At 44.8% G+C, this 143,251-nt stretch overlaps 2 protein-coding genes across 4 annotated transcripts; one reads left to right on the forward strand and one right to left on the reverse strand.

Annotated features, from left to right (window-relative positions):
- The first annotated feature begins 17,058 nt into the window (after positions 1 to 17,058).
- On the forward strand, positions 17,059 to 117,733 carry TNRC6C (trinucleotide repeat containing adaptor 6C). Of its 3 annotated transcripts, XM_084298565.1 has the most exons (23): positions 17,059 to 18,540; positions 36,027 to 36,126; positions 37,036 to 37,057; positions 62,483 to 62,809; positions 79,323 to 81,914; positions 90,017 to 90,226; positions 91,114 to 91,280; positions 92,255 to 92,335; positions 92,975 to 93,032; positions 93,245 to 93,390; positions 100,158 to 100,307; positions 101,601 to 101,747; positions 102,230 to 102,349; positions 103,639 to 103,722; positions 104,048 to 104,279; positions 105,989 to 106,156; positions 107,231 to 107,422; positions 107,574 to 107,717; positions 110,653 to 110,769; positions 113,277 to 113,471; positions 114,818 to 114,888; positions 115,589 to 115,728; positions 116,916 to 117,733. In XM_084298565.1, exons 2-23 carry the CDS (start codon positions 36,064 to 36,066, stop codon positions 117,274 to 117,276), a joined length of 5,787 nt encoding a protein of 1,928 aa, XP_084154691.1. In that variant the 5' UTR covers positions 17,059 to 18,540; positions 36,027 to 36,063; the 3' UTR covers positions 117,277 to 117,733. The 3 variants fall into 3 exon arrangements, with proteins under 3 accessions (XP_084154691.1, XP_084154692.1, XP_084154693.1); XM_084298566.1 differs by lacking the exon at positions 110,653 to 110,769; XM_084298567.1 differs by lacking the exon at positions 100,158 to 100,307.
- Positions 117,734 to 131,005: 13,272 nt separating this feature from the next.
- LOC311216860 (GTP-binding protein Rhes-like) lies at positions 131,006 to 131,632 on the reverse strand (the record flags this gene model as incomplete). Its single annotated transcript, XM_084298422.1, has 1 exon — positions 131,006 to 131,632. The coding sequence occupies one exon, from the start codon at positions 131,630 to 131,632 to the stop codon at positions 131,006 to 131,008; it is 627 nt and encodes a 208-aa protein (XP_084154548.1).
- Between the last annotated feature and the right edge of the window lie 11,619 nt (positions 131,633 to 143,251).

The following is a 143,251-nucleotide window of genomic DNA, read 5'->3' on the forward strand; positions in this document are numbered from 1 at the left end:
CTAATGGGAAAGGAGTAATGAGTGCAATCATCGCTGCAGCCTGCCCTCTCCATCAGGAGTATCTATTGCGTGGACTTTATTACGCTGCCCCACAGAAACGAGGTTAGGGAGAGTGGTCAAGAGGTGATGCGATCCTTTGTTTCTAAATGCCCGTAGAAGTGTGTCCTGGGAAGTGGGGATCTGATTTGCAATTGCTCAAAGGACGCAGGAGAGAGAGAAATGAACAAATCAGCTATGGAAATTATACCCTTGCCTTCCCACTTAGGAAAACATTATCTGTTCACCCTGGTAGAGGTCTGGATAATGATAAATGGGTACTAATGGAAAAGAGTAAGTAGACCTGCCAGTCATCGTTACGTACTTCCCATTCCTTAACCCAGCCCATGTCAGGAGCATTGGGCTGGGGGCTGAACCTTTGTGCTCTTGCTCACTTGTGGAAAGAATTAGAGGGGCTGCTTAGAGTTGCCTTCGTTTTGCAGCAGCCCCTTGTTTTGAGTTTTGCTCCCCTTCCTTAGCATGGCTACAGCGATTAGATTTGCCCCAGTGTGACAATGAGAAGGCCTTTTTTTTTTTTTTTTTAATCCTTTTTGCAAATGATTCTACTTTAATACTTTATATACTTCACTGAAGAGTGAATTCTCTCAGTGCTGATCGTCACCGCAAGCAGAAGTAGGGCTGGGGCTGAGAGTTTCTGAATTTGGGTATGTTTGAACCAAACCCGAGCCTCACGATGGATGGGATCAGCCGAACCCATCCCTCAAACCTTCAGGGCAGGTTGTAACTCATTGAAAATCCAGAGCAGTTTCCTTTCTCCTTGCTCCTTTCTCCTTCACTAAACATGCAAACCCCATTCTTTTGACAATTAGTCTCAAACATGTTCGCGCTCTTCCTATCTATTATTGCTTACCTTAGTAATCTCCTTCCATTGTATGGCACTTCTTCTATCAGGCATTAATATATTTCTCTAAGGTAATCTTTAAATATCCAGGCTGGTTTTGGAAAGGGGAAGATATTGTAGGTCTTTTCTAATTCATTTGTTTTAAGGGAGTCTTAGAGAAAGGGTTACATGTATTTATTATGAAAACGCAGCAGCATTTTAATAAGAAAATGCTGCGTTAAATATATATCTCGTGTATTTATTTCTGTGAAAATTCATATTGTTCAATCTTTGGGTGAAAGCCAAGCACTTGTAATAGTTACCTGACATGATGTGGCCCTGTGACAGAAAGTCTAATGAAGACTTTCTTGATAGGAATGTAATTGTAAAGAAAAAAAATGATTAAAAAATTGGTTCCAGTGCTCTGCGATCCAAGAGTTCATTTGTTTCCTCATTCATGCACTAAACAAGTCCCTAATTAATCTTGAACCTTGGAGAAAGGAGACTAGATTGGCATCTTCTGAATATGAACGCACTTCTCATTTTGGAAAGTTTGAAGAGGCTCTTAAGCATTCTCTTTTAATGGTATTTTTGCAAGGGTTTAAAGTGGCTTCATTAGCCTGCCAAAGCCACTAATTGCATTACCATATTTTTAAACTTCGGAGGTTCGTTTTTTTCCAAAAAGAAAAAAAAAAAAAAAAGGAAAGAAAGAAAGAAAAAAAAAAAAGATTAATCTGCTGGCTTCAAAGACCCGAAGTGCTCGGTGAATTCCGCAGTCCCCAGGCGGTGGCGGTGCCTGGTCCGTGCACCCAGGGCACGGCCATGGTGACCTGAGGGTGCCTGGAGCTCACCCCCGAAGGCCTCAGCTTGAGACCACGCTGCTTTGGCTTTACGTTAGGCACCGAGGCACTGATCGTGTGTCATTGATGCCTTTCTGCATCCAGGGGAGCTTGCATGGGGCCAGAGCCCGCAGGAGCATGCCATGAGGGTCTGCGGGCAGCAGCCCTCTGAAGGGTCGGGCTGTAAGGAGGACAAGTGGCGGTGCTGTTGACTCGGGTCCCTCTGTGCTTTGAGGTGGGAAGGATCAGGTAAAAGCCTCAGCTGGAAAGTGGCGGCCAAGTTCAGAGCACGGTGGCGTTGGCCCAGCTGCTCTCGCTGCAGCAAATTGCCATCTGAACTCCAACGGGGTCACTTCCCCCAGCCGTGCTTGTGTGCGGCCCCGGGGCGGCTTATCTAAGGTAATATGAAGAATACGAACAAGATAAGATAAGGTTGTTAGCCCCAAACAATGCTATCAGCCTGTGATTTTAGCTGCCAACCCACTCCATACTGACAGTGAGGGATAAAAGAAAAACTAAAACTCCAGCCTTGGAGACTTCTAACAGCCGTGCTAAAACCCGCACGAGAGCTGCGAGAAGAAATATTATCCTGGCGGGGGGAAGGGGGTGGAGGAGAACCAAGGGCACCAAGAAGAAAATACAGCTCACGGTTGAGGGAGTCTTTTTTTTTTTTTTTTTTTTTTTTCCTTTGCAAATGTGTTCTTGCTCATTTCATTGTGAGCACCGCGATATATTATCAGCTCTCACGGAAGGGAAGAGTCGTTGGGGTTTCATTAGTTATGTTTATGCCAATAGAAATAAATCTTGGCCGTCATCGGAACAGGTTTGTTCGCACTCCCAGCCCCGTCTGGGGAATTTGCCTGGCCACGTCCCTGTTGTGCTGGTGGAGCAGATACAGTTTGAGATATACTTTGGCCTTATTGATTTGAAGGCTTCTTCATTACTTCTACAGCGCTGCAGATCAATAGCTGAGCCTAGAGCAGCATAATAGATTTTTTTAGAAAATCAATTAAACAGAATATTTTTAACAGAGCCGAGTGCGGAATGGTGTTGCATTTTGATATGTGTGCCTTCAGCTCTGCTGCAGTCACCTGCCAGCCCCAACGCCACGCTAAGGGACGGCAGCCTTTGTTCGGCGTCCGTGTGCTGTGGTATTCGTGCCTAACCTCCACAGGAGGAGGAAAGATTGGAGATTAGAAACGAGAACCACCCAGCTTTTCTCCTGCAAAACCCATATTCATCACCGCAGCCTTGCTGGAAAGTGAAATAATGTTTGTGGTCTTAGCTCAGTCCCCGGTGGACAATAACTCTGTAAAAATATACCCAAATCTGTCATGCTTTTTCCTTGCTCCGTGTCTCTGAACACAAGAGACACGAGCTCCTTTTAAATTAGCTTTCATGCTTGAAGGGTTTCCTGGGGCGTGCAGAGCCCCATCGTGCCCCCCTGGGGACGAGGACAGATTCCCCACTGATTTTGCTGGGGACTGGGGGCAGGCAGCAACGTGGTCGGACAAAAAGCCACCCGGGAGGTGCTGGCCTGCAGGGTGAGGAGGTGCTTGCCCAGCTGCTGGCTGCCCTTAGCTTTTGTGAGAAAATGAGCAGTGTTTGAAGGAAATGAGGTCCTTGGCCCAGAGGACGGGTCCTGAGCACTGTGTCAGTGGTGGCCCTGGCCCCGGGGAGGTGCCTCTGGTGGCTGCGAGGCTCCCATATCCCTGCCACAAGGCACGTGGTGACAGCCCTGGGGACTTCCACAGCAGCACGAGGGGTTAACGTGCTGTAGCAGAGGAAGGTAAATCCTCAAGGCAAGGAAAGCACCTGTTTTCCAAAAGCTTTTCCCCAGTGAAAGGACAGACTGAAGGATCCTCGTGACCTTCTGAATGGTGACGGTGAGACCTTTCTTCAGTCACCAGGGCCCCCAGATGGGGCCGCTCCGGATCATCTTACAGGAAGCTGAACCCAACCTTTCCCTCCCTTATTCTTCTTTCTCCCTCCTTCCAACCTTCTCCGGCTTGACGCCAGCTGCTCTGGGCTGCCTCCCAGCCACTCTCCCACCATTTCGTCACGAGAGAGAGGTTGATTTATTTCTCTGACATATTTGCATGCCAAATGGCACAGGTGGGTATTTCCAGCACCTGCACCTTGAGGTCCCAGCACAGCAGCTGTAGCCGCATCGGGTTTGTTTGGTCGGGGCTTTTTTTTGCTTTGCAAAGCGCAAATATTTGTAGACGCAATTACAAACATACTTAGACCTGCTGCTGGAGGCTGCGGGGCTGCGAGGATTCCTCATCCATCTGAGCCAGCATCGATCCGCACGCTGGGTAGGTGCTGAGGGGCTCCGGCTGCGGCGCTGCTCCTGCTGTCCCACAGGCAGCAGCAGGAGAGCCCAGCCGTGGCCTTCATGAGCTGCAGGGAGGGAAGGAAACAGCCCAGGGACCGGGGATGAGGCCTACAGATCGGTGTGGTGGCCCCACTGAAGCTGCGGGTCACACCGGGTCACAGTGGAATCCCACAGGGTCACAATGGGTTGGCCCCCCGGTAGTCAGCCCCATGGCCTTTGTGCCATTTGTTTGCGATGGCTCAAGGCTTGGTGGGTTCAGCCTTTTTGTGGTGTAGGGCTGAGGTGAGTCTCTGGCCTTTCCAAGGGCCATCACACACCATGATCCCACAGCAACCTTCCCCGCTGTGTACCCCAAAGGTGCAAACGCTCATTGCCAGAAGGTCCCATCCAGAGCACCCCAAATCACCAAGGAGCCAAGGGGTTGTATCCTGTCCAAGCCCCCATCTAGCCCAGTGAAGGGTGATGAGAAGTGGCCGATCCCATTCCCAGGAATGGCTTTGCCTCCAGCACAGGTCCTGGTGCTGGTCCTACCCCACACATCTTCACCCAGGCAGCGCCGAGCTCCCAAGGGTGCCAGCACCATGGGTGATCCACCAGGCCGCTGAGAAGAAGCTTCATTATTAGGAAGCCTTTTTTTTTTATTTTATTCCCAGTTATTTTTCAGCTCTTTATTTTCTTCCTGTTCTTAATTTGAGCTGTGTTCCTCAGAGCAGCTTCAGATCTGTCAGCCGCGCTGGAGGAACGCTTGTTTGTGTTTGAGTAACACGTGCTGGGGGAGGCGGCCGCGCCGTGCCTTGGAAGAGCGGGTCTGTTTGCTTTGGTGATAGCAGTGATATTTGGGAGAGACAGATGGAAGGCACTTTTTATTTTCTGCAGACACTTCATGATCCAAGCTGCTCATATTGTATAAGAGAGGCCAGATGCCTTGTTAATTCATAGACATGTTTACAGCATGGAGCTTCTAATAGGTGAATATGAATACTAAATAGTGATTAGTGCTTGTCTGACAGACGTCTCCCTCCTGACTGAAAATGGATCTAAGTTTGACCTTTGGTGAGGGAGGAAGGTATTCCGGTATATAACAAGCTTTTTATTTATTTATTTATTATCTTCTCTGCATGTAGAAAGCCAAATCCTTCTCCCTTCAGCTGAAGGATAGATCTGCCCTTCAGACGTGTGTTCCTGTCCCTGTGCCACCGCGGCTGCCTTGGGGTCCTGAAACCAAACCAGGATTAAAGGATTAGGGATGGGAGAGGCCACAGGCAGGGAAAAAAAACTTAGCAGAAAGACTTAATTTAAGTGTAATCTGCAGCGCTGCTGGTGGAAGGGGCAGCATCCCTAAGGGTGTGGGCCACAGAGCAGCACGGAGATGCTGGGAGCTGTTTGTCCCATCCATGAGGCTCTGCATCTCCTCCCTGCAGGACCCCAGCCATCTTTGCAGGAAAAAGTCATCGAGGAGAAGCATCCAGGGGATCATTAGCTGTCCTCGATGTGATATAGGCCCTGAAAACAAGAAGTGACCCAGGACCCCAGTGGAAAGCTCATCACGGAACTTTCCCCACGGCGGCAGGCACCCAGGACCCAGCAGCTGCATGTGAAGTGGCCGGATCCTGCCTCCTCCATGCTGGCTTTGAGCCTGCAAACCAGCACTGCCGGCTCCTCAGGAGACACAGACACAGCCCCTGCTCATGATCACAGCAGGGTACAGTGCTTGGCTTGACTTGCTTTTATCCTTTCCTTTGCACTTTGTCCTGAAAGTAAGTTAAGCTTATTCCCCAATTAAGCCAGGACAGGATAAAATGTTTGCTCGGGGGAGGACTCTGTTTTGTTTTGTTTTTAAAAGGCTTGCTCTTGCTGTGAATGTGTTGGGTACAGCTGTCTGCAGAGGAAATCGTGTGGTTTTCTTCCCCTGCTTGTTGTTCAGATGTGAAGGTGCCGGGGATGTCTGCGCCCGGGGCGAGCCTGGCTCGGCTGTGAGGCAGCCACGGCCCCTGGCCTGCTCCCAGCCTTCCCCCACAGGGACACAGCTTTGGCAAACACACTCAAGGAGTAAACCTCTTGCTCCACGGACCAAAAGCCACATTTGCCCTCACACTGTGGCCTCTCGGCATGGAAAAAGGCCGATGAGTGAACAAGAAGGGAGGCCTGGGCTAGGCCGCAGCGGGGCGGCTCGCGGGGCCACGCTCCCTCAGGTGGGAGCTGGCGGGGCAGGGACCCGGCCTTGGCCCTGGGGAGGAGGAGGAAGGGGAATTGCTGCATGAAGCACCATAAAGCCTTGCTGGGAGCAGTGCTTTGGCAGCCAGAATCAGAACATGAGCACCTATTGTCTACGTGTATAAATGACAGGAGCCTGTTGCAGGTTCTTCAGAGGTGCCAAAATGGCTCCTTGGTTCTGCGTCCCTAATGTTTGCACAGAGGCCCCGGCTCGGCTCCGGCTCTGAAGTCTGCCAAAGAAAATGACGGTGTTTGGAGCTTGGACGTTGGCTCAGACCCATCCTGAGTAATATTGTTTCTCTTGCTGCTGAAACCATCCTGTGGTGCACTTGGTGGTGATGTCAGGTACTTGGGGACTGTAATTACTGTGTAACCCAGCAGCCTGCAGAGAGATGTCTCAGGAGGGGCAGCCGTAGGGGAAAGAAAGAAAGAAAGAAAGTTCTTTATGAAATGCAGATGTTTTTAAATAGCTGTAATTAACTGAAAGGGATGCAGAGCGTTGCAGATATAAAAGCTAAATAGGCTTTTGTTTTTAGCCTTTTGCTGTGTGCTTTGAGGGGTCACTCAGTTGTGGTGCACAATTCCAGTCCTGTTTCGTTGCCCCCTGCATTACCCTCGTGGTTTGGGTTCGGATTTTGTCAGGTTGCTTTTCCTTCCCCATCCAAAAGCTGAAAACCACCCAAATGTTGTGTGCAGGGCTCCATCCCCCCGCAGCGCTGCCTGGACAGTGGGTTCAGGGGAAGTGGGGAACGAGGCGGGACGGAGACCGTGGAAAAGAAAAACAAAACCCCCAGCGCCCATAGCTGAATAGGAGCGGGCTCTCCAACCCCGAGTTATGAATTTTGTCAATGAAATTAGCCAACAGTGTTTGGGAAAGAATAAAAATAAAGCAGCATGGGCTCAAAGGAAAGCCAGCAGAGCCGGGCAGTGAATGGGGGCTTTGTTCGGCCCCGACCCCTTCAATAGGCAGCCGGGAGCCCTGTGAGTCACTGCGAGGCGCTGGGGCTCTGCTAATGGGCCAGCGGAAAAATCCGCCTTGCTCTCGTTTGTCAGGCTGGCCAGCAAAAGGATAAAGTTAATTTACTGGTAAAGTCAATTTGTTGGGTACGAAGAGGAAACCAGAGGCATGCTACTATAAATGTGTGGGCAGGAGGGGCTGTGCAAGGCAGGGGCTGTTCCTCTCCCCTCTTGGAGCTCGGTGTCCCCACTACCACCCGCAGCAGTGGATGCGGGCGTGGGGATGTGCGGCACCCCAGGCACCGCCTGTGTGTTGGGGTGCCACCAGCGTGAGGGGCTACAGCTTTGTGCAAAACCACCTTTGTGTGTAACGTGGGTTTTTGCACAAGCAAACAGCACCAGCATGTTTTTGTGGGAGTATCTGCTGTTCCCAAACAAAGGACTCCTTTCTCCCAAGCAAGCAGGGGTAGCTGGTGTGTGCTGAATGCAACCTTCAGCCTTTGTTCTGCAGTACCTCAAGTGCCCCGGCTCCTTGGTGCTGGCATCCTGCAGATATAGGATGGAAGGAGACGGTGCATCCCCAGGGGCTTGGCTTGCTCTTGTCAGCATCCACCCACCATGCGTGAACCTGCGCTAGGTCCGGCTTTGCTGCTGCCCAGCAGACGTTTGGTCCCATCACCATCACGAGCCTTGTCCCATAACCTGGTCTCAAATAAATCAGAGAGGCTTCAGAACAGTTTGGGGATCACAAGTCATTCAGGAGGAAATTTGAATACTTTGTTGCAGTGGTTTAAAATCTGGGTTAAGCCCAGAAACAACAGCACGGAGGAAGCCACGGAGGGTATGGAACAAAACTGTGACATCTCCCCTCTCTCACGTTGAGAGGCCATGTTGTGACCGAAGTAATCCTCCTTTCTGCTCACATCACCTTTCTGGATTTATCATTTTAATGTTCTCTGGGCCACCAAGCCCCACAGCTGTAAATTAATTTTTAAAGTAATACAGGTTTTAAAACTTCCATCTGCTTTAATGAGCTTGGGGGAATCCTGTTGTATTAAAAAACATGCATGCAATTATTTTTCCATCTTGGGCTTCGCCAGTTCCCAGTACCACTCTGCAATGACATCTTCTTCCCCTCTCCAAAGTGTTTTCTTGTGATAATGTGGCATTGTATCCTGATGGTGTGTGTTTTGCCGCACATGGGCAAGGCTAGAGAGGACTCCTCTAAGGACGAGGCAGGATCATTAGCAGGTACCTCGGTGGCTTCCCCGTCACCTTTCCATTAATCCAGTTCTGCATCACAGAATTACGAAGCGGCTAATGAACAGCTCCAGCGCCAGGAGCCTGGAGGTACCGTATTAACCGGACGTCTCTTTGAACTGCCTGATTTCTGGTGGGAAAACCTCATGGAAAAACGAGGCGGTGTTTGTTTTCACAGCCTTCTGTGTCTGTTTTTAAATATTTTCTCACAGTAGTTCTGTTTCCTTTTTTTTTTTTTTTTATTAGCAATTAGCCTAATAAGCCACCTTTTCATTGCTCCGCATGTAGATTAACCACTTCAGAGAGTACAAAATAAACATTTTGCAATGCATGTATGTATCTTCTGGAAAAGATGAGTAACCTGCTTCCACAGAGACTACGTCCTCCTAGCATCAGGGTTTTGCTCTAATCATTAGTGCCCGGGTTGATTTTTTTTTTCTTTCATTTCCCCTAAGACGGCTTCTTACAGCATTCGTTAACCCGAATTTTGAAAACAATTAGTTCTTATTTAGCCAGTGCATTCAAATTGACTTTCTTCATAAGTAACAAATAAATAGCCTGGGAATGTGCAACCGCCTCGCGGTACATCAACATTTAGAAGATTCGTCTCTGCTGAGATCAGCCAGCGTTGAGCAACCCGAGCAGATTCCAGCAGCTGCATTAAAGGTGAGCCCACAGCAGGCAGCGCTTCCATTGGACCTGGATGGGCATTTGGGAGGAGGGGGAGATCCCAAAAGAGCACATGTGCGAGGAATCAGTATGCTGATGGAAATCAAGCCCCGTTTAACAGCTCAGTGACAGTGGCTGAAACACGGAAGGGCATCCCGATGGGTGACAATGGCTTGTTAACAGAACAATGTGGCTTGTTTTTTTGAACTTGCAGACAGTTTCAGAGTAAATTGTTCCGTAACCAGTAGGGTAAATTAAGTCTTTTCTCCAAATCTGAGATAAGCCCCTATCTCTTTCCTACTGCAGCACCCACAGCTCCTCTGCCATCCCCTGGGGAAATACCAGTGGTGACAAGGACAGGGCCAGCATGATGCAGAGCAGCCTGGTGCTGCCTGTCAGTCAAACAAGAAGTGGGGACATTCATCTGGGCTTTTTTCATCCTACATGCAACGTCTGTAGGAACTTTGCATTTTCTGGACTTCTCTGTCAAGTGTTGTACATGCAGTTTTCCAAAACGAGTGGAGATCAGCAGGAAGAACCGGGCAGTATGACCGCATGAGCCTGACTTCTTTGGCACATCAGGTTCAAACCAAGCAGGTTGTTTTTGCTGCTTCCGTGCCACCACAGCACTGCCACTCCTGCAGTAAAGCTGAGGTCCTGGCTGCAGCAGTCCAGATTTTCAGGTCGATTTTTGCTGAGCAGCCTGAGCCACCTGGCAGTCACTCGAGATGTCCCAAGCACCAGCGATGCGCTGAGGCTGCAGGGGAGCTGTGCTTCTGAAAAGCAGACCCTGGGCAGCTGATGGTGAGCATCCCAAATGCCTGGAGCGGTGAGAAGTGCCCTGCACCGAGCCCCTGGGGATGCACACAGCAGCCCCCCCGCTGCCCGGGCATGGCCTGAGCTCTAATAAGATCAGTCCTGCAGTGTTGTTTCCTGAGCAGCCCGAACAATGGACCTCTGTCCCATGGCTGCCACAGGGAGAACAAGGACCAGACTGAAAGAAAAAGGGAAAAAAAAAAAAAAAGGAATAAAAGGGAAAGGAGAACGAACTTCATCTTGCAGCAGTGCTGCGCTCACCTTCACCTCTTGCAACGCTCGGTGCAGATGGGCAGCGAGTTATCGGTGCTGCTGAGGGACGAGGGTTTTCTCCAGCACCAGCCCCGACAGCCCTCGGGAGCCATGGCTCTGGTGCCCACGCAGCCATTCCCCGAGCTGGTGACAAAACCACGTCACCACGGAGGAATTTCCTCCGTGCGGGGTGGCACAAAGCCCCGCTGCCACCGCGGTCATCCCGTGTCCACCACCCAGCACTGCCTCCCCTGCTCAGCAAGGGGGGCCCAGCAGGCCAAATTTGGCAGATAACAGATCAGAGAGACAGAGATCAGGACTTGGCTGGACACCAGACCACCTCAAACCCCCGATCCACTGCCGTGTAAGCCCCTGAATGCCAGCTGCAGATTCCTGGCGAATTTGAGCTCCATTTTCTTTGGAGAGGTTTTCAGGAGAGAAGCGCTCGGAGGAAAGTCCTCAAAGCGTGGCACAAGTCCTGCCTTCCTCTGCGGCTTTTTTTTTGCCCAAAGCTTCCCTGTGGGCCACGTTACCGGGCGGTGTGGCTCAGGAGCTTTGGTGGAACAGCGCGGATTTACACCCGGCGATGAGCCGCTCTGATTTCCTCACAGAAAATCACCGCCAGGCTGTTACACTTAACCTGCACTAAACTGCGCATGAATGATTTATTGTGTACTTCTCATGCAAATGACATTAATAGACTGTCATACATAGGAAAAGATGCTAGAAGATTACTAAAAGCTGCTGCACTTAGGCTGTTTCAGAAGAAAATAGCGTCTTATCTGGTATTATCTGAGGACTGTGTCTGCCTCTCTCCTTGAAGGCAGGTACATGAAAGAACAGTGTGAAGGTTGCGTTGCGTCGCATTGTGCGCGGAGCTCCTCGAGGCTCTAACAGAAAGCTACAAGAAATGTTTAAAAGGAATACGTGTGGATAACCAGGGCTGCATTACAGGGAGGGAGAGAGCCGTACCCTCGCCGCTCTCCGTCAGCGCACACCGCCACCCGGCAGCGCTCCATGTCGGGATCAGGCTGCAGAGAAGAATCAGACCCAAACTCTCCCCGTCTAATTACCCGAACGTATTTACATGTGTAAAACTCTCCTGTAGCCCTCGTAATGACAAATGCATAATTATGCGCAGACAAATCCCCACAGTAAACACAAATATTTTGGTTGGTGATTGTTTATCTGGGGAGAGCTCAGCAATTTGTCAGGGCTGCGCCGAGCGAGGTGGCCGCGGCCGCCACCGCTTCCAGCCTCGTGGTGCCAGAGGAGGGCAGCCCCCAGGGTTTTGCACTGAGAAATGTGCATTTGGGTCAAAACAAAGGATTTTGGAAGTTGATTCCGATTTCACAGAAATATTGTGGCTTCCCTCAAGTTTGAAAAACATTCCCAACCTTGGGAGTATTACTGCCCTCTTTTGTATGCGCTGCCTCCCGCGAGCTGCTAGGATGGGGCCAGGCTCCCATCGGGTCTGGGTGCCCTGAACTACCAGGGGACCTTTCTCCACCAAGAAAAGCCATTTTCCAGGGGCTCCTTCCTCCTGCCTGCCCTCGCTTTGTTTCTGTGGGGCCAGGAGCCTTCCCAAACCCACCGGGAGCCACCCGGCGCCTGGGCTGCTCTCCAAGCCCTCCCTGTCATCTTAGTCCGTGGAGCCACGCCACCCCGGTGATAAATTCATGGCTTAGTCGATGGCTTTCCTCCTAAAATCCTCTTCAGGGAACAATTCTCCGATGTCGGATGCAGTGACTAATTGATAACTTTCTTTAAGGGGACTGCACGATAACTTTCCTTAAAGCAGTATATTATCATCAGTGGGTTTTCAAAGGAGCGTGCTGCTCTCTTAATTCTCACCTTCATTATTTTAATACCTCTGTAAAATGGATTTCTAATGGATCTATATTGCCATAAAACTTTAGGGATGGCGGGTGGGTGTCAATAAATTCTTTGCGATCCGAATGACTCGGGTAAGGAGCGGTGACAGGCTCCGAGGAGGAGCCAGGGGCTGACTTGGGGCTGCCCCTTCCAGCACCGCGACCTTCCCAGGTTTGACCCCATCCCGCTGCCTACGAACACCCTGCAGACCTTCACTGAGCCTTCATCGACTCGTGTCTGTCCCAAGCAATTCTTCCTCTCCCAGGTTCTCACCTCAGGGATAAATCATATCAGCTCTGCCAGGAAGGCAGGAGCTGCCTCAGGTACGGTCCTACCCAAAACCCTGGTGTCTGTGCAGTGCAGTCACCAAAATAGAGCATTTTCACCCAAAGATCCCCAGGTGTGCAGTAAATGACTATTGCGTTGCTATCACTGCCTTCAGAAGATCTCTGCCACCAGCAGGACGGAGCACAGCAAATGCTGTCCCCGGATAAATGAAAGAAAGGCAGAAGTGGGTGTTAAGGTCTGCTGAAAACGCTGGGGGGATTTTGGAGAAGTCGGATTAGGACGATGAGCCAGAACACGGGGACAAACACTTACCATCAGATCCGTCACCTGGACTCAAAAACCACTCAGGGGTCTTGGTTTGGTTCAGCCGGGTTCTCAGGCTACAACAACTCGGTTTTGCTCTGGACATTGATGGGGGGGGGGGGCAGCAATTGCTGAGAAATGAGCTAGAGGAGGAAGCGTTTGCCATTTTGCAATGCGTTGAGAGCTGCCGGGGCGCTGGGAGATATTCCCTTCCCCACCGCTCGTTTCAGGAGTATTTTTGTCCTTCGGGTTCTTTGTGCCGGTGCAGCTGTTGGAGCTATCCGTGGCAGAAAAGGTCAGGCTGCTCTGTGCAGCGAGTTAACCTCGTCGTGGGCTGCCTCCAGCCCCGCTCCGCTTCGCTCAGGCTGAGACTCGCAGCGCCGAAGCCAGCTGGGTACCGAGCACATCGTGAAAATAGCTCCAGTGCTTCCCGTGCCTGCTTGGGGCTCCCTGTGGGGTGAAGACAAAACCTGGCAGCCTTCAGGAGGCTCTGGGAAACCTTCTGGGCTTCTAGGAAAAAGTACCGCATTCCTCTGGCTTATTTTTTTCATCCCTTTGCCTACAAGTGATGGCCACGAATGCAGAAACCAGAGCGAGAGAAACGCATTCTTGGAAACACTCCTACCATCGGGAGCACGATGGGAAACACACATCCCTGCACGGTTTTCAAGCCTACAGACCCGACACAGGGAGCTGTGTTCACGTGCTACAACCACTAAAATGTTGTTTCCTCTCCTCCGGAGCGAGCTATAGGGTCAAGTCCTGGGCTCTGCCTCCTCTGGTCGGGGCACATTATGTATTTAATGTTAAACAGCTATTGATAATAAGCAGAACGTGTTATCACAGCTGCTGTGTGCCGTGGCAAGAAGGGTAGAGAGTCATGCGCTTCTTGTTTGCTTTTTGGCCTCGGGACATTCGTGTTCTTGTTTATACAATAGCTCTGCTTGGAAAGCAAGAATAAAAAATACCTTGTTTTTCCCCCTTACCAGACTGCTGTTTAGCATCGTGCTACATCTCTCCCACGGGAAATACAGGTTGGAGCCTCGCAGGTTGGGGAGGGAATTGAATCCAGATGTTGCATTTGCCGGTTGTTGTGCGGAAAGGGGGAAGCAGCGCGGCCGACCCCAGGACGAGAGGTGGGCTTCCAGCTCCTGCCCCGCTGCTCGCTGTGCTCGGGCTGAGTGCCTGGGCCAGACGTGGGGCACGGGGCTTTTTTTTTGTGGGGTGCAGAGCTTTTTGTGGGGTGCAGAGCTTTCCAAGCCCCCTTGGCAGAGCCCCACGGGCACCGTGCCACGGAGAGGACCCTTCCAGCTGGGCCCAGCTGCCCCGGGGCTGGTTGTCTGACACCAGGGCATGGTCCCACCATGGTCCCGCTATTCCTCCTGGGTAAAAATGAGAGGAGAGAAGTCTAAGTTATTACAATCAGTGTTTCCGTAAGCAGAAGGATCTATAAGCTCATTTAATCGCTCACCCTCACGATGCAGTGTGCTAGGAGGGCGGCCAGGAAGGATGTGCTGCATCCTTCGGGGGGAAATGGACTCACCGTGTCTTGCACATCCAAAACTCCCTTGGAAACCCGTGAAAAACCCGCTTAGTTCCTCACCCTCACATCCATCGGCTCAACGTGCCCAGCGCCCTACGAGCATTTTAATCCCAGCCCTTTCCCCAAGACCCGAGGAGATCGGAGGTCTGCAAGCGGCAGGAATTCCTCCTCCCCTGCTAGCAGCGAGCCACGTGCATCACACGTCGCCTTGCTTCCCTTCACACCACACCACATCTGTTCCTACTCAGGCGTGCCAGCAGAAGGTTACCTGCGGGGCGGGGGAAGGCGGCAGCGGGCGCCCGGAGCGCTGGGTCTGCAACGGGCACCACAGCCCCGGGGCTGCAAGCACGCCTGGAGGGCAAAAACTGGGGCAAAACGCTGCAGGGAGAGCAAAGCAGGAAAGGAATTGAGGGTTTATAGCACGGAGTCCTGTATTTAGGGGTAAAGAGCTCAGGTAGAAAGAAATGGTTGCTTTCCTAGAGGGAATTTTTACCCGTTGCAGATAGCGGTGTAGAACCCAGTGTATCAGGAACAATGGGCGCTCTGTGTCTGCGGCTCAGGTTACGTCATGCTCTTATGGTAATTTTGCCAGAGCCAAGAACACATATTAGTACACAAATCACTTTCAGGTTTATTCTGTTTTGACATTTCAGGGTCTCCAGCAACTTGGCATCACCCCGCGGAGCTGGCCATTCTTGGAAATCACTGCGCGTTGGAAGGGTGTTTCGAATTAGAAATATTTTCACGTTCACAATTTTGGGCCAAATTTGACCAGGAACGTTCCCTTGGGCAATAACCATCGGGGTTTTGGGGCCGGGGCAGCCTCCTTGGGGCACGCTGTGACCGTGGCCAGGCGCTTCCACCGCGCTTGGCGTGCACACAGGAGGGAGGGCGCGGGGCTTGGCCGCGCCGTGTGCTCGGGGCCTCTGCCTCTCGGCGAGCAGCAGCGCTGTCGAAAGCAGCAGTGTGGCAACCTCCGTGCTGCCCGGGGTGGCCGCTGCGGGATGGAGCCCGCGGGTGCCGAGCTGCATTGCACAACGCCCGGGAGCTGCACCGAGCCAAGGGGCACGAGGGCGCCCGTGCTTCACTGCGGGCTGCCACCAGCACTCCTGTGAATGGTGCCGGATTCAAAACAGGGAAAAAAATCTTAGTTCTTCCTTGTTTTTCCCCTTCCTTTGCCTTGATGAAGCAGAATGGGGTTTTAGGTCTGATTCCTACAACGCCGTGCGTGGCAGCAGGTCGCGGCGCGGCCTCCCCAAGACATTTTGTTCCGATGCCAAGGCAGCATCACGGGCTGTGGGTTTTGTGCTCCAGGTTGCGTTCGGGTGGCGCTGGCACAAGATGGGCTCCCTCCAGTGGTCAAGGGACAGCTGCGAGGGGGCTGCGGTGCCCGGCATGGGCATGAGCCGAGATGCCCCGGGCTGCACTGCTCCCTTTGGCCCCATCCCGCTGCAGCGAGCGCCCTGCCCTCACCCCCAGCCTGCTCACAGCGCCATGAATGGGCTGCACAAATTAAGGGTCAGGCTCTAGATTGCCTTGCGCTTCCCAAAATCATGCCCTGCAGAACGGGGAAAAGGAAGCAGCAGAGGAGAGGGAACCAGGGAGGACCTGGTGCCGGACCCAGACACAACAACTCGCAGCGAAAATGACTCATTTTCGCATTCCTTTCCTCCCCGCGGCACTTTGGCAAGAGACCCTGACTCTCTCCTCGATCCCGTGGGGAAAAACAATCCCTGGGAAAGGCCCTGCGCCCTTCCCCGGGCACAAAGCACGGGACGGGGCCGTGGGGCCGGGCTGACCGGGGCAGCCCTGTGCACCCGGGGAGCGCTGTAGGGTGGCCGGGCCCTATAGACCCGTGCGTAGGGGCTGAGCCAGCGCTGCACACGCGTCGGGGCACACATGGCACGGATGCATGGGTGCATTTGGCTGCTGCACGCCTGCACCCATCTGCACAGGTGCAGCTGCTCAGAGCCTGCCATAGGGGGGTGCACGCATCGGGGCTGCCCCTGCTGGCACAGCGGGGGCACCCACAGCACCCCGGGGTGCAGCAGGGCCGTGCTTCGCCCCCTCCGTTGGCCTTCCCTGGCTGCTCTGTGTCCACCCCCCCCAGCAAGGAACTGTTCCAACTGATGCTTTTTTGCAGCATTAGCTTGCAAGGGGGGGTGTGGGGAAATGCATCGGTGCCTGCTTGCACGGCGGGTGTGTGTGCGAGTGCACCAACGCCTGTTTGCACGGGGGGGGGGGGGTGTTTAGGAATGCATCGATGCCGTTTGCACGGCGGGGGGGGGTGGTGTGCATGCACGGATGCCAGTTTGCACGGGGGGGGAGGGGGGTGCATAAACAAACGCGCTTTTGCACGGGGAGGGGGTGCATGCACGGACACCGCTTTGCACGGGGGGGGGGAGGTGCATGGTGCATGCACAGAGTGCTATTTGCACGGGGGGGGGGGGGGGCAGGGATTACGAATGCACGGCCACCCTTTGCACGGGGGGGGGGGGGTGCGTGCACAGACCCCTTTGCACGGGGGTGCCCGTGCACAGCCCCCCCCCCCATCCCCCCCCCCCCAGCAGTTCCCGCCCCGCCGCCCTTTTCCCGCGGGGGGGGGGGTTGGCGCGCGCCCCATTGTGGGCGTGGCCAGGCGCGCGCCCTGCGCTCCGTTTGGCTGCGGCCGCCGCGCTCATTTGCATGTGGCGGGGGCTCCCCGGTCACGTGGGCGTTGGGAGGGGGCAGCAGGAGGAGGAGGGGGAGGAGGAGGGGGAAGGGGGCGTGGCCTCGGGGCGGGGCGGCGCGCGCCGGAGCCTCCCCTCGGTGTGGCGCTGCCTGGCGGGGCTCGGGGCAGTGCGCGACAAAATGGCCGCGGCGGCAGCACCGGCGGCTGCGCTGCGCCCGGGGGCGGTGGTGGCGGCGGTGCCCGCGGTGTCCGTGTCGCTCGTGTCGCTGTCGCTGGCCCTGGCCCTGTCCCTGCCCGTGGTGTCCCTGGAGGCGGCTGCGGAGGCATCAGCGCGGAGGAGCGGGGCAGCGGCGGCCCGGAGGCGCTGAGCCCGGCCCCCTCCTGCCTGCGAAGAGAGCGAGAGAGAGAGGGGAAGGACGGACCGACGGACACAGCCGGACACAGCCGGACACACAGACCCCCCGCTGCCGCCCCGGCCTCCCCCTGCAGCCGAGGCTCTGCTGGAGGAGGCAGCGTCGAGGCTTCGCCCCGCGGCCCCCCCCCCCCCTCCTCCTCCTCCTCCCTTCGTTGCTCCCCCTGCCGGGCCCTTCCTCCTCCTCCTCCTCCTCCTCCTCCTCCTCCGCCTCCTGCTGCTGCTGCCGGGGCTCCTCTGGATCCTCCTCCCCCGGAGCCCCCTCCCCGCGCCCGCTGCTTCCTGCGGGATCGGCTGCGGGATCCTCCCTCCTCCTGCCAGACGGACAGACGGACACACAGGCGGCCGGACAGACGGACAGAGCGCTGCCGCCGGGCTCGGTGGGACCCCGCAGCCCCATGTGAGGCTCCCGGCCTCCCTCTGCCTCTTTTCTTTTATTTTTTTTTTAATTTTTTAATTTTTATTTTTTCCGGAGCGGGGATCCATATTTTTTTTATTATTTTTTTCCTCTCTTCCCCCAAAACACGACGAAACTGTTTCCCCGAATTCTCCTCATTTATTTTTTTTTTAATTTTCTCATTATTTTTTTTTTAATTTGCACTTTCTGCCCGTGCCCCCCCCATGCGGACTGAGCCCCCCCCTCGGCTGCCGCCCCGCTCCGCAGCCCGGAGCCCCGGGGCCGAGCCGGGCGCGACCCCGAGGCGCGCTCCCGCGGCCGCTTAGCCGGGGGCTCCGGGTCTCGGTTTCTCCGTCTCGAGGTTTATTTTTTTTTTTATTTTTTGGGCTCCACTGGAAATCAAAAGCTCCTTCTGGGATTGGACCTGCCTTGGCTGCGCTCCTCCGGGCTGGATACCACCGAGGCTCCTGGCGACTCCGCGTGGACAGCGTGTTCCTGTTGAGCTCTTGGGTTTTCTTCTGTGTGGCAGACTTCTGGCTTTTATTTTTATTTTTAATTATTTTTTTTTTTGGAAGGGGGGGGGTGTATAAACGAACGAACGACAACAACAACAAAAAAACTTAATTTTTTGGCCGTGTGAGATTTTTTTCGTATTCAGATTCGTGAAATTACGGGTACACTTACGAAAACAAAAATAAGAGAAAGCATTAAAATAAGAGAGGAACACGTCAGAAAGACCCCTACACGGTAGACAAAATACTCACTCGTTTCCTTACAGCAAGACTGAACCGAAAGCTGCCAAAGAGCCCCATAAAGAAAAGACTAAAAGGTAAGCAGGGGTAGCAGGAGCAGCCTGCTAAGTTGGAGGTGGAAGGGGGCTGCCTCCCTTTCACCCCCCCCAAGTCAGCGAAGCAGCCACACCACAAAACGTTTCACCCCCTCCTTTATCTCACCCACTTTTCTTTTCTTTTTTTTTTTTTTCCTCGAAACTTCTGAAAATACTTCCAGGCGTGCCAGAATGCATTCACTGTTTTTCCATCTGCCATTTTTCCGTGCACAAAACCGCCCCCCGGGGGCACGCCGCGTCCCTCCGAGGCGAGCCCCAAAACTCCTGGGGCTGTGCTCCACAGCTTTGTCCCCGGTGGTGGCTCAACCTTGCGAGTCCCCAGCTCCAGATCCGCTTCTTTTTATTTTTTCCCTCCTTTCCCCCCGCCTCCTGGCACGGTGGGAGCTGCTGTCATTTCTCCTCCAGGCGTGCTGGCGTGTGCCACCCTGAGCCAAGGGGCTGGAGGGGAGGAAGAGGAGGGAGGGGAGGAAAGGGGGGGGGAGATGGTGTTTGGTGTTTGGTTTCCTGGGGTCCCCTTTGTGCAGAGGTGGCGGTCCTGCTGGGGGTTACTGGGCTGTACTGGATGTGCACATTTTGTGTTTTTTTTCACCCGCTTTCCATCAGCCGTAGGCGCCGCGGTCAGCTCCTGTGCTGCTAACACCGGAGCGAGGAGGTCGCCCCTGTTCACAGCGGAGCCACCTGGAAGCGAGAAATAACCGTTATTACGTCAGCCCGCTTCTGGGGCACTTTCCCCCATTTTGGGGCCAGGGCTTGGTGTTTCCCCAGAGGCTCCTTGGGGCTCCCCAGAGCCCCTCCACTTCCCCAGGTGCACCCCGAGGATGCAGCGGGCGCAGCCCCAAACAGCTGCAGGTCCCTGGGCTCAGGGGGTGCTGGTGGTGCACCCCTACCTAGGGCACCATTTCTGCCCTTGTTTTGGCCAGAATTACTCACGAAATGGTAAAATGGGCATGCCAGGCTTGCACCCACCAGCTGGCAGAGCTGCTGTAGACTCTTGGGGTCTCTGCTGATGGACCACTGGTGTTTTGGGGGATGAGCCCTGCGTTGGTCTGGGCTAACCTGGCTTCTTCTGCCCCTCACCCCGAGCCCACAAAGGCAGCTGCAGTGAATGAGGTCGATGGGAGCTTGCCCAGCGGAGCTGAACCATGCAGGGACCAGCGGGGACCCCGCAGCACTGCGGCACGTCCCCAGTCCCCTTGTCCCCAAGCTGTCCCCATGGCGGTGCCCAGCTGCACGGTGCTGGGGGTCACGGGGGCGAGGGGGTCCCTGGAGCCAGCCCCTCTTCTGACCCCACATTTTGTTCCTAGCAATGAGGACGCGGGCAGGCCGGCTTCGTAGAGCCCTCCCAGATGGCAGGACCAAATAATGAGGCTTTATTAATGTTTCTGTCCTCTGTACACGCGGATTCATGCATTGACAGCCATGAGGGTGCATCTGGGACTAGAAGCTGGTCTAAGCAGGCAGTGTGCTGTCCTACAGGGCTGGTTTGTCCTACAGGGCTGGTTTGTGGGTGCTGGTAGGGCTGTTGCAGCCCGGGGGTGGTTTGGAGGCTGCTCGGTGTGATGCTGAGCGTTGGTTCCCCAGCCCTATGGGGGAAGCTCTGGTCTGTGCCACTTCTGTGCTGGCACAGGGCTGTGGGATTTTCTTTGGGATGCTGCCCTCGAGCCTTGTTGCAGTGGTCAGAAGCATTGGGTGACTTTGGGGTTTGCCCTCACGGCTGAGCCGGGCTGGCTTTGCAGAGATGGATGTCTTTGGGTCTTTCACAACCTGCCTCTGATCCCCTGTGAGTGGGATGAGGTTTTTACCCTGTCTGCTGCTCCAGAGCCTGCTGGAGCTTGCTGGGATGAATGCAAAATCCACCTGTATTTTTTTTTTTCCCCAATAGTTTTTCCTGTTTAAGTAACAAGTTATGCATTTGATGATTTTCATGATCTTTTGCTTATGTCTAAAGGAAGAAAGGTAATTCCATCCTTTTTTTTACTTGAAGGTGCATTTTAAGACGTTGAAAAACAATAGGGTGTAATTTCCTTAAGATGAGGAATAGAATAACTGGGCATGAGAGTACTTTCAGCCTGAAACTCCTTTGTTGAAGTTCTCAAAGCTTTCAAGTTCAGTACCTTAGCAAACTGGAGTAGCAATGGCACAGGGTAAGGCTAAAGGTTTTGTTAAGCAGAAGCTGTCATCTTTTTGTATCGTAAAAAACTGTTGCTGAACGTTAACCGTATGGAAAGTACGCCTGTGACTTAGCCTGGAAGTAAAACCTCCTATTGCTGTTTTTTACTCGCTTCATTCAGAAAGGCCGGGAAATTATATTCATCATGGCAGCGATTTACTGCCTGCTGTTAACTCAGAATGACCTCAATTCTGCAATCAATTCAGATGCAACGCAGAGACCTTTTTTCGTTAGTGGCAAGCTCGTTATTAAAAGCCCAACAGAGGAGTTTACTTTCAGTTTTAGCTGCTACGACTTAACCAAGAGCGGTGTATGTGGGACCGGATAATATGTTAACTTACATTTATTTCCTCTCAGCAGCTGGCCTTGCCGAGATAAACATGCGCTTTTCCAAATGCTGTCATCTGGCCCCTTTCCAAAACAAGCCGAAGGAGGAGGTCAGGGGTGGAGCCATCCTTTGCTTTAGTAAAAAGAGGCTTTCATTTGGAAAGAATTGCTAGATAGTGCTGGCTACGAGAGCTGCGGGTTTAAAAATAAAATGGCCAATCCTTCCCGAAGTAAACAAAATGCGCCGTGCCTATTGCTCGGGTCTTTGCTGCTTCTGAAGGTGTAGCAACCGAAATGCAGGACGCACATTGCTTATGTAAAAAAAAAAATTTAAAAAAATCAGTGCTTTATGTAAGACTTCGAACACGAGAAGCGATTAAAAATTTATCATCTTTGGTTACAGAAGAGATGTGCAGCACAAAAGTGCTATTGTTTTAATTGTTTAAAATTCAGATGACAAGATAACGGTAATGCCATTAGAAGGGTTCCCTTTGGCCTAGAAGCTGCAGGTAGGAGCCTGTCGATCCCTTACTATTAAAGATGAATGATAAGGAAACCTCTTAAATGCCTGTGACGCTGCAGTCTAGCCAATTTAGGATCAGCTGATGCCTTCTAGTGATAATGGCTTGAGGTTTTCAGCTGTATTATGAAGATATCAGCTAGGGCAAATAGTATTTAGAGGAGAAGTATACTTTATTGAATGGGGAGATGATCCAGAAGTGACAGTAAATTGCATTACTTAATGATCTATGTGCTTTGCACAGTCTCTTCGCTGGTAAATGCTGGTGGTGGAATGAAAGATGGTTCTTCTGAACGTGTGAAAGCAGGGGAATCAAAGTACTATTTGATCTTGCCTTAGGAGTCTGAGCTGTTTATGAAAATTGCCTACCGAAGGCATAGCTTAGTTTTACATCTTAATTACCGGATGCAGATCTGCTCATTTTATCGCTGCTTAATGACGGCCAGCTTACTTGGATCCCAGCACCCAGTGCTAACTGCATCTTCTGAAACTTCCCTCGTGCAGTTTCCTGCTCTGGCACTAACGTATTTTAAAATCTGCACAAGGTAAAAGCGTCTAAATTTGATCATAATAACAAACTGCCAGCTCTCGCCCAGAACGGTGGCAGAGCTTTTTAAGATGATACCAAAGAACACACCGTTTGTGGAAAATGCAGCAGCAGCGCTTTAAAGTGCGCTGCTGATTCTTTTGTCTTTTTCTGCAGCGTGACATCCCTCCACCCAAATCCCAGCCGCCTCACAGAGGGGCGCTGGGTCTCCCTGAAGCTCTGCAATAACTCGCAGCTCTCAGCGCACCGAGCATCACCATCGGAGTCGGTGCTGGATATGAGTCCGCGCTGTAATTTTTCAGCCGAGCCCTGACTGGAGCTGCAGTTGGAGCTCATAAAACACGAGAAGCCTTGGCGGCGGTGAGGTCTGCGCTCTGGAGCTCTTCCCTGTGGGTTTGCAGCCAAGGATGGCTCGAGAGCGAGAGCAGTTATCTGTGCTGCGGCAGGGATGTTTTATGGCTGGCTGCCCAGATTGCCGAGCTCTGCGCACAGCTTTATAGTTTGCCTTTGAGGGCTATGGAGGTGGAAGTCATTTGTAATAAACAGCGATCTGCAGCTTGCTTTCCTGTGCTCTGAAATATACATCCACTTGAAAAACCGAAAATTAGATTCGCATTTACTTAGATTTCAATCAGGAAATCTTACGTTTCGGAAGCTAGAGTATGAGAAATGTTAACAATTGCTTATTGCTTTGTCTTCAAAATAGCTGATATTTATCCCGTGGCTGTTTGTGCGTGTGATTCTGTTTCCCATTTAGCAATAAGCACTGAATTGCTAGAGAACATCTTTTTTTTTTTTTTTTTTTTTTTTTTTTTTCATTTGGGAGAAAAATTGACTTGTCAAGTCGATTGGCATCCCTTTGTGGTAATTAAGCCCCAGAGAAAAATATGTTTATAGATCTCAAAGTAGTTATCGTGCAGCTACCAGCCATAGGCTCATTTAAGGAAGCAGAGCCCCCACCCCCAGGAAAAAACCACCCTGGGCTGTGAAGTGCTCAGTGCCTGCCGTGGGCATCTTCCTGCTGGGCAGGCCCATACTTCTTCCCTAGCTTCTTGTTAGTGGGGTCTGTGTGTGCCTTCCCAGAACGGCTTTCTGGGGGCATGGCAGCAGTGCCTTTTGTTGTGCTCTTGGTCCAGAAAACTCCCCTGGCATGGCACGTCTGCTCCCAGCCACTGCTCTCCCTGCGATGCCTTCCCCTCCTGCGTGGTGCTGCTGGACCTCACTTGCTGCTTGCTGTTTGTGCAAGAGGGAAGGCGAAGCAGGAGAGCTTTTTGTTTTGTCTGGGGGCTATATATAGTGCTTGCAGTGGCCTGGATGCCGTTCTGGGTGGTCAGCGTGTGCGCCCATCAGTAATGAGTCGAGACTGGCTGCTGCCTGCTCTATTTCAGGCTCAGCCTGGCAGCACCGTGCCCGGCCGTGCCCCATCCCAAGCCTCTTCCTTCTTCGGCGTTCCCAAACGTTCCCGTTGGTGGCTGGTGCTAATTCCAGGGCCGCTGACAGCAGGGATGTTTTTAAACAGGAGCTGGCTATTGGGAAACAAAGGAGTAGGGTGGTGGGGTGCAGTGCCAGCCACAGGAAGCACTTCAACGTTCAAGAAAGCCAGCCATGGGGTGCAGGAGGTGCTGTGCTGCCTGCCATTTTGCTGCCATTCCTTCCCTGCTGTTAGCAGAAAACCCGAGGAGGTCTCGGGCATTGCTTGCAGTGGTTTTGGTTGAGCTCAGTGCGCTAAGGGTAGCCCTGTAGGTTGTGCTTGTGTGAAAGGTGAAGTTGGTTTCCTAACGCTGCAAGCGTAGCCTGCAGGAGTGCATGTAAGTTAGGGAGGACTCTTCAGGTAGCTTGCTACCAAAACCAGTCTCTGCTTGCAGGTCTCAATTTCCCTCTTAATATTTTGCTCAGTTGCACAAGCATACTTAATCTAGGAGAATTGCTTCCAACACCTGTAGTCTGAATTTTGCCCCATGTTCAGCTTTGAGATGGATGGGTCACTTGACAGCTGCTCTGGCTGCAAATGAAAGCCCTTACCCCGCTGCAAAAAGGCATTGCCCTGCTGCAAAAAAAAGCCCTTACCTCACTGCAAAAAAGCCCTTACCTTGCTGCAAAAAGCCACTACCTCGCTGCAGGTCTGCTTCTGCCTCGTCTCTGATGTCGTGCAGACGGTGTTGTACCTCCTCCTGGTTTTGTGACGCTGCAAAAACTCGCTGGCAGCTGAAAATAACCTGTTGGCATCAGAGTGCTGATCACATCTCTTTTTAATGTCCCTCTGCGTTTTCCTGCGTGTGGAAGTGTTTGGTTTCTCTTTGTCATATTAGCTGATAATGCACTATAAAGAGGTTTATCTTTTAAAGTCGTTTAAAAATGAATGAATGTGGAAAATAACACGTTCTTCTGGTACAATAGCCTAGTAGTGGCAACCTAAATGGTATTTGAGATTTTCTAATATCATCCTAAAATGTGGGTGTCTGGTGCAGGTGTGGAACTAAATTTGGGCTGTCACAGTAGCAGGATTGCTGCACTCGAGGAGACTGCATAAATAGCACTGTTGTGAAAGATGTTCTGCAGGGCTCACTAGAGCTTTATGAACGTGTGATATTTGTTACTTCTGTGATAGTTCTGCTGCTAATCAAGGTTTTTGAAACTGTCACTTTTAGAACAATCCAATTAAGTCTCATTGGGTACCAAGAACTCATTAGTCTTGATGCTGTGCTACTACACTTAAGCATAATAACTGAATAGAGCTGTGGCTGTATTACTGAGTGGATGCTTACGTAACTATTTGCTTAAAAAGAAGGACCCTCGGTTGTTTTTATTGCATTGGTGAAGATGAAATGTTCTTCCCAAACTTGTAGATGAATTAGAGTAGCAGAAAACCCTGTCCTTTTGCAGAAAATAGAAGAGATGGTGTCTGCCAGCCCGGGCTGGCTGGGCGGTGCTGCGATGCTCTGAGAGTCCAACGGCATCGCAGCTGTGATGCCCCGGCCCCTCTGTCAGCATCCAGGCAAGCAAGAACTGATTTTTCTGGAATTCTGTCAGCTTCTGCTGATCAGATAACACGCGTAGAGACATTTTGACTATCTTTCTGAGGATATTTGCTCCCCTGGGCATTTCGGGGACTAACTGAAGACATGAAATAGTCATTACTGGGATTGTGATTCACTCTAAATTGATTTCCAAAGTGGTGTTTACTGCAGCTGGTTTTCTTGTCCTGGAAGATCGTTTATGGCTGTTTCCATTCCCCAACTCTCTCTTCACCCCCTTTCGTCTTCCCTCATGGGGAGAGGCAGTTCGCTTGCTAAGCTGAGACATGGGATCCCACAGGCTGTTCTGATCATGGGTCTGACAGTTAAATATAAAATGAAAATGCTCTGTTTGGCTGTCACTTGCTAGATTTATTATCAGCAGGAATTGGTGCCCAGACACTTTAATATCGGAAAGCGAGGTGGAGAAACAGAACTTTCAAACTCTATGAATGTAATGGAAATAAGGATTACCTTTTCAGCAACACAGAATTAATCTTTTAAATTCTTTGGTAGAGCTGTGGAGGAGGTGCTAGCCTAGACCTTTCTGCCTCCTCAATATTTGGCCAATAGAGCAAGCCTTGTTCTGAAATCTGTGGGTTCATTTCCAGCCTAAGGCTAGCTAGACAGTAATGCAACATGTTTTTTTTTTGTCTAACTTGTGTTGTATTGCTGTAGTAGCTTTGAAAACAGCATTGCAGCTGAAGATGCACTGGAACAAAAGCTAAACTGATGCAAAACGTATTATCCTTAAGTTGAAAGAAATGTTCATGGAGGGCAATGTTTTGATTTTTGCAGTTAAACAGGAGGGATGTATTAAAAAGAGCATAAACCCAGTATTTTCTTCATTTGTTTAAACTTCCGTATATTTGCAGTGCACAATTTTTGAGTACAGTTTATTAGTCTGTAGTATGTTTTGTCTTCCTTTACTCACATCCCATTTGGTGTTAACCTCCTGTGGAGAATTCCAGGACCCCTGACATTTTATTGTGACTCTTGATTAGCTCACCAGGGTTCCTGCTAAGAATTCTTCTTTCATTCATTTGATAAATTGAATTCCCTATTCACAGTGCCTTTAAATAGAATGGTATTTGGAAAACTCGAAGACAACAACTTGAATGTTCAATGAGCTCACCCAACATATTTAAAAATGCAGAAGGAGGATGTTGAGGGTTTGTGTATTCTGAAATCTTTTAAAGGAATAAACTTTAACAACAGCTTGCAGCTCTGTCTCCGCGTTCCCATTAAACTTACTGTCCTCCTGGCTCCGGCAAGGAATCTGCTTTCCCTTTTCCATCCTACCTCCTGCTGGTGATGCTTGTACCGTGGAGGACCATTCGGAGCTCTTACATGGTGAGGGATAGCGTTGTTTTTTATTTTTTCCCAATTCTAGACCTGGAGGCACATCCTGCCTCGTGGGCCGTGGCCGTGCCCATGGTCTCCCTGGTGCTTTTGTGCTCAGAGGTGCTCAGGGGTGGTGGAGCAGGATGCCACCTGCCTACAGACCCTTCCACGGGCTCCCACCGCTTGGCTCTGGACCAGTTTTGGCACCATAGGACAATGTGGACTGGAGGAGGCCTGCGGAGGTCGCAGATAGGTCTGTGCTGAAGTCGGGCACGTGCACAGCTGGTAAATAGCTGCGTGCTGGCACACGACTGATGCAAAGGGGGAAATACGGACTGGGGCACTGGAAGCACTACAGGCAAAACTGTACATCATTCTAGCAATGTAAACGTGCCTTTCCTGTCTGTTAAGAGAGAAACACAAGCATTCAGCTGTGTTGCTTGAAGGAATCCTCCACAGAAGCTGTTCTGTGCCTGGCCGTGTCCCTCCGACCCCGTCTCTGGGAGCAGTCAGCTTGTGCAGAGAGCCCGGGGGCAAAACATCCTGCGGAGCTGCTGCTCCTGTTCCTATTTCCTGGCCTCCTCCTCTGCAGCCTCCCCGCAGGAAGCAGCGCTGCCCTGCGTGTTCTGCAGGTCCAGGCAAAGAGCTCGAGCCCGGAGCCTTGTCCACAGGCTGTGTCTGCGCCTGGGTCAGTCGATGGGTGGTAGTTAGCCCAGCACTTGGCTGGCGTGGGGGCTTTGCCTCGCTTGGCACAGAGCTCTCATCTCCTCGTGTAGTCGTAGAAGCCAAAATAGCAAACATAGTGTTTGGGAAAGACGAAAAGGCTGCGCTCTTGCTGAGCTGCTGGATTGCAAAGCTGCTTCCCTTTGTGTATTATGTCCCAGGAAGACTGGGGAAGAGCTCCGCACCACATGCTCCATCAGCTGCTGGTAAATATCGGCCGGCCTGGGAGGGAGGCAGCACTGAAGCTGAGTCTCGTTGTGCTCACTGTTCGTAGTCTGGAGCTTAATTTTCCAAGAGAGGAGTCGGTTCTGTTTGCTGGGGGAGGGGAATGTTGCTCATAGCATGTTTCTAGCTGTTCACAGCCTGTGTTAGGTGGTGAATGTAATGGAAACCCTTCTGGTTTTTGGTTGGTTGGGTGTTTTTTTCTTTTTTTCTTATTTCTTTGCTCGATCCTTGCATAGGCTGAGCAGTGCACAGGGTGGGGTGCTTGAGGTCTGGTCTGCTGGGGTGTTCTCAGCAGGCTGGAGGGGTGAGTTCTGGTATGGCTCGTGCCTGAACGGTGCGTAAGGAAGAGGCTCGGTGTGCCGTGCTCCAGCCTGCGCCTGCGTTTCCCTACCAGGGACTTGGCTGCCCCGGAGCAGAGCTTGTAGGTGCATCAGTGGGATGCCCTGTGGAGAGCAGCGCCTCCGCAGAAGGGGCAGCGTGCCTGTGTGACAGCAGCGTTGGGCCCTATAGGATCATCTGTGCTGGAGTGTTAATTTGGATCAGTGTCGTGTTTAAGCAAACTTTGTGATTACCCTCAGTTATACTGTGCTTCAGTTCACATTACAGGGCATTTCTGAGCATGACAATTGCTCTTAAATAAAAGCAGATTCCTTTAAATGGAACTGAGCTGGATGACGAGCTCCAAGCGTGCATTTAGTGCTTTCCTGCCACAAGTGAGCTTTTGGTACCTGGGGGCAGACTGGATGTAGTTTCAAGTGATAAACTCACTGGGAATGGGGCACAGTGGCTGTCAAGGCCTCTGCACCCAGTTTTGGTGTACAAATCCACTTGGTCTGCACTCACTACTTCATAATGAAGGCGTAGCACAGCTATTGAAGCATTCTCATTAGTACTCTCATTAGTACTCTATCTGGTAACAATCCAGGAGAGCGAACAAAAGGAAGTCTGTAGCTGAAAAACAGAACCCCCAAACCCCACAGACATACACTGGGACTGGGGCAGTGCTCGAACAGGGAGCCTCGGACATCTGACCTACCCGTTACAGTTACCCTGCGTTCCCTGTTTGTAAAGGGTTTTTCTTTGAGATTTTCCTCTCTGCTTCTGGTGACTGGTAGGCAGCTAGCAGAGGCTAGAACAAGGCCAGGCAGCTGTGTGGGTTTCTTTGGTTGTTTTGTTTTTAATCTCCAATTGAATGATAGTTGCTATTGAGCCTGCTTTATTTTTATTCTAATCTAATTTGCTTCAGTGGTTGCTTATCTTATGTGTGTATGGAGGAGGGTCACACGGTAACGCTGGGTGAACTGGAAGCCTCCAGCGAGAGCCTTGGTCCTGCAGGGAGCAGCAGTCGGTGCTCTCCTTGCCGTGCTGTCAGGCTGTAATTGCTCTTCAACCAGGAGTCCAAAATGGCCCAGTTTAGGACACTGCTGCCGCTGGAGATGCAGCCTTTGGCCGAGGCGTGTAAGGCAAGCGCTCTTTTTCTCTCCCGGTCGTGGAATTTCTATTTTACAGGTTGTAAGAGCAAGATTATTAACTCGGTCTCTTGGGCAACCTTATAATCTCCCCATAGTTTCAGTATGATATTTTAATTGAATATGGCGCTTTTCACATCCTGTTCTCAGCTAAAGCTGTAGTGTTTCTGGTGTGTCTCTAAATGACAGCTTCGTTATGCTCCTGTACAGGTTTCAGCAATGAGTTAAGTTGTCTGTGCATGTCTTGCACCTTAGGAAAAGGGGCTGAGATTTCAAAAGAGCCTGGAAGGGGGTTTGTGGGGATCATGTCTGAGCCCTCGCAGTTACAGGTGGCTGCGGACAAGGGTCTAGAGAGTGTCATAGGCCTGAAGGTACCTACAGTAATTTGTAAACAAATCAAATGAAAACAAATAAAAATGCACACAAAGAAGACCTGGAGCCAAAACAGCATTGTAGAGTAAAAGGAAAGATCGAGGATAGTCTTATGGAGGTCGGCTTCTGTGCAGGAATTTTGGTGGAATTTCTGGGTGGCCTCAGAAGTCAGACAATCGATCGCTCTTGCTAGGCGAGCAGCTTTGCCTTCCACGTTTCGAGAGAGGTTGACCAGATACTGGAAAAATAAGGTACCAGACCCACAGTTAGCCGTGGATGATAATTTGATGTTTCAGATGAAGGGAGAAATCCCATCAAGTCAAATTATGTATTAAGGAGTGACAAGTGCAGGACAGGAATGTAATTTGGCAGCTGGAAACCCCAGAGCCTGGGATTAATAAGTCATAAATTGAGGTCAAACAGAAATGCTCCTCAAGCTTCACTTATGACTCTTCACAGGCACAAGTTTTTTCCACCCAGACTTTCAAGTTACAGGGTTTAGTTTCAAGCTGCATGATCCCACCTACACATGTAACACATAGTGCTGTAGCTGAGGGCTTTTCCCCTATTAATTTCTGTGAAAGGATATTGTAGGATTTTACTTCACAAATGGGTAGTGGCCTCTTATTTCCAGACTAGTTGTCTTTGTGTCACTTTGGCCTTGTATTGGTGTTATTTTTTTTAAATAAAAATGTATTCCTTTATTCAGATACTCTCTTTACTCTCCACAAATGTGTTTAGAAAGATTTCGTATGTCTCCTAATGTTTGTTTGTTTGTTTTTATAATGCTACAGTGTGGAAAGTTCCATGCAGTTTAAATTGTTGAAGCACATTGTTCAAAACTGGACTTCTTACACCAGCAATGGCTTCCTGACTGCTTGTGTCATTGTTGCCTTGCCTTTGGTTTAAGATCTGGTGTAAAAACTTTTTTTTTTCTCTCCCCAAAGCTGGTGTTCAGGCAGTTGTTCCCCCTGCTGTACTGAGGCACATGATTATCCCTACTGAACCTGGTGCCCTGCATCTCCTACTGCATTACACTTCGCTTTGTTTCACACTACACCTCAAGTTTATCCAGTTCTGGATTCTGCCCTTAAATGTTTTGCAGCCCCATGCCTTAACATCTTCTGGAAATTTAACACACACGTTATTCCAGCAGCAAAGTGATTAATAAACTACTGAAAGCTGCTGGACACGTGTGTACTGCAACAAAACCCAGTGGTGCTCTGCCTTGTTGGAGGGGGAAGTGCTGAGTCCGCTTGCTTTGCAGGCATCTTACTGTATTTTCTTTTAGCTTACGGTCCCTACCTTGTTCTTTGAAAATGAATAAAGCATCTGTGTTTTTATTAACAAAGCTTTACATTTTGCTTGAACAGTCAATAAATTACCTGTATTGCATCCCCTTTCTTCCTTGTTAAAAATGCCTGTAGCTATGCCATAGGGGGGAAAGAAATCAGGCTGATTTGATGTAGCTTTTCTTCACAAATCCTTGTTAGCTGGTACTGATGTTTTTACGCCTTCCCTTTTTACGTTATAGGCACAATCTTTGCCATTTGTTAGTCTTGTAGGGTGCCATCCATCTTCTGCAGATTCTTTAAGGTAATTGGTGAGGACTTAGACACAGTTGTTCTTACAGTAAATTGCATCAGGCCCAGCCAGTGGAAAAACATACAATTTCTCTGAGGACTTTTTAAGCTGTTCTTATATTGCTGGCCCAATCTCCTATTTGGAGTGGTAGTAAAGTGTTTAGTTCCATTTTCTGTTTTGTTTGTTCTTCTTCTGCCAGTCCCCACGTGGAGCTGTCGCCCCTTGCACGCACAGCACCACTTCGGGTGGGTGGCAGCCTTCAGTGGAGACTGAGGCAGGAAGAGCAAGGCCATCACTGCGGCCTTCAATTATCATCTGTCACTAGAGGCCCCTTTTTCCACAAAGTATCACAAATTATTGCCCTGCTTATTCCAGAAGCACTTAGAGATTGCTTTACTATTACTTTTTACATGCGCAGCACCAGCTGATTGTTGACCTTCCTCATTTTTGTACCCATGTTTGTACAAATTTTTTTATATTCATTCTTATTTATTTGACCTAGTTTTGTGTGTCGCTTTCTGGTTTTGAGGTGATTGGAGAGCTCGTAATTAGGGACTGGTTTGACTCTTCTTGATTAACAAAAGCCCAGACTCCAAGGGGGAAAGCCTGGCACTTTCTGAAGCCTTGCCAGCAATTTGCCTTGCCCCGGCGTGTCCTCTAGCAGGGTCATGGAGGGCTGGGTGGAATTAGGACACCAGAGGAAACCCAAGGAGCAGCAGGTGGACATGGAGCCTTGCTTTAGCCCCTGTGGTAGCCCTGGTGGTGTGGTGATCCCCTGCTCCTCCTTCAGGTTAGGGTGTCCATGTTCACCTTTGGATTCGTGTGATTTCCAAGACTTATCACCTCTTTTCCTGTGTGACAGTGCTCTTCAGTTGTCCTGAAGCAATCAAAACCTGCCTTTCCAGTGTTCACTGCCCTTTATTTTGTGTGTTTTTTCCCTTTTCCGTTTCTACTCTTTAAGCCGTGTTCTGCCTTCACGATCTCAGCCACTTCTTTCTGACCTTTTGGAGTCAGATCTTAAAGAACCTTTTGAACAGTAATTTTCTTTGTTTTTAATTGAAACCGTACCATGCTAGGTGGCTGTTTTGTGTTTCATGCCTGTGCTGTCCAGACCCCCCTGTTACCAGCACGTGCTCCTGTAGAGGCCTCCAGAAGGCCTTTGGGCCACGATTGCCTCACGCATCCATGCAAGTTTAGCTTAAAGACCCCCCCCCAATCGCTTTGAGAACAAATGCTCATGTTCAGAAGCACCTGGTGCCCTGTTGTGAGGTGGGGGAAGTCAAAACCACAGTAATACTTAAGGAAGTGTAGGTAATGTGTAGGATTTCTGTCAGTAACAGCAACTTTTGTTGCTGACGCAGGAAGCAGAAGAGCTGTGCTGGAATTTCAGGTACTAGAGCTATTCCCTCATTGGGCTGAACCAGGCAAAGGCACCATGATCACAGATGCTGTGCTAGAGCAGCATTCCAGACCGTTTTTGTGTATAGAGAAACCCTCAGCAGCTTAAATACATGCAAAAGAAATCCCTCAGGCCGCTGGGTTTGGAGCTGTGGGGCGCGGAGGGGCAGGCGAGGGCCTTGCCTCTGCCTGGTCCTTGGCTGTTGCCAAATGTCTGAAGTAAGGCACTGGATGGGCAATAACCCTGCCTCTAACAACGTGGATAGGCTCTGCTTTAAGTTTGTGAAAGAATATGATATCCCCAAAAGGCTTGTTGCAGAATCCTGTTAGAGTGTCACTGCGGTGCTGGCACAAAATGCCAGCTGCACTTGCAGATGTGAAAGTGATCCCATGCCTGATGCAAGTAGAAAACTCGAGTTTTCATTTAGCTTAAAAAATAAAATCCACCTAGATTTGTTGCTTATTTTAGTGGAAAAAATAAGCCCTTGTATAATAGACACTGACTCAAAGTAACCGTAGTTCTCTCGCGTTGTACTGTGACCTCTCATCTTGCTTTACTGTTCTGAGCAAGCTTCCTAAGCTTGAGTACTTTAAAGATAGCCTTGGGTTTAGGTTCAGATTTAATAAGCTAATTTCAATTTTTAAACCAACACTTGATGTTAAAGTAAAGCTGATTTGTGCTTATAAAAATCCCCCATGATTTTGATACTTCAGATCTATATATATATGAAAAAGGCAAACTCATACAAATATATGACACTTCTAGTTTAAATCACGAGCTTTGTATTCATTTTTTTAGCATGTTTCCTGTAATAAAGATTAAATTGTCACTCAGGAAGTAAAACTACAACACATGGCTTTGACAATGTAATCAAACTTTATATAGCAATGTTTTTATTGTTTTCCTTTTGTTTTGCTCTTAGATGACTAATTTCTGCCTAGAAGTGACAGCAAGAGTTGCCATCTGAGAGGCCACTTGGAGCTTTATTTCTATTTTAAGCATATTTAAAGCATATGTATTCAGAAGTGTCATTATGTAAATCAGTTTTGAAAATTGAACTCCATTAAAAATTATAGTATCATTTTCTGAGTTAATTTGAGGCTATTTTAAACTCAGAAATGAAATAAAAAACAGGTTTCCACTAGGAGTGGCACTTCTACCTCTTATGTTGTAATTGATATGATAATATGGTAATAAAATACATTGTATTTTTAATGGAGCAAAATGTTTGCTGTTCTTTCATTTAGAAAATGCTCTGATACAGTGTATTACCTGCAGAAGGGAGGGAATGACACCTAGCAGTGCTTGGGAAATGTCAAAACAGAACCAGCTTTAGAGGACAGAAAGGCAGATTTTGACAGACAGGACAAATAGAGATGTGTGCGCTGGAGTCCGACTTAAGCAACGAGACTTTGGCAGTGATTAAAGGAAGTTGGTATTAAAAAAAAAAAAAAGCCTAACAAGAAAGTTGGGAAGTACATACTTTCATAGTTTAAAAAAAACTGCAAATTAAGCAGTTGTGGTTTCTAGGTATTTGGTTTCTATGTTTTTTAGTTTTTTATTTTGTTTTGTTTTTAATACCCCACTGATTATTAAAAGGGATCTGAATATAATTGTGGTGTTCTGGAATTGCTATAAGATCATCGGTTTACTTAAGTCATAGCAAGAGGAAACCAAAAAGTTTCCTACTTTGCGCTGACTTGCTTCAGTCACCTGCTGTTTTAATAAAACAAAAAAAGGCTAGAACTTGCCTTGGTAGTAGTCTGGCAGCTTGGGACAGATCGCTTGAAGACACGGGCTTTGTAGAGTCTGGTAGGACTTAGGCAGGGGGCACTGAAAACGTAGGGAGTGGATGTTGTTCTTTGTAGTTACTGAAATCCAGGGGACTTCTGTTCTACTGAGCTAACGGGAAAAAAGTCAAATTATTACGGTTTCAACTAGGCTCCTTTTGGCAGTGTAAGTCATTGCTTTCTGCAAAGCCCTAGAACAATCCATTTAAATCTGCAGTTTTAAACCCATCCCAAATTCAGTGTTTGTGTGATCTGGATACCTATCTGCAGCTCTACAAAGCAAGTGCTCCTCAAGCACAGATTTACAGCGCTGTGTCTGCGACGTGGCCCTTGGAAACTGGTGTGTGTTTGGGCAGTCATGCGGGTGATGAATTTTGGGTTGTGACGGGAAGGGATTGAGGTATTCAAACTACAGCTGCCTGATGCCACCTCAGGTGTCCTGAGCTGCAGTGGTGCAGCAGGCACCCCAGCTGTGCCTGGCCTCCAGCTGCTCTGCCAGACTGGGTCTCCTGCAGAACTCACCATACCTGTCATTTCTGTAAATACTTTGGATACCCTAATGTGTCTGAAAAGGGCACCAACACCTGTCTTTAGACCTCTGAATTGCTTACTGTAATGTTTACTGTTGGGAAACACAGGGAAAGGGAAGCTGCTTTTGGTTTAGTCTGGAGCCCTGTGCAGGATCTCTGTAAGCATTAAAGTGTCTACAGTGGCCAAAATCCCTATTTGCAGGCAACTGAAAAAGCCAAAAACCGGATCACCCCTCAGCAGCTGCAGCCCTAAACCACACAATATTCCGTGTTTAAAAAGCTGTGTAAGAATGCGCAAACTCAAAATGAGCAAAAGGAAAATAAAAGAAACAGCTAAAAGGTAAAATAGGCACTGCTTGAAAACACCTCATGCAGAATCTGTAGAGTATCTGTTTCTGTACCTAAAGTGCTCGCCTTCCAAATAGATCTTTTGTGGTAAAAGCAAGCAAGCAAAAGGTATGATAAGTAAAGAAAAAAAGAAAGAAAAAAAAGCCAATCTAAACAATAATGAAGGATGTAAGCTTTGGCAAGTTCAATGCAAAGCAATAATAAGTTAGGCTAAGAGTAATCTTGATGAATAATTTGAAGGCATCTAATCCAATAATAATAGTAATGGTTTCAGCCCCTCAGAAACAGAGTATTCTCAGAAGATCTGTAAGGCTGATAAATGATCGGGCCCTAAAGAGCTGTCAAAGAAGATAAAATAGTTATTGAAAAGTAAATGAATTATTTGCATTGGTATTTGCTTGGAAGGATGCTGGGGGAGGTTTGGTGTTACAACCGCTTACTACAGTGAGGGACAACAAAGCACAAGTGGGGAGGTTTCAAATACAGTTTTGTCTTGATCTGGGACAACTTCCTAGTTCTAAGTTTTAACCATGATGACACTGGAACAGTCTTTTTATAGTCATGCAAATTCTTCAGCTAGAGTTTATAACAGAAAATAAACAAAATACGGTAATTTGAATTCATCTGGGCCTTGTTTTACAGTTGTTTTTTCCCTTGAGAGCAAAATTGATGTGTATGAGAAATTAAGTATTTAATGAAAAAAGAAAAATAATTCAAAAATAATGTACTCGTGCATAATCTTTAAGGTACGTTGTGAATCATAGCTAAAGAAAGCCAACATTAGCTATTTTTGTTCCTTTTTTTCAAGTTTTCAAGTTTTCTTTCCATAGAACGTACTAATATTAAGTAGTACTTTGGAGTGTTTGAGGAAAGGAGTTTCAAATAAGACCTATTATTTTTGAATTTGCATTCCCTACTGTTTTGTTCATTACACGTTTCAGTTTCGGAACAGCTTTTTCATGATGGTTTTATTACAGCATTAAAAGCAGCCCATTGCAGACATGAGAGTTCGGAAACTAGCAACATTAGTATGGTTAGTAGGTTGTTTAGCTTCCTAGATAAACTTGGTCTTACTGACAAGCTCTTCCCAACCTTTATTCCATCAGGGAGAAAGAACAAGAAACACAAGAAGAGGAACATTTGATGGAAGAAAAGAAAAAGAAAAAGCAGGAAGAAAAGAAAAAGAAGGAAGGTGCTCAGAAAAAGGTTTGTTTATATTACTGCTTTTAATTATATATACACACTTCTTGTAACTTACATATACTGACTTTGCAACCTTTCTGTGAATAATTCTGACACAATTCAGCAGTCCCGTGGAGTTTGAGTGAGGTTGTGGTCAAAAGATCTCAGCAGAAGTAGTTGTGACGGTTCATTAGCAAGCCCCAAGCTGCTTACCATCCACTGATGGTAGATTACTGCTTCCACAGCTGTATCATGTGAGTGCTCCCTGGCAACCTCAATGCAAAGTTAACTGGATTAGGCTAAACTGATACTGAAGTGGCTGGGGATTCCAAGGCCATTGCACATTTTCGGTGGTTTGCGTTCTCTTGCCTTTTTTTTCAAGTATATGGAGTTAGTTTTCATCCTATGTGGCCTTTGGGATGTGGATGGAAATTGCTCTCTTTTTCAGTATAAAAATTCCACATCGAGTAAAAAGAAAAGCAGGTAGATTTAAAAAGATGGGTTGTCACAAAATGTGTAGTTATTCTTTGTAAGCTAGTAATATATATGGATTCAAAGGGATATTGGACAAATTCATTGAACTGAATTCTCTTGAGTTCTAAAAGGGTCACAGACATCCCGTTTACTTCAGGACAACTCAGAATCTCTAGTGAGGGAAGGCTGGGTGGGTATGTGGGGGTCCCGTCATACTGCTTGCCATGTTTTTTACTGTCTTGTAGGCATGTGCTTTTGGCTCTTGTCAGACAGTGATAGCCATTCTGACCTTCCTGGTTTACAGAGTTAAATTAACGTTCTCTGATCATTAATTAGAACTAATGCCTGATTTATATAAGCATCTTCTGCAAAAAAGTCAGGAGTACAGCCATACAATTACTAGGTATCCCTTTGAATATTGACAAGCAGTTGATTTTTTTTTTTCTTTTCTTCTTTCAGGCTGCTGAACAAAAAACCAAAGGTAAATTCATTTTTGTTCTTTTGTGAACCATCTGATATTGTTAAGGCATGCTTAAAAATGTGCTTGTACTTTTAATTACGTTCTCTTTTAAAAAGGAGAGAATATCTTGTTAGGATAGTTCTGTTCCTAAAGCTTGGTTGGAGGAACTGACTTTTCACGTTGGGATTCTCAGTGTAAGCTTTTACTTTGCTGATCTTGCTGGATAACATACTTTTTGACAGGAATATATGGATTAAATATCTCTGCAACTTAGCACAATGTATATTACACTTCTCCTCTAATGTTCAGGACAGATGTAGTTTTTCATTTAGATATTTCAAAGACAGCTAATTGCCACCAAGGGTAAACCTCTCCCCCTCTATGCACGATTCAACTCAATTCAGTGAGTAAATTCAATACACTGAACTCATGAGAAAGCTATTACCCCATAGCCACCACCACCACCTTCTTTTTTTTTTTTCTTCGTGTTTTTTTTTTTCTTTTTCGTTCTGGATAAGTGAATTGAATTGGTTTGCAGAATGGTCCAGGAAGCAGCAGAAATAAGCAAAACACTCTCCTCTTTGGGGCAGTGAGCTATTAGAGCTGTGCCCTAGGAGAAAGGTTGGTGAAGCTACAGCCTTAAAAAAAAGGTGAGGAAGAGAGCCGAGGTAATGCCTCTCTTCTGCAGGTGTTGGCTTCTTTTTTTTTTTTTTTTTTTCCTCCTAGCCTGTCCTTTGCCACCCCACAGAACTCAGGGTTGTAGAACAGTTCTGGACTCGTTAATATCCACTCCTATTTATTGCTACATAATTAGGTGACAGACAGGGAAGTACAGCTTCCCAGATTCCCGAGACTGGGAATTAGAGAAGAGCCAAGCCTAACATATGGGATTGGCAAAACAACTTATGTTTCAAAAGCTTTTTATGTATTTATATAGCAGAAATTAATTTTCACTCCAGTGATATTGAATTCAGAAAAATAGTCTTTGAATTACCCGATGAAGAAACTGACAAGCAATTTATTGAAACTCCATCTTTCTCTTTTCAAACTTTTTGACATGAAGAAAGAGTGTGAAATCAGAAAATTTGAATCTGAATTCTGTAGCATCTGCCTTGTAAGATGTTTTGTAGTTTGTAACAGTAGATTTTGCTTTCAGTAGAGAAGATGGCAGAAGTAGTTAAGCCTCTTGAAATCTTAAGCACGTGAAAAATTTGAAATTCAGATATATGACGGGTTTCTATCTAAATGGAGTATTTCTGTTTCCAAGTAATACATATTTTGTTCTATGAATCAACTCATTTCTGTGCAAAGATGTTTCAGTTTTATAATGTATTGTAATGACTTTTGATATCATAATTCTATGGCAGATGTTTTTGTTGTCAAAGTAACTAATTAAGCTCATTTTCACATGATAATACAATGGGTCTTGATTTCTGTTATATTGAAACACAGTGCCATCTCCTTTCCTGGGTGAGATACTATTTCTGTCTTTGTTGTGATAGCTTTGCTTTTAATTGTTTGAAAATATAAAGTTTAATGTAAGTTTTTAAAAATAGCATGATAGGAATTCAGTTTTTTTTCAGGTACAGCTGTGAGTTCATTTGTTTTAAATTGAGGGACTGCATTTCTCCGTGAGACTTTAGTCTGTTATCTTTAGGTGTCCTATGCTACTGCCATAAATGCAGTACTGCACTGGGTATTTTGTTTTGTATTCATGGCTGAATGACAAATGCTGCTAGAACTAAAGGCAACACAGGGATTATCACTGAATTTAGTTAATTTATTATATGAGGGACAAAGCAATTAAATGCATTGTAAAGATGAGATGACACTGGAAAACTGGGTGAAGTGACTGCAGCAGCTACTGCATATACATGGTGTTTGAAACAAGGATTAAAACCAAGCTGGGACTGAGCATTTTGCAAAACATCACCATATTCAGAGTTTGGTAGGTAAGAGGTAACTTCATACAGTTGCTTACAGTATGGATGTGACTTTTTTACTCTGACCTTTCCAATAACTGAGACCAGCCTGGATGTGCAGGGGAAGCTGTATCCTGCCTCAAAATGTGGTAACTTAGGGTTAAAAAAAAAAAAAAAAAAAAAAAAAAGTTTAATTTTATCATTCAGTTATGCAGCTGGGTAGTTGTGACAATGAGAGGCACTCACACCCTTTGGGTCTGTTGGAGAAGAATTAAGAAAATTGTACAACCAGAGGTGAGATGGGGAACAATTTTTCAGTTCCTGTTTTTTCAACTGATTAGGACAACATGCTTATCCTGTTTCTTACTTGCTCTCAGCTGCATTTTTGAAGAAGGCACTTTTTTTGAGGTAACTAGAATGAGGGAAGCTGCAGGACTTGCCAAGAAGGAGAAAAGGTTGTTAGCCTTTTTGGTTGGCTTACGGTGTGCTAGAAAGCTATGGTGTGATCGAGGTGCTTTTAAAATCTTGTATTACATTTTCTTTTTTTTTTTTTTTTCCTTGTACAACAGAAAATATAAAGTTATTGCCCCATCTTGTGTGCTTCGTGTGTGTAGCTACGTTTTGTTGTAAACCGATGCTAGCTGTTGCATGTTCAGTCTCTGGGGAGGCCTCAGGAAAGAGAAACTGGTGAGGAGGAAGGAGGTTTCCTGTGGGTGTGTGTACGTGGTGTGTTGTCAGTTAACTATTGCTCTGAGGCCTCAAACCCAGCCGAATGTTTTCATTTGTGATGCAGAGCACAAAACCCTTCCAAAATAAACACGGGTTTCCACCAACAGAGGGAAGGTATGTGGCTGCTTCTGAAGGTGCAGGGATAGGAAGCGCTCCCTTACATTGCTCTCGTGTCTATTTAAACAACTTAAATTATTTTTTCTGGTTAAACAAAGAACCATCTCTTTAAGTCTTCTCCACATAACAGCTTAAGTTTCCTTTTTTTTTTTTTTCCTGCAGCTTTGTTTGCTGGAGTATTTTATTTTTTTTTTAGTCTGAATCTTTTATGGATATACTGTTGGCAACAATTGTAGGCAATGTGTGAAAGGAAAAAAGATTAGAAGAACTGATAAGGAGCTGAGATGTTTCTCAATTACTTGAAAACAAATTAAAGTCGTCTTCCTGTTCAGCTGGAGAGCGGTGCTGCCGAATTAGATGAGGTGGGAAATGAGCATGTTTGTATTGCACGCTGTGCACTGTACTTCCACGTTACTGTTCTTTTATGGTGATTTTTTTTATTTTTTTTTTTGAGAACGGGACCATTGAACAAAGCCTATTAGTGTTTATTTTGAATGCGTAAACTCTTAGCATTTTATATGCACTTGATGAAGAAACTTTGTACATACAGGCTTTTGTAATGGAAACATTCAGCTCTAACTACCAGTAAGAGTTCTGCACAGTGCACTGAGTGCACTAAGCAATCCCTGGTATGGTAAATGGCTGTTACTTAATAACTACAGGAGACTTTTTATAGAGAGCTATTGTGATAAATACTGTGAGGTCAAGGCATTCTGCTGCCTGCTTTTCTTCCAGCCAGCTGCTGCAGATTTAGCCAGCACACAGGTGACCATGTCCCTGACTGCTTTGCCCCATCCCAGCTGAATTCTATGCTCTTAATCTAAATTGAAGCTGAAGTGCTGGTATAGAATAGCTTAAGTGGCAATAAAACTGTTACCCAAACATCTACCGTGGTTAGTGACAGGCAAAGTGTCTACCCAATTCTCTAGCGTTACCTACATTGAAGGTATGTGCAAAATCTACACATGTAGAAGGAAAAAGAGTCAACTATTTACCATTTTCAGTTGAATCTAGAAAATATTTTTGTAAATCTTTGGTTAGGAATGAATGTTAGTCTGGAAAATATTTTTCCTTCAGTCTAAAGGATCTTTATGATGGCTGTAGGTCTGTCTTTAGTGCGTTCATGGCATCTGACCAGGGAGAAGGGTGTGGGCTTTCCAAGCAGAAAATGGGAAAGCAGGGAAGACTTAAAAGAAGAGAAAGCATTTAACAGTATGTGTTTGCTTGATTAAAAAAAGACTTCTGGTGCTGCAAATATTGACATAACTTCTTCAGATACTTCTTAAAATTTGCATAACATTTTCTATACTACAAGCAGTACAGTGTATTTTAACTGGAGGGACATGATCTGCTGTATTATAAATGGAAGTTAAAAGGGAAAAAGAGTAGGTGGAAAGATACGAGAATCTGTCCCCTGCTCTGGCATTTCTATTTTGATGGCAGAAGTAGTGGCATACTTTTTTTCAAAGCCTCGTATTTTCATTTGAAAATCAGACGTGTAGATTGTTGCATTGTTTAGAATTGATTCTTCACTTACCCTGCCCAAAGGTGCGGTTTTAATGTTCTCTGCTCACATTGATTTGGATGTGAATTACTTTCCTTCAACCTACACTCAGACCTGTTTCTGCAGAAATGCAGTTTTATGTATGTTACCAGCCACTTTCTGGCTGTTATCCACATTTAAGGGTAGTTCCATAGGAAATAAGAAAGTGTAGGCTTCTTGGAGAACCTCACCAGTACTTTTAAGTAGAATGATGACTATGTAACACAATTAGTCTTTTGTTTTGTTTTTAAGGTTTGAACTTTTCTAGTTTCTGCCCTATTATTATAGGGGCCAACAGAGGTTTTTAGACAAGATTAGGAAATGTGTTTCAACCTACAAATCAGGTAGGATTTACAACAGACTAAAAACCTCTGATTCATTTGAGTATTTATAGCTTATACTTGAATATCTGCCTCTGCCATCTTGTTAGTTAAGTGCTGTGTTTGTACTGAACGCTTTAACATTGTAGTGACAAAACGTGCAATAAATCATCATTGCAGAAGGAAGGGGGGCACTGTAATAAGTTCTTCAATTAGATCGTAATACGCAGTCATTTGATAACCTAATGATAACCCGGTGCCGCACGCTAAGGCTTTATAACATAAATATGTTTTCTTTTTGATAAATGTTATCATTGTGTTGTTTTGCTATTATAAGAATCTTTAAACAAACATGAATTTGTTCTCACAGCTGACTGAGATAGCAGTTCTCTGATAGAGAAGTAATTACAATTTTACAATCTACAAAGAACAGAATGTGAAGATAATTTGTAGAGTCCCTGCCGTAACACTGGTTCAGAAGAGTAGAAAATGCTATAAAGGTGGGAGTGCATTAGGAGGAGAAATTTGCATACAGAAGAAGACAAAGCATGCAGAATGACTGTGGAGGCTCGAAGTTAACTCGTAGAGAAAAAAAAACAACACTTGGTTTCTTGTTTTTTCTTTCACGTGGGATTGCTGTAATGAGCCATCTTGAGTTTCTGGAGATGATAGTTCAGTGAGGCAATGTCACAAGTATCTCAGTTCAACCCTGCCATTATGAAGTGAAGGAGAAAGATTTAGGGTAGCAAGTAAGTGTATGGATAATCCTTATTACAAGCTCTGTTTTGCTTTGTGAGCATTATTTGTATTGGTCTGTGTTGATTTTGTAGTCTAGAGCCTAATTGTGGCATGAGCATTGGTGTCTTTTTGCAGGAGAGTATGTCAAGGCTTGATACCCTGAGCCATGCAGTCAAGGACAGTTGTGAAGCTTTAGGTCTTCTGTAGCTCTTGTGAAGTTACAGACTCTTCGGCATTTAAATAAACACCATTTGCAGACAACGAGGCACCGAAACTAGCGGTACTGGGTTTTGGCAAAAAGTAATTATCTTTTTAAAGAAAACAAATGCAAAATTTCAGGGTTATTTGAAAATAAAGCGGAAACGATACTCCTCCTGATGTGCTCCTGTCCTGAGCAGGATTTACAGGACAGCTGACCTCCGAAAAAGTGAAGTGCTTCAGCTTCTTTGCAGAGTTGCTTCTTTTCCTTATAGCTCAAGTAAGCACCTCCAGTCTCATTCGATGGTTGCCTTGGAAGGCTTCTCAGGTTCCTCAGCTGGGCATAGGAAAGTGGGTAAGAGCTCAAATCAGAGGTCCCTGATAGTGTTGGTACTTCTCAGAGACAGTGCTTATACCTCCTGCTTTATACAGTCTGTTGTAGTTTCCTATCATGAAAATTTAGGCATGTGCTTGTTTTATAAATACAGGCAGAGTATTTATCTCTACTTTTCTATGTGGTTTCCCTTTTCTCAGTTTCCTCAATTAGAAAATGACGTGGGCTTATCAGATTTGAGATGGTAACAGCCCTACCTGTGCATATTTATTTTTAAAACAGGGTGAAAATGGGAGCTTTCAGACCCTAGGCACAAATGAAAGTATTTTTCAAATGTTGTAACCATTGTACTGTTTGAAGGCAGTAGGACTACATGCTTTCTTCAGATTTCTCTTTACGATGTCCATTGCCTGATAAATTTCAAGTCTGGACATTATAAGAGTACCCTGTGAAGAGACTAAGAACAAATGAGGTAACGCCAGTTTGGCTTTTCTCATCTGGAGCTAATTCTCTTGGTGCCCCTTGGTGCTAATGCCTCTCAGATAAATCCCTGACTTGCTTTCTGAAAGGCACAACTGCCAATACAGTTGTTGATAACTGTACATTCTAGAATATCAATTTTAGCACAGCTACACAATGATAATAGTGGCTGTTATGATCAAACTGCATGCTGTTTTATGATTATTTATCTGCCCACGGTGTGTACTTCCATACTCAGCAATAGACCTCTCTTTCTGTAATGGGCATTGCCTAATGTAGTGTATTTAAACACGCAGACTATGAGACAGTCAAACTGTTGCACTTTCTGGCGTCACGACAATTGAGACAATAGCATGCATTCTGTTCTTTATCAGCCTGCTTATTTAAAATTGGTAAATACGTATTCGATAGGCAGTTGTCTGAGATTTCTTGTCCACCAGAGCATATATGCCCTAGTACTAGAGAGCAGATGCATTTTTCATTTTTGACATGCCATCACTCTGTTCTGTGTTTGCTGAGAAGCATGGACCAGGAGCATCTCTTAGTTTTCTTACCCACCCAGCAGTCCAAGATGGGTTTTCTTCCAAGTGACATTATAGCTCTGCTTACTTATTGGTTCGGTTCTTTTACCTTCTGAACTAAAGTCTGTCATTAGCTTTTAGCCTTATTTAAAGATGCGTGTATAGAAAGGCAGTTTCTTGTCTGCCTCGAGGACTGTCTCATTTAGGTCACTCTTTCATGGGAAACACTCAGCTGCTGTGATGTTTTCTCCATGAAAACCTATCAGCTTTCCTTCAGCTGCAATGTGATGGCTACTTTCTATTGATAGATTATCATACCACTGCCTGGAGGAGGCTTGTATCCCATATAATATCTGTGGGATCTGCAAGTTACAAGCTTGAAGAGAGGCTCATCAGGCGAGAGCAAATGTCTTGGCTCAGTTTGGTACACGGGATGCCAGACTGTTCTGAGGCATATGCCAGCTTTCTAAGGTTTTCTTGGTCCATTCCTTGGGAAGGATGAAACCAGCTTTATGCTGTGACACCGGTGCACATTCTCATGGTAGTTACTGTGCAGATGCTGGAGAGGGTTATTTTGGGAAAATGAAGGAAATGAAGAAGTGTTTTGATTCTTTTGCAAAGTGTGGAGCCTCTGGCTGGAGGGACCTTGTGTTCTCCTGCTGGCTATCTGGTGTTGACATTCCTCTGCTCTGAGAATCCGGTCTGCCTCCTGACTTCCTTGTGTTTTGCTAGATTATTTTAATGCTTTTCCTGAGTTGTTAGAGATGGTAGCCCATACTTTACGAATTCTGCACGACTACTTAAAGTGTCTGTTTAACCAGCTCACGCTTCGGTAAGTGCTCTGAAGCATTCTGGCCGTGTTTGCACCATGCATCCGATCATTCCGGTTCTTCTTGAACAGGTTTAGGCAGCGCAGTGCGCATTACCTTCCTGAAGGTGCTTACTCACACAGCTGATTGCAGGTCCGAGATCACCAGGAGAGGAGGTAATGTCCTTGCTAAGCATCCTGCCCTTGCTTTTGAAGCACGGCAGCAGGGGCTGACACTCAGCACTTGTGGGACCTGTGTTTAACAGCAACACCAAATGCTTTTGGCACTCCTCAGCTGCCCTGAGCATGTCGGCAACTATTGCTGCTTGCCCAAGGGGCCCAGCTGAAGCTGAGGAATGGTTCCAGCTCTTGATGGCCTCTTCCTTGTTGGCAGTAGTAATTCTCCTGTCACATCACAGAGCTTCCTGAAGATCCATCCTCCCATTTTCAGGATGCCCTTAACACTTCTGACATAGCAAAAGCAGCCAAATCCAAAGTGTCATTTTTTTTTCTTTCCAGTAGTTTTTACAGAGCCAGACCTTTGTCCTCTCCAAGGCTGTGCAGGCTCTCCCAGGACAGTTTTGAAGCATACAGGTTACAAAGCTCCAGAATCGACAGGCCCTCAACTCCGTTAAAAACTCCAAATTTCACACTGAAGCATTAGGCTCACAGGACTGGCTACAGCCCTTCAGACAAACAAGAAGGGATTGTCTTACCCATGTCCGCGCTGTCAGACAGGCCTGACAGATGTTCTTGAAAGACATTTTGTTTATTGTTGGAAAGTAGTCTTGGGCTCAGCCTGAACAGTCTTTCCTGTAATTTAAGCCCATTCTTGTCTGATTTGCCGGTAAGTGCAGAGCAGGCCTTCCCGTCCCCGCAGCGGCCTTTTGTGTGTCCTCTTTTTGACTCAAGCCTTCGTGCAGCCTTTCTTCGTGCTGGTGTTTTCAAGCCATTTTTCAAACCATAGTCATTTATGTTTCTCTCCTCTAGAAATCCTTCCACTTAGTCTAGAATTATTTTTAAATGCAGTATCTGTAATTGGAGGATTATTAAATAACGTCTGAGTTAAGCTATGTAACAGTAATTTTACTACTGCTGTTTACAAGGAAAATCTGAGTCTTTTTTATGCCTTTCAAGCTGAGTCCGGCGTTCAGCTCTGTAATCTGAACTGCCTCATAGCAGTGCTGCTGCTGGTTCTTGTAGCTCAGTTATTTCTCTCTGAACTCAGCTTGCATTAAGGAGCTCCTAAATTTCAGGTGGCCTCTTCTCTAATTCCGTAAGCATCTTGAACTGATAACGCGGAGTTTCTTCTTCCAACTCTCCTTTCCCCCCTCTTTCCTCTTTGTTCTCTAACCGTTTGCTCTCTGCAGGTAGACCTCTGAAGTAGACATTCAAATATATCACTTGCTGTAATTCCCAGCAGCTCGCACTGCAGTTGTTTAGGCCCGATTGGCAGAAGATGAGAAGGCTTCCTGAGGGTGCTGCAGGTGGTGGGCCCACCCAGCCCTCGTTCAGTTCTCCTCAAGCACGTTTGAGGGAGGCTGTTCTCTTCCCCTCTGTCTGGCATCTCTCCTCAACAAGAGAAAGTCTTCTGAACGAAACAGAAAGAAAATAATATATCCAATGCTATGTTTCTGACATGGGCTCCATCTTAATTCATACTTTAATATCTGCCATCTTCCAAGAGTCATGATTTTTTTTGTTTGTTTGTTCTATAGTTATTTCTAATTTGTGCAATAGTCACTGTGGGAAATCAAATCTTGGAGATCATCTTCAGTTACCTCAGTTGTTTAGTTCTGATGTACTTTTTTCCTTCCCAGAGAAGGTGAACCAGACCAGGGTGCCCATTCTTCACCTTTTTTCTCCTTTGCCAAACAGCAAGCCCCATGTCTCTGTCTCACCTTTCTTTCAGTATATATTTCAGAAATGTGTTGCCTTGGCAGTAACATTTTTGTTCAGAGAAGGTCCTTAGTTATTTTCTTAGACGTAAGATAAAGCATTTTATTTCCCTCCAGAGGGTACTAATGAAAAGCCATTTACATCAGGAAAAATGCTTAAACACTTGATCCGTAGTGTTCTGTCCATTCACATTATTTTATGAAGGGTTAGGATAACTGAGTTGATGCCACGAGTGTGTATAGTATTTCTCGAGTTTGGACCTTGAATGGTAAAATATATTTTGAGTGTGAAGACCTTGTGATGTGGTGCCTTATTATGGCTACAAAGACTTTAAAAAGTCTAATTCTAACTTGAAGTTTCTGGACAATAAATCAGACACATAATAACAGTGGAAACTTAAATCCATAATCTCATTTTACTGATACTTGGGATCTAGGCAGTATTTTATTCCAGGTTACAACTTTCCAATCCATTAAATGGTCACTGCATTACCGCACCCGTGCTTTGCACATTTGTTTTTATGGCTGTTTTTTAATTGCAATCCAGAACATGCTTTAAAACACTTGCCATATTTTACACAGTGTTCTTTTTATGGCAGCGGTGACTTCCCTCGGGGTGCTGAGCAGAACCTGAACCGAGCCTGCTCTGGGGGCCACGTCATTGTCCCCCGTCATTGTCCCCCGGGGGTGGCATATCTGGAGCCGTGTGCTCCCCCTGCTGTCGCAGCTGCCTGCTCACGCAGAGGAGGAGGAATGCTTAAATGGCGCTGGGTAATTCTGACCTGGGGTGTTTTGGTGAGTCTTTAATACGAGCCGAGGGTAACGTCAGGGTCAGGCAGCATGAACACCATCAGCTGGCGCTTACAGCCTGCCCTTACCGACACGGGGCGATGGAGGCATCGTGGATTTGTCTCCCTGCTGACTGCCCTACTCTAACGTGCAGGAAGCAGCGTATTAAAAAACAAAGTTAATACAATAATAGGTAGCTCTGTAAAGCCATTAAAGACATGTTGTTTCTGTGGCCTGCCTAGACAGCTTTGGTATTTTCCTCTTTTTCTGCACTTGGACTTGTTGCAAAATGTTTTCAGCAGGAATAAAACTTTATAGAAGCTGGACACAATCCTTGAAGGCTTGGAAAATTTATCAGCAGTTATCAACAGTGATCAAGATGCGTGTGTGGGGAAAGAAAAGCTTAGGATTTCACATGTTAAACCAAGCAGTATTTCGCAGGTGAACAGTCCTTACAATGCTGGTCTGATTTCTTTTGGATAAGTCTAAGTACGTGTATACAAAATAAATATGTGCATATAATATAAATTAAATCTGTGCATATATGCATATGAATGCATGTGCTATAATTAGGTATTCCTTCCTAGTAAGGGGAAGACATGTGTCTAAAATAAACTCAGCAGAATTTTTGAATTAAAATGAAGTAATAATATTAAGTTATTATTAGTAATCTTTATTAAAACATCTTTAATTTCTTTTAACATTCATGTAATAGAATCTGATTTACTGGGAGTGGCATTTAATTAATTTAATTCAATTTAGAGAGTTAACTCCATTACATATTAGTACAGAAAATTACCTCTGAACAGTCATTTCTCACTGGTGACATGCAATAAGTTAATTTAGCTCGGAGTTCGTTTGGGTGCATTGTGAGTTCTTACCGAAAGTTGCTATGGTGACAGGCTGCTGCAGCAGGAGCTGTCATCCCAAACAACAAACACAGCAGCCCTGCTTTGCAGAGCGGCACCGCTGCTGCTGCCCTACGAGCGCTGGCAGATGGATCAGATGGATCGGCGCCACTCGGCGCCTTTTTTTCCCCCTTCGCCGTCTTTTTAGTGAACTTGGTTGCTTCGATCTTTTAGAGATGCCAAAGTCGCATCTCAAGGAGCAGGGAAAAGCTTCCCCCGGAATGCCCGGCCGTTAATGGACCTGCTGGGGCTGCAGCCCCCTCACAAAAGAGGTTTTCTGCCAGGCTGTGTTCAACAAATTGAGCTGAGCTTTTTTTTTTTTTTTTTTTTTGGCTTCATCTTAGCTGCTGCAAAGTGATTGCAGAAATGCACTCAGAATTTAGTTTGCTTTTATTTAAGGCATTTTCTTGAAGATTTGAGAAGAAGGCAGCCTGAAAACTGCTGGAACTACTTTCTTTGTGTTTCTGAATAATTTAAATCTTTTTTTTTTTTCATATATGGCATTAATGCACGATGGCCGTGGAGACATAAAAAATCTGTTCAGTTTAAGCTGCGTTAATGAAGAGTTTGCTTCAGATTCTGTGTCAGCCTGGGCTTCGCTATCAGGTAGACGAACTCTTTGTTCTAAACAAAAAACTTCCAGTCTTTGGGAAACTCACTCGGAAAAACCTGGCTGCATATTCGAAATCTTATTTAGATTTAAAAGGAAGGTATCAAAAGAACTGAAATACACGTTTTATGTTTGGTGTATTTTTTCGTCTAGGTCAGTATGCTGCAAGTTAGACTTATTATTATTTTTTTTTCCTCTTTAGAGCATGACTTTAATTGGGTTTATTTGAGCAATAAAGCATTTTGGGGGTCCAGATTTTATTCATCTGATCATTTTAAAGCCACAGGAATGACACACACACAGCTTGTGTTTCCAGTATTAGGAACTGCATCCAGAACAAGATGTGGAACTTCAAACATTTTTCTAGGAACAAAAATCTGTGAAATTTTGTGAAGCACAGTTTTCTAAAGTGGTGTCGATATTCCCATCTTTGTTTTTAAGAACTTGGTTGCTCAAAGCACTCATTCCTGAAATAATTGTGCAAATGACAAGCGAACACTTTTTCATCTCACCCTTGCAGTTAGCCCCATGAGGATTCATTCAGACCGGGAAATCTAAGGCCAAAATACTTCAGTTTGAGCTTTCCTTAAGTTGCAATGCCCAGTTCCCCTGCGTCGAGGTACCTGAGGCTCGCAGCAGAGCCTCCTGCTGAGGAGGGGAGGCTGGTCCCTGCAAAGCCGTGTGCTGACTGATGCAGGCGATAGCTCAGCCATCCCTCTGCTATCTGCAGGGCTGCACTATAAACATCCTCTTAAGCCTTGTCTTGCAGTAGAATGTGAACTTAAAGGCTTGTGCCAAACTTGCAGGGTCTTTTTACTGGTTTATTTAAAACATTGCTCTTGCCCGCAAAATTGTTACTATTTTAGTATTGCACTTAAAATATTTATTTGGTACCATAAATGTACATGACAGTGGAGCCAAGGCTTTGTGTTTATACAGGGCTCTAGTTGATTTGACATGTATGCGTAGTGCCGTGATTTCAGCAACACAGCCAATGTCAATAAAAATTAAACTTCATCTCATGATCATGTGGAGCACGTTACCTTCACCAGCAGGCCTGCAATCAGCAAGCAGTCGATCTCCGTGCTTACACAGGAACGTCTGAAGGGAGCTAAATGCCAATGCAATTGTTCCTCCTGCCTCCACCCCCTGAAACATGAAGTCATTTGAGTAGCTATATTTATATTTTCCAGAACAAAAATGTGTGCATGTGTAGTGAATCTGACGAGTCTAGGTTATGTTAGACCCAGAATGGATTTGCTACAAATTTTTGCGTGTGCATGCATTATAGGCCTAGGGCCTCTCTTGTGTATTGATCTGCAGCTTGCGTGCACACTCTCTTTGTAGCCAGTAGGTCTGATGTGTCCTAGTGCACGAGTTAAGGAATTGATCCATAAAAACATGCCGGCAATTTCCAGACACTCAGTCCTTACCTGCTTTCCAGCTCAGATTTCAAATTGGAAAAGCAGGTCGACATAGCATGAATATTTAGTGTTTCCAGTTCTCCTGCAGCCTGGCTGGGATACTAGCACTGACTGTGCCCTGGGACACCCTAAAATTTGTACACCAGGTACATGCCTTGCATGCACAAACGTTGGTGCAGCATGTTGTAGGTGTGATGTGATCTCTGGACATCCCTACAGCATTTATGCCAGATACTGACACTGAATGTGTTTCTGTAGAGGCAATCCAAGATGGAAATGGTGGGTATGTGAGGTATCTCTTTGCAGTATACAACCACTTATTGGTTTGGAACTGGCAGAATTTGTGCTCTGATTCACTGCCTTCCCTTTAACCCCAACGTGAAGAGCTGCCTCCAGCATCTCTGCAGAACACAGCAGGCATTCAGGGTGAGCTCTGACCTCCAGACCTTGAATGTATTCTGCTACAAAAGGGCTGGTGCTAACAGTCTTTTTAATATAATACAAGCATTAACCACATCCAAAGACATGGATCTGTTTATAAGATTTTTGCTTCTGTTATAAAAACTCCATGTTAATGTGTAATCTGGTGATCCACCAGCTCGCCCAGCTTACTGTGTGGTTTTAAACAAGTCTCGAGACTTGTTTGTGTGAGCTGTAACCTGGAGATGTGTCACTGTTCAAGGTGCAAATGAAAGGGTAGGCTTTTGCTGTATACGGTAAACTGGTCAATACTGTGATAATTCTAGTTGTTAATTATGTATGAAGTGAGTTACTGTGGGTGTTCATATTCATCTGCTCGTACAAGTGATTTAACAATGAGCAGATCTCTGCTGTAAAGAATACTTGCTATTCAGTCTGGAGATGGCTTTTATTGAATGAAGGAAAAATACTGTTGCCAGTTTGCCTTAGCACCACTTGTAAATTTGCTTTTAAAAAATCCTTTAAATATGAAAACTGTGTGTAAAATGTTGTCTAATAAGATTAAATGCACACAGTCAGCTTAAATTAAAGGATTCAGTTGCTGGTTCTGCCCAGAATTCTTATGTGGCTCTGTATGAAGTTATTTAATCTGTTATTATTGTGCCTGGATTTTCCCACCAGCACTTGCAGTGATGATAGTGTTAGCATTGTATAATTTAGCTGTAAGCTGTTTCCTGTCTCTGACTCTCATTGTGCGGTTACTGACGGGTTGCATTGCCTGGAGCAACGCTTGGGAAGGGTTTGGAGGGCAAGAGCAGAGGAGAGAGGGGCCCTGTAACAAGTTGTCCTGTTGGTGAACTACAACTTCACATGTGTGTCCCTGGTGGGTCTTTGTGAAATCAGCGGATGGGATTTAGATGTTTTAAAATAATTTGAGGAAGTATCCAAGACGTGACTTCTCTAGCTATTAGGGGCTGAACTTGTTTTATATGAAAACCTCCTTCAGAAACCTGAGAAAACTCTGCAAATGCTGCTGAGCTCTAGCAGAGCAATCCTCCTCACTGAGAGCTGCCCTCTCACTTGTTGTTGAGTAATAGTACCTTGCACAAGCTAATTCATCTCAGCAATCTCTTATCTCTTCTCCATCCTTTTCAGACAATTCTTAATGCTAATGTTTCTTAATGTTATTAACACGAGTGATTAAAAACTTCCAATAGCTTTATTATTTTCCTTTTTTTAATAGGTAAGTTGGCTTTCTAATGTCAGTGTATTGTTTAAAGAGACAAGTCTGCCTGATAGTGTCCTGCTTTTGAGGTGGGAGTTGAGTTCAGACAAGAGTCTGAATTCAAAGTTAATGTACAATGACATGTTGGACGAAATATGTCTGTGCTGAAACGTCTGAGGCTTACTCTTAAGGACAAATGGTAGCCTGGGGACCAGCTTCTAGCAAGATGTATTTATTTATTTATTTGTCTTTTGCTTTACAGTGGGTGCATATTTGAACAAATCTGCAAGTAGAGAGATGTATATGATTAACACTGGAATTTGAGTTACATGAATTCATAAATACTGCTTAACATCATCTGTAAATTGAAGAGCTATCGCTTGAAAGAAACCAGACGAATTGTTAAGCCTTGAAAGTTACCATCTGTTATCAGTTCACATCCTGAAGGAACGTAGCTGTGATAATTTAACTGTTCCATTACCCAGAATTTTGATTCATGACCTGGACTTCTAAATTCGAGGTCTGATGTATGCAATCCAATTTCCATTCATCAACCAGGCCATGGTAAACCATGTGTGTGCACTCACAACCTACAATAAACATTACAGGGTGAAAGAATACAATGCTAAACAACATGGTATTTGCTTTGAATTATCAATCTATTGTTGATGACAACCTATCAACCTAATTAGCTGTACCATTTTTAATGGCACAGCTAATTAATTGTGAATTTAAAATTAAAATTATAATCAGTGCTAACATGGAAGAAAGCAGCGAGGAAATTGTTGGAAGCTGTTTAAAGTATAAGTATTCTTCAGGAGCCTGCTGCGTGTGAAACCAAACCAGAATAACAGCACGGGGTTGAAGAAAACTTTTAAAAATGCAGATTGCATCACAAAGTAAACAGGTTTTGTATCTTTCTGTCAAGAGAAGTATTTGGCACTTTCTCTGCTGAGTGATAAGACAGAAAAATGTGTAGAAGTTGTTTAAGGAAGTGAAACAGAATCTAGTATCTGAGCACAGAAGTATGCAAGGATGTATGGTTTTTATTAGGAGCTTCTCCAGCTCATAAGAGAAGTTAAATCTGTGAATATAGGGTCATATATGGCAGGGTTAGGACTCGATGTTGCTGGGTGGTTCTGTGGCTGGGTGGGCTGCGAAGGGCTTACAAAGAGAAGCCAAATTGCATTGGAGTGGAGGGATAAAAGGTAGTTTGGGAACAAGACAGTTTGAAGTTAATCAAGAGCAAAGCGGGTTGGGTTTGGACGAGTGGTGCTGAAGAATAAGGAACACATCTTCAACTGAAAAACCAGCAGGTGAGGACAGTACTGTGATTACCAACCTGAGAGAAAATGATTTCTTTGTCATGACTGAGGAAAGTGGAAAGTGGGAGGACTGGATTTGGAGCTCCGTGTTGTGGTGGGATTGTAGGAGATATGGCTAGGGGGGTTCTGGAGAGGTCGCCTGTTCCAGCCTCTTGCCCTGAGGTAGTATCACCGGACCTGTAGCGTGTCTTCAGATACACCTTCATCATCGTTACTGTTAGAAACGTAAATCTTAATATTTGCAGCTGCTATTTAAACCCAGCATGTCTTATCCTATTCACCCTGGGATGGAACAATTATTTCTTCCTCTTTCTTTGTATTTTATTCTCTGCTGTGTGTACCCAGGGTCTTCTAGACTGAGCTCCCACCTTGCCTTCTGCGTGCTGCGGTCATTCATGGTTCCACATCCCTCTTTGCTTTGTATTCCTTCCAGGTGGTCAGGCTCTTTCTCGAAGAGAGATGTCCAACCATGGGTACTGGCAGTGCTTTAGTGAAGGTTTTAAGGTGCCATATGGATGTAGAAGGGTTACTTTAAGCCTCATAGCTAGATGTTCTATCACAATGCTTGTTTCCTTACAAGCCTGACCTTTTCACGCTGGTTTGGTTTGCGATGTGCTAAAACATGGCACCTTTTTCTGCAAAACTGCTGTGGGATCAGGTGTTGGATGTTCTGCGTTTAATTCTTCCTGCCTAATAAGGTGGCTTTCCTTACTGAATTGCAGCCAACTTTCTTTCACAGCACTTCATTGTTAGTTTCCCATCGCTTTATCAGAATTTGGATCCTGTGCTGCGGCAGTCTCATCACCCCGATATTGTTTCTTCCTAGCCTGGGGGTAGTTGGGGGATTTAATAAGGATATTATCTAGTCCATCGTGCAGTTGTTAATGAAAGTATTGAACAGCATAGGTGTAGATCAAGTCCCTGTGGAATATATTCTGAAATACGCTTTTGTTATGACAACAAACCATTGATTCTCCCAGAGAATATTTCAACCAATTTTACATTTAGCTCGCATTCCCCAGTTTGGTTATGACAATGTCATGTAAAAATTCCATGTCAGAAACCGTCATTGGTACAAAATTAGCAGTATTAACTTCTACAAGAACAGTGCAGACTCATAGTTTCAGAGGCATTTTATGTATGACTCTGGGAAAATGCCCTAATAAACCGATTGCTATGGATATATTTTTGGTTTCCTCTGGAAGTGAGGCTTATGAGATTGGGTTGTGAGAGAGATTCCTGTCTGTCTCCCCCCTTAGCTTTAGACATTTCTGGTGAATTCTGACCAAATGTTGTAGGATGTCCACAGAGGCCCCTAGGTACAAAGTCACTGAGATGTGCAGCTGGGTGCAGGGCAGAGGCTTAATAAGTGCTGTTATTTCCCTTTCCTACCTATCTGCTGAGGTCTGGAGGAATGTCCTTAATCTGAATATACTGGCTGTGTCTGCTGGTGAGTCTGCCAGCTGGCCAGCCAGCCAGCAGGGAGCTTTTGAACAAGCCACAGTGCTGTTAATACCAATGTATGTTTAAGAAAAGAATGTTTAGTTCTTCAAAAATTGTGAAATACAACCAAACGGAATACGCTTTCCAGCTTTCTTTAATATTTATATGGCTCTAGCAGATCCAGCTATGAAGATTAAAATAAAACCTTTAATTTATAAGAAGTAATGTGGAAGTCTTACTCCTGGGAAGATGATTTGCGACTGACTTGTCACTGTGGGCCCTATAAGTTATTATGATTTCCTCATAAAATATTGATTTCCCACAGATGGTTGTAAAATCTTTCTGGATGACATATTTTCAAAGGAGGTTTTCCAGCATCAAAATTAGGAATTAATTTTTGACTGAATTGAAACCCACTGAATAGATAACAAATACATTTCAACATTTAATATATATCAATTTATGGGGGGTAGTTATCTGCTAACTTCACGCAACGATCATATGTCTGAATATAGCTTTAGAATAAATTATGCCCATATCTTGATGAAGCCTGTGAAATGTCTTCAGATGAATGGATCAGACTGCAAAAAATAGGAGCTGCAGAGTGGCTTTTGGATTGATCCTAGCATAGATCCTTCTCACGGAAAACCCAGGAGCATTTATTTAAGGTTGGAGAGCTCCATCAGCCAACAAACATAACGGTTGGTAAGCATGATGTAAAAACTGCTCCAGAACAAGCAAGAAAGCACTCACCTGTAGCTGCTCCCTGCATAAAATGTCGGTCTTTTGTAGAATCAATTAACAAAACTGTCATTTCTCCTGTTATTGCAAAAATACTTATCCAAAGTGATTTGGGGGTGGATGGATGGATGTGTATTCAGAGACTGATTTCTTTCTCTATTGCAGAATTCTAAACTCTGGCTGTTCAAATAAAGTGTGTAGTGTGTAACAATCAGTAACTTCACAGTATTTTTATTCAGCTGCATTTAGCTAATATACGAATCCTTGCAGACATCACCGAACTAAAGCTGCTTTCTAAAGGCGCAAGGCTAAGATGGGCTGAATGATCACATCGTACACATCCCTCTTCCTAAAGCAGGAAGATGATCCGGGATGAGGGATTAGATGGTACTTCTCTCCATGGAGCCTCCTTGGCTTTAGCCCACCGCTAAATTACAAATGTTAGTGGGACGGCAGAGAAATCCTAACAGTTAATGCAGAGGTTTTCTATGAATGCTGCAACTTCCTGTTCAATCCCATTCTAACTCCAAATTTCCTGGCAAAAAAAAAGTGGAATTCTGTAGAGTAGGTCTGCCCAAGAAGTTGGTAGACATGAGAAAAGTCTGTAGAGCTTTTTAGGAAAAATAGGTTGTGGTGAGAGGCAGTGGGATATTGAAAGGGTAAGGAAGGAGGCAGGAATCATTGCAAAACTCAAGAGAAGGAAGGGGAGAGGAAAGCAAAAGGGGGGGGGGGGATAAAAATTAAATGAGGAAAAGACTTTATTTGTTCTTGCTGCTTCTTAAATGATATGTGCAGGAATTAATACAAAATTGAAGTGTTTCTTTAAATAATGGTAAAGTTGTAAGGCTTTATTTGTAATAAGGCACTTATTCTTACTTTTACCCTGGTTGTAGGCTTTGTTGTCAAATAGCAGCTGCTGGTTACAGTTTTAAAGCTGTTTTTGTGAATTTTGCAATTTCTGTTCACATTAGACTGTAACTTTTCTGCGTTTTTTTTTCCCAATAAATTTATTTGCTGGGAAAAGAGCAAGACAAAACTGCCCGCTTTTGTATAGAAACATTGAGAAGTATTAGGTTTTTACGCAATAGTTTTCTGAAATACCTTTGCTTTTGCCAGTAGATGTCACTGTGGATAAAAAATACCAGTGCTTAGTAGACAAAGGAGGTAATTTGCTAAATGAAAATTCATCCTTTGAAAGTAGATTGGGGGGCAACATTTTTTTCTTTAAAAAAATAATACATTTTTCAGCATACAAAAAGGGATTTCTCAGCAACCAGGCATCAGCTTTTTGCCCTCCACAACCCTGCATTTTCTCTTTGCCTTCACCCGAGTTGGGTAAGTTCGTGCCTTTCTGTCTGACTTGGGGGGGTGCCGGTGGTCACCTTTATGTCACAGCAGCTCTGGGTCCGAGGTTGCCTCGCTAAGCACCGGCTCTCGGTGCGGTGTACGTGTGCGGGGAATCGGACATGGAGGAAGTGGCTTCATTAAGGTTGATTTGGAGGGGGGAGCGAGATGAGGAAAAAAAAAAAATTGCCCATATGATTGGCTGGGAGAATAGCTCTGAATTATGGGATCCATCTGTTTCCTGTAATGAATTCATAAACGCATCAAACAATGACCTGAACGAATTGCTGAAGGAAAAAAATAATACACTGGCATGATATGTTTAACGCAGTGAGGCATTGGCATTGTATAATCAAAAATTCTTCTCACATACAGCACTTTGTAATGGAGCTGCTGTGTTTAATAGAAGCTGTAAATAAATCCTGTCACAGTAGCAGCCAAGAATGCGTTTCTGGCTTTAACTGTTTCTCTTCTGGAATGTCTGCTCCTTCAAGGCTTTAGAAATGCAAGTTTTACAGAGCCAGAGTGTGGGATTCTGAAATACAGAGAAATGTTAATGAGGTGAATGAAAGGAAAAAGCTGCCATAAATCAGTATTATGTGGCTTAACCAGTTTCTTTCATTTATGCATGTTCTTCCCTTATGTCATAGAAATGTACTTAAAAGCTATTGTTGTAATTGAAATCTGTTAGACTGATCCTATTCATTATATTAATAAAATCCACCTACAATTGCACATAACACTTTTTTATGCAGTTGGGATTCCCGAGATTGTAATCATCAAAAAGCATATGGAGTAATTATTGGATTTGTTTGGGTGAAATTGGATTACGAAGTTTAGATACCATTAAGTACTGATAATTATTACAAGCAAGCTCATTGTTTCGCATGTGCACAGCTCTCAGAACGCAGAAGCAGCAGATACCCATCACAAACATCGTAAGAGCAAGCAATAGCAAGGCTCTTATTTGATGCCTTTAATTGTATTTTTGCAAGATTCTCTCCACTTAAATGTCTTTGCTTTAGCTCTTTAATCATGTGTTTCTAATGGCGATGAAAACCACTTTGTATTAAATTATCTTCCCCATATATTTTAAACCATATTTTTAGCCTTCAAACAAATTTAGCCGTAAAGGCAGCCTTTTAATCCCCGGGTTTCCAGCAGCTGCCCACATAACATTAGCCGTGACAGCGTATTACTTTCAGGTGAAAGGGTAGACAGGCTGCTCCTTCGGGGACCGGCGAGGTCTCTCCCTAGATTGGCAGCCCGGCCCCTGGGGCTGATTATAGACGTACAACGCACAGAGCATCGCACACAGCATCGCTGTTCTCGGCAGCCCCTCCTGACCACCGGCGCTGCCGTGTGCAGGAGGTGGTGTCTGCGCTGCTCCGAGCCTGCAGCGTGCTCCGTGTTACGGCTCCAAACCTCCTGTGCTCTGCAAAGGGGAGCCGTCAGCTCAAAACACACCCGGTGGAGGAGGGAGGGTGTCTGGCTGGCATAGAAGGGAGCCCTTCGAGCGAGCGCCATGTGACAATTAATAATTAGTGAATCCGATGGAGACGCTTTGAACAGGAGGTGCTTCTCGGTGCACATCAAACGAAAATTGCTGCTTAAACGTTGCTGAGGATGGCCTTAATAAATTGTTGTTTTTTCAGAACACAACCATATTGTATTGTCTTTGTACCATATATTCTCCAAACATTATTGCTGTATTAGAAGGCTGAATTCCAGCCTGATATGAAGCCAGGTTTTAGGAACCAAGCCTGTCCTAGGTTGTTGACACTTTCTGCTTTATTTCCTGCCAATGGTGCAATTAAATGGTTATTTTCCAGCTACCGTGCCTGTATACACGGTGCTCTCCCAAGAGCTTCCTATTCTTTGCTAGTCTTGAAGAGCTTTTGGTGTGCAAAATAAAAAACACTTCGGCATGCTGATTAGAGAAAAATCAGTATTATTAATATGCAGGAATATTTTTTAAATTACAGTGTGTTTGATATTTTGATTTTCTTTGTTCTTTTCTCTCATCTATGATTCAGATATTTAGAGGGAAATGTTCCTGATGCTGAAACAGGCTCTCTGGCCACACCTCCATGATGAAACTGCTTTGTTAATTGGCATTAAAGCAAAATCTTGCATCCGCTCTGACTGAGATGAGCAGTGTATTTCATCTGCATGCCTACCTGGAGGTATCTGATGTGATTTCTATGCACCGCAGAGAGAAAGTGATGCTTGATAAAAAGCAGCCTGCCTTGCTCTTTCAAATACGTTTCCAATTAATTAATATTCCTTAAGAAAATCTTAGGGCCAGACAAATACTGCCTCTGTTGACATTGTGCCGGTTAATGGTTTTTAATTCTCTTGCAATTTTTCTTTTATTCCATCGAAGAAATGTTGTTAAATTCCATTGAAGAGTTGTCATAGCTTCTTTTTTGTCCTTGAAAGGGCAAATCAGGGCAGGCACCAGGGCATGGGTCTCTCACCCGCCTTGCCATGGGGTTGTCCCTTCCAGCCTTGTCTCCAGACGATCCGGACCTGCAGCATCCCCAGCCCTGCAGCACGATGAGGGGCCGGGTGCGAGGCGCGGTGGCGCTGGATGGGGCCATGGCTCCTGTCCCTCCCGTTCCCGCTGGGCCCTCGGTGGTGCTGGCACAGGTGCTGGTCCGTCATCCGAGTTGGAGAAATTTCCTGGCTGAAGCAGTTTGTTATTTTTGGTAGATCAGCCTGTGTCCTGAGTGCTCGTTTTGGCCATGGGCAAATCACGTACAGCTTCGTGTTTTCCAGAAGTACTGAGCGCTTGTCAGTAAATGCTTACATGATGCATGCTTACATCTCTGCCTTTAAATAAATAAATAAGCCCAGCTCTCTAATTTTTTCTCTTTCCGCTCTCCATCTCCCAAATGAAATGGGAATATTTACTGTGTTCAAACACACAAAAAGTTGCCTCTATTTTATTTATCCCTTTGATTTGTCAAAGCAAGCAGAACAAGGCAGGAGTTGGCTTTTGATGCAGTTTGGTTTGGAAACCAGGCATTTAGGTCCAAGTACAGACGTGTGCCAAGGGTGATGCAGCCCTCTTGAAACAGAGCACGGGGGGTGGCAGGAGCCCGAGCCTGGACAGACTGCACAGGGTGCATGGACACGGGGCATTTCCCAGTCCAGGCTGCCCACTAACCCCAGAGATTCCTTGCATGAAGATTGCTGTCCAGCAACAGGATAGGTTTGATCCATAGCACACTACAATTCTTGAAGGCCAGGAGGAATGGTAAAGTCAGCAGTGCTTACTAAAAAATAAGAACCATTAAAACCAAGCAATACTACCCCACATGGGTGACAGATTTAGGTATATCATGAAAACAATAGTTTTCACGTACATGTTGAAGATGCAGACTTTGTATTTCAAATGAATAATTCTGCATTTTGTGATGGCTTTCATCCACATTTTCAATCCTCATTGTGTGGACAAGCTGTTTGTTTCCAAAGCTGCTGGTATATTTTGAAAAGGCAAAGCAGGTTTTATTCTCTGCTCTTGAGATATTACAGGCATTTTTGGTATTTTTTTAGATAAAGTTCCTGTTTTGTTACAGAATGATGGGATTTGATATTAATATTAGCAACCTCACAGCCCAAAATGAAAAATTGCTGAGCACAAAAGGCAGTGGATGCTGTAGACACACGTGTACAGCAGCTTACCTTTCAGTTTAAATGCCTCGTCTGTTCCGTAATAACTTGTTGCTTCTCCTCTCCTCCTCCTGGTTTAAACCACACAGATCTGTTACAAGAAGGAATAAAAAGTTCAGGTACTCTAACAGGCAGTGTGTTTTGTGGAGAATAACCAGAATTTAGCCTTATTTTTCAATAAGGCTGCTCAGTCTGTTTTAATTGCAGTGGTTTTTATAGGACATTTTGTGCTGCTCATAAAGAAGAGGCTAAAGCTATGGAAAAGGAACAGTTAAGACAGTATGTAATGTGTTTAAAGGTTTAAGGCTTAAAAGATTCAAGAAAAGCTGTGTTAATCTTGTGCTGAAATACTGACCTACAAATAACTGTATGAATTTATTTCTCTGCAATGTAAACTCCAGCCACAGATTGCTCTGGGCAGCCTGTCCTGGTGCAGGTCCTGAACCAGAACGGTGCTGCTCGGGCACCTGCAAGTGCTTGCCCTGCACACCATGAGGGATTAGTGCCCCTCATTGATGATAAAAGAAGATTTTGTCTTTCAAAAGTAGTGCTGACTGATCATAGTAATGTTCACGGTTTACACATTTGAATCCATTTTGCAGCTTCAGTTGAGTGATGCTTACAACAGCCAAGGCAATTTTCCTTTGGTCCCTGTGATACGGGGAGGACCAGTGCTGTCAGCTTGATCTTCCTCGTGCCCATTCACCTGTGTGCCGGCAAAGGTGTAGCTTGCATAAAGCACTGAAATGCTGTTGGCTTTTTTCAGTTACTGCATTTCAGTGTCAGTTTAGAAACGAGCAATGCTTTACAGAGAAGCAGCTGTTAATCAAGGTTGTGAAGCGAGGGGATGATGCTCGTGCTCTTTAGTGGTGTATGAAAACCTGACTCATTTCTTAGGCACCAGATTAAAACAGTGTCCCCGAAATAGCCTTGTTATAGCACAAGAGTTGTGCAAGTCAGTCATTCTTTCCAATTAAAGGTGGTAATTGTGATCAGGATTTTAATTGTAACTTTTAAAAACATAAGCTTCATGTTTTTAAAGTGTTTAAATATTATGTACTGGATAAATTGCCTTCAATTATAATTATTTTTTTAATCCCAATACATAGAATGTATTTGTGCATCAGTATAGGTACAAAGTATTTGCACATGTGTCTAAATCTACAGATTGAGTAAAGCAGGAGTAAAGAAAATTAATCTTGACTTGAAAGCTTTTCATTATCTGGAATTCCCCCCACCTCACCCCGGTATCCGCTCCTTTTAAATTTTGATTCATTTTCTAAAATTCAAATTTCACAGCATGCTACTTCCTCAGTGTCATAAGTCCTACCGTTAAAAAAACAAACTCTGTGAAACTATTTCTTGTTTAATAATTAATTTTCCTGTATATTATGTGAGAATAACAACAGTCATTTCTAGCCATCAACTTGTTGGGCTTTTATTTTACTTACCGTTTGAAGGTAAGTATTGGACATCTTGTTTCTACAATAATCCAAGAAGCCTTAGAAATGCTTAGAAAACCTGCAAGAAGTTTTTTTTTTTTTTTACCTCTTCAGTTGCTGGGTTCTTGGAAGTCAGTGTTTTTTCTTAGTGTTGTACTTTCCTGGGTCATATTTAGTATCAGCACCCAGGCCTGTATGTAGCCATGTGTTTGTACGCATCGGAGCTGAGTGGGGATAGATGCGAGTGTGGTGTGTGCTGCCTGCAGCCAGCAGCTCTCCCTGCCTGTGCCGGGCTGTTGCTGCACTGCTGACTTCCAAAAAGTGCACGAGATGAGACTAAGCAAAGAAAACTTTGCTCCTTTGAGTATGCTGTACGTAATTTACGTTCTCTGTTTGCTTAGGAGAGTAAAAAGCATCATCCCTTTGCTCAGTTACACAAAATTTTTCCTCTTGATATTAAAACAATTTTTATTTTTCTTTTTAATGCAGTGCCAGAACCTATTAAGACCAGTTTAAGCCAGCCCCAACCTGCCGGTACCGGTACCAGTACTTCCACCAGCACTATTACCAACAGCAGCAATGGCAAGCGTGCATCTGCTAATGGGCAGCAGCCAGCTGCGTCCCGTTACCTGCCTCGCGAGGTGCCTCCACGCTTCCGCCAGCAAGAACAGAAGCAGCTCCTAAAGAGAGGGCAGCCACTGCCTCCTGGCACTCTGACTGGCACCAGCCCAGCGCAAGGTACCGGACAAGCAGGGGCGAGTCCTCCTCCGCAGCAAGGAGCAGGAGGACAGCATCATCCCAGTAAGACCCAAGCAGGTAAGAGCTGAAAGCCAGCGGGATGCTGGTGCGCTCTGGTTGTAATTCTAGCCCTCGCTGCCAGCGCAGGTGTTGCAGAAACGTCAGGAATGTTAAGAATTGTCTTAAAATGACAGGTTTTAAAGTGAAGTGTGTGCTGTTGCTTTTTTGTCTTTCGTGGTTAAAAAATCAATGTGTTGTGTGATTTCCAGGCTCCAGTTCTCAACGTTTTCTTTTACATGCTCAGACCTGTTGTTTTTTCCCCATCTTTTCTCCTTTTTGTTTGTTTTTATTTGGGGGTAGTTGTAATGGATATGATCGTCAGGAAATTTAAGTATTTCTTTAGTGATCATTCTTCCCAAAGCAATGTTAATTTGTGTTTTTCCAAGATTTTAAGTATCGCTTTGGCAATTTTAACTTTCTTTAAAGAGTTTTGCATATACTTATGTAAATTAAAATTGGGAACTGTGCTTTTGTTGTTCTCTGACACTTCAATGCTTTTACTTGCTTGTGTTCCCAGTTGTTACTCTTGCACTAGAACAACAGTATTTTGGGAAAAGCAGTTGAGTATCTTAGGCCTTTCTACCACTTCGTTCTGTCCTCTGCAGCCAGGTGCACCGACCTTTGAAAGCAGCGTACTGAGGAGTAAGTCTCTTAGCTGCCTGTCTTTCTCTGAAGCTGCTAATGAGAATGTAAGAATCACAGAAGCATTCAGGTTGGAAAAGACCTCTAGGCAGCTTGTGTCTCATTTGCCCTTCTGTGCCAGAGAGCAGGTAACTCCAGAGTGGAGATGAGCTCGGTCAGGAGGTGCAGCAGATCCCCATGGTCACCACACTGCTGTGTACATGTGTATCATGCCTTAGCAATCTAAGGCACAATTTTCTGTGGCTCAGAAAAAATTATCTGAACAAAGTCAAAAGGGTGTTGTTTATATTGTTTATAATTTGAATGTTAGTAATTCATGATCTCAAGAGTTGCTCATTGTCACTCATTAATGGTGTCAGACATCACAAAGTTGTGATCTGAACTGTCTGCAGTTTTTCCCTCTGGACACTAGTAAATCTTTCACAATTTTTATTGTACTTGCTGCCTGTGATGCAGAACTCCAGCAGGCAAAATTACTCAGCATTGTCCTTAGAAGTTCTGGTTAGATCAGAAAACAATCTCTTTCAAAAACTGTAGATTTTATGGTTATCTAAATCCATTTGAAAATATTATTCAACTACTCCCCAAAGCCACAGACCAAAATAAAACAATTTTATATTTACATAAAGTGTTAAGATGTTTTTCTAGGGAGAGGAAGAGGTTCTTCTATATGCCGGAGTATTTGGCCTTAGTGACATGAGAAGTAATCCACCATTTGGAGCTCTATTCTCATCCTCTTTGCAAATCACAGTTCATTGGGGAAGGTGGTTGGTGTCTGTGGCTTCTTTTTGGTATGGAGATGTTTCTTAACTGTCACGCTAATCTTTGTTAGGTACTGATATTTAGTTGTTCATTACCAGATTTCTGAAAACACAGTGATTATTTATGTGGTAGGGACGGGATGACCGACTCAAGTGGCTGAGGCTGGCTGAGGGTCAGTGTTATTGTTCCAAGCATCAGTATAGATGTATCCTGAGTATCTTTCTTTGATCTTGAAGAAACATACTGTAAATCATAGAACAAAGTCCACTGTAAATTATAGCATAACATAACATAATCCATAAAAGAACTTGGCTTGTAAGAGCACAGTACTAGCTGTCTGACTTTGGTCTTGCCAGCTGCATTTGTACCTTGAGGTTTTAGACCTCTTTACCTAACTCCTATTTGAACTTGCTGTATAAAGTAAGCACTTATTTCTGGAGTTCCTCAGCCTAGCAACTATCAGCCAGTGTTTTACACTGTTGAATTGGTTTGCTTTCTTGTTCTTTTGCTACTTCTATGTCACCTTTGGAAAAATTCAGAACAATAAAATTTGAAATTCCCTAACAAGTAGAAGTACAAACTGGAGGAAGGCTGCAGTGGCTTTTCTGCTTGTAATTATACTCCATATTGCACAAAACAGGTTAATGGACATCAAAATCTTTGTAAAAGTATTACTGTAAAACAGCAGTTTATTTTTAACAGCTCACAATTAGTGCTCAGGAACAAAGGTTGTTTATTATATAAAGTCAAAGCAACAGCTTTAAAGGGCACCTGAAAATGTGTGCAACGGTTCTTGGAGCAGGGAAGACATTCTCAAACAAGCTAAATGCTTGACTCCTTTTTCTGTGTCTGTTGCCAGGAAGAGATTGTGTTTTGAGACTTAAATGGTTGCATCTTCCTCATCGAAAGCACTTACTGAATACAGACCTCGCTTATTTCTCTTACCAGCAGGTGGAGCATCAGTTCATTTACTAGGAACAGTTACAGGAGAAAAAAATCTAGCTCAGATTATAACGTCAACAACTGCACCTGTGTGCTTAGTGAGGCTGGGAGAGGAGAACAGCACATGTCACTCCTCAGGGACCCTTGTAGCCATGAAATACACATGCTGACAGTCTTTCTCTTCAAAACTGGTCTTTCATACTGGCTTTGTCTTCATCTTGACAAGCACAAAGACGAAAGAAGTGAGGAGTAGTCAGGGAAGGTCAAAGCCTTTTCATCTCAGCTATCAGGATTTAAGTAACTGAAAACATTTTAGGATTTGATATCCTGAAAAACTCTTACAGTTAACTGTGAATTTTCCATGAAATTTAATCCAGGCTGTGGTTCATAGTTTTGTGAATATGAAAATAAAGATTTCTTAAAATGAGCATTCTGAACGAGCAGTGCTCTATCAGAAGGAGACTGCTTTGCTTTATTTTATCCTCAGGAAGGACCATGTTCTAGCACTGGCTCCCAGGGTATTTCATTTACTCAAGTCTTTGGGAGTAAAAGTTCTCTGGGGAAGTGAAGAGAAGGAGCAACCTAACCAAAGTTGTCCAGACAAATGAGCGTAGGTGCCTGATCCACTAGAAATGGGAATTTTGTCTGTCAGACAGCACCTGCATTGCAGCAGAGCAGTCGCTTTGTGAACATTACGAGACCTTTTCAAAGCTTGGAGGCTGTCAATAGAACATCAGTCGCTTCGGGCTTTCTCCCTCTGGTCGCCTGATTGCCTGAGCAGAGCTTGTTAGACACACACTGGATTCTGTCCAAGCAAGGCTCTGTGTGTGGCTCCTTTATACTTGGGCTGAGCAAGAGTAGCCGTCTTCTGATGGATGGCCTGGTATTAATCAAAGAGCCAGGATCGTTGTCAGCTAGCATCCTGTATCCTGAAGATGCTTAATGTAAATTCATGTCTGTAGCTTTTCTTTTTATAGGGTCATATTCCTTCAGAGTTAACTTGAAATTATGCAACCACGTTCTTTCCAGGACCTATTTATAGCTATCTGGATACAGGGAAAGCTGTTAGAGAGGCACTGCCAGGCTCTTCACTGTGAAAATTGCCCTATTTTATCTCTTTATTCTCTTATCATCAGTCTCCGTTATCTACTGCCTTGGCCTATCCAAAACACTTATCAGAACTCTTAACTGCAACGTTGTGAATTAAAAAGGATGTTCTGCCAATGTAAGGGAAGTGGGAATTAATGACCACTAATATATTCTTTGTCGGGTTTATCATTTAGAAATATCAGTGAAGTGGATGAGAGTAGTGATTTTTTTGTTTCCCTTTTAAGGTAATCTGTAAAATATTAACTGAGCAAACTGTTAAGAGAAGATATTGAAATATTTCAAATCGCACAAAGTATTTTAGATATCTTACCCTTGGAAACACTCCTTTATTCATTGTTAACTACTCTGAAACTATATTCTGTAGGAGCATTTTCTGTAGATTAGTAATTGTCCAGAACCTTATCTTGAGCAACAAAGCTGGCTCTTCACATGCCACTTCTGTAATCCTTTTCCAGATTTCAGAGAAGTTAAACTATTTCTGTAGTTTAAGGGCAGTACTCTGATACCTAGTCTAGTTTGCTCTTTTTACTTAAAGGTGGTGCTCTTTATCTCTTCCCTCCCCACTTGGTCAGCTAACTCCAACATATGTGGTGAACAGTTAACTTCCTTCATCGAGGTGTAGGGCATTACTGGAATGGCCCTTTTGCCATGTTATCTACAAGAATTGAGGCAACTGCTGGAAACTACCACGGATGAGTAAAAACATCGAGTAATGCATCCTCCTTTGTTTCTGTACAAATTGCGAAGTTTGTAGAGGAGTCTCCAGGCAACCACTGTGTTTGATGATTGTAAGAACAAAGATCAAAAGAAGTAATCAGGTTTTCTTGAAGATACCTTTCACTTTTCTGCAATTCAGCAATGTAAAACCAATATCCCTCAACTCAAAAGAAATGTAGCATGTCCTGCAGGAGTTAGGAGTTACGATGAAACTTCTGCACTTCTTTTGCATTGGCAAGGAGAGTATTTTGTGGAACTGATCTGTAACACGTTTCCAGATTCTAAAAAGAAATGAAAGCAAGTAATTCGTGCAGTAGACAAAATGATACTCACCACATCAGCATTGTGGAAGCGGAAGAGTTACACTTTTAATTTGTTGTATCTGTTGTTCTGGAGGAAACGAGAATTTGACAGCAGTTACAGATTTATTTTCCTATTGTGGGCTGGTGCCGAATTCTGTGCTGATTTTTTTTTTTTTCCTTCTGAAACTGGAAGTTTTATTTCATATTTAAAATATATTTTTAGTTGCAGTTCTCATATTGACGCCTCTGGCATGGTGTGTACATGCTGAAATAAGTGTTCTGGGCAGTTGGAAGCTGCTGGATGCCATCGTGTGGCAGGTTAAATCTTCTTATAAATGTGCATGTATTCACGTTATTACAGATAAATTTTGAGGAAGCAGGATAAAAGAACCCTTACTGTTAAAATGATGTCTGACAATCCTTGTTTCCATCCTGCCCTGCTGTAACATCCTATCCTCTAGCTGTGGGTTACTTTAGAGCTCCTTCTAATAGAGTGGTCTTGTAAGGTGGTGAAGTCAAATCTGGGAAAACATTTTAGGGAGAGGCAATATCTCTTCGAAAAGCAGTCAATATAGCTGGACAACACAGATAAGCTTTGACATGCAGTTCTTTCATCAGATCTAGCAAAGCAATACTGACCTTCAAACTAAACAGTTAAACATGCTTAAACAGTTGCTCAGTTTAGCTTAAAGAACTTTTCTGATCACTGCAGGTGAGGCATGTTATATGCATAATTATTTCTGAAGCATATAAATAAAGTCTCATTTCAAGAGTCTGAAATAAGATTTAGCTTGATTTCCTGGAGGCATGGCAAACAGGTTGATTTTTTTTTTTTTTTAATGGACAAAGCACATGTGAAAACTGCCTCGATGGAAATGATGAGCTGAACATTATCTCTATGGGGCAATATTGTGTAATTTTGTTAGCAGAATGTCTCTGTTGGCAAAACATTACTGTGACTTTGCTTTTACTTGGCAAGTTATGGAATTAAAAACAGAAACTTTCAAAATTGATTATTTTTTTCTGGATCCTTTGTAAAGGATATATATAAAGGGACTACAGGAAAGCTGGGGAGGGACACTTTGCCAGGGGGTGTAGTGATAGGACAAGGAGTAATGGCTTTAAATTAAAAGAGGGTAGATTTAGATTAGATATAAGGAAGAAATTCTTTACTTAGAGAGTGGTGAGGCACTGGTCCAGGCTGCCCAGAGGAGCTGTGGCTGCCCCATCCCTGGCCCAAGGCCAGGCTGGATGGGGCTGGGGGCAGCCTGGGCTGTGGGAGGGGGCCCTGCCCATGGCAGGGGGTTAGAACAAGGTGGTCTTGAAGGTCCCTTCCAAACCAAACCACTTTCTATAGCAAATAACAGTTGTAGAATGAATATGTTAATATAGCAGTCATCCTTTCCTCCATTTTTATTTTAATAATACCCTGAAGATGTTCCTTTTTGTATATTGGCTGTTGATCTTAAATGAAAAAATGGTGGTGTTTCTTTGTAAACACAAGGATTGGCTATTTCTTCTTCACTTCTGCAAAAGGTAACTGTATAGCAAATACATGGTGCATATCTACAATAAAACTGAAAGCTTTCAATGTTTACATCACTTGACAGGGTGTTGGCAGTAACTTGCAGAGCAGTTCCCCGTGCAACTCATCATTATTCACAAGTTTTCTGCAGCGTGGTTATGTAAAAGTTTTCCTATTAGGGGGATCCAATTTGATGTTATGCATCACAAAATGCAGAATTCACAAGTATTTATTTTTTTTATTCAACTTCTTGCTAATAGTCTCATCAAATTAGCATTCTAAAAGGGTGTCCTGATACCACAGGAGGTTGCACGAGTGGTGACCACCTTTGTTAATTTTGCTTTTTTTCCTCAGGGCTTGGTTTAGCATTCAGTAGTGCCTACAGTCTGGTGCGTATCCCTGGAAATCACACAATGTTGCCAAAGGTCACTCGTGTCAGGTATATGTTTAGACAAAAGGAAGCTTAAAAACATCATGCAAGGAAGAAAATACACAGTTAACATGGAAATGGGATCCAGCCAGTAGGTACTGTCTGGAATTTGCTCCCGAATGATTAATATTTTCTGAAATACAGTAATGGGAAAGTCTGTGGAAAGTGAGTCACAGCTAGTAAGGGTTTTTGTCTCACATATAAACTTTCAAAAAAACCCATATAATGCTTTGAATGTAGATAGAGAAGTAGAAACCTCAGTGTAGCATAAATATGGGCATTATGAATGAAAAATGATGGTAAAAACTCATCAGCAAACTAATCTTTGGAATGAATTTTTCTGTATTGTGTATGTTATCTGACATCAGGCAGCAGAGCATGAAAAATAAATCTGCTGCTTCAAATCTATTTGACAGTGATTAGAATTTTTCACTGGGAGAAGGAAAAATAGAAATCTGTAAAAGGATAAATAACTGAGGTGCCTTTATATTTTGCTGCCCTCATTTTCAAAGAGTATGGCTGTACAAAAACATCATGAATCAAAGGCCACTGCATTTGCTTTGGAATCAGTAGATCTGTATCCTATCTCTAGTTTTCCTGTAGAAGGCTGTGATTTAGTGGTAGGCAGATAAATAAACTGCCCAGGTGTCTGTTGGGAAAAAAAAGAAAAAAAAAAAAGATCAGGAAACAAAGAGTCTGGCAAGTTTCTAGAATGTGCAGATGGCAGTTTTCTGACAAAGCTTGTGCAGATACCCAGTAGCAGGAGAAATAAAAGGTAGAAGGCAACTAACTAAGGTCAAAATGAGAAGGAAATAGGAGTCTGGTCCTTGTGGGAAGAGCAGAAAGAGAGTAACGCAACATGAAAAGTGATGGAAAGGTGAATTCATACAGCTTACGAAACAGATATGATACTACAAGCAGCTATAAAGGAAGTTTGTAGGTACTAGAGAGGGAAAAAAAAACAAAACAAAACAAAACACAACAAAACATTTTCTTAAGTCCATTAGTAATAAAAGGCAGGCCAAGGGAGCTGGTGTGATGTTCAACAGGGAGAACCATTGATGGATAGTCTCAAGAATACTTTAAGTGCCTTCTCCCTCATCTGTAAAGTGATGACTGACTTAAAACTTAAGGCTACAGTAAGTTAGAGTACTTAAGGAAATGGTTCAAATTGTCTGGAACCGATGAAATTCATAGTGGAATACACTGAGGATGGTTGGAGCAATTGGCCCCATGGCACTCTTTAAGCGTTCGAAGGCTACAAAACAGAAAATAAAACAACTGATTTTAAAAAGCAGGAAAGGAGAAACTGGGGAATTATAGATCCATCAGTGTAACCCTCTAGAACAATACTAGGAAAAAATAATCAAAACAGCTATTTGTATGTATTTAGAATTTAGTAAAGAATTTAGTAAAGAGCAGAGCCAACATGGATTTACTGAGAGCAGATTGTGTCAAAGGAGAGCAGTTCCTGTCCGAGCAGTGTGACAGGCATTGCGAAATGGGGGGGGAATATGTCATAGAAGTCAACTGTGCAAATTTCTATTCTTCAGTATTTGCATCAGTCATTTGGCTATAAACAACAGCCCTCGTTAAGTTGTTGAATGATGCCAAACTAGAGAAGACTGCAAGGCAACTGGAAGAGATTTACCATATGGAATAGTGGTGACAAAATCGTGCAATTGCTTGAATAAGAAACAAAGAAGACGGAAAGGTTCTTTATTTTGACCAGAACAAGTAGGTACAGAAATAGAATTACGTGAGGAATATGCTGCAGAAGTAGATCTGGAGGTGGTGACACGGTCATGCTGTTGGAAGGAAGATGGACACGCTGAGGCATGCAGACGGTGCTGCTTTCCGCAAGGCACAGGTGCTGCTTATCTCTGATGAGTGCAGGTTGGGGTGCTGTGCTGTGCTGTCAAAAGGAGGTGAACAATCTGGAGAGAGACCAAAGGAACACAGCAGGAACGAGGAGAGGTCTTGAGAACAAGATCTGCAAAGAGTTGAGAGAACTGGAGCTGCTAAGTCTAGAGAAAACTATAGAGTTACACACACAGCAATGCCTAAATGCTGCAACGAAGAAAATGACGTGCTGTATGCCTATGATGGATCAGATGAGAAATATTATTTCTTAATTTTCAGCAAGGAAGATGAAGGGTAGATATTAGGAAAAGCTTAAGAGTACAAAAACTATAGAACACTTTGGGAATCTGCAGTCTGTTGTTACAGGGCATCATTGCTAGGTTGGGGAAATATCACCTGGTGCGTATCAGGTCAGGGGAGAGGTCATAACCTCTCAAATCCCCTTTTTTAGTCTTCAGGAATCTATAGGGATTTCAGGTTTATCGGACACGTGCCCTGCAGAGGTGGTTGGAGATGGGGCGGGCAGGGAAGGGCAGCTGCAATGCTTTGCCCCCAGACTTGGCTGTGGGCTCTGGAGTCCTGCCTGGGGTCCTGTGTTGCCTCCCTGGGTGTCCCAGCCTGGCAAACACGGCCAACATTTATTAGATGTTGTCTATAAGCACCTCCTCCATAAGTTGAAGGAGATTTCAGAAAATTTTTACTGTATTTTTAAGAAAATTACAAGGGCCGTGGGAACGTGCTTTCTCTTCCACTTTTGTCATATTTTAACTAATGAAAATTCCATCGTTTATAGTTGGTATAAAAGGAATATAACGATCCACAACAATGTGTTGGCCTTTGAAGTTATTGACTCTCGAGCTTAGTTCCCAATTACATGTGGAAGAGTTCTCTGAATGGAAGCAAAAACAAGCAGAAGATTTCATTTTTGTGCGCCTCTAGTTTTTAAAAAGAGATTTGAACCCATCCAGCATTCAGACACTATTGCAAAGAAGCGGGGAGCAAATGTCTTCAGAGGGAAGCCAACTATTTTCAGGAGTACTTCAGTGGAACAGTTCTGGAGCCAAGAATAGCAGCAGTGATTGTGCCGTGGTGGTGAAGTGGCAGCGATTTGGAGAGCGCAGCCAAACCTTTAAAGAGACATCGGCTGCGTACGGTCCCGCGTGAAGGGAGAAAGCTGCCGGGATGAACACCTGACAAGAATTGAGACAGCACATTTAAAACGTGCTGCGTTTGCTGTGTGATTAGTATGTATTTGGGACAGACCGGAGGAAGAGAAGGGAAATGAGGAGGGGAAGTAGTTGAGAAGAGCGTACTAGACGTACTGGAAGGTTGTGTATAAATTGTCCTTGGAGATTTTTGTGTGCACCCTGATAAAAGTTCCCCGCGTGTGCTCATGCATAATTTGTGGTGCTGTGTGGGGCCCGGCAGTGCGAGGCTGTTCCCCCTTGTGCTCAGGGTGTGTTGGAGGGGTGAAGGTCTCTGGGTGGCTTTGGAGATCTCCCCCTTGCGCAGGAGGCAGAGCGAGGTGTTGTCTGGGGCAGTTGCTGCCTACGTTTATAAACAGCCAGGGCCCTGATTAATATGCTCTCCTGTTGGCTGCCTAGATCTCTTGGAGATAGAGGCAGGGAAGTAATTAAGCGTCTGGCAGCGGGCCAATACACATATGGGACTTGTTCTGAGCGCTGCGGCTCTGCCCGCTCCCCACCGCCTGAGAGGAGGAGGAGGAGGAAGATGGCGAGGAGGAGGAGGAGGGTGGTGAGGAGGAGGAGGATGGCGAGGAGGAGGATGGCGGCGGGAGGCAGCGGCGCAGCGCCTCAGCACCACGCGCCCGTGCTTTTGGCTGACTTTCAAAACCTGAAGAAAAGCGGCCGGGGCGCTAATTGTAGCTGGGTCCCGAAGTGAAAATGTTTTGTGACAGTTGCGAGAATTTAAAGAGGAAGGAAGATCGGTTTAGTGTCAGCTGCAATTAGATAATCAAAGCTTAGAACTGCGGCTCGGCTGGTAGCTGGCCCCGCAGCCGAGCGAGGGGCCGGGAGGCTGAGCCTGCCGAGGGCACGGCCCGAGCCAGCGGCGCTGAGGCCCGGCCCGGCGCGCAGGTTGTCTGGGCGCTCGCTGCATGGAGAGATTTTCTTGGCAGCTCTACAGGATGAGGCTCACACTGTGCACAGCCGACATATTGAAGCACAGAGCCCCGGAGAACGTAGATGCAGGAGCGGGAACAGCTCTGCACACAATGTAGCGTCTCCTAGGATGGTTGGGCGGCTCCTTTCTTCAGGTATTTTATTACCCATCAGCCCTTTTTAGAGCCAAAGGGGGAGGAAAAAAAAAAAAAAGTAACCCTAACCCTGAGAAAATAGCATCTGCTTCTGTTAAATCAATTTATTACATAACATTTCAGAGAGAGAGCAGCAGCGCGGCGTCCTAAGCTTTTGGCTGCATTTCAGGTTTGATAAAATGGCGTCTTCACAGCGAGCTGCTTGCTAAAGATCCATTGCAGCGAGCAGAAAAATGAAACGACTCGGTGTTTGCTGCTGCTGCTTTGTCTCGAAGAGCTAGCGTTTAGTGCAGTCTCTGCTAATAATGTGAATGTTGTTTATTTTGTGCTTGTTTTCTTAATGCATTTAAAAGGTTTCAGCATCAGAGGAAATGAGCTGCATTTTGATGTCGTAGTGCAGAAAATTAAAACAGGCTAACAGGCTTTCCCACTCGTGTACTTAACCGTGGCTTCGTTTTAAAATAAAGCTGTTTTATTCTATGCTTCCATCTTTTGTCTGTTTTTCCAGATTATGTATGCTTTTCAGGATTTCAGCTTCATAACACATAGGAGACTTGTAAGTTAGCTTTGTAAGTTACTTCAAATAGATGACAGTTCCTAGATTTGTCCTCAGTCTCAGACAGTGAATGCATAGAGCTGAATGTGGCAGGTAACCTTAAATGTTAGCACCACAATTGACAGATTTTCTACTTCATTATATTTCATTCTTCAGAATAGATGCCTGTGTCATTTTTTTCTTTCTTTTATAAATTTAGCCTACATTTGATCTAATGCTTCAATATTTCTGGCAATTCCTATTAAACTGAGAATTACAAAAATTCATTTATAGTCTGTTTTAAAGATCATCTCCCGTTAACTTGAATTGAAAATTAAACTATTTATTTCAGATGAAGAAAGCAATGTGTCCTTTATTCTTGACTTCCTGCTCAGAATCACTAAACTTTGTGTGATGATTACAATCCCCAGTCGGACTGTCACAAGCCTCGGGGATTTTTTTTTCTCTCTCGCATGTCAAAGCAAAGAACAACACCGTCTGTAAGCTGTCATTTGTGCAGAGCAGAACGAGCCAATGAATCTGGTGGTTGTTATGCTGACTAAAATGAATAGAAAAATAAAACTAGTAATAGGAAGGGGGTAGTCTGTTTTGTTCATCTGATTTTAAATCAAATCTAATACATATCATATGGCTGTCATTAAAAATTTATCCCAGGCTTTGCCATTTCGCACCATCTCTATACTTTGGCTTGTAAATCAGCTGAATGTTATATCATAGCTGAGGATGCATAATTTTACTGCATACTGTTCAAACTAATTACAGTAATGGAAGTTATGAAGGTAGAGTTACTTTTAACTTAGCTGAAAAAAATGAAAAGGAATATTATAATAAACAACGTTTTTAGAGAAGGATCAAAGTGTTTGCCTTTGTGCAGGCCAAGTGTTTTGCTTTTCAAAGAAATGCATGCATGCAACAGTTCCTCACATTTCAGTCTACTCATACTTTACATTTGTAATCTGTGTAAACATTAACCTGATTTTGCAACTAATTATTTCTATTATCAAACACGGCTAAAAACGTTTTCTATTTTTAAGAACAGCTGAATTGAAATTTGTAAAGCATGCTGGCTGCAGTGCCTACCACCAGCAATCTCCCCCCATCTTGTTATATTATTTAGAGGAAAAAAAAAAAAAAAAAAAGAAAGTCATACTTATTGGTAACACTGATCTACCTGAAAAAGCTTTGCATTTCTCAGGTAGTCTGTATTCTTGCAATTTGACAGAAGTTGTGTGTTTAAAACAAATTTGAGTTGTTAATCTCAGTATAAGATTAATTTTTCATTCCTGATTGCTGGAGATTTTTTTTTTAATCAAGGGAACTCTATTTTGTAAAAGATGCATTATTAAGATTTTTCAAACAGAAAGTACTAATTTAAAAATCAATTTGACTTTGTGGTGTACCAGAACTACAATTTGCTGACATAAAATACCTGTGGTTCCTGTTCGTAATGCTTTGTTTAAAATCTTTCATAAGAAGGATAGAAATGCTTCTGGTAGACTGCAGTGCTTTGTTTCAGATCTTTGCATGAATAAAGAGGAACTGATTCTTAAGAACCAACACTTTAATGGTTTTCCCGTTTCAGTCTTAACAGCTTATAAAATAAAATATTGGCAATTTGTATGAAGACTCGGTTTCCTAGAGAGTTGGAAGGAATTTGTGTTCAAAAGAAACCCCAAACAAACAAAAAAAAAATCCCCTAGATTTAATCATATAAAAATATTTTCCTTTCATCATTTTTTCTATTTGTGTAAAATCCTTATGGATTAAGTAGGACCTTGCTACTCTATGCTTATTTATTTTATAGAAATGAACTACTTTTAGTCTGGAGAAAATGGAAAAATATCTTTTGGGTATTTGTTTCTAGAGACAAAAGTATAAAAAAAAATTACTTTCTTCAGGACCAGTCTGTGGTTGAAGTCTGTTATCTGCCTAGCAGTAGAGTCACAGTCTTGCAGCTGCATGTTTGTTCCGTGATTTTTATTTTTAATCTGCCCTGTTTCTTACTAGTATTATAGCAGCAGCCTTTTGGTGTTAGAAGCAATTGTTCCAGTACCTATTCAGAGACTGTGAAGCAATTGTTTCTGAAAAGCTCTTACTCTCTGAGGCTTGAAGTTATTTCCAAGGAGCTCTTGCAGGTCATTTGTGTAGACGGGTTGTTAGCTATGTGGTAGCCACTGTCATGTTTTAACACACAAGAAAATCAAGGTGGAGTTTCAGACCCCAGGAGCTAAAGTGAAATACCTAATGCTGGTTACTGAAGGAGCTTTTGGGGGCAACTTCTATCCTGGATCTGCAAGAAACTACCTTTGAGTACGTTTTTCAGTTTTGTTGTTGTTGTTTTTAACTTGATAGTCCTATTGCTGTAGAGGTTATACTGGAAGGGGTTGGATTTAGGTTTTGCTTGGCTTTTGAGCACATTACTTGTGAAAGCTGCCAGCACAATACTGCTGACTCCAGATCAGGGACCGAGGAACACAGGTACACTGCTGTTAACGGGAGTACTTATTTTATGTCATCTAACAGAATTATTTTAATCCTTATCAGAGTAACCACTTTCAGATTAGTCAGTTGTTATTGTTGGGGCATAATCTGAACCTCAGTAAAAGGAACAATGCTGTTAGAAGGAAGCAATTATTGCAAACCCTTGAAAAGTGAAGGGCGTTTGATCTGCGTGGATGCTGCTTCCTGAGCCAAACTTGGTGTTTGTGTGATGCTGTCTGGAGTGATGGGCTTAGCCAAGCTCAGGTACCTGGCCATTTGCTATATTTTAATAGGGCCATCTGTTGGTCTGTGTAGTTCTTTCACATCATAATTTTGTTTGTTTGTTTGTTCGCTGGCAGCTCTTCAAAATCCCACTATCTCATATAATGAATGGTTTTGCTCCTTTGAATCTTTCACAGCTTTGTCATCTTCCTCTTCTGTTCCCACCCCTTCCCTTTACATTCTATCACTTCAATGCTTTCATACTTGTGCATTGCTTTAACTACCATCTTTGTTTAAAAAAGAAAAGAAAAGGTTAATCAAGCAGCTGCCTTTGATTTCATCTTGTTGGTCTTTGTGTCACCTCAGTGAGTATCGAGCCATCCTGCACTGTGCTGTTGACCTTTCTCCATAAACCTGCCCTGCACACAGACTCTCGCTTGCCTTGGGCAGCACCGCTGTTCTCCCAGGCACTCACACGTGTACCTGAGGTTTCAGCTTTGACAAGACCCTTTTATTGAAAGTATGTATTTCAAGGCACTTTTAAATCTTTTTTGACATGTCTGAAACATACTGCTGAATCTCACCACCCACTGTGTTGAAAAAATCTCACATAACTCCTCTTATCTGATTCCTTGGTTACCTGAACTTCTTATCTTCTGGCCTTGGCTGCTGCAGCTTTTTTCCTTTGTTCATTTGTGCTCTGCTAAGAATGCTGCTTGGCTCATATTTCTGACCCTGTTGACCCATTTTAAGTCATTTCACAGGCTTCCTTTCACCTTCCATGTCTTATCTGGGATTCTGGTCTCTATTTAACACCTGTATAGCAAACCTAGATTATCAGGTAAATTTTCAACCTTCTTCCTCAGCTCTGTAACCAGTCAGTTTTGTCCAGGAGCAATGTGATGCTTTCTTCCTTTCTAGCCATTGCATGTAGGGGCAGGAATCCAGGTCAGTCCAAGTGGCTGGTTCATATTCTCTGTAGGATTTGTCGTACAAATGCCAATTATTTAGCTCTTTCTGTGAAACACTAGGCGTTTCCTGGCATCGTAAGAAGACAGGTGATGAGCTAAGACTGTTTTCCCTTCCTTTCTTTATCACGCATACTTTTGTTACAATTGATTTAAAAAAAAAAAGATGCAATCTGTCCTGGTTTAGTGTGTTCTTTCTTCATCTTGATAATCTGCATGAGGCAACTGAGTAATCACTGCTCTTGCTTGCACAGCCACAGGTGAAACGTGTGAATAATGAGACTTTGTCAAAGAGAGAGCGCTTTTTCTATTCTTGGAACCATTTTTTCACAGTGTTGGAATACCTTTAATTGGAAGCAGTTAGAGGAGCTAATCACACCAAAATATTTGTGATTCAAATCAATGTATATTAGTCATCCACTGTTAGCAGCTTATTTGGGAGGTTTGTTATATACATCTTACTCTCAAAACAGTCATGCACTTCTTATTCAAATCTAATCTAGACTAATTGATCATAAAAATAAGTCATGTTTCTGCAGATTTACAGCAAGTAAAAATAATTGACATCTGAAATTTGTAACGTGTATGTGTATGCAGTTTTCTCCCTTCTTTAGATAGCCAGTTAGGAGAACTGTTCTGCAGATGGCCTCCAGTATGTATGCCTAGGATCAGACTGAATCCCTTGCAATAAAATTCCCATCAAAAGAAACTAAAAGGAGTAATCTGTACTAAAAATCCTTTGTAGAGAGCAACTGGGATAGAAACTAAAAGCAAAAACTTGACTAAGCTTGAGTTCTTACCATGAGAATGGTTGTGTCTTTCTGTTTAACTTTGCGCCCTGGCAAGCAATTAGAGGTTTGAGAGTTTTTAAAAATTGTTTGGATTAGCACCTACATTTGATGATGTGGGAGGTGCTCTGAATAGACTGTCTTCTGAAGATGTGTAATATAATGTTAGTTTTCACTGGTTTGGGGGTTGGAATTAGGGCTGTATGTGCAAGTTAAAAAGCATGTTTAAACCCCTTGTAAATCCTTTAAGAGCGAAGTTTCTTAACAAAGCTGTTATTAAGAAATGCCTATGTTCTCTGCTAAAATGTAAGTTGTAGTAATGGTGTTTAAATTTATAATTGATGCTGTATAGTGAAGATGGCTGTCAGTTTTTGTTCCTTTATTTACAGGAAGGGTTGAAAACCTAAATTAATTGTGTTGGGGGGGGGGGAGGACGGGTGTGTGCATATAATGTCTAATGGTAGACAGACATTTATTTTTATTGGATGTTCTTTGTTTCTCTGAAGAATGAAAACAGTAAAATAATGAGTCTTACAGATCTTCTATGTTTTCTCCAAATTCACTTTTTAGATTTTTCGTGTAGGCTTAGTGTATTTGCTATCTGTATTTATTGTCTATTATTTTAACTAGTATACCAAGAAGTTAAAAATATTTTTACTGCTCTGTTCTAAAATGGAATTAGCCCATTATTTTAATTGAGAATTTTGTCAGATTAAAACAAAACAAAACAAAAACAAACAAACAAACAAAAAACTAAATATGAGCATGGTAGTTTGTAGTGGAAAAAGTTACTGTATTATATTAGAAACTGCGCTCCAAATTTTAGCATGATTTAGACTTCAGTGCAGAGCTCATCATTACTGCTAGTGATGTAAAACAGTATTTAAGAGCGTGTTTTTGTAGTACTTGAACAGTGGACTCATTTTCAACCTTATCGGATCCTTTCAGATCTCAGTCACAGTGGATTGGGAGACCATTATGAAAATTCCCACTGGGGACAGCAGCCCACTTTCAGGAGTGAAGGCAACTGCAGCTGGGATAAAGTGATAATAGACAGGACTGACAAGGAAGCGTGGCCTTCCATCACAGGAGCTGAGACTGAATCTGCCTCAGAATGTACTACAGACACTGACTCTGCCTCCAACTGTGGCTCAGAGAACAGTAGCATGGCTACAGGGAGTGCCCAAGGCAACTTCACTGGACATACAAAGAAAACTAATGGCAATAATGGCGCCAACGGAGCACTCGTCCAAAGCACTTCTAACCAGAGTGCCCTTGGAGCTGGTGGAGCAAACGGTAACGGAAACTCGGCCAGGGTGTGGGGGGTGGCTGCAGGCTCCGGCTCTGGCCTAGCTCACTGCTCTGCCAGCGGTGGGGATGGAAAGATGGACAACATGATTGGAGACGGTAGAAGTCAAAACTGCTGGGGTGCTTCCAACTCAAATGCTGGCATTAATCTTAACCTTAACCCTAATGCCAATCCAGCTGCCTGGCCTGTACTCGGACATGAAGGAACTGTGGGAGCAGGCAACCCTTCCAGTATTTGCAGTCCAGTCAGTGCCATAGGTCAGAACATGGGCAACCAGAATGGGAACCCAACAGGCACCTTAGGTGCTTGGGGAAACTTGCTGCCGCAAGAGAGCACAGAACCACAAACGTCCACTTCTCAGAATGTGTCTTTCAGCGTACAACCTCAGAACCTTAACACTGATGGACCAAATAACACTAACCCCATGAACTCTTCACCAAACCCTATCAATGCAATGCAGACAAATGGACTGCCGAACTGGGGGATGGCTGTTGGTATGGGGGCCATCATCCCGCCCCACCTGCAAGGCCTTCCTGGTGCTAATGGAACATCAGTTTCTCAAGTCAGTGGGGGCAGTGGTGAAGGAATGGGCAGTTCAGTATGGGGGATGTCCCCCAGTAATCCTGCCACAGGAAACAGCAATTCTGGGTTCAGTCAGGGGAATGGAGACACTGTGAACTCAGCATTAAGTGCTAAACAAAATGGATCCAGCAGTGCTGTGCAAAAGGAAGGAAACGGAGCGAGTGCGTGGGATTCGGGGCCTCCTTCTGGCCCTGGGGTACTAGCGTGGGGCAGGGGCGGTGGCAACAGCGGTGTTGGTAGCATGCATTCTGGAGCTTGGGGCCACCCCAACCGTAACGCCAGTAACGGTGTAAACGGTGAGTGGGGCAAGCCCCCAAACCAGCATTCCAATAGTGACATCAACGGGAAAGGATCAACGGGGTGGGATGGCTCAAGTGTTACCAGTCCGAATCCTGCCATGCAGCAGGGCAATGAACAAATGAACTCTTGGGCCAAAGCTGCAGCATCTGGCACCACAGCTAGCGAAGGAAGTAACGATAGCGGTGGAAGTCAAAATGAAGGCAGTACTGGGAGGGAGGGGGCTGGAGAAGGCAGGAGGAGAGATAAAGGGATGATAGACCAAGGGCAAGTTCAGTTGCCAAGAAATGACCTTGACCCCAGGGTCCTGTCCAATACAGGGTGGGGACAGACCCCTGTAAAGCAAAACACTGCCTGGGAATTTGAAGAGTCCCCAAGGTCTGAACGAAAGAATGACAATGGAACGGAGGCCTGGGGTTGTGCAGCTACTCAATCTTCAAACTCAGGGGGGAAGAACGATGGGTCCATCATGAACAGTACAAATACCTCTTCAGTATCTGGGTGGGTCAACTCTCCACCTGCAGCTGTTCCAACAAATACAGGTTGGGGAGACAATAACAACAAAGCACCAAATGGCCCAGGGGGATGGGGAGAGTCAGCAAGCTCTACTACTGTTAATAATGCTGCTGCTGCCAAAAGCGGCCACGCTTGGAGTGGGACCGCAAATCAGGAGGACAAATCACCTACCTGGGGTGAACCTCAGAAACCCAAAACTCAAAACTGGGGAGATGGACAGAAATCAAATCCAAGCTGGACTTCAGGAGGTGGAGATTGGACAGATTCGTCATCTGTTCCTGGACACTTGGGTGATGGGAAGAAGAATGGATCTGGATGGGACTCTGACAATAGGTCAGGGTCTGGTTGGAATGATTCCACAAGGTCTGGGACCAGTGGGTGGGGAAATGGCACAAACAGCAAGGCAAATACAGGTACAAGTTGGGGGGAATCGTTAAAGCCAGGCCCCCAACAAAATTGGGCTAACAAACCCCAGGACAACAATGTGAGTAACTGGGGAGGAGCTGCTTCTGTAAAACAGACGGGGTCGGGGTGGGTTGGTGGGCCGGTGCCAGCCAAACAAAAAGAGAACTGTGAGGCAACTGGCTGGGAAGAGCCATCTCCACCGTCCATTCGCCGCAAGATGGAAATCGATGATGGTACCTCAGCTTGGGGCGACCCAAATTACAACAACAACAAGACTGTAAACATGTGGGATAGAAATAATCCTATAATTCAGAGCAGTACCACAACCAATACCACCACCACTAGCACCATTATCAACACAAACATGGTTGAACCTCAGCCATCGCACCAGTCAAGTGCCCAGCCGAACCGGTCCCCGCTGCTTGGTCCAGGTATGAAAATAGTTTTATAAGCTACGTTATACCAGTTCCATTATTGCTGAATGCTGTCTAGCCTGATCACTGTGTAATTGTGCATTAGAGAGAGAAACCCTGTATTTGTGTCATAGCATAAATGCATTCATTTACTCTGAGGCAGTGTTAACAGTTAACAATGCTGTTACCTTAAGTTCAAATACCTTATTTTTAATTCTTTATATAGACATGATACAGGCAAGGGATTTTCTGTTTCTCTAAATTTCTGTTGCTTTTAATGATCTTTTTGCCAGTGCTGCACTGGTGTATGTGAGAATAACTGAAATGTGCTTACAGCAGGTCCCAATGAGCAAATCTGGAAAACTGCGTATCTAAGTGAAACCAGTTGACTGTACCTTTTTGCAATAGAAAATGTTTTAAAAGTAGGACCAGAAAGGAATTTGGCTGGCTGCACAATGCGTGTAAGAAAAGCTTTAAACAATATCTGGTCAATAAAGCTCTGCAACCTGAGCTTGTTGATCCATATTTATTTTGTCAGGTGTTCCATGGTTAGTTAGCACCTTCTTTTAATTCAGCCATTTGAGAGCTCCATGTCTTTTTGCTAACCTCTCTTCTCTTGTCTTCTGTTACTATTAGTCAGTCTTTGTTCTTGTTTAGACACTAAGCATCTGTTTCTTTTCTACCAACCATATCTCTTGGCAGCAGATGTTTTTTAACAGTTGTATGAATCCAGGCTGATGCTGTTTCTCTGTCTTCTGTTTGTTGTCTTTTATGAAGAAACAGTTCTCTTCCGTACTTCAGGTCTCAAGCACGGAGAGTATCCTGGATTTTTATGATGTTCTCATAAAGCTGGATTGGTTAAAGATGTTAACATTCAGGGTGGCTGGGAAGAATTAGTCTACCTTTAGCTCTGTTCCAAAGACAAGGTTTTTGAGCATCCGAAGAGTATAAGAATTTTTCTAATCAAAACCAAGGTACTTGTAGACAAGCAGCAAGGAATGAAAATTGGGGGGGGAAGAGAAAAAAAGTGTTTAGGAGGGAGGTATTTAAATAAATGTCACTAGAAGCCCTGCTCTATGTCACGACCACAGACTTCTCAAAAGAAACCTAATCTTGCAGTGCTCTTAAAAATTCTTCATCTGATTTTGTGTCCAAGTTTTTGTTTCGTCTTGGTCGTGGCTAAATATTGACTTTTTAACTGTGCTTTTCTCCAAGTGGGATTTGTTCCACTTCTCTTATTTCCATCGTTTTTCTTTGATGTTTTGAAATAATTCAAACTTACTGTAATGTCTGTATAAAAATAGTCTTGCGTTCCTTTCTCTGGTCAAATATTTTAATAGTTGAGGGTATCTATTTTTATAAAATAAAGTGTGCTCCAGATAGAGAAATCTTTAAAGAGATTTGTACACAGCCAGTCTAACGTAGTTATTTTATAATTTGCTTGTTTTCAGTTTACATCATCCGTATTTAAACCTTCACCCATGAAACCGACAACACAAATTTCTGAATTTTAGTAGAGGCGTCTTTTTTTTAGTGTTTTTGTTTGTTTTCTTTTTTCCCCCCAGTAAGCTGACTTTTGGATAATTACATATGTTTTTAAAACTGTTCGTGTACAGTGATGTGTCATTAATGCTATTCAAATAATTAACACCTTGCAGAGGAAAATTCTCTGTTCTGAGTCCTTCAGATTGTGAAAATGGAATTTCAAAACTGGTGTTAATCTTCAGGGGTTACCTCTGGAGACTAGATGGTAGCAAAGGAAGGGTTTCTTTGAAGTAATATGTTTATGCAGTCAGAGAACAGCTTATTTATTTGAAGTGATCCACTCGAGATAGCACACGGCTAGGTTAAAATGACATTATTGTGCATCTTGCAAACATTTCCATTACAAATATCCTAAGGTATTAAACCAAAACAACTCGCAGAATGTACTGAAGATTGTATGCAAGAAAGAGGATAAATTTAAGTGAGGACAATTCAAAATACAGTTCAGATATTCTTAAAAGTTATCAAAGGCATAAGTTGTCCGTTGCATATTTTTGCCTACATACGGTGGTGTGTGTGTGCATGGATATAAGAGCCCCACGTGGAAATGTTTTGAAGGTCTATCACCGAATCTGCAAATGAGCAGAAGCTAGGTACTGCCCTCTGTGCCTTTGTGTGCTATGACCAGCTTTACTTCTGGCTGTGCCTGAGAGGAGCTACTCTTCCCACACAGAAAGCAAAAAAGAGTGCAATTTAAAATGACCCTATTTACTTCCCAGAGTGAGAAGACCTATTTTTAACACTGCATATAGCACGTAGCAGCTTTTGAGCACTATACTATAGATGTGTGTTGAAATTACACAGACCTACAACACCTGCAAATTATAGAATTATCTATGACATTAAAAAAAAACAACAACAAACCACCACACACACACAAAAGCAAGTAATGAATGGCTTTCCTACATCATGAGCAGACATGGTCTTACAGTCTGTTGTCGCACCATTTAACCTAATTTTTTCATACCTCAATTTCCTGTCCCATGGGACAGGGAATATGCATTTCCAGCCTCTGCCGTAGGGGAAACTAGAGTCTTGAAGCCAGGAGACTTCTGTAAAACAAAGCCAAATTTTATCCAATAGCAATTCTTTTCCGTGCACAGTATTTCTGTGTAAAACCTGACTGTATAATTAAAGGCCATGCCATAGGGCACAGATAAGTGCTCATATAAAATCTTCCAGCACTTGAACTTAGCAGTTAACATTGGCATTTCATCATCTACGAGGCTCCTGACATGCTTTGCCAATCATTTTTATCATTTACTGTTATTCAGGGAATTAGGGATGCTGAATTCTGTTCCTGTATTGCTGCAGAAGCCTGTTGGATAGCTGTAAGATGGCACAGTCACACATACCGCAAGCAAAGTGGATTTTAATTTCACTGCGCAGCTCTAGTGAATGGTTCTCCAAGCAGCAGCAGTGCCTTTAGAATTGTGCATTTATACTATGTTAGTTTAGAAATGGGGGCCAAGTCACAGTCTTGTTATTCACATTGTCGCCCATCCTCAGAAGTTCTCAGAATTCTTTGAGTGCAGAACTTAAAAGCTATTGATGGGAAGCAGATGTTGGTACACACTTGATGAAATGCGTAATGCTCTGAGGAGTTTCTATTGTAAATAAAAACACACAAAAAAGGGGTGGATAATGTAATGAATATACTCCTTTCTGGTTTGGGGAGCTTCCTCCCAAGCCACTGATGAGTTATTTAGAAAGACGAGCAGAAGTGACAAAAAGTTCTGCAAATGGGGATGAGTGAACAAAGGGAGATTTTTGGATCCCAAACACCAACAGCTCTTTCCTCCAAATGCTAAGAAGTGGGCTTGATGCATTCCTGTTAGATAGAGGAGAGGTACCAGATAGGTGGAGACTGGCAGGGTTCCAACAGATGGTCTTCCATCCGTGAAACAAAGCCAGCAGAAGGAAATATGGTCTTCCTTGTGGAGATTGTATGTCAAAAATTAAGGTCTTTGTGGTTCCTAGAGAGCGAGCAGCTCCACCTTTAAAATCCGAACAAAGTATAAATTATTTTCTCCGTTTCTTTTATAATTTTGTGCCATTGTGTCAGTAGCAACTTCAGTGCCACTCTTAACGTGTGATTTACACAAAACAGAAAATAGAAAGAATGCATTTTTTTTTACTTTGCACTTTCATCACAGTGGACATGAAACCAGATCAGCTTTGAGCTCCTTTAGGCTGCTCATGTGAAAACCTAAAATCCTGTGGTGTGCACTCAGCCTTCCAACAATTAAGTACTGGGGGACAGCTAGGTGATCCTGAGAAACCTGTCCTCTGCTCTCACGCAGGGATGATCTCGTTGCTGACAGCCAAATAAGAGCTTCCCTAATGCTGAGTAATGCAAGAAAGCATTGAGCTCCACTGCCTGAACTGGAATACCTGTTAGGAAAGTAGGACGTGAAAGGTTGAGGGTTACAGGTGACTATTAAAAACATCTGTAACCTTTCCTTACACACGTACATGTATGAATGAATACACTGCTAGAGCTAATTTATTTTCTTTTATAAGCAGACTAATGAGTGACTATTTAGTAAACAGTTTCATTTTTCTGTCTGTTATCTTCCTTTTTCATCTGCATAAGGTTCTGATATTTTGGTTTGCCTTTATTGTAGTCGTACACTGGTATTTATCACGGACCAAACAACCTCAAGAAAAACAAATTCTGTCATCCAAATGGCTATAGGGTTATTTTGAGGGAAAACAACTGCATCCTGCCATAACTTAGTTAACATTTCACTTTCCCTTGAGGATTTCCTGTTGGCAGAGGCCCAATGTTAATTATGTTTTTATTTCTATAAAACAAAACTCTGCCAATGTGGCCATATTTATTACTCACTGCGATCTCTTTGTTTCTTGCAGTTCTAACAGTTTTAAAAGTTCCGTATTAAAGCCTCACTTTCTTGCCAAGGTAGCTGTTAGCAGAGCTTATCCTGCTGCAAAACAACATTCATGCGGATCTGTTTGTTGCTTTTTTTCTTGTGTTTTTTGTTGGTGGTGGATTTTTGTTTTTTTAAAGCATGAGGCTTTTTCTTAAGAAAGCCTTACATGCATCTTATTTTCATAAAGAAAATTGTGAGAATTTTTGAAAATTTGAAGACTGGCTCAGATTTGAGACCATCACGAAGGTGTCTTCCTTCCAAACAGCTGTGTAAAGGAGCTTGAAAGTAGCTTTCTGTGTTCGTTCAGCCCACTACGATGCCATTTGCAATCTGCTCGTGTTGGGTAATGTGGAGCGTTGGAAAGCTTCGTGCTCCTGGAGGCAAGCTGCTTGGACTGCAGATTCTTTGAACTAATATTCCACCCATGTCTGTTTCGAATATGAGGCACACTAGGTTGTTGTAAAAATCAAGGAAAAACCTCATTTAAAAGAAGGTAGGCTTCTGGACAATAATAAATATGAATTATTATATTACATAAATATATTATTTTCTCTTACCTGTAGAATTTTGCATCATCCATTTCAAAACATATCAACCTTTTAAAGCTTTTAAAATAAAGCCACGTAGAGACATAAAAAGGTAGCATAAAGATAATAACAAAGTGAGTACCTACCTTGGAGGGAAAAACAGCTCCATAAATGGTAGCTACTCGGGCATTTATGTAGAGGCTAATTTTTGTTGTGCACAACCTAGCTCTCTAGCACCATTCAGGTTTTATTTACTGATTTCCTTCGCTTAATACGATGTATTAAGACAAATCTGAAAACTTTTGTTTAATACATTTAGCTTGTTTATGTGTACCTGCAAGCGTTATCTTTTAGTAAAGGCTAGTTCCCTCATTATTTGTAATCCCATCTTATTTACTGCTCAGCGCACTTAAAGCACTTAACTCAAAATAACTTGGACGTTGCACGTCTGTGATCTCTTTAATCAATGTTGTTGGATTTCTAGTAAAGAGCATCAGAAGGACCGGTTCTTTTGAATTTTTTAGTTTAAAACCTAGTACGCTTTGCCTTTTCCATTTATGAATTTTGTTTTAAGGTTGACTTCTTGAATTGAATTGCTTAAAGTATTACCAGTATGTTTTGCAGGGACTCAGGGGAATATTAGTGTTCTGCAGCCTCTGCATGTTGTACTCCAGTTGGTGCTCCAGAAATGTTTTGGGTTTTGGTTCATGTGCCTGCGGTTACTTGTTTTCAGATGTCAACATGATTGAATCCATGCAGTTACAAGGTTGGCTCCTGAGTACTAAGGCAAAAAATCAGATAAAAAAATCCTTAAATTAATTTGACATAAAGATGCAAGCAGTAAGCTTGAACAAGTGTGTTAGGTGAAACACCAAGGGAAGTATTCAGGTTAAGTAGTGGTTCACCTACATGCACACACGTTTGGGTGCTTATCTTTTGTACACATTTTTAAAATGAACCAGAAGTTTCAGCAGGGCTAATACAGCTTAGAGCAGAACACAGCATTTCTGCTTTAAATGAAAACCTGCTTAATAAAACAGTGAAATTGGGGTTTGGTCAGGAATATGTTTTAAAACACGATGAATCTCGCTGGTAGCAAAGGAGCTTTATTAAGCTACGTGTTCCTGAGCATGTAGGCTTTGTTTGGGTATGGTTTATGTCATGTACACTTTTATCATTAGATGAGAGAACTTTAGTTGCTTTAAGAAGTGGAGCCTAAAATAAATAATGCAATACAGTAACGCTGCAGTGGTGAACAAGTATGAGTCCACAATTTGAAAGGATTTTTTTTTCCACTGCTAGTCACTATTCAAATTGTTTTTGGAGGTATATTTTGCTTGCAGTTTCTAGTAACAAAATTTCTGTTGAAATTGGTAAATTGTGCAAAGACTTGTAGCAAGCCTGCTCAATCTGTTGCTTAATGAAACGTTATTGCTTAGACAGTTTAATCTATTTCAGGATACTCTTAAGCTCTTCTGTGGTGACTTCCTTGCATTGTATACCTTCTTTAGTTATTAGCTGGTATAGAAAATCTTAAGTTTCTTCTCTTTGAAGCTTTCTGGAGTATTTTTACAGATAGCACTGGGGAGCAAAAAAAAAGAATAATGCTGCAGCAAAGTAGGCATCTAGCCCTTAAGTTATGAAATCTGTTTAAAAAAAAAAAAAAAAGTAATGATACTCTTTTTTTGAGTAGCAGTAAAACCAGTTTTCCTTCTTAAGCAGATCTGTTTCCATTTTGTGAGCCAGAAGTTACAGATCTGGCAGGGCCATCGTTTAATGGAATAAAATACTTAATAATACTTAATAATACTCATCTCCAATGAAGAGAAGGCAGCTTTCTTGAATTGGCAGCCTAGTGATAGTGGACATTTTAAGCAGACAGCATAATACTGAACTCTGCAATACTTTGAGATCTGTGTTGTCATGTAATATGATGTGTTTTTTGTAGTAATTGTAGAAAAATAGGTTTATATTGGATAGATGTAAAAGCTTTGTTTTCTTGCCTGCTATGTATCTGGCACTCTCGCATGTTTTCAAAAAGTACCTTGAAATCCATCTGTGATCCAAATCTGACCTTCTGGAAAATTCGATGAAGCAAATAGTCCTCTGTGAGAGTCAGAAGCTGCTCTTCTGTACGTTAGATATTGTTTTGGGGAGAAAGAACTGAAAACGCTTTTCTCAAGTGCTGATATTCAACAAAACTTCTGAATTCTTATGTACAACAGGAAAAAAGAAAAAGAAAAAAACTTCAGGAAAAAAAAGACTTTTTGTAAGAGGTAATGGGCATTTAAAATTCAAGTTACGCTTTTGTTGTGTTGGTCTGTGTTGCTCTTTGGGACTCTGAAGCTATGTGGCAGCTCCTGGCACATTTAACTGTAGTGCTAAAATGGGTGTGATGCGGATTTAAGTGCATTACGTTCAAGCCAGACTAAGGCTGTTCCTGTAGAGTAGCTTACATCTTTCGATGAGCTGAAGTAATACTCTGCAGGAAAACAGTGACTTCTACGTGCCATTCCTCATGATTTGACTGTGGGTTCTAATTGCATTTTTGCTAGTTCTCCCATTAAAACCGTATTGGTTATAACCTAAAGCTTCAGTGACAAAGGGGCAGGGAGTGAACACAATCAAACACAAGCTGTAATAAAAGCTTTAAGGAATGTTAACACACGTAATCTGCACTGAAAGTGGTGTATCATCTTGTGCACAGGGCATGAGAAAAGAGATTCGATAATTTGACAGTAGTTAAAACAACTTAAAATGCTACATTGACAAAGGCCCAACTCAAATCTGGGTCTTGGTCTTGTGAGTGCTTCCACTGCTGTGTTCCCCGAGCCCTGCTTGGTCTGCTCCGAGAAGAGCCGTGGGAAGCAGCTGCTTGGTGTGGGCTGCATCTGGGCCTCACCTGGCTGCCCCGGCTGTGCTCAGAAATATTCTTTCCATCTTGACAACTTGACATTACTATTAAATTAAGAAAAAGACTTTTGAGTCTAAATCAAAGGCTTTTTTAAATATGCTTAATTAGAGTCACTGTGCCTGCTTACTGGTTCATGCTCTTTCCAGATAAAGACTTTTAATAAAATGTCTGTCTTTGAAATTATTGACGAAAGAAGCCTTTCCTCTCATCGCTCTTCTTCCCTCCTTCCCCTCGCTTCAGCAGGCTGGGGAGAAATGCCTAACGTCCACACAAAGACCGAAGCTTCTTGGGGAGAGCCGTCATCCCCTTCTGCTGCAGTTGATAATGGCACTTCAGCGTGGGGGAAGCCCCCCAGCAGTGGTACAGGGTGGGGAGATAATCCTGCCGAGTCGGCAGGGACATACGGAAGAACAAATGCTCCAGCTGCTGCCCCAGCACTGTGCAAACCAGGTACGTGCACAGACATCACTGTCTGAAGGAGCTGGGGAAAAAGGGCAAAAAGCGTGTTTGCTTCTGCCGGTGTCTTTAAACAGGACTGCTTCTGATTTTTCTGTGCAGCTAAATCAGGGACTTCCTAAATTTTCAAAACTCCAATTAGCTCTCAAAATTTCTGACATTCCAAATTCATTTAAAATAATGAATTTGATGCATTGGTCCCGTAAATATAAAGGTGTTATGAAAGCCAAAACTTCTGCTTTGGCTGTGATAATCTTTTAATTTTATTCCTACTAAATAGCAGATACAGTCAGAGGTCCCAGAAAACTTAAAAAGAGGACTGATAGGTCTCAGAATGAATAATCTTTGCTTTAAACAGAGTAAACAGAAAAAAAACCAGATTGAGCTGACGCAACTTCATCATTTAATGTAAAGTGTTCCTTGCAGCCTGCTTGCTCCTTTCAGATCCCATTCTTCTGAGATGTGAATGAATTTCTGACCGTTAGTAACCTTGTAATTTGGTTTTGTTCACTGGAAGAATGTGGTAGCCAAAATGGTGAGATTCATTGAAAGCAAAATTGCACATTACAAGTGTGTGGTCATACTTTTGGTTCCCCGTTCCTAGGAGACTGGAATGATCACAGCTCTTACTTGTTCAGGAAAAAGTAAGACTTGCCATTGCTAGACTTTTTCTATTATAGCAGTATTTAGAGCACTTTTCTTTTTTTTGCTAGCTTCAAAGGAAGAGTTCTTATCATTTAATGCCAATTAAGCTATTTGATGAACCTCTATATATCTCTTGAAAATACTTAAATGCTGGCATACAGGATATGGTATAAAAGGATATTTCTGTAAGATTTGCATAAAATTAAATCTGATTTTCTTCTCCCTTTTCCCTCCAGCTTCAAAATCTATGCAAGAAGGCTGGGGCAGTGGTGGGGATGAAGTGAATCTCAGTACTAGTCAGTGGGAAGATGAAGAAGGAGATATGTGGAATAATACTGCTTCACAAGAGAGCAGCTCCTCCTGTAACTCCTGGGGGAATGCCCCAAAGAAAGGACTTCAAAAGGTAAGACAAAAATAAAAATAATCTCTAGGAACGAGTGGAATTACAGTGCAACATTTCTAGAATCAGTTTTCACACATTTTCTCATGCGTTACACCTGGCATTAGACACCAGAACACAAAAAGAGCTTGGTACTTCAGTGGTTTGAGTATAGCTTACCTTGTCTACAGGAGCAAGGGAAAGATACTTGACTTCCAGTGTGTCTGATGCTTCAGGAGTTCTTGTCCTTGTTGTCTTTGTTTTTTTGTAAGTTTTATAAGCATTCATGGATTCTGAAGAAGTGATAGCACATTAACAGAAAGAAGTGTTGAGTGGGTCTTCAGACACTTTCTGTGGTGGTAGAAAAGCAAATGGTAGTTTGTGATGAAGTGATCCAGCAAAGATACCTATTTCCTATTTGGAGAAACAAACAGATAATTTTTAAGGTATGTACTGGTGTGAGAAAGAAGCAATTTTGTAGTGACTTCATGCTTAACCAAGAACATACACAATTATGTTAGGAAGTTTTGCATTGCACAGTCATTATTTCAGGACAAGGCCAGCCTACAATTTAAAAGGAATTTGGAACACATACGGTCAATCAGTTTGTTATTCCATTAGCCAACATAGGCCAGTGATTCAATCAAATATATAGTGTTGTGGTATTTCAGATTTTTGTATTTCATTGTGGTTTTCTGCGAAAGATTAAAATCAAATACTTAAAATGAAAGGTGGCTTTATTTCAGTGGTCAGCAAATCACATCATAAACAGTACCCTGAACATCTATTCAGCTGAGATAAAATTTGAATGATATGTAGAGTAAGAGACTCATAGTTACATTGTTTGTAGTTTCTTGAATACTTTATAAATAAATGTATTAATATATCATTTAATAACATTTATATTAATGTGGAAAACTGATCACATTTGATGTACATCTCACCAGTATGGATATGGGAAGCAGACCATTAATGGAATCTCTCGCTTGTTTACCAAGGGCATGAAGACATCTAGCAAGCAAGATGAGGCCTGGATCATGAACCGCCTGATAAAACAGCTCACAGACATGGGCTTCCCTGTGAGTAGTGGTTATAGTTCAGTGTACCTGTGGCTTAGCCTTTGTAGCTTTTACTTGTCCTGTCTTTCACTGTCTCAGACTGTAACTACAAAAAGATACTCAGTGTTCTTCAGACTGGGAAGTAGTTCTGTTACCTAGAATTAGAAATTTACTCCAATTTCAGAAATCTATCATAAGCTGTATCATAAGAGTGCTCTCCGAGATTGCTTGGTGACATTTATAGAACTTGTGAAGTTCAGAGTTTTATAACAGGTGTTATTTGAACTTCGGTAGTACTTCCACTTCTGTTCTTCACTCCTTATTAAATTGATGACATTAGAGTATTGCTGCTTTTTTATTTTTTTTTTAAGAGAGACACATAATAATATTTAAGTTGCCACTAGAAAACGGGAAGAAATTTGAACAGCTGAAGAGTGTGGCTTGACCTTGTAGAAATGGTACTTACTTGACAAACTGAAGCTAAATTGCCGTGGGAATTGGTAAAAGCCAAAGAAAAAAAAAAAAAGTGTGCAGGCGTTGTGTGTGCCACTGAGTAAATACTGAATCCAGTACTTTGAGATGTATCTGTTTTCTCGGTTTTCATTGAAATTATAGAAGCATGATTACTTTTTCTCTTAACATTATCCCTGTTTTTGACAGAGAGAGCCAGCGGAAGAGGCCTTGAAGAGCAACAATATGAATCTCGATCAGGCCATGAGTAAGTGTCTGTGTAAATAATTTTTTTCCTCGAAAGCAACAAAACAAAAGCTCACGATTCTGAGAGTTTGCTCTTATCCAGTTCAAATGGATAACATTACTTTTCTAAAGATGTTTTTGCTTTTGTAAGCAAGACACACTTTTGTGAACTTTTGTTGGCAAATTCACTCTCTTTGTGTCACCTTATTCAATCCGTTTCCCCTTTCTATGAAGGTGCTCTGCTGGAAAAGAAGGTGGAAATGGACAAGCGTGGAATGGGAGTGACCGACTATAATGGAATGGTCACCAAACCCCTTGGCTGCCGCCCACCACCAATCTCCAAAGAGTCTTCCATGGACCGCCCCACCTTCCTTGACAAGGTAAGTTCAGAAATGTGAATGTGGTTTGCTGGTTAAAACCATACACTGTAGTAATAATGATGATTACCACAGTCTGTTTATAAAGCTCTAGAGAGAGATGTGATATGTAATGACATATTTCTATATTCTTTTTCTTCTCTCTTTCAATTTGGTGTGAATTGAGTCCTTGTGGAAAGAACAATGATTTGATTTCCACAGAGAAACAAATAATTGTTATCCCAAGAGTTACACTTAAAAATAAAGCCTACTAAGATATTACTAGTGCAACAGAATTAGAAATGCAAAAAGCAAAGAAATGGAGCAGGGAAGGCCTTTCACTCCGTAAGTCCTGGGAGCCAGTGAGTGACCCTTGCCCAGATTAATGATCAAGTACAATCAAGCCCAAAATCTTCAAGAACTAAGCTTCTAATTTTTGTTTTGATTTTGAGCTCCGTAAAGATTTCAGTGAAAGTTCAGTATGTACACAGGAATGAGGAGCTGAGGTATTTTTAAGTCAAAGAGCAGACGCGCGCAGTCATAAATAGCTTCTCAGATGAGCTTCCTCTTCTGTGGTCACGTATTACAAATTTTCCATCACCGTGCAGTGACCGAGGAGAAGGCTGCAGGAGTTAGTGGTGTCCAAGATTCAACAAAGTGCCTGAAGAACAGGATGTAGGGAAAAGTGCAGCCAGATCTTCAGTAGGAAATGGGATTTACAACCTGACACAAAGTCCTACAAATAGACCACAAAACACCTCAGAATCCTCCCCATCTAAAATTGTTACTAAGGAAAGAGCTTTCAGCAGTGCCATTCTTTATTTCTTGAGTTATCTGAAATGTTCCTAAAGGTGGTGGTGTTCTTTTTCTTTTCTGGATGCAGAAATCAGTACCTTTCACAAACTGTGCTGAAACCAATTCATTTTACATAAGCTGTTTACAGGATGTGAGACAGTAGTGATATCTAGTCTTGATAACACATATTGTATTAAAATCTTTATTTTCCAGTTGCCCACCCTGTGTTTTTTTTTGTAGTCTTATATTTAGTACTATGAAAGTTACAGTTTGAGCTGTGACAGGTTCCTAAGTGTTGTGGTGAGAAAATTAGCATGGCACTGTGCTGGGACATCTGATAAATGCTGACCTCTTAATGACAACTAGTGCTGTTTCTGCTGTCATCGTAGCCTAAACAGTTTGAGTTCCTGTTCTGGTACAGTGCAAACTGTAAATTAATTTGACTAAACACAAATGTATCTTACATAATAAGGAAAAACGAGCATCTGTATAAAATTTTCTTTACAAGGTCTTTACATACCACTATTCTTCGTGGTAGTTCAAATACTGCCACAGTGTCATGGCAGTTTCTTCCAAAGATGGTATGTTAGAAAAATGCTCTTTTGCTTTTGAGGGAAAAACATTTGTTGTTTGTGGGCTCCCTACTCCTTGGAATGATACGGTGTCCATTATGGCATTGCTCCCTAACCCAGACATGTCAGGCTTAACCTGACTCTTTCTTCTTTTCCTCTTTCTACCACGTAAAAATCATTCTGAACTGTAGCCAAACTGTTTGCTTATGGCAAACCTTAATGAGTATGTTAATTGAAAGATCCCTCTCCTGATGAAGGTCACAAAATTAGTGTATTCATGCCAGTTAGCCTTTTCTTTTCTAGGATAACAATATCTTGAGCAGATTGTGAAAGAGAGAGGTGCATTATGTGAGGCATAACACATAATTATGGAAACATATGTTAAACACAACTTGAGAAGGGAGTACTAAAATCATTAGTATTCATACAGCAAGTAAAATCTGTCAGTCTAGGCATAATCTGTCACAGTGAGTTTGGTATAACAAAGGAAATAATCCCAAACTATATTTGTTAGCTATCAAGAGTGTTGAGCAACTTGCTAAGTGAATTAAACAAATAGAGTTTCTACACTAAGAATAGATTTTTTTTTTTTTCTCCCAAAGTTACTCTTTTCATATTTGCATCTTATGCTACTGGAGCAACTCCTTTTCTTCAGAACCCTATGGCGTGATATTTCAGAGCATGAACGTGGAGCTGCATCAGTTTCTGATCAGGTCATCCATCCTTTTCCATGGTTGGTGAATGAACTCTCTGCCATGGCCGCACAAAGCAATTCAGCCAATCTTCCTGATTTTACCTATTCTCTTACTAGGCCATTATCCTTTTGCTTGGCGTTGCTGAGTCTTCAATAAGTTATGCAAGGTTCTTCTAAACAAAATTGTAAGCTGGGTTAGTGTGCTCATTACTACCTCTTTATCGGCTGATTCTCTTAACACTTGCCACACATATTCTTTATTTTGTGTTGCACTGAGTCAATCTTTGGCATTCAGTGCTTTGTTAATTGTATTATTTTTCAGGATGTTATCTTGCCCTGTAGCACCATAAAAGGGGAAAGGAAAAAATCCAATGGCTTTGAGAAAATAAATATCCAGCCTAACAGTACCATGATATATGATCTCAACCACGTTATCTCATACTTGGTGGCGAGTGTGCTGTACTTAGGTATCAGGTTTGCTAGAAGATGTTACCTGATGTCTTCTGGAGCCATCAAATTTGTAAGAAAAACATGTAAGATTTTCCTGGAAGCATCCTGAAAGATAAATAACCCCAGTGTGTTTCAAAGAATCTTTTCTAAAAGTGTAGGGGTTGGCCTTGGGTACCACTCCTGAGTACTAGGACTCACATTTGGTGCGTATTTTCGTACACCTATTGAGCATTCTGTGCTCAGAAGAAAAACGTGTTGTTTTGCTGATCTGTGCTGACCACCCCTTAGTTGAAAACCTTGAACCACACAGATGCCTTGTAATATTTTATCACAATTCAGATGCAAGCACTGAACTCGGGACCATTGAGAAAAGGCAAGGTATTTATCAAAGATACAAAAACAGAGCAGAGAAAGAACATCAGTTTTTTGAAACCAATGCCAAAGTGTGTATGCTGCGTACAGCATCAGGGTACTTCTCTCCAGTAAATGTGCAGTTTTATGGTCTTTATGCTGCTACATTGCACCAGTGTTGTTGGTTTGCTTGCCTTCATACGGCTTCATGGCCAAGGCTGCTGAAGCATCAGTAGAATCTTCAGTGCCAGCTTGGAAGATGTATTGAGCAATTGATAGGGGTGCCAAAACTGTAACAGAGTACAGCTGTGCTCCTTATTTCTAATCTGCCATATCCTGCCATAATGCTACTTGTTCTAGCCGGTAAAGGAAAAGATAAAAAAAAAAAAAAAAAAGGTTTCTTCAGAGCTCACAGTCTATTCCCTGTTGTCATTTCCCAGATTTGTTTTGGTGCTGTAGATGTTTTTTGCAAAAGAAAAGATTTAGCAAATTGATGTCAGTGCATCCCATAATCTGAATTACAACACTGTTTTATTTTGTCATATACTTTGTTCCTTGCAATATGTGGATTATCAGATGAATATCAACATAAGTCAGAAGAACTCACTGAAGAGAAGTATCATCAGCCAGCCTTAGCATTAGTTCAAGCTCGCCTTCTACAGGGCTTCTGTTCCTTCTCTGTGGCAGGCTCACTTTCCCTCCTTCTTTACCTTCACTTTTTTATGCTTTCTCCCTTATCACCAGCATAGAGTGCTGTCTTCTTTGCTCTGATGCTGCTTGCAAACTTTCTCCCAAATTCTTGAGAATGTAGGAAATTCTCTGCTAACAAATTAAGCCCTTTTTCACTACCGTCGTGGTTGCCAATCAGATCTTTTTCTCTACTGTTGACAAATCCAGGTCTACAAGGCCTGATGCTTGTTGGCTGCCCTCATGTTTTTCCACAAATATTCAATTTGGCTATGCTATTTCCTTGTTTCTAATTCAAATACAGTATTTGTTGGAATTTTTTCCAACCTCTTCTTTCTCATTCTGGTTCCACTTGTCTCTCATGAATGTCACAGTTTTTTCTCTTGGGGATAATGAATGAGATATTTTATCATCATGCAGAAACACCTCTTGAGGCTTGCAATTAGATGTTGATCGCTGGATTTTCAAGTTCGATTTTTTTCTTAATTTCTCCATTCCTGTTTCCTATGATCCGGTAATTGTTTCTATTCTGCGCTTTCGAGCTTTGAAACCTCTTTCAAATTCTCGTTTTGAAAATAAAAAACCCCAATGATAAGCACTTCAAGTATTACTTCTACTGCAAGTTTCTTCTGCCTGTACCTATCTCACAGTAGGTTTAAAAAGAGCTTATTTTAAGGTGAGATTTTCTTTCTTCTGCTTCCTTCTTTGGAAAAGGTGGTTTGTTTTTGGTTCATTTTTTTTTCTGTTTTAAGAAGATATTAACATGTATTTTTTACTAAGTACTTTTGCAACTGACTTTGTATAAAGACCTTTGGCAAATTCCGCAGTCTGGCATCTGTCTGTTGGGCTGTCTTGATTCATGAAGTGGCAGTTGTTGTGGGCAGGTGACTGCCCAAGTGCCCAGGAATCCTCTGCTAAGTCGTCTGTACCTCATAGGGCTGAAAGATCTTTATGTCTTATTTAGCACATGAGACTCTTGTGAGAGACGTTCCGAAGTCCTAAAAGTAATATTTTGTTGAGCATCAGTATGGTGCTTTGTGTTCAGTAAATATAGAAGGAAATAGTGCTGCTGCTAGGATTTTCCACTTGTGTCAAGTCCCTTCAAAGAGCTGACATACAGGGCTGGGTTGAGCAGGATTCTGGCGAGTCAGATGCGGGGAGGGGGGTTAGTTGATGAGCCTCAGTGAGAAATGTAACATAAATTTGTGAGGAAATCACTGAAGAGGGATGGACAGGAAAAGTCAGGTTAGAAAAGATTATTTTTCGAGTAACAATAACTGCAGAAAGAGCCTGAAAAACATCAGGTTACAAACTGCTGTCAGCAGTAAAGGTGTCACCTAGTCTGGATTGAGAATGACTGATGACTGCTTTATGTTGACCGGCTGAATAGTTTATGTGAAATGAATTGCTTTCAGTTCCCTTTGCAGGGTACATTTGTGGAGCACAGTTGGCCTCTTTTGATAAGTTCAAATTCAGAAAATTAGAACTGAGTCAATGCGAACAATGTGTGATAAACTTGCTACAAAAGACACGTGCTGTAGTTCAGCCAAAGAACATGCTTGTGGTGAAGGTGGCCTTGCAGAGCACGTCTGGTCTGGAAATCAGATGCCCAGATCTCTAGCGTGGCTTCTCCTCCACCATCCTCAGCCCTGCTATAATTCTACAATGAGAAAAATAATACCAGTGGGACAATATTTGAGTAAAGTTTGGGGACAGGAAGGGATTGCACTGGTCTCTCCTGGTCAATAGTTGTTCACAAAGGAAACAATGGCACCTGAAAGAGAGCACGCACGGAGCTTGAAATTATTTTTGCTTTAAAGGGGGAAGGGTAGAATTGTAAACATACGTCTGTGATCTAAGGAGAAATCCCTGAACCTGTTACTGTCATGCAAGCTGCAGTTGTTTGTAGAGTGTGACTGATGTCCAGTAGAATGTAAAATATCTTGAGCTGAAAGGCCTTGGGGATATCATTAGAAAATGTCAGTGTCCCCCTCAGGATAGTCAGATAGCATGTCAAGTGTCACTTCGCCTGATGGTAAAGAAACTTTTTCTTTGCATCAAAGGAGAGCTGTTGAAAATGCATTTTTCAGGATTAACTTAGAACGTAAAATTTACGGAGCGTGCCTGCCGCATTAGGTCATTTGTTTGGGGATCTGGGTAGAGGACTGGGCTATTTTTTTAACAAAGGAGGTTTATTGGTATCCCACAATCTTCAGGGGGATTGCATTTAATGGTTGAAATAACCTAGCTCCTCACCTATACAAAAGCCTTTCTTTGCAGTGAAAATATTGCCTGAAAAATACCAATCCAGCACGTTGCAAATTAAAGGTTTTTTTTTTCCCCCCTCTGCCTGTTTTTGGAGTTGTACTTTGTACACAGTGTTATTTGATCATGCCTGCCGCAGGCTTCCCAGACATCAAAGCACAGTTTGAGATAGAATTGAGTACCCCACTGTAACACTAGCTAGATACCTACCTGTTTGATTGGGGATTATATGATTTATTTTCTTTTCTGACTCGCTGTTTGCCCCCCACAGGGGCTGCCTTCTGTTCATCATATCCATGTTCAACCACGGTTTCTTACAGCCCCGTGGTGAGAGGGGGGCTCCTTACGTCTTGCTAAAATCTGCCTCCTCCTGGGGGATGTTCAGGCAGTGTCTTAATCACTTCCCTAGGAAGGCTACAGAGGCAACATTATCATTATTGTTTTTAAGTATTTTTGTGTTCTGCGGGCGTGTTGGAGAGTAATGTTTCAGAGTGGATATTAATAAGTCACTGCTATGTGAATACTAAAAGAGGCTCATGTGTCTCAGTTAGGAAAGGGGATTAATGCAAACGTGTTTGTTTTAAAGCAGAGCTGTGATGTAGAACCAAATACAGACTGGTGTCAAATTAGCTTTTCTGGCCTTTCTGGGGTAGCAGAAGTGGTGGTTAGGTTGGACAGGTGGCTAGAGCCCCCCCGTCCTGCTGGGAGGTAGATGAGGGTGGTTGTGCATTTGTGGATGAAGTGCAACACAGTAAAGGAAAACAGTACCTTAATCCTGTTTCTCTTTCTCTTCTTCCTTCACTCCATACTTTTCATTCCCCATCATTCATACCTCTTTTTTTTATTATTATTATTTTTTAACATTTTGATTTTTTTTTCCACTCATCCATGCCCTTTTATATTTCCATGGGAAACTGTTTTGTGCGCTGCCCACTCCTGGGCACTGCACACAGCTCACCCTTTCTTTCTCCAATCAGGATGGCGGCCTAGTGGAAGAGCCCACTACTTCACCATTTTTGCCTTCACCAAGCCTGAAGCTCCCCCTTTCAAACAGTGCACTCCCTAATCAGACCCTGGGCGGGATTGCCTCAGGGCTGGGCATGCAAAACTTGAATTCTTCTCGACAGGTAAGGCTGTTCGGGGAGGTCGCAGGTTGAATTTGAGTGCGCACAGAGTCACAGCTAGCTCGTCTCTTCCCCCTGGGAAACGGGGGTTTAAACTGGAAATGTGCACAAAATCTTTGTTCACGTGAAATACCAGTGAAGAAACTACCTGCTGTGTAAACGTCTCGCATTATAGGACATAAAGCAACTGTAATCAGCCTGCTAATTACACACGTCCATTGAGAAGAGACTGTAGTATTATGGATTTATACCTCCAAGTCCTGGAATAGCTCTGCCTTGATTGATGTGAGGTTTCTTTTTTGAGGCATTTTTAATTGTCTCAGACTTTAAGACAGAGGCATTGCTCTAATTCATCTTTCCTGGCTGGTGTAATTATTCAGTGATGAGATGGGTGAGAAGTGATGGCTTTTTTTTATTCTTGTCATAAGTGTCAAGACAGCTCATAGCTTTGACAGGTGGTAAGAAAGGAACTGTGCTTCTAGCACCTCTGGTCAAATAAAGCACTGTGGCAGGAGGGTTGTTTTGGCCCCTGGATAGAACGTGCTGAAAGGGAAAGAAAGGGAGAGGAGGTGGAGGGGGAAGGCTCATAAACAGGTCGAGACTGAGAGGTCATAAACTACTGCTGATTATGAAAAGGTTATTTTTGCTATATAAATTGAAGTGCTAGTAAAGATCAGGCAAAAAAAAACACAACACACACACACAACACTGTAAAATTCTATATATCATTCGGTGGTGTCTTTTATTACATATATTCTTTTAAGTTAGTTCTCTAAAGGCAATACTTGTCCAGCACTTACAGCCCGTTACACAATCAGGAGCACAGGCTGCTCTAATAGCACATCCGTTATCAGTGGCTTCATAAAATGAATATGTATAAAAACTGCCTAGATAATTCAATAAATAGGATGCAGTGAGTTTAAGGACTTCATTCTCCTATTCTTTCCTGCACATACACAAACACTTTTTGGTGACTACTTCTCATTGTTCATCTTGTGACCCTCTAGGGTTACACATCCTAATAAAAGAGATCTTCAGCTTCGGCTACCGTTTGTTCAGATGTCTGTACAAAGTTTGGGCAGGTGCAGGATGTTACTGGGTATGTGGTGATCTCTGCTGTGCCTGATGCTGAGCCCGTTTGTCAACAAGGCAACCCGCAGAACAGTCTGCACGTTCTGGTTTCTTTATCCACGCCTGTCATAATCATTGAGGATAAAAACTGCACAGATAAGGAACTTTCAGGTTATACGTTGAGCGATGTGTTTCAAGGCCAATGTCCTTCTCGTCCTGTTGTAGATACCGAGTGGCAATCTGGGTATGTTTGGCAATAGCGGAGCAGCACAAGCCAGGACCATGCAACAGCCGCAGCAACCGCCAGTGCAACCTCTTAATTCATCCCAGCCTAGTCTTCGTGCTCAAGTGCCTCAGTTTCTATCCCCTCAGGTGAGATGAAACTTCCAGTCTTGTATTTGTCCTTTCCCTGGAACTCTCCCATGTGTTTTTTCCTCTGCATTCTCATTTTGTGATTGTCCTGAGGCTTTGCAGCTGCTGTTGCTTTACTGTGTCTTTTAATTTACTAGTCAGTAAGCACGTTACGTGGGTGAGATGCTCTCACATGTGTACTGTTTGTTATCTGTGTGTGCAGATTCTCTCGCTCCTTTTTGCGAAAAAAACAATGTTTCTAGAGATCTAAGGAGTTTGTGCTTAGGATTTGTGTTTTTTTCTTTTTTTTTCTTCTGTAATTGGATGTGTAAGTATTGCTATTAAAATTGTATTTTACTATTGTTAATTTTTTGATCATTTATAGTGCAGTTCAGGTAATAGTAGTATTATTCAGCTACTGTCTTATGGCTCTTGTTTATGGCTTATGCAGTTGCAAGTGCTAAAAGTGAATGTACGAGGTTTAATACACTGCTATTCCTTAGGTTCAAGCACAGCTTTTGCAGTTTGCAGCAAAAAACATTGGTCTCAACCCTGCACTATTAACCTCGCCAATTAATCCTCAGCATATGACGATGTTGAACCAGCTCTATCAGCTGCAGCTGGTAAGTTGAAGAACGTGGCAAGTAAGCTGTAAATCAGAATTGATGATAAGAGAACAACGAACTAAATCTTTAAATGGACACGACAGATCTGTAAAGCAATCAAATGGTGATTTCTTTAGTAGAGTTTCTTTTCAAAGAAACAAAATCATGTTTTTGCCTCAGGCTTTATAAATAGTAATTTGTGGGAATAATTATTCTTTACAGTGTATCAGTGGAACTAAAAAGTCAATTGTCTTCGTGCTATTGTATATTATCAAACAGCACTATTCTGCGTATTATATGCAACTCATTGAGCAACTAGGAAATTCGAGTCAAACCATAGCAAGAGAGGAATCTGGCAGTGCTGGTCACCTGAGTTACCTGAAGAACTTTATTTGATTGCCTCCTAAATAACAAAGTATATGGTGAATTTCCTGTAATTAATGGAATGAATATTAATCACACCATGGGATAAGAACTACTTGCTTTTGAAAAGTTGTGTATTTTTTGAGATGTTTGCATGCACACATATCTATATTATTTAATCACGTTTTATGAATATTGTTAAAAGCGATATTCTGTGCTAACATTATGTTAGTATTTCTTAGTGATAAATATTACATTGTGCATGATAAACTATCTTAATTGACTATGTCAATGTGCCAGCCTAACTCTTCTCTTAGTGACAATATTTGATACCATTGTTTGTTTCTAATCATCGGAGAAGCACAGTATTGATCTCATGTCATAATAATTCGACAGTACGAAGCTAATTGAAAAATACCCATACAGATCTCCTTCAGATTTTAAGTTCAGGAGATTAGAAGAAATAATACCTTGCCCATTTAGTGATGTTAAAATTGTGGAATTTTTCCAGAGTGGAGCAGCACAATTGATTAAATGCAGTGTGTTGTCAGAATTTAAAATGAGCAAAACAAAGTAACTATTGGTTCTTTACTTATTTGTACAGTAGTATAAACTTATATTTCAATTTTTGCTTCCTCTTACAAACTTCTCAGAAGTAAAGCAGGTTCCTATCTTTAATGAATATTCATTGCTGACAAACTTACTCATCAATGTTTTTATTGACCTCTTTGGTTCAAAAAATAAACACAAAAGCACACGCAATTCTGGACTTAAATGTATTTGATAATACATTCTTAACAAGAATGTTATATCTGCTTCATTGTCTGTTTTCAGAAAACTCCAGTGTTTCTCCAGTATTTTGTATTGTGCCAGATCAGTTCAGGCAAGCTTTTTAGACTTCTTGTATATGTTAGGACCTCTGACCTCTCATTTCCATCTTGTAGGCGTACCAACGTTTACAAATCCAGCAGCAGATGTTACAGGCTCAGCGTAATGTTTCCGGACCCATGAGACAACAGGAGCAGCAAGTAGGTTTGACTGCCAATTCAATTTCTCCATTAGAATTTGGTTTCAATAGCTTAAAGAGATTGTACTACATTATACCAAACCAGCTAAAGCGTTCTTAGAACAATAATAGTGCGTGGTTTGAATATTGAAATGGAAAGAGTACTAGAGGAATAAAGCTACTTCACAGCATTCAGCTATTGGAGGAAAGCTCTTCAACCCCTAATTCAGTCAATTTTTATTTGTGAGGAGATCTTATGCTTTTTTCTACCCTGAAATAACACAAAAAAAATCTTGCATCCTTGTGTTGAATTGATCATTTATGGATTCATTCTCTTTTGTTGCCAGGTTGCACGTACAATCAATAACATGCAGCAGCAGATCCAGCAGCACCAGCGCCAGCTGGCCCAGGCCCTGCTTATGAAGCAGCAGCCTCCCCCTCCACATCTATCTTTGCACCCCTCTGCAGGCAAATCAGCCATGGATAGCTTTTCACCCCATCCCCAGGCTCCCGGCCTTCCTGACCTGCAGACCAAAGAGCAACAGTCTTCACCGAACACCTTTGCTCCTTACCCTCTTGGTATGTGTCCTTCATTAAAGCAGTTCCGTACACAAAAGGCAGAGGGAGTGTATTTCATTATTTAAGTGTCAAAGTACTTTGCTCTACAGTATAGTAAAGACAGAAATACAAAAGATATGTTTATTAAGTAACGTTGGAATGCCTAAACAAAGTCATGGTACTACATGCCTATCTGGTAGTAATAAAAGTGAGCTCTCTGCTCACCTGTGCTTTGCAGAGCAGAAGATCTGCTCAGTTAACTATCTAGGCACGTTGCTGTTCATGAACTACATTCAAAATAACTGCATCATATTGTAAAATATACAAATGTCACCTTATAAGCAGGAATATTGTCTTGAAATCGCTTAATTTTCTTTCCACTCTAATCAGTAAGGCATGAACTTTGGTATTTTGAGACAGATACAGATGATTTTGAAGGAATGCAAAAAAGAGCGTTGTGTAGATGACTAGATGTTTCGAAAATTTGACTGGTGAGGAAAAAATGAAATTTTTTGGTCACTTGAGACAGAAGACTTAGAGGCATGCAGCAATCTTCAAAAATATAAAAGATAGTTTCAAAGAAGTTGTCTTGCATGTAGCTAATGGAAGAGGTAATTATGTTGCATAAGAGAGGTCCTTAAACATTAAGAATCATTTATTTGCTGTAAGAAAAGTAGCGAACTGGAATAAATGGTCTGGGAAGTTTGTGAAAACTTCTTCACCAGGCATTTCATTATCTGCCAAGTATGATCGATGTGAAAATAAATCAATTCAGCCTTGAGACAGGGTGAACAGAACAACTTTCAGAACTGTTTTCTGTGATTGTTCAATGTATGCCATAGACTTTATGACATAGGGGAATTAATTTAATCTCTCTGCCTCTCTTTAATGCTGTGTACAATAGAATTGCAAAGCTTCCTCTACCATTCAGCAGTTAAGAAGGTGATTCAGACTGCTGTGGGGAGCTGTTACAGCAGGGGGTATCAGAAGGCGAAAGTATTTGTGAATTAAGGGCCTAAGTCTAAGAGGTTCTTATCATATCTTAGCTTCCTGTGATCTGCTAACATTCAGAATTATATATGAGAAAGGATCCAGATCCATGTCACGGAAGCATGTTAAAATTATTCCCTAAATATTATATGTACTATATGAAAACAAGATGGTTTTGTTTGATCTATTCCAAAATATATATGTCCGTGCCTGCCCTGATGATTAGCAGCTCTTTGTATGACCTTTTAATTGCTTCATTTGGGATTTTTAAAATGTTGTTAACAAAATAAAATGGCAGACATCACAGGGGTATGCTGGTGAGACATTAGGAATACTTTGGCTTAACAGTGGAATGTTGTAAATTCTTCACTGGTTTAAACTTAGCATTCCAGTGCATTTTTCTAGAAGGCCTTTTCTGGGGCAAGTAAAGAGACTGCAAATAGAAATACTGACAGCTTTAAAATATATCCCTACATGTGTTTTTTTCGTTGTTGTTTTTGTTTTGTTTTCCCTTTTAGCAATGTTCGAATATTTTCTGAATCCATAGGGGTATTAGGAGCGTTCTCATAACAGCTAGTTTTTGACAGCAGATGGAAAACGTGCATAGTGAATTACTGCATGTATGTATAAATGTCTAAACAATCTATGTTTAATAATTCCTTTAGTTGGATTTTTAAACAGAGACTTATTTTTTAATCCTCCAGTTTATTAGGGATATGTAATGACCTGTTTCCCCTTAGCTGGACTGAACCCGAACATGAATGTAAATAACATGGACATTACTGGTGGTTTGTCAGTGAAGGACACTTCTCAGTCCCAGTCTCGCCTTCCTCAGTGGACACACCCCAACTCAATGGATAATCTGTCTAGTGCTGCTTCTTCTCTTGACCAGAACTCCAGCAAGCACGGTATGTCACATTTAATCTCCATCTCAGTTTGGCTTTTTGAAACTTGAGTCACATTGCAATTATATTTTTTTCTCATGTTACTCTTTTCTGTAAGTGCTGATAAATGGTTGATACAGAGCAGCACCTGTTGAGACTGACTTCCTTTTTTTAAGATTTCTGTAGTCTCATTCAGCAATGCATTGAAGTTCTTGCAGCTAGAACATCATACATACAGACCTTTCTGCTGGTTTCATTTAGTGACTTTTACTGCTCAGAACATGGAGTAAAATAAGCCATTAGTGCTGGCAACATGTGCAAACAAGTCCCACAGGCTTTCCCATACTCCAGATCTGCATACTTTAATTCTAAAAAACTTTACATTGACTTTACCCCACAGTTTTTCCAATATCACCAACTTTTCACAGCCAGTCACGTACAAAGGTATGATGGATTATATAATTGCCCACACTGGGAGTTAGGAACACAAAATTCAGTCTTCCAGAAGTGATTGCTAATCTGTTGGAACACCTTTATCCCTGTTTCCTCCAGTATCCTGAGTCATTTATTCCTTTACTTCCTTTATGCAAGCTTACTCTGTTAGAACATGACACTGATAACAGTCTTGTATGCTGCTTTTTATTATTAGCAACAGGAATTATTTCTCTATTATGATAGTTTCTTATTCTGCAAATAGCTTTACTGCTTATGCCAAATTGTTGTCTGATAATTTGTAGGAACATGGGATTGGCTATTAGAAATCATCCATACTGTCAGTAATAAAAACCTAGAGAACGATAAGAAGGGGGAATGCCTACAAAGATATTCCATAGTATGCTGTCAGCAAATTCCTATTTACCATCCCTATGATGATTTGAATGACTTATTTTCTTTTTGGCAGTAATGTAGCCTAAATTTCCATAGCTAACTTGAGTCTGGATTTTACCAGCAGTATCTCACAGCTGTATTTCCTAGTAAGGCTTCAGAGGCTGTTAAGCATTGTTCATAGTGTTTGTATGTTATTTTTTTATTTTAAAACAGAAATAACCCAAATTAGACCCACTCCTAAACAAAGCCTTTCTGTTCTGTTCTTTACAGGTGCTATACCTGGAGGTTTAAGTATTGGTCCTCCGGGAAAGTCCTCCATTGATGACTCTTACGGCCGGTATGATCTGATTCAAAACAGTGAATCGCCTGCCAGTCCACCCGTAGCTGTTCCTCACAGCTGGTCACGTGCCAAAACTGATAGTGATAAAATTTCCAATGGCTCCAGCATAAACTGGCCACCAGGTAACAAAATGCAAAGCATTCATGTTAAACTGATGTCATTAAATCACACTGTTGGTTTTATTTATTGCATCCTTCTGATATGAAGAATGAAAATTTGGGGAACTATGACTTTATATGCCCTTGTTTGTTTATTTTCTTATATTTGGAACAGAATTTCATCCAGGAGTGCCATGGAAAGGACTGCAGAATATTGATCCTGAAAATGACCCTGATGTTACTCCTGGAAGTGTTCCAACTGGGCCTACCATAAACACCACAATACAGGATGTTAATCGCTATCTTCTCAAGAGTGGAGGTAAACACGCAAAAAATTACTTGTGTATTTATATTTACTTTCTTCTTTCCAACAAAGTTGACTTCATATAATATGGGTATGGTATTTATATATATGTTTTTATATATTATAGTATTTTTATATATTTTAGTATTTACATATATATATTTTTGCACATAGTCCTGATCTAATAAAGCTTCAGCTCTGAACTTTCACTGAAAATCCAGAAATACATTAGCTAAATATGGGACTATGAAGGTTCTGGTTTTCCTTGGGAATGTGAATATTTTTATGTTGGGAAGGGTTGGGATACGTAATAAAACTTCCAGTGACCACAAAATCTTTTTGTAACATGTATAATTCCTACCACTTTGCTTTGAACAAGATTTTATTCTCCATACTGACCAACTTCTTGCACTTCAGGAAATATTTAAGAAGTCACAATACAAAAGTTCCACGGTTGTAGCTGAGGCAGCAGTCTTCTGTCATGCATAACTGTGGCTTTGTTTTATATCCAAAACCATCAAAGAAAAGAAAAAAATAAAAAAGGGAATTAACTTGTAGACTAGAATTTCGCAGTGCCATTTCCATTCCTTTTGTCCTGACATTGGTTACCCCAGAATTAAAAGGGTATTCTCTAAAACAATAAACCTGTGGGACTATGCTATTTACTAATTAGATACAGGGAAAGTGGATCAATGGAGCGATGGCTTGGTTTAATTGTGATCTGTGTGCCCTAATTGGCCAGTTATCTGTACTCTATGAAAGTACTCCAAGATGCATTGGGGTATTATAATCAGGTTATCAATAAGGACCTGTCAGGGTTAAAAATGTGGATTTTGTTATAGTAGCTACATCAGTGATATCTGCATAGATTATAAGCCAAAATTAAGTCAGAAACTAGTTTCCAGCTCTGAACATGTCAGCTCATGTGAAAGGATGTGAGATATGAGGGAAAGGAGGAGTGTTTTTCATTGCCTTGAATGATTTTGAGTTGTCTCTTACCAGAAAGCTGTCTTTATTTAAACCGAACTACGAAGTATTTGTGCACATAAGTAATGTTGAATTAACTTTTTAATGACCCAGATATACTTCAAGGGGCAGACAGCCTCAGTCATTTGAAGTTACCTCTACAGTGCTAAATAAAAAAAGTATAAAGACATAATTCAGCCACAGTTCAGATATGGTGCACCCAAGAAATACTCCCTTTGGGCCAAAAACGTAGCCCTACAGAACTGTATCTCTAAGTGAAATGATACCTGCTCCAGGTCTCACCTCTTCATGGAATGGAAGCATACATTAGCTCTGCTGGTATACAATCTGTGTGGAGTGAGGAAATAATTGCACCACTTGTAGAGTGTCAGTATAGATGATCTTTGCAGAGGTAAAACATGCTGCCAGGAGACAAAACCTTTTGAAAAGCAATGACTGCTGGGGTTCATAATATGTTTACTTTTTTTTTTTTTTTAATCTTTATATAAGTAATATAATTTTAATAAAAAATTTAGTTGCTTTGTTTTTTTCTTTATGCTTGTATATCCTGGTGTTTGCTTCTGGGTAGAATTATTTGTTATTGTCAGTACTCCTTTGAATGAAATTGGATTTTCATGACACGCTGACACAAAAAGACTGTCTTTGTATACTACAGCTTGAAGTTCACAGGTTGTATTAATGGAGCTAAGATCCATTCACAGGGCTAGACTGTGGCTTATATATACACTGTACACTTAGAAACAGATAAAACCTAAGCTTTTGGTTTGATTGTTGTTTTGCCCTATTTGCTAAAGATGCTTTGCAGGATCATCTACTACAAACTGAAAGCCTTTAGCCATGTGGAACCAGGGCTGCTTTCAGCTCTGTGAGCATATGGGCCTTTGAGTCTGATATAATTCCCTTCCCCAGCCTTCCTCAGAGGTGTCTGCATGGGGAATAGATTATTTCCAGAGAAGGCCTTGAAGGCCTCTCATTTTGCGTGAGACTGATGTCTGTATTGGTGTGTCCTGAGAGCAGCACAGTGAGTCTGGGTGAGGTAAAGTTTGCTTGGTCTCTGTTCCAGGTGAACGTACATAGCCTGTGATTTTTATTGAGCTGTGAGGGATGATAATGTCCTTTTGCTTCCTCCCTTCTGCCTCAATACATCACTCTGTCTTCTTCCAAAAAACTCACCTGTAGTTTTATTAGTCAGGTAAAGATGTTTTGGTATCACAGTATATCTGTGTGTGTCCGGAATGATAAGTCACCTGGGATAAACAATTTTGTTGGTGGCTAGAAAGAATACTTCGACTTCTTCTGGCCCTTATAATGAAGATATTTTTTTATGTTCTGTCTCTTTCATTTGCTGCCAGTAAGGAAATTGTATGTATGCTTAGATAGCTCCTCAGATTGTAAATGATTTACCAAGATGGTTTCAGGCTATTTCGTTTAATGTTATTAGTTTGAGAAGAGATTGCTAAAATATATCCTTGCTTTACTGAAAGCCTGCAAAAATCTAAAGATGCTTGTGGGCATTAAAATGTGGGAGAAGTGCTCACCTCAAGTAATTTAGGACAAATCACCCATGGTAAGAGGTTAGTTTATCATATACATTTATGCTCATCTACAGTTGCCATTGCTTAAGTCAGCCAGCAAAGCACCTTTATAAATGAGGCCTGTTCCTTGAGACTAAACAGTTTAATGCCGATTTTTTTAGTCGCATATCTTAAACGAAAAGCAGAATTTATCTTCTGCACAGGCGCTAGTACATTTACTACTGTGCCAGCTTTCTTTTCTCTTCTACTAAAGACTTCTGCTTCACTTTATCATGCTTTCTGTAACATTTCATTCCTAGACTTCTGAGACCAGGCTGATTAAGGAAAATGCCTTGCATGGTTTGTATTTGCACATAATAGATTTGCTTATGTCACACCAAACATCATTATGCCCATCTTTCTTAGTTGCTTCTCTGCTGGTTCTGCAGGGTCATCCCCAACATCATCTCAGAATGCCACGCTGCCTTCATCGAGTGCCTGGCCGCTTAGTGCCTCCGGCTACAGTAGCTCTTTCAGCAGCATTGCATCCGCACCTAGCATTGCAGGTACGAAAAATGGCCTTTCTACTTTCACGTTCCCCTGCATTCTGAGAAAAGGCCCTAGGAGAAGTGCTTTCCCAGTTACTGCAGTAGTGCTACTATAGACAGAAGCACATTTTTCAGTCCTGTGCCAGGTAGGCAGCTCTCCTGGCAGCTCTTCAGTGGTGAGCTCTGTATGCTATGCCTGGAATTGTGCTAAGGAAAAATGTATTTACTCCACTTGATGGCACATGCCGTCACTCTGTATTGGCATCGAGGTGTCTTAACGACTATTTCCATTGCAACTTTGCAGAGGAATGTTCTATTTTCTAAGACCTCGGTAGTAACTCCCCTACTAGACCCTTCCAGTGCGAGCTCATAGGAATTTTTTGTTAACAAACTCACTGTTAGCAGTAAAATGTCTTCAGCTCAGGAGAAAGTTAAGTTGTACCTCAAGGAGGTATTCTGCCTCGGAATGGGGGTTGGTTTTGGGGGCTCTTTATTTAATTATTGAAGAAAGCTTCATAAAGCACAAGCTTGTTTTCTTCGTGTGTCCCCTTACTTAAGCAGATCAAAACACCTGTTTAAATGTCTTTTAATTGTCATTCCAAAGTGTGGTGCTTACCTATTTACCTGAGCTTGCATATGGTGTAAACAATATGCAAATTGCCCCATTTTTTCCAATGAGCTATAAATTCTGAGGTATCTCTCTTTGCAAATCATAGAAAATAAGCTTGCAAACCGACTACATAAATATCCAGTTTGTCCCATTATAAAAATGTGTAGGGGCTGTTGCATGGTTTATATTACCACTTTCGTATCTAATCAATGAACACTCTCCACTTCTCTGAATCAAAGAAGCCACAGCCTGTAGGTCATACTGCAGGTAGCAAAGCAAAAAGGGTTTGTTTGAAATGTTTTACTCCATTAAAAGGAAAAGAAAGGAATAGGTTGCTTTTCTTATATCTGTCATGCATTTCTGCTTTACTTGCTTTTATTTTTTGCAGTCTCATCTAATCTTTGTGTTAAACCCATGGGAATTAGTGAGATAGCAACATCTAATCTGTGGTAACGTGCATGCATCATGTGCTACATTGCAGGTTGAGCCTGCTCTGAGTTCTAAAATTCAGACTTTCCTCCTCACTCCCACCCTTTTTCTCTTTGTTAATGTCTTGGTCATCACTGTTAAATTATTTTTGTCACCACAGTTTTGCAAGAAGAGGAGAGAGCGATTGCCCTTTCACTTGAATTACTATGATTCAGTATGAAATCATTGAGTTAGATGATACAGATAAATAGGAACAATTTTGAGTGTGTGTGTGTGTGTATATATATAACTTGAGGCTGTGATTTGTGACTGGTAAATTTGGCTTCAGGGTCCCTCATACAAAGACTGCTATGACTACCTGCTGCAAAGCACTGATTCAATATAAAATTAATCTGGCAGTTCAAATCTGGTTTTAAAAAAGTCCACGGGATTTATGTATCTTCAACATTGTCAGATAAAGTATTTTCTTATTGTCTGCTGCCAAAATAAAAACATTAAGCCAGCATAAGCACAGTATCACTTGGTCATGCAGAATATGCAGCAATGTGACCATTTCAGCCCGTTCCAGTGAAAATGTGTGCTGCTAATGGCAGTAATGGGGGGACTGTGTCATGGCAAGGAAATTATTGCACTCTTGACTTTCATAACTTAAGTTGTTACAAGGAAGAAAGGCAGAGATGTGCAAGTCTAAAGGTGAATAAAGGATTTTGGTTTACTATCTGTAATTTCTATAATTTCAATTGATTTTGTGTGCCTCTCACAGCTAAACAGTACTCGTTATTCTTGGGTTTTGTACTATTTTATAAAGCTCTGATTTGATGGGAACAATAGTAAAATAGTTGAACTACTGATTGAGGAAATAAACCAAACAGTAAAAAGTTTCAAAGAGTTGACAGATTGCAAAATGGTCTACTCTTCTGCAGAATTCAGTTTCTCAGAGACACTTGAAAAAAGAGTATCTGTTATTTTGAATATTCTGAAATAGAATTTTTGCTGGTCTTTCATCTTTGGAATTTTAACAATATATCAGAAGAACATATGGTTGTGCTGCTTACTTTATATTAGATAAAATGAGTTATGTGGAAAACAAGTGTTTAGGTTCTAAAGTCTTTAAGAGAGATAATCTTAAAGTTATAATTTTGATGAAATTAGATTTCAAATTTCTGGTCTTTTTTCATGTATTGACTTTTACAAGAAAGCAAAATAGTAGGAGATTTAAAAAAAAAAAAAAAAAAAAGGATCTGTATATGTAGCAGGTGGTTTTAGAATCATTATTTAAAAATTTCTTTGAAAATATGAATAGCAGTGTAAGCAGGTTACACGTATATAGGATTTGTATTGCTGACTTGTTGCAGAATTCTGTTGTTTTCTCTCCTGAAAAGCTGGAAGAATGTAGTGAGTTCAGAAGCTTGATGACTACCCATCCTATTTGATTTAACCATTGTTGCTAATAGAAAATACACTAATTTATTTTGTTCTGTTGCAGGTAAATTGTCAGACATCAAGTCTACGTGGTCCTCTGGCCCAATCTCTCACACACAAGCCTCTTTATCCCATGAACTATGGAAGGTACCCAGAAACACTACTGCTCCTACAAGACCTCCTCCAGGCTTAACAAACACCAAGCCATCGTCTACATGGGGTGCCAGTCCCCTGGGTTGGACCAGCTCTTACTCCTCTGGTACTCCTGACTTTTATATCGTATAGCACCACAGCGCCTTCCTTTTGTAATTGTTTGTTGTTTTTCTGTCTTACAATAGTGAGATGCCCTGCAGCTTTGTATCAGACTCCAGATGGTTGAGGTTTAACACAAGCAGAGCGTATCCATTTTGAGGATGAAGCTCGTGTTTGTTTATTTTAGTTAGAATAGGTTGTAAATGAAGCCATCATCTTTCAGGTCATCATATTAGTAATTTTACCTGTGAATTGCCAAATACTTTCATTCCTACTCACGATTAGGATTTTTTCCCTGTTTTCTTATTTTTAAAAATAGATTTTAAGTGTGTTTCTTGTTTTGTGCTATGATCTGTGACTTCCTACAAGACTTTGATAAGTGAATCATCCTATGAAATTTAACATGGAACACGTTTGTGGATGTGAAGCATTTAGGACCTGATGGCGTTTCAGGGCCCACAGGGAATGTCTTGATTTTTTCATACAGACTGATTAGATGTCATTATTTTGCTTAAATACAAATATGAGAAACCACAATTATGGCTATATAAATGTATGCATCATATTTGTCTGCGAAGTATTGTCAGCTTCAAAAGAAAGCAGTACACATATTTTATCTAGTTGAATATTTTATTATTATACTTTCACTAAGATGGAAAATAAACCTTCTTACCATTTATTTTGAATGTTTTCTGCACCAAAGCCCCACCTGCTGGCCTGATACTGTTAATGCCAGTATTCTGTCTGAAGCCAGTGTGGTCACACATGTGACTACAGAAGTACTGCAGTTTTTCAAATGCCACTAATAAATACCAAGCTTGTATAGTTTCTCATTGTAAAACATCAGGCTGAGGTTGGAAAAGCAGGTTTTGCTGGTGATACCCATGTATCTTTAATCAGAACGTTGTCAGTGCAGAAATATCTGTTTTGAATAACTCATATGCATTAATCTATCATTGGCAACATAGCAGAGTGCTGCAGAGCTATAAAAATCTTTAATAGCAACCAGCAATCTGAGCTTGGACATCTGAATTGCTTTTAAAATGTTTCTTCCAAAGTAATTTTAATGTAACCTGAAGATGCAGTTTATTGCAGTGACGTACCTGCATCCCAAAGTTATTGTGGGAATGTGAAAAATGCCACAGATCTTCTAAATGTAACAAAAGCAGGTTTTCTTTTGGCAACCTTTCATTCCAAAGCAGACAATAAATCAAGTTGCAAGTAAACTGCTGTAAGATTTGTTTATGGTAGCAATTTCTCTTGCTAGTATGTTGTGATTCCAGATAAGTTTTCTTCTTGTAATATGTTCTCCACACCGTGATTAAATGTTTTGTTGCGGAATTTGTATTGTAGGTTCAGCATGGAGTACTGACAGCTCAGGGAGAACAAGCAGCTGGCTGGTTCTTCGAAACCTCACACCCCAGGTAACTAGAATTGTACATAACTAGTTATGGAAAGAGACTTGTCATATTTGAGAGATGAGAAGAACATTCATCAGCCTTGGTAATTTGGTTCATTTGAAGGGAAAATAATTATTCTGCATTTATTCCAATTGTCTGTCTTCTGCAGGCAATCTGTTAAGTTTTTAAAGTGCTGTCAAATCAAATATGAGCTTTAAGACCATGTAATTAGTCATTCAGTGTGCACCACTTCTGTATGTGTAAGCTTAGAGGTGAATAATGTCTTATATCAGGTTCAGAGGTATAAAAGCTATGGGGTTCTATTTTTCTTCTAAGTCCGTCAAATTCTCTAGTCCTCCCTGTAGTATCGTTCACAAGGAAGATCATAAGCTACAAAGCATCTAAAGTAATCCTGGGGAAAAAATAGTTAAATTTATGAGTGCTGCTTTTTCTTTAACTTTGTAGACTTCTGATTGTAAATATAGCTTGTGTCACATAATTGGGGAAGTTTTGTGCACTGGACTGCAGGGAAGCCTTAAGACAGGATGTCACTCTCAATGAAGACAGTGATAAGTCTATAATTAAATTCCTCTTATGTAAATCAAGCATATTTTTTTCTTTCACACCTGCTTAGTCTTTAGCTTTAAACTTGTTCAGCTGGCAATAATTATGAACTGAAACCACAAAAGCACAGATAAATCTTTTTCCCCTTCTCTCTTACCAGATTGATGGTTCCACACTGCGGACACTGTGTTTGCAGCATGGCCCTCTAATAACATTCCACCTGAACCTGACACAAGGGAATGCTGTGGTCCGATACAGTTCCAAGGAAGAAGCAGCCAAGGCCCAAAAGTCTCTGCATATGTACGTTTCTACTTTGTCCTTTGTTACGAAGCTACTTTTATGTCGGAACTACTTCTCTTAAGGAACAAAACGAGCAATTTTAGCTGTTTTAAAATCCACGGGACTAACTGGTATAGTACGCAAGAGCTGGAGAATTTGAGTGATAAAATCAGTGATGTTAGGAAGGATTGAAAATACAACAAATATAACAACTGATGTTTGAAACTTAACTGCTTAGAAAGGAAATTTCTTTATCAACATCTGTAGCATGAGTGTGATTAAAACACTGATTGTAGAAGAAATAGTTTGCGCTATGCCCAAACAATAAGGGTGGACCTTTCCTTAATAAAATGTTACAAAGCAGCATTCAGAGCTGATTGGAGATGAAAAATTGACCCATCTTAGTTACATCAATTTAAATGTGGCATCAGGTAAAAGAAATGCTGCCAAATGCGAAATTGGTATCTGACTTTAAAGATGAGTACTTATATTAAATATGTACATATTAAAGTCCTTATGTTATCAGTGATTTGGAAGGCCTCCATTTAATTGTTTTTTTAATAGGTTGTGGCATACCTCTAGTTGCACTGCTGGCAAAGAACAGGACAGACCTTTCTGAATGACAGAAAGGCACAGCAATATGTGCCTTTGGGTTGCTGGCAGAGCGACAGCGGCAAAATACAGTGGGATTTGTGGAAGCCAGCAGGATAGTATTAAAGATATCAGCCACTGTCTGTTTCACAGATGAATGTTTACATGGACTTGATTGCTGGAAAATACATCTCAGAGTCAACAGGCTCAGATCCCATCCCTCCCATCTGATTTGATAAGGGAATGGCTCACTCACTCTCTCTCAAGTTGCGTGGGGGGTTTTGTTATGTAAATTAGAAAGAGCAGTGATTAAATACTTCTTGAAAATTAATTTAAAATTCTATGAAAATTCAAGCCTAGAGTGCAGACTGTCTCCTGTGATGTATGTTGGCTAAATGTAGTCTCCACACACATGGCTTTGTGTTTGCCTGCAGACAGGTAAATATGAAAGGAGTCTTTTTTTAAGAGAGTGGGATTCCTAAAAGTGAGCAGACGTGGCCTAATCCTTCATCTCAAATTTAACATGGGGCAGGTAACAGATATACAGAAATCTTGGATATCTCCAAAAGCGCCGCCTGCGCCACTCGCTTCATGTCGCCTTTTGCTCTTGTCCCTAGGTGTGTCCTGGGAAACACTACCATCTTGGCCGAGTTTGCTGGTGAAGAGGAAGTAAACCGTTTCTTAGCACAAGGCCAGCCCCTGCCGCCCACCTCCAGCTGGCAGTCCAACACTGGAAGCAACCAGACGCGCCTGGGCTCGGCGGGCGGCTCGCACGGCTTGGTGCGCGGCGACGCCGGCCACTGGAACAGCCCCTGCCTGGGGGGCAAGGGCAGCAGCGACCTGCTGTGGGGTGGGGTGCCCCAGTACTCCAGCAGCCTCTGGGGACCCCCCAGCACCGACGACGGCCGAGTTATCGGGAGCCCCACACCTCTGAATACTCTTCTTCCAGGTGATCTTCTCAGTGGGGAGTCCATCTAGGAAACGAGAGAAACAAAATGGAAATAACAATCATCAGCACTAAAGGAAAAATAAAAGTTGTAACCCTTTCCAGTCCCGGGCTTGATGAAGAATCCAGCTTTAACAGATCAGACTGGCAGCCCTTTTTTAGTACCTCTGTCCAATATCAAATATGAAACTGCAGAAGTCCTTGTGAACTGTTAATGAAACAGTATGGGCTACTTTTGGTCAGTGTCACATGCTAATGACAGGTTTTATTTTTTTCATGGCTTTTTGTTTTATGTTGTCTTTTTATGTTTGTATGGTGATTTTAAAAACAAACTATAAAAGCTGCTTAGAATAGGTCTATCATGAAGGGCACTTTTCAGAATTTGGGCTGGAAAGGGTTATTTTATCAACTTGGGGGGGGAAGGGGAAATGAAAGCCTATTTAAAATGAGCCTGTGACTATTATGCACATTACCAGAGGCGGACCCAGTAATCAGAAAGGGTGAAGTGTGATATTTACCATTGGTACAGAAAAGTAATGAATCTGAATGGTAACTCTTGACTGTACAGGTTGAATGGGGGGAGGGCGGGCGGGGGCTGGGGTATCTCTGTGTCCACTACTCCCATGGATCTGCCTATGCACATTACCCTTGTTTCATTACTTTTTCATGTCATTTTTTTAATCCCAAAAATATAAAAAGTCAAAAAAAAAAAAAACAAAAAAAAAAAACATATCAAACATGCAAATACTTGAATCCAGCAGGCCAATAACAAAATGTGAACACTTTCTAAGTCTAATTATTACACTTCCAGGTTGGCATCAGTACACAAAAAACAGGCTCTAAGATTTTTTTTTAAAGTTCAGACTATATGTTTTTGTTTGAACAGATGTATGTATGTGAGTGTGCTTGTGTGTATGTGTGTGTACGTGTGCGCCCACGTGTGATTTAACTAAAAGTGTGAATTTTTTCCTTTTATTCAGTATATGCTTTTTATTTGCTCATTGGTCAAATGTTTAATTGTTATTAGCTTCTAACTTTGCACTGAGTGTCCGCAGCCCTTCTTGTAGCTAATCCTATAACAGTAAAAAAGGAGAAAAAAAAAAAAAAAAAAAGGAAAGAAAAGAAAAAAAAAAAAGAAAAAAAAAAGAAAGAAACTGATAGAAGGGGCCGGCGACAATTCACGTGTAAATGTTTACTCAAGGACTCTTATCGCATTTTAAAAATTACAGTGTGTATCTCTGGAGAATAATATGTATATCTACCTTTAGCGGCTTTTTATTGTGGACTAATGCAAGAAAATTATTACCGGAGTATTGCACCATTTTTCCATTCGGAATATAAAGTTTAAAAAAATACTCTTGTTGAACTGTGGCCATAGATAATTGTAAAGAGTGGATAGTTCCCTTGCAAGCAGGAACAGAAACAAGCACTTGGACATAGGTTTTGACTGCTTTTGGAGGAGCCAGGAGTTTTGGCTCTCACCTGTTTACAGACCTTTTTTCTCCTTCAAACTTTAAAATAAAAAAGGAATTAAAAAAAAAAAAAGAAAAAAAAAAAGAAAAAAAAAAAGACTTCCATCGTAAAGAAAACTATTTTCAGAATGAAGATATGCTACTTCAGAGCTCTGGGATTGAACAGTGTTGTTGTATTATTCTTTTCTTTGGCCATTGCTGTGTACTATTTTTGTTGTTGTTTTCCTCCTCTTCGTCAAAGTGGCGAAAACTTTGTGATCACTATCTTGCACATGGTGGAAGATGTCTCAGGAAAGCCGGGTTTCCCGAGGAGCAACTCCACACCATTTCATGTATTTTTAAAACCCAACTCCTAGCACTGAAGATATTATTAAAAAACAAAATAAAATAAAAAAGACAGTAAGAAAGAAGAAAATACCTAATCTAATGTGTAGCAGTTACATATTTACCAAATAATGGACTCAAAAGAAATAGATGTTTGAAGAGTGCTTTATATATTAAAAAATTGCTTTATGTTTAAAAAAAGATCAATGTTTTTGATTGTTTTGAAAGGAAGAAAGACAATGGAATAACATACACTTCAAGTATGTTTTAAAAATTATATGAACATTGTGCTCCCTGCCTGCTTGGATCAGGAAACTTGTGCATTACATTTTTTTTTTTTTGGAAGATTAGCTTTTTAATGGTTTTATCAGATTTAAAGGGTCCTGCAAGATTGCAAATTAACAAAAGCTGGTTTTATAGAGGATCATGAACTATGCACAAACTGGGTTCAAGACTTGTTTTTTTCTCAAGTTTTAGTAGTGTATTTAGCTGAATAACCTTTCCTCAGAGTAATTGCATCTCATTGCCATTACACGCCTCCTACATATATATATTTTATATATATATACACACACACTCTCTTATATAAAATATGTATGTGTGTATGTGCGTGTTTACATACAATTTTTCATGCTGAAGTTTAGCATTGAGTTGTAGAAAAACTCCTGATACTTTGAAATTGGGAATGGAAATTTCTGTTTAGGGTTTGTTGGGGTGGGTTTTTGTTTGGGGGCGCTTTTTTTTTTTTTTTGCCTTTCCTTTTGGATTAAAGATGTCTGTAACTCTGAGATTAAAAACAAACAAACAAACAATTGTGGCTTTTAATGTTCTTTCTCCTCATAGAATGTGATTGTTAAAGAACATGCACCGAAAGTTGCTTTCAAGAGTACGAAGATTCTTTGAAACTTAATAAATTGCAGTTTTTTCTTGGCTGTTCAAATAATGTGTATTTTTCTTTTATGCAGGGGATACTAAAAAGAAAAAAAAAAAAAAAAGTAAAATCTCATAGGGTATTTCATGGAGGAAGTTTAACACTTTCAATATTAATGAGATTTAAGTGTAAAGCCAGGCAAATCACTCCTGTAAGTGTAGTCACACACTTGGAGTATGTGCTTGTTGATGATGGCTTGTACCACGAATGCTTTGCATATCACATCCAAAAGAGTGATGCATAAAAAGCAGTAATCATTTTTTGTTGTTTTTCTCATTTATTCATGTCTTTGATTAATGGCTAACACTGAGTATGGAGACAGGAGGCCAAAGGCTCCTCTCCAGCTCCACTGTTCAGTCATGCTGTAGCTTCCCATTTTCTGGACTTAATGTCTCTAGATCAAAATGGCCAGTTCCACTAAATTTTATGAGGTGGGCAGATAGCCTACAAATAAGATAGGAAAAAAAAAAATATATATATATATATATATATTCATGTTTTGGCCTTTCAGGTTTGAACTCAAGGGAGATAAGTTGAGTAGCTAACCAGGTGTAGCAGGCAAATCGCAGAAGGTTCCTGGAGGAACCCAAACTTGCTCCATCTCCCTAGCTTAAAGATGAGCTTACGTTCTCCTCCCACCTCCCTAAAACCAGTTCTTTACTTCTTGGTGGCGTTACGGTGATTTATACTGAAAGCATGATTTATCCCAAGTTTCCAGTGGTTGATTCTGGACAGTATAACTCATTGCACTTCTTTTAAGAAGGAAAGTAACTCATGAAGAACTGGATTACTGAGGAAGCAGCTCACAGCACCCAGCAGCTCTGCCAGCACTGGGCCTTCAGCCCAGCTTTCTGCTGGGGGGTCTTTTCTCTCGCTAGGCTACTCTGCCATGGGCTGTGCATGCAAGGAGAAAGACCCCTGGGCAGGGGGAAACCCAAGCAACTCTTGAGTTTGCAGTTTGCTGGCAGGTATAATATAGTTACAAATTATCAAACCTAGATTTTGGGGTCAGTTCTGTTACCTAAATGGCTAAAATTTCCAATCTGCAGCCTGTTCAGTGAATCTCATCTAGTATCAACACTGCCCCAATATTGCACAGTTATTGTCATAGTTGTTTTTTCACTGTGAACTGCTTCCCCTTCCTATCCCCTGTTTGTTTTTAATTTTTTTTTCTTTTCCAGGTGTTGGTATTGAAATTCTTGGAAGAGTTTCTATTTTTATTTTTCTTTGAGCAAGGAGGGCTTTCAGTTTCAGCTTTCCTGAGTTTTGTTTGCCTAGACATCAAAGTCCATCACAGAGTCAGATGTTTCAGCAAAGGAGAGCTTTTGTCATCCGTAAGGTTGGCAGATGACTTTTTGTAAATCTGATACACTTAAAATTTAGTATCCACCCTGGTATATTTAAAGAAATGTAGCTTTTGGCCAAAATCGATCTTATAGTGTTTGGGTAGAATTTTTATTTTCAGTGTCATACTCTCTCCTGCTTTAATGTTATCAAATATTTCTGAAATTGTAAAGATAGCTCCTGATGCTAAGGATGATCCTTGTGTCTCAAGAATCTTTACAAGAGAACATTTTAAACAATTTGTGTTTTTAATGTATATTGCATTTACTGTATCTTCCATAGCACTTTCACTGCATGGCTTCCCTATCTTCTAGGCCAAGAGAATTTCTCTTTCCTAAGTGGTCTGAAACTGTCAAACTTCTTAGTTATTTGTCTAGTTTGTGGGTGGCACTGGCAGAGCAGATTGTTTTTGCTACTTCTGCTCCAAAAATATATTATTGTCCTTGATAATTCAATATATGATTGTGTATGTGAAGGAGCATTTTAATTAAAAATGTATATGGCTATCTGTATATGTTAAGACTTATTGGAGTTGGAAGAGTCTGGAAATGGAATGGAAATGCCCTTTCAGACGGGGGTTTTGGGCAGCTATAGCGTGGAGCATACCTGTGGTACCAGATCAAAGATCGCCACGGCGCCCCGCAAGGATCGTCTCACGCCGCCGTATACGAACTGCTGCTAGATGTCTGTTAGCGTCCTCGCGTTGTCAAAATGACAGGTGTACGAATTGTATCACTGTATTGATGCTGAATGTACAATCTCTGCAAAAGTCCTGCGTAGCCAGCTTCAGGGAAGGGGAGTTCTGGGAGCTCAAACGGAGATCGGACGGACTCTGTTCGCGAACTGTCCGGGTGCCTGACTTACCCGCGTTCCCCACGAAAACCCAAGGTAAACGACAGCTCCGTAAATGTGTGGAAATGTCTGTGATGCGTGATGTTACCTTTAGCGGGAAGTCGGAGGAGACCATGGGCCCGTCCACGGACCACACAGGACGATTTTAGCTCCCTGCAGGTCTCTTGGACTGTTTTACCCAGGTCCTTGGGTGGCTTCGAAGGCGGTAACATACCCGGGAAACCTTAAAGTCTACGGGAGCAGCCAAACTTCTGTCCTCTCACATCCCCCCCTTGTTCCCAGGGGGTCTCTTCCAGTAATATTGTGCTCTTGGAATTTGGGAGAGGCGCCTCCAGCACTCATCCACATTGTAGCTTTCCTGAGGGAGGACGGACTGCTAACGTGCCCATGTTCTAGTGGGCTCTAGGTGTCTTCCTCCAGCGGATACACCCATTCTCAGGTTAACTATTGCTTGCTGCAAGTTGCCAGACTACATGCTCTAACGGCCCCTCCAGCCTGTGCAAAGACAGTAAAGTTGACCATTTTCAATTACTCACGCTCCCACCGTTTTCTCCTCTCTAATGACGACGTTTCATTAGGAGCGAATATGACACTTTGTCCTGTGTGTGCCCCCGGTGTTTGTTTTTTACTGTCAGATGCATTGGAAACAAGTTGCTTGTAAATTTTCTCTGATGAAAACGTGGTCCCAGTGCAGTCATGATTTCAGGGTTATTAAAATGTTATAAAACACAATAAACTGGAAGATTGCGTTGCTTTCAATAAATAGTAGTAGTAGTAAAGGTGGCTTGCCTTGAACTAGCGGTGAGGCTGGGACTGCTGATGAGAAATCCCCCAGCTGCTGCCTGCCTTTAGGCACTTCACATCAAATAGTGACCTGTCCTAAATCGTTTCTGTCGGGGGACTGACTCAGTAGTGACAGTCCAAACTGTGTCGGATTCCTCTCTTGCTGCTCTATAGTTCTTTCTCCTTTTCTCACTCCTTCATTTACGTTGGAAAAAATATTTTCAAGCAGACTAAAGACCTGTGTGCTGACAGTGCTGGAAAGGAGCAGATGCTGTTTCTGGTTTTGCAGTGGTCTCCTTGTGACTACAGTACTTCTGTGTTTTTTTTTCTGTCTGTACCCTACATGAGTAGGAACAATCCGATTTGGCATTATTTTATCCGATTTGAAGTGGTACCCACTTTTCCTGCTTTTTCTGTCTCCTTCCCAACTCTTCTCTCCCTACAGACTACAGGAGACTTCTGACAGAGGCAGAGGAAATCAGTATTTTGCAGGTAAAGAACTGCAGGTTCTACCCGTGTGAAGTACACAGAAATGTATTTCTACTCCAGAAATGCAGTCACAGTACTGGGTGGGAGATTCAGCATGAGCGTAAAATACCTGAACAAGGAGGGACAGACACCAGTCCCCGTAGCTGAGCTGGCCTTGCCTCTCTCTTCAGGACAAACCCATATTCAGAAGCATGATTGTAGGACGAAGGGTGGTAGGCAAATAGTTCTGATTACTTTGTAATGCTTTTATTGCTAAATGGTTAGAAAATAAATAAATAAATCTTCCAGGATGGGGAGAGTTGCACTTTCCCAGCCTGTGTAAGTGAGCAGCAGCAAAGGTAAGATGCAATAGGTAAATGAGGCAAGCTGGTGAGGCCGGGAGCACGGGGATGAAAAAAACATAAGGAACTGCTGATTGGGGTCATTTCTGAGTATCACCCCCCAGAGAAGTGTTCCCTACTAGCTCTTATCTCAGTGAAGGTTTTCTTTGTACATCAGCCTGTAAACAAAAGCACACAGTAAAGCTGTTCTAAAGCTAAGTTCAACATGTTGCATTATTCTGATATCCTTTATTTCTTGCTCTTCCGCTTCCCTACTATATGTTTTGGTGCTGTCTTCCCCACCTGCATTTTAAACTTTTGCTGTACGTGGAAGAAATTTCAAAATTATTTTCCCATCGTGCTTTACCAGCCTTGAAAAAATACAGTTTCCTGGGGCTTTCCTGAAAGACAAGTGCAAGAACTGAAATCAAGCTCTCGGGGATACAGGGACCACCTGGCCCGTGACAGCCCCTGGTGCTGCTTTCAAGCCCAACCATTATAGACTAAAATTGGGGTTGACACAGAATAAAGCTTAGTATTTAGTCTGCGGTGCACTGGTTGCTCATGGTTTAGTGCAGATTCAGGAGCAAAACACCAAACCCTGGAAATACGAGGAAGAGAAACTATCCCAAAATAATGGGATCCCAGTACACAGGTGAGGGATTGTGTTGTCTTCTAGTGAAGACACCCCCAATAAAAAGTAATGCTCTTTATCACCTTTCAGTTCCAACACCCATTTCTGATCCACGTTTTGGAATCCAGGTTCCAAGACATGGGGTTTACCCCTGTAGGTTCCAGCTCTAGCTGAGAAGAAATGGAAGCTTTTCTGATATAAGCCTAGTGAGAAGTGGTTGAAGAATTCTCCTTTTCCACTTGGACCTTCAACAAGGCTGGGAGGCCAAATAGCATATTTTCCAGATGGGATTGTTCTTGGGGTTCTTGTCAACAGGGTGCATTTAAAGTGCACTGTTGCACCTGGCAGAAGTGACTGAAATATTCTTAAAAATGCTTTGCCATTTTCATTGGCAGTGGTGGAACTGTAGAGGCAACAGGTGTGTGTCCCACTTCTATGCTACATGGGAACTACACCTAAAGGAGAGAAAATGCCAAGCTGGAGGACTGATTCAGTCCTTTAGAGGCCACGGGATCATGGTCTCCACAGCAAGGGAATTGCAGGTCAGCATCTCAGGTTCCCACTGGTTGCAAGGGTTCTGATACAAGGCTTATCAGGGTTTGTAGCAGCATAAGCAAAACTCAGTTCTGCTGTCCCATGATGATGGACCAGAGCCTTAACAGGGCTGCACAGAGCTGTAACGAAAAGCTGGGAGGATGCTGGGGTGAGTGGAGATTGCTGCTTCCATCTTCTGCTTTGGAGATGGCGCAGGGCCTCCACCTAGGAGATATGTCTGGGACACGGTGTCTGGGAAGGATTCCAACAGAGCTGATGAAGTGCTCGGGGTCCAGAGCAAGAGTCCTGTGGAGATTTGTGGCTCGGAGAGGTGCGTGGGCTGCCCTGGTGTGCCTGGTGGGATGGCAGCGCAATGCTGGCTGTGCAGCAGGGCAATGGGGTGGGCTGGGCTGTTTTGGGAGACCAAATCCCACTTTTCCCACACAACAGGAGAGCTTTCCCCTTGCTAGCAGACTGCAGTGATGCTGCTGGTTTTGGTCACTGCAGGAGATCAAATGACAAATGTTACCTCCCTTCTTTCTCTTTGTAGCATGATCAGGCGATGTAGAAGTTCCCCAAGCAGATCCTTCACTTATTCTCGGTAAGTATCTCCCAAACTTGGGAAACCTGTGGGTTTTTGGTGATCAATCTATAAACTGTGACTCTGGGAAGAGGGGTTAACGTGCTGTGCTGGTGCCCTCCATTCTGTCAGCTCAGGCAGCTTCTGCGCCCACTCTGCACAGGCAGTGCCTAAACCAGGCAGGGTTCAACTCAAATCAAACAAATTTGTGCCTGCTTGTCCCCTGTCAGCTGAGAGGTTATTAAAAGGCAAAGTGCTGTAAAGGTGCCTTGCAGATGCTTCGAGTCCTGTGGCATGCAGTTCCTAGGGGTCGTGCAGGTATCGGGGTGCCAGGCCCCCGGGAGGTAGCAGGATGGGCACTGCTGGTGCTGAGCAGCCCGCAGCCTCACCCCTATGGCTTCACACACTGAAATGTCCCCTCAGAAAAAAAGCTGGGTACTGCCCAAAACCCACTCTAGCCCTCATTTCCGACCCATCGATGTGCACAGATCTTCATCCCTCGGCCAGCAACAAACCCTGTGGGGTTGTCCCGGTGTCGGGGCAGAGCAAAGCAGAACAAAGGGCCGGCTGTGGGCAGCAGCAGAGGGGCTCCTCTGCCATCCCCAGCACGGCAGAGGGGGCACACGGGGTGGTGGCGATGTGGGGGGGGGCTGGGGGCCTAGAGGGGGATTTGGGGCAGCCCCCAGTGTTGTGACCCCCCTTATAATTCAGTATAAGTCAGCGTAATTCAGCACGGGGAACGGGAGCAGTGCAGTGCATGTTGTGGAGGTGTGTGAGGCATGGCTGGCCTCCCCAAAGTCCTCCCAAAAAAAGCCTTCCCCAAAGCCTTCCCACAAAGTCCTCCCCAAAATCCTCCCCCAAAAAGTCCTTTCACAACTCCTCCCCAAAGTCCTCCCCCAAAGCCCACCCCACAGGCTCACACTGAGCCATGTATTTGACCACGCTCCTTGCTTGGAAGCCATCTCAGGCCGACCTTGTGCCATTGCCGAGAGGGTACGACGTGACAGAGCACGGCCCGGAGCACAACTCCTGTGAGGGGCGGCTGGGGGGCCTAGGGGGTTTGGGCTGGAGAAGAGGAGGCTCAGGGCAGAGCTCATTGCTCTCTGCAACTGCCTGAAGGGAAGGGGTGGGGAGCTGTAGGTTGGCCTCTGCTCACAGGTAACTGTGACAGGACTGAGGGAATGGCCTCAAGTTGTGCCAGGGGAGGTTCAGGTTGGCAATGAGGAGACATTTCTCCTAAGAAAGAGCAGTCAGGCGCTGGGACGGGCTGCCAGGGGGGTGGTGGAGGCACCGTCCCTGGGGGTGTTCAAGGAAAGGTTGGACGTGGTGCTTGCAGACATGGCTTGGTGGGTGATGGTGGTGGAAGGGGGACGGTAGAACCAGATGATCTTGGAGGTGTGTTTCAACCCGAATGATTCTGCGGTTCTAGGATCCTGTGACCCATCGGAGCTCCCAAGGGAGCAGGGCAGGGCGCTGCCCCTGGGGCCTGCTGCTGCTGCCCTCAGGCCACCCCTCACGTGGCTGCCCGGCCACGCAGAGCAGGGCCCCGAGGACCCCTTGGGAGCGCCCTGGTGCAGCTCCTGGGGTGCGAGGATGGTGGGGCCAGGCTCTGCAGAGCACTCAGCCTGCCAGCTTGTTTTCCCCAGCGCTGCACCTCGCTCAGCGCAAGGCCCTGAAGACAAACACGGCTAATTATACCCCCAACAAGTGCGTGCCGCTCTCCCTTTTAAAATGTTTTGCTTTCCCGTTCAGTGTCCTTGGCTGAAGTGTTTGTGCCACCGCTCCCCATCAATCACACCCCGAGCAAGCTGCGGCAGCCAGCACCAATTAGGCACAGCACCCCCGCGCAGCTGAGGCCTCCCCCCGCGGGCAGCGCCGCTGTCACCGGCGTGCAGCTCTCGCAGGCGGCATCTTGATTCCCCCTGATTGTTTGTGCACACAAATTAAGCGGGAGCATCTCGCCGCGGTTTGATGGGCTGTGCCACATGATGTGGAACAGAACCGGGGCGAGCACACGGCGCTCTGCTCCCGGGGGACATGGGCGAGAGCAGGGACAGGGCTGGAGGCTGCTCTGGCTGCGAGTCCAAGCAGGGAAAGGAGGGGGAGAAAGGGAGAGCTGCCACGGGAAGATGCTCGAGATCTTTCCAGCATCTCGGGGATGGGAAAAGCAGCCTTTGGTTCTGCATGGGATGGGGTCAAGCTGCTGCAAAGGGTTTTTTTGTAGAAAAGCAGCAGCGGGGATCTCAGCAGCAGCCAAGGCTGGGCTGTGAATGCTGCATGCCCAGCACACAGGGGCTGTGGTGCTTGGAGCTGCTCGTGGAGGGACAGCAACTGGGGCACTGCCAGCCCCACAGGGCAGGGATGTGCCCTCGTCCTGCTGTCCTTGGGCACAGCCACCCCACAGGGGCAGGGACATGTCCCCATCCCTCTGTCCTCTGCCACCCACATGTTGTCACACACAGCAGAACGCCTCCTCTGGGCCTCCTGGATGTAATGGACCACCTGTGTGGAAAAAAAAAAAAAAAAAAAAAGGACCTTAAAAAAAGGACCTCAAACTACAGCTAAATTATGAGGAACGGTGTGAGGAGACCTCTGCAGTCTCAGAGGTGGGATGGGGAGCACAAGCACCGCCGCTGCCTGGGATGGGGGGGCTCGCTGCGCACAGTGGCTTTTCCCAGATCCTCCATCCCTTGTTAGAGCAGCCTCCATCACACAGCTAAGAGCCCTGAGGACCCTTCAGCCCGAGCAAGTCCCAATTCCCCCTTGCCATGCTGATGGGCATCATCCCTTCCCCGTGCTGCATCTTCACACACAGGAGATGCTTTGGAGGCGAGAGCCCCTTCACTGCTCCCCACAGCCCCCAGAGAAGCCCCCAGGCTGCAGGTGCCCAGGATTAATCCTGTCCCCACAGGTGTGCTGGGTTCAGCAGCGTGCTTCAGTGCTGAGCTGGGCTTCCACAAAGCCCCAGCATGAAGCGTCCAACCTGGCTGCTCACTCCTGCAGGCTGGGGAAGCAGTTGGGTGGGCAAATCTTGCTCCTCTTTCCACTCAGGTGCCCGTGGGGTGGTGGCAGCCCTCACCATCCCCAGTGTGCACCGCCTGGGCTCTGCTCCATCGGTGATCACCTGCCCTCAGCTTCCTGCTGCCAGCTGTTGGATTTTGTAGCCGTGATCCAGGAAGCAAAAGCCGGCTCGCTTCCTGCCTCAATATCACCAGGCGTGATCCAGCTGCCTGCAAGGGCCCTCAGCTGCATCCTTCTGCTAAAGCAAAGGATGAACCCCATTGCATGCCCACATCTCAGGCCACCAGGCACAGGACCTTCGGATTTTTAACCTCCCTTGGTGCATTTGCAGTCAGACCACCTCTTGGCACATGGCTGTGTGCAGGCAGAAAGCAGGGGAAGGGCTCACGGGACAGGCACCAGGAGCTTTTAGGGTGCTTCCTGACTCGTGTGGCTCTCCCAGGTCTCACAAACACCCCAAGGAGCAAAGCCAGGGCCCCGTGCAGAGCCCCAGGAAGCTGGCATCCCCCCACACACCCCTGCAGACCTGGGGTGTTTGGGGGGCTGTATAACACAGCCAGGCATTGGGTGTGCTGCTCCAATGGCCCTGCTCATTGCTGAGCATCCCGCCCCTGCTGGGCAGCCCAAATCCACGGCTTTGGGCTGCTGGGGGAGAGGGTTGGGGGGACAGGGGGGCTCTGCCCGCTGCCTGTGGGCTGCCAAAGGCACCGGAGCTTCGTGCATCGCCCTCGTGCCCCGGCAGCCAGCTCTCCTTGCGCTTCGTCTCCTACAGGTCGGAGCCCCCCTTTTCCCCAGGATCGCCTCTGCCCGAGCCATGCCGTGTGCCCTGGCACTGCTGGGCTAGGAACAACTGCTGCCTGCCTGCCTCCCCGCCCAGCACAGCACCACAGCACCACGAGGTAGGTGCACAGGGGGTCCCCGACCCCCACGGCCACAGCTGGCACCAAGGGGGTCCCACCCGAGGCTGCCCACCCTCCCAGTGCCTCTCCCAGCACCCTCCCAGTGCCTCAGCCCATGCCAGGCTCTGGGAGGGGGATTTTTGCCTTCCCAGAGCTGCCAGCAGAAGATGCCACTGAGGCAGTGCCCATGGGGACAGTGCCCATGGGGACACACGAGGTTTGGCCTTGGGGAGGGTCAGCTCCTGCATCAGGGTCAGCCCTGCTCGGGGAGGATCCATGAGATCCTGGGGTGCGATCCCCACTGATCCAGGCTGGTGCGGGCAGGGGCTCAACGCCTTTTGGGCTGGATTTCTGACCCCAGCTCCTGTGGGCACGGGACAGGTTGGGTGGCTCTTTAATCTGCCAGGCTGTGACATTTTTATGGTGTTTGTGTGGCTGCCAGGCAGGGTGAACGCGCCTTACAGCGAGGGTGGGCTGTACGAGGGGAGAGGAAATCGGTGCACGCTGCAGCATTGTAAATACTGCCCGTCTGTGCGCTTCTCCTGCTCCTTTTGTTATCGCTTTTTAATGTGTTTATGGCTTTTATTACAGTGGATCAGGTGTCTTTTAAGGGCTGTTGTTCTTTTCTGTACTTGGACGCGAGACGAGCTGTTTTATTTTTAGTTACTCACTGCTTGGTAAAAAAATGCAGCGGTTGAGTTATCAGCAAAATCACCCCATCGAGTGCACCGACAGTGCCAGGGCAGCTGGGGCTGTGCCAGGACGAGCCAGATAAGGGTAGGGCACAGGGGAGGGAAAACAAATGCAGAGATAAGGGGTCTGGGCACACAGCGCTTGTATCAGGTACTACGGTGTTGGAGGCACAGCAGAAAGAAACCCACACGTTTTCCAGCTCCACTTTGCAACAACACGTTTATTGGGTGCACTTAAAAAAAACAGACATAGAAAAGAGAAAACTGAAGAGGTGCATAGACCATGATACTGCCTGCTCTACGCGTCTACTCAAGTACAAAACCAAAACTACTTTGGACACTGGATGTGCCGGTGTTAATGTAGCTGCCCCAGAACATGGCATGTGCCTGTGCTGGGGCCAGGTGGACTCAGGACCTGGAGGAGACCCAGGAGGGTGGCACTGGCAGGGTGCAGCGCGGCGCACAGATGCCCACGTCTGCTTTTTGATGTGAGCAGCCAGAGCCCCGTCGCTTGTCCCCCTTCCTAGCGGACGAGGAGCCTCCTGCCCACCCGCAAGCTCGCCACCACTGCAGCCCCAGCGCTTCGAGCCCCCCTTGCCTCGGCTCACCTCCACCTGCTGGCTTGCATGGCAGTTTCTCAGGTGGGTGTCCTGCTTTTTTGGGAACTCGCCCTCTCCCCGCACCTTCCCGGCACTGGCCAAACCAAAGCGACCGGCATCCCATCCGAGGGTCTCCTCCTTTCACCCCACAAACCCTCTCTGGTCCCAGTGGTCTGGGTGGGGACGAGGAGGGCAGGGTTGGGAGGGAGCGGGGTCGCTTTTGGCCGAGGCAGCGCCTCTCCCCCACCCAGCCCACCTGAGTTCCCAGCCGGCCCCGGGCGGCCGGCTCAGCACACCGAGCAGCTGTTGGTCTTGTTCATGGGCGGCCGCAGCATGTGCTCCTTGGGGAACGTCTCCCTCCTCTTGCAGAGCGCGGGGCTGAGCCGGCTGGGCAGGTTGGCTTGCTGCAGCAGCTCCCTGAAGACCTCCAGCACGTTCTCGTTGTCCTTGGCCGAGGTCTCCACGAAGCGGCTGTTCCAGTCCAGCTCCACCAGCGACAGCGCGTCCTCCGCCGGCACCTGCCGCTCGCCGCCGCTCTCCGCCTTGTTGCCGACCACCACGATGGGGGGGAACTTGTCCTCCTTCACCTCCAGGATCTCCTCCCGCAGGCTCTTGACGCTCTCGAAGGACTCGGCGTCGTTGACGGCGTAGACCAGGGCGAAGGCGTCGCTGTTCTGGATGGAGAGCTTCCTCATGGCCGGGAAGGAGTAGCTGCCGCTGGTGTCCAGGATTTCCACCGTCACCGTGGCGCCGCTCACCTCGTACTCCTTGCTGTGCAGCTCCTCCACCGTGCGCCGGTGCTTGGGCTCGAAGGTGTCCAGCAGGAAGCGGCGGATCAGCGCGGTCTTGCCCACGCCGGCGGCGCCCAAGAAGACCAGGCGCACGTGGTTCTTCTCCTTCACCACCAGGGACATGGCTGGGCGCGGAGGCTCTCCAGGGGACGGGATGCTCGGCAGCTGGTGCTCAAGCCGTGGGTGTCCCTGGGTGGCTGCAGCCCCGGTGTCTGTCCGTCCGTCTGTCCCTGCAGCCCCGTGCCCCAGCTCCGTGCAGCCGGCAAAGTTTGGTGCCACCTCCCTGCAAACTTCTCCCGGCCGTTCTGCTGCAGACGCTCCCGTTCCCCGGACCTGCTCATCTTTTATCCTGGTTCCTCTCTGCCATGTGGCACCCCGCTGTCCAATCTCCGTGGGTTGAGGGTGCTGAAGGAGGAGGGCAGGGAGGGAGGAGAGCGGGGTGCTCCGGGCCAATCCGCGGCGCTCAGCCCTGGAAAGCTACTCCAGCCCTGGAGAGCACCGCGCTGCGTTGCACATCGCGCTTGCATCTCTCGCCGCTGCCGGCAGCACCGGGGAGCTGGCAGCCTTGCAGCCAGCCAGCCCTGCCCAGAGAGCAGCCTGTGCTTCTTGGCATGGGATTGTTCTCGGCAGGGGAGCCAAGCCGTGCTCGCCATCCCGTTGGGTGGACATGGCAGGGGGACATCTGCAGCCTTGCCCACGCCTGTCTGGGTCCGGAGCTCGTTTTTGGAGCGGCCCGCTGTGAACGTGCCCAACCGCTCCGTGATCCTATGAAATGTTTGACCTGAGGGGGAAAGTAAGATCTCCCTGAAAGCTGTGCGTCATAGTCTCCATGATCAGCTGTCAGTTACGCTGTGATTTTATGAAATATTTAGCCTGGGGGGAAAAATAAAATCTCCCTGCAAACAGTGCGCTGTCATCTCCAGGAGCAAATCCCAGACAGTCACGGGTGGGATCGCTGACCCTGCCCGGGCTTTGACCCAGAGCTGCCAAGGTCTCCACAGGACCCAGGGCAGTTCGGACTCTGGCACAGAAGCTGCAAACCAGTGAACAGAGAGCAGCAGTGGGCAGAGGTGCTGCATGTCCCTGACACCAGCAGCTGAGAGGTTTTGGAAGTGGGATGTGTTCCCAGGGCAGCAGCATGGCAAAAATGGGGTCAGAGCTAGGGTGTGAGCTCAGCAGTGCGTGTACCCTCCGAGGGATGGGAGCAATGCTGACCCCATGGTGCTGGGGGACCTCTCAGCACCGGGAAATGATTTTTGAACCACACAACCCTCCTGTGCCAATATCAGTGTTCAGATTGTGGGTTCAGGCTGAGCACACGGTGTCGGGAGGGAAGGGGTGGTTGATTTACCAGGCAGAGCAGCGGGGTGCGTGGTGCTGCCCTTCTCTGGGCAGCCAGACATCACGTCGGGAAGCGGGTTTGCTGGTGGGCGTGCAGGTTGCCCTGTCTGGACACTTCCTCAGCAGCCTCCTCTTCTTCTTGCTGCTGAAGTCATCGCTGTTCATCACTCGTGCAGCTGATTTATGAAAAGTGCAAATACAGAGGGAGCTTGTTGACAAGACAGAATAAGTCTTTATCAAAATTTTTTGTGTGTGTGTGTGTTTTTCCTAGCTGTGGACTAGTTTCTGTAATTCTCATGCAGTTGGCTTCCTTTTGCTAGCAAACTACCACTTGGTTTTCTTTTGATAACAAACTACCAGTTTCGTCATTTAGTTTCGGTTGTGTTTGTTCTGCTGATTTCAAAAGCCCTTTTCACAAGAGTTACTCCTGCCTCTTAATTCCCCAACTGCAACTGTATTTTAGCAGTATGAGCACTTCCCTTCTCTGATCCTATTACAAGGAAAGCCAGGAGGTTTCACTGGGATTAGCAGGGTCCCTGCTCAGGAAGAAGAGGAAGGTTGGGTGCCTGCTGGGATGGGTGGTGGTGTCCAAAATCACCCGTGGCATCCGTGGGGTTTGGCAGCACCCAGCAGTGCACCACCCACCGTGGTATTAAAAGGAGCTGAGGATGCAGAAGGCATCCTGGTGTGATCACAGGGCTGCTGTTGGCCAAAAATTGGGAGGAGGGATGGATTCACACTGAGTGCCTGGGGACTGCCAGCTTTGGGCACAGGACTGAAGGGAGGGCTTGTAGCTGAAGCAGTGGCTGATTTTGGTGCCTGGCGTGCCACCGACTCTAGTGGCAATGAAGACCCCAAGGCAGCATGGAGCAGGGCACGACAAACCACGTCACCCCAGCTTTGGAACCTGGTTAAAGCCAAAAATGACATGAAGCAGGAAGGAATTCTGCTCATGTTTCTTTGTGCTCAGGTATCTTCAGGGCTTTTCACGCACCCTACAGTGGCTCCCAGCTGGCTCTGGGGCCAAAGCCATCCCCAAGGCAGGGGGTCCCATGGGGACACCAGTCTCCAAATGCCCTGTCCTGGCTCCGAACCATCACCACTACTGCCAGCAGCCTCCAAGATGAAGCTGCAGCTGATGGACACAATGGGAAACACCGAGCTGCTCCTCTGGCCCAGATGTCATAGGGAAGGTGACCCTGGTGCCACCACGCAGGTCACGGTGCTCAGACCCCATGGGTCTGCATGGCTGGGGACAGCCATCGGGGAGCTGCACCGGCAGAGCAAGCAGCCCTCGTGTGCCTGCAGAAACACAACAATATCACCAGGGCTGTCAGCAGCCGGAGGCATTTCTGCCAAGAAATGTGTTCTGGATGCTCGTGATAGGAGTGAATAGGCCGCCCCTGGTTGTGGTGAGTTTCTGTAAAGGTTACGCAGAGTTAAACAGAGAAATTTGCTGCAGATAAGGCAGTCCCCAGCCTTTGTGCTGCGCCGCACGCAGTGTGTGCACGGCCCACATGATTTTTCACATCAGTTGTCCCCCGTTAGTTTTCACATCCGTGCTGCTATGGTTACCGAGAGCCTGAAAGGTTTTAAATCTCCCTCAGAGCAATGGAGGATTTCAGAGGTAATCTTGTTAAGAGATGAGCAATGAATATTTCCAAAGGCCTTTCGCATGAATATCTTGTTCCACATTAGCTGATGTCCACTGGCAGAAGGAAAGCAAAGCGCAAGGGGGACCCTGTGAAGACAAGGGAGAAACCAGGAGGAACGAGGGCAGCAACTCATTTTCCATCGCAGCCTTTTGTGTGCACAGCGATGTTCTTAGACACAATATTTTTTCAGGAGGGGTTTGGCAGGCCGCCTTGGGGCAGGTAGTACAAAACCAGCCCTAGGTTCAGCCTGTGATTGCCCCAGGGAAAGACCCAGGGGACATTTATGGGACCTTCAGCAAAGCCTCTGCTGAGCGGGGCCGAGCTGGCTCCTGCCTTCAGCGGGGCTGTGGGGAGCAGGCAGGATCTGGCCCTCGTGGTGCTGGGCTTGATAACGGAGATGGAGAGGGACTGTTCCACTGCAGGCAGAGGCAGGGCACACACCGTGACCGCAGCTCCTGCTGCCATCGCAGCAGGGACAAGGGGACCATGGCGCCCCGAGGGGACTGTGACGCCCTGATGGACATCACGGTGACCTGCGGGAACCAGAGCGTGGAGGGAAAACAGCGCTGAGCTGCCAGCAGGGAGGAGCGAGGGAGGCAGGAGGGGAGGACAAAGCAGCGAGGTCAGAGCATGTTGGGTTGGGGCAGGAGGAGCCCCGCTCCTTTGGGGAGCTGGAGCAGGGGAGCCTGGTTGGGCATCCTCAGCCGCAGTCCGCATCAGACCTGGAGCAATTTGGGGAAGGATGCTGGAAAATGATAGGTGTGCTGCTTCTTGCCAAATGCCCGTCAGGGTTTCTACAGCAGCTGGGCACTGCTCGAGGCGGGCTGGAAGGAGGATGGGTGCAGGGGGGAGAAGAGACCTTGGGCCACAGGGGCAGGGACAGTGCCAGGAAGGTGCTGAGCAGGACCTAGAGGAGGAGCAGGGATGAGGGCAGAGCAGGGAGATGGCCCCGTGGTCATGAAAAAAGCCAAGAACACCTGGTACGGGGGGTCACGGGGCTCTGCACACACAAGCACACTCTGCTCCCAGTGCTTGTAGTGGGACGGGACGGGTGATGCAGTGGTGCCTCGGCCGTACAGCTCCTGAAGCAGCCTGTACAGGATGGAGGTAGCACCTTTTTGTTTGGCATTGGAGCTGAGCTCTTCCAAAAGAGGTCTTAAAGTCCTGCCAGGTTTTGCAGCATCTTTTATGAACATTCATTCATTGCAATAGCAAGCCTGACGTGCGGTCAGCATCAGCCACCATGCAGGATCCCCCCCAGGCACACGAACCTTCCCCTGCAGCCCTGTGCTCCCCAGCCCTGCTGCCAGGACACGACTCCTGCAGAAGGGCAATCTGCAGATTTCAGCAGGGACCAGCTCCTGCTGCGTCGAGGTGGGTTTTTGAGGAGCTCCTGCCTCGGGGCTCAGCTGTGGAGCTCCTTCTATGCATCAATACTGTGCTGGGCACTGCCAGCGCCCCACTCACTGCTGTGTGTGGTGCCCCAGCAGCCCGCACGTGCCCAGCCCAGCACCCCATGGCTCTGCACCCCACAGCGGGGCAGGGATGCAGCCCGTGCCCGCAGGATGCTCCCACCCCATGCGACCCACCAGCCTCCTGGTTGTGCAGATGGTTAAATGCATGGTGTACGTGAGAGGGGCTGCGTGTGCAGGAGGCCTTGCTGGTGTTCCCGCTGAGACGCTGAGAAGGAAGCAGCAGTAATGAGAAACCAGGAGAGATCAGCCCCACGAGCAGCATGGCCCCAGCTGCTTCCCTTCACCGCAGGCACAAGCCCAGAGGGGTCCGGGGTGGGGGACAAAGCGTCATTTCTTCCTCCAGGACTGATCCTTGGGTTGGAAACCTGAAAACACCGGGGTAGCAGCGTGCTGGCACCCCCAGCCAGAGCGACAAGAGGGGGTTAAACCCACCTGTCCCCCGGCAGGAGATTAAATCCCACTGGCCTTTGATTTCTCGACAGGTGAGAGGAGAAATCTGAACCTTCGTATAGCTTCGCCCCCCCGCGCAGGGGATGCATAGATGTACCAGCCATACGTGGGGCGCCGTGGCACCGCCGGCTGGAACAGCGTGTCGCCCGACGGATCCTGTTCCCGGGGCCGCCGCGGGGACGTGCAGGCTCGGCCGCCTGCTGACCCCGGTGCCGGATGGGGCTGGTGGCTTAATTAAAGGTTCTAATTGCACGGGGGGCACCAGGGCTGAGGTTTGCTCCCGGCCAGGCGTCAGCGGGGCGATGAGGGATGGAGAACGGGGCGGGGGTCCCCTGGTGCTGCTGGAATAGGGACCGCAGGGATTGGTGCTGGTGTCACCAACCAGTTTGAGGGGGCTGAGGGCATCCTTGTGGCACGTCCTGCCCTGCCAAGGGGGCTCTGCTGTCCCTGGGGACAGGGTTGATCCAGGCCACTGCTGAGCTCTTGGGAGCAGGTGGCACGCACGTAACCATCAGAGTGGGCACCTGCCAGCTCGCCTCCTGCCCAAACCCTCCAGTTGCTCATCCCTGCACAAATCCTTCCCAGCAGGGAGAGCCCTTTGGTTTTAAAGTCCTCCACGACCAGGCTTTTGGGGTCGTGCCACTGCCCTCCCCGCTGCCCCCATGAGACCCTCACCGAGGGGCCGGGGAGGCTGCGAACGGCGTGTACCGGCGGGCGGTGAAAGCCAGGCTGGCTGTAAACAGACGTCCTGGCCAGGACTAAAGGGATTTAGCGCAGCTGTTCTCAGGTTCGGAGGAGCTCCTGCTGCGTCTCTTATCTTGCTCTGGTCAGGATTATTAATGGGAGTGAGAAGCTGGCCTCACTCCGGGCCACCGAGACGGCTTTTCCCAAGGTGATGCGGGGTGAGGCAATGCGGCAGCGCGCTCGGGTCACCAGCGGGTGAGGGCTGTGACAGCGGGCGTGCAGCCTCTGTGTCCCCAGGGCTGGGGAGCAGGGGCCCAGCCTGGCAGCTTCCATGCCCTGTACGAGCAGGAGATGGGCTGCAGCCTGCGGGCTTAATGGTGCCTGTGCTCCCAGTGCTCCCAGCAGCCGGCTCTGCCCAGCTTTGTGGTGGCCTCATGGAGGGATGTGAAGCCTTGGCACAAGCCTTGGCATCAGCTCTGCCTCCCCACAGGTGCTGGGCACCCCACAGGGCCTCATCCTGGCAGGGCAGCCGCAGAGGGTGAGCCCAGGCTCAGGACACCGGAGCACAGGGCCGGGCACCACGGGCACCTCCAGCTTGCTGTGGGGACAGAGCAACGCCTCCTGCCTGGCTTCAGACCCTCGGGGTGCCCCCGTGGCCCAGCTCTGGGCATGGTCTGTGTCTTGGGACCGGAGCATCCCCCTGGCTGTCACCACAGCGTCACGTCTCGCCTCCCGTCCCCGAGCAGTGTCGGTGGCGGTGCCTCCCCTGACCCGTGCCTTAATGCATCGTGCCCCTCGCCGAGGCAGGGAGCCGTGACACCCTCGCCCTGAAAACCAAGCGCTTGCTTTTTTTTCGGAGTGCATGGAAATGTCACGCTGTAAACATCCTCCCGGGGTGATGCTGCCTGCCCGCAGACACTGTCATTTGCCATGAAGACAGCATCCTCTGACCGCACAGCCTTGGTTCCTCGGGCTTTCATCACACAGCATCCTCTGCCCTTTCCCCACTGGCTCCTTGTCCTTCAATAGCAAAAGAAACTTTTGCATTCTGCAGTAAAAGCAAGCTCCGTGCTGTCCCGAATCCAGTGAAGGGTGAGATGGTTGCTGCTTCTGTAGCTGTATTTGTGGTCAAGCTTCTCCTTCCCCCCTCCAGAGCATGTGCAAAGGAAGGTTTAGTCAGAGCAAGGTGAAAAGCTGAGGTTTTCATTCACTGCATGGGGCAGTTTGGTGTCGGAACGTGCCAGGTCCCTGGCCCTGACGGGGAGCTTGGTGTCCCCAGTCACACGCAGGCTCGGCCGCCTGCTGACCCCGGTGCCAGATGGGGCTGGTGGCGCGGGTGATGTGGCCTGGGTTTGGCTGGAGTTTTGCTGTTGTGAGGCTCTGCAGTGTCCCCAGGGAAGAACCTTGCTTTTTGCTGCTTCTCTGGGTTCTGGAGCACTCTGGCCATCAGCAGAGCTGCCACAAACCAGAGGAGGGGACTGATGGGGCTGCTGCATCCCATGAGGATCCCCGTGTCACTGCCCAGCAGGACAGAGACCCCCCAGCTGGATCAGCTGTGGGGATGCTCTCAGAATAGAAGAAGCACATGTGCAAGAGGAGCAGGAGGACACAGAGACCATGCACTTTTGTCCTTTGTCCCCATGTGCACGTCAGCACCCCACGGGGCAAACCAGCAGGAGGGGTGTGAGGCCAGGAGCAGCCACATCCCCCGGATCAGCGTTGCTTCAAGCACCCGAGCTGAGCTCCCCGGCTCCGAGGAGGGGGCCGACGTGCACTTCACTTCCATCAGCCTCCTTCAGCATCAGCGGGAAGCAGAGAGGAGCTGGCAGAGCAAGATACCCCACGCAGCTGCTTTCTGCTCAAAATCAGGTCTCGTTTCCATCATGGGCAGCGTGGCTCCAGCGGCGCCGGGAGGGATGGAGATGCTGAGCCAACACCGGGAGGTGAAGAGCCCTTCCCAGACCCAGTGCTGGCTGAGCAAGGGTCACACTCGCCCTGTGCCAGGTGGAATTGCCTTTATTTTCCTTGTGCAATGACCTGTGTGCATGTGTGCCAATGTGCTTCAGCTCCTTTCCAGTAATGCTTAAAACAATTGTCTGCGGATCAGCCCCGGCTGATGGATGTGGCTCGGTGCTCTGCCCCCGGCCAAGATCCTGCTTGTTTCACAACAGAGACGTGGGAAGGAGCAAAGTGCCAGCCTGCAGAGCGTGGCCCCGTTACCCAGATCCTGCTTGGCCCTCCCTCTGCCTCTGTGCTGCCAAAGCCTCCAGAGGAGCAGCAGCAAGGGGAAAAGAAGTGGATTTCAGCAGGTAAACTGAGTCAGGAGGGCAACGTGCCAGAAACCAAAGCACCGCTGTGCTCCCTGCTCACAGAGCAGCTTCTGTGAAGGCAGAAGGAGCGCAGCCCCCATCGCACCCTGCTCTGCCTTCTGCACTGTCTGCAGGTGGTTTCCACGAGGCCCCGGCAGCCGCACGCAGTTTCACGGGGGCAGCAGCTTTTTTCTCATCTTCAGCTGCTGAGTGATGGCAAAGGAGACGTGGTGCGAGACCCAGAGCCGAGGCGGAAAGCTGAAGTTTCTGTAAAAAATACACCCCCAGGCAACTGTGTAGCTGCTAATGTCTGCCAGGGCTCCAAAGGGCTGGGGGGAGCAGGTGAAAAGCGGCATCTCCAGCCTCCCTGGCCTGCAGCTGCAATCCCAGTGGGTGCTGAGCCTGGCACGGCCCTGGGGAATGTTTCTGCACAGGTACCTGCCCTTACGTGTGCCAAATGTACATGCTGGTACCTGGCAAATGTGCCACTGTGTGGCTTGCCGTGGCTGAACAGCACACAGCAGCCCTCCTGCTCACTGGGCACCCCCAGTCCCTGCGCAGTTTGGCACGGTCAGTAGGGGAAAAAACATAACTAAGGCCCTTATAGGGCCACATCTAGGAATATAAGGATCTCTGGAAGAGAGCAGTACAAGTCAGAAACGCTCTGACAAACAACTTCATTTCCAAAAGCCCTGCAGACTCTGTCACTCACATCTCCCCATAACCACAGCAGAGCCCCAGTGCCTGCTCCAGGCGCTGATTTTCCCGGGCGATGTGCCACGGATCTCTGCAAACCAGGACGTGGGCAGGATGCGTCCCCCCGAAGGCACCTCCTGTGACGCAGAGCTGCAGCGCCCTGAGCTTCGCCTTCGGTGAAGGGCATCACGCTCCAGAGCCTCCGCGAGGTCCTGGGGGTGCTGGGGCTGCTCCCCCGCGGGGATTCATTGCTGTGCTGGGGCCAAGGAGCTGCCACCCCCATCTGCTCTGAGCTGTGCTCTGCTGCAGGACCCCATAGCTCTGTCCGTGGTCGAGCATCTCCTCTTCTCCCCGCTCCTCTCCCCCAGCTTTCTCCTCCTGGATCTGTTTGACCATCGCCTGCTCTGCGGGCCGGTGGTGGTCCTGCCAGTGTCCCCCCGCTGTGGTCACCTCCGATGTCCCTGCCCCATTTGGAGTCACCCAGCTCAGCCCAGCCCAGCTCGAGCTTGTTTATTAGCGAAACCATCCAGACTGAAAGCGTTCCTCCAAGGGTGCCGTGCCTCGTCTCTTTGTCATGGCCACAAAACGCCAAGGCAGTCCCGTGAAGCAGAACTGACACGTTCTGGCAGCTGACATCTCCACGAAGACTCCAGCATGAAGACAAAATAACCCTACGGTGAGTTAATGTTCCCAAGCTGCCGTCCTACAAACCCAGACCTCTCGTGATGCCCGGAGAGGAGAAAACAAAGGAGGCTGCTTGTCCTAGATCTGTGTAACGAGGGCCAGCGGCGCGGGGTGACCTGGCACGGCCGGCTGCACCAAGCTGGCCTCACAAAGCTCATGTTTGAAGGCATCGCTTCTGTCCTCACCCACCAAGGAGGCTCGGCACGAAGAGGGCTTTACCTCTGCCCGGGCAGGGATGTAGCTTCGGGGCTGACGGCTGCTTTGCTGCATGAGCCCATGGGATTTTGCAGTTTATAGGGCATTAAGAAGCCTTCTCCTCCAGGACCACACTGGCTCTTTGCACCAAGGGTCTACAGGAGGTCAGAGAAAGCAGGAGGTTAGGGAACTCTTCGTAGGGGGGCTGAAACTCGCCAGCAGGCACCTCTGCCCCATGCTGGCTGCAGATTTGTGTCCTCCCTGCCCTCAGCCAGGGCTTTCAACACATTTCTGGCAGCGATTTCTGTGCAACTGCAAAGCACAAACAGGCAAAATTTATGAGTTTGCCCTCCCTGAACCAGGAGGCTGAAGCTCGTGCCATTAAGGCAGCAGCTCAGCTCCTCGCCCCGTGTTCACCTGCTGGGTTGTGAGTTTTCGGGGTCACTGTTTCCGAGCTCTGCCCTGCTTTGCTGCACCCCCTCCAGCTCCCTCTGACCTCAGCAGCCCCCAGTGGCCACCATGGGGCTCTTGGGGCCAGCCTGGACACGGGGCTGTCCCCAAACGGAGCCCTGCAAGAGCTGGGGATCCCAGCAGCTGGCTGGGGGAGGGATCCAGAGCAGTACCAGAGCAGTACACGCACAGTGCCCACCAGCAGCAGTGTGCCCCATGGGGTTTTGGCCCGAATTCCAGCGGGTTTCTCACTATCTGCTTGCACAGGCTGGGGGCTCTTCTCCAAGCCCACCAGGTCCCCGAGGGGAAGCTCCTGGAGTTGTGCCTGCTCCGTGCCCGGTGTCCTGCTGGTCGGAGGTCCTGCAGGCACCAGGAGAGGTAACTGGGCCAGCTGCCTTCACACCAGTGCCTCACTGGTCCCAGGTCTGCATGGGGCGTGCTGTTTTTGTTGGGTACCGGCTACAGGGACACCACTTTGGCTGTGCCAGGGGGATGTGAGGTGCCACATGCACCCAATCTGAGGGGCCTGCTGAAGCCCTGGTGAGGCCCTGCAGGGTCAGTTTGTAACAAGCTGGCGATACCCTGCACAATCTGCCTCGTGCCCGCTTGGGGCATCCCGGGAGGAAGGCTCCTGCTCACCCCTGCTTGTCCCAGCCCACGGGGTTTGCCAGTCTTCCCTCCTCCCTGTGCCTTGCAATTCCTCGGGAGCCTGAGCAGCATGTAGGTCTCGGGAGAGAGGCAGAGAGGCAGGCGGAAAACGGGTTTATTTCTCTTTGTGGCACAGCAGAGCATTAAACATCTTCAAAGAGACTTGCTTAGTGCAGTTGCTGCCAGCCTGCTGGCACGGGGAGCCCTGCACAGCCCGAGCCCCATGGTTGGGAAGGAGGAGAAGGAGGATGGTGAGGCATGGACCCACTTTTCCCAACCCTGCTGCCTTGTTCCCTGCAGCCAGGGGACGGATCCGGCTCCTGGAGAGCACAGAGCCATCTTCTGCTGCTGCTTTTAATTCTCGTGAAGGACAAACAAACACAGGCAGCCGTGGCTGCCCGGAGCTGGCTCAAGGCATCAGTGCTATCATGCAAGTGTGTCCTATTTGATCTTCAGAAACAAAGGCGAGGCACGCAGCCAGCTCCTTAGCGAGATTACTGCGGAGGGGCTGATGAAAACAGGCTGGCAGATAGATTGGCCTTTCCCTTGCTGAGGAAAATATGTTTTTTTTTTTTTTTTTTGAGGGAAAACCATGCAGAGGAGGCTACAGCTGGCCCCTCTCTAGGGCTGGGGCTGCCCCAGAAGCTCTCCCCGTCCATCCAACCTGCTTTGATGGTGCATAGCATGGCAATGGGGGCTGCTGTCCTGCAGGGCCACCCCACACTTGCTCCATTTTGGGTGAGCAATGCTTGGGCTGGGCAAATGTCAGTGGCCAAACAGCAACAGCAGGCAGCAGGCACTGCATCCTGGTCCAGAAACCCTCATGGGTCCCCCTGTCCCTGCAGGGATGGCACCAGTGTGCCCCGCACAGCTGAGGAATAGGAGGACGAGGAAATGAGCCCCGAGAAGCTCCCCATGTACAAGCTGTAACAGGGAAAGGTTTCTGGGAGCTGTTATGAAACAGATCAATCACGCAGCGGTGAGGGATTTCAGGGAAATCCGCTGGAGCAAGAGCAATCAATTAAACAGCCGCATTTACAGCTGCGTTCGCCGGGCAGCGCGCGGCCTCTGCACAGGAGGCAGATGGGCTTTGCAGTTCGACCGGGGCCACGGTCAGATAAACCGGCGGTGTTTGGCCTCTCCAGCCAGCCGGAG

The sequence above is a fragment of the Netta rufina genome (assembly GCF_964035555.1).
Source record: "Netta rufina genome assembly, chromosome: 19".
Taxonomy (NCBI): Eukaryota; Metazoa; Chordata; class Aves; order Anseriformes; family Anatidae; genus Netta; species Netta rufina.

Bases quoted from the DNA above. Each gene is read 5' to 3' on its own strand.
- TNRC6C (XM_084298565.1), top strand. From the start codon at position 36,064: ATGGAAGAAAAGAAAAAGAAAAAGCAGGAAGAAAAGAAAAAGAAGGAA. The intron at 106,157-107,230 runs GTATGTCACATT...TGTTCTTTACAG, and splicing joins CCAGAACTCCAGCAAGCACG to GTGCTATACCTGGAGGTTTA. The intron at 113,472-114,817 runs GTACTCCTGACT...TTTGTATTGTAG, and splicing joins GACCAGCTCTTACTCCTCTG to GTTCAGCATGGAGTACTGAC.